Below are 144179 nucleotides of genomic sequence, written 5' to 3'. Positions count from 1 at the left end.
AGAAGCTGCAAAGAATGTGGAAATGTCAAAATAAAGAAATTGCTGGATACACTCACGTTGGTCAGCATCTGAGAGCTGGACAGATAGGTTACAGATTTCCCATTTAGTCTCTCTTCAGAACTATTAAAAAGGAAGCTTGTGTAAGGAATCACAGCTCAGGAGAAGGCCATTCGGACCATCTTGTCCATGCTGGCCCTCTGAAAGAGCCATTAGTTCCACTAACCCACTCCTACGCCCTCCTCCAATTTATACAGTATGTTATGTATTATATGTTTTCTCTGGCCGTACTTTGCAAGCCAGTGCATTGCAGGATCACGGGATCCCAATTTCCTTATTAGTTCGACAATTGCTGTCATAATCTTTTTATTCTAATCTTTATAATCTATTATTATTGTCACAAGTAGGCTTACATTAACACTGCAATGAAGGTACTGTGAAAATCCCCTAGTCGCCACACTCTGGTGCCTGTTCGGGTACACAAAGGGAGAATTCAGAATGTCCAATTCACCTAACAAGCAAGTCTTTTGGGATTTGTCGGAGGAAACCGGGGCACCCGGAGGAAACCCACGCAGACACGGGGAGAACGTGCAAACTCCACACAGACAGTGAAATCGAACGGCGCTGTGAAGCAACTATGCACTGCAATGTTAATCACCTCCTGTGTCTGAAGTAAAGTCGCCATAGTCCCAGATGACCATGGGCTGCTTTCCCATTTGAGGGGGGAGCTGACTGGTGGTGATTTAACCTGAGGGTCACCACACCTCAGGTGAGGGGCAAGATTGAGAAGGTGGGGCCTTCATGGATAACCTCAGCCGGTGCCAGAATTGAACCCACGATGTTGACCTGGCTCTACATTACCAACCAGCCGTCCAGCCAACTGAGCTAAACCGGCCCATTTGTGGACTTGAAAGGTACCAGGACCAAAATCATAACAGGGTACCCTTCAGGTTTTTATCCAGTTCTCTTAACTAAGATACTGCTGAATCTCCTTCCACTGTGCTTTCAGATAGTACTTTCCTGGTGACATCAACTTACTGCTTCCACTCTCAGCGTTTTGTACCACCATCATGGTTTAAGATCCTTTCTATAAGGATTCTGCATTCCCCCTTTGCAGGGAACCACCTGGTAGCAGCCCTCGGCATCACTCTTCAGTAACCCAGCAAAGGTCAACTCGGAACATGGGAACAGGAGTTGGCCATTCAGCCCCTCGAAACTATCTTGCTGTTCAATTAGATCATTGCTGCTCTGTTTCTCAACTCCGGTTACCTACCTTGATTTTGTAACCCGCAATACTCTTGCTTAACAAAAATCTATCAATCTTGGTTTGGAAATTTACAGCCTCATTCGTCAGTTTTTTGGAAGAGGGAGTTCCAGATACCCATCAGCCAGTGTGCCAGGAAGTGCTTCCTGACATCTCCCCATGAACGATCGTGTCCTTATAGGGTTACAGCCTCACATTCTGGACTCTCCCCCGAGGGAAGATAATTCCCCTCTATTTTCCTTATCAACCCCTTTAATCACCTTCAGCAATTTATATCGGAAGGAGAGTGGGCTCCACCTACTCCACAGGGATACTGATAACTTGACACATCCTGTGCTACGAACAGGAATCCTGATCGGAGGGATCATTTGACTTGCAAGTCAGCATAGCCGACCTTCCCCATTTCAGAATGCAGGGCCTGAATTCCACTCTCCCCCTTGGCGGGTTTCCAGGCAGAATGTGAGGAGTGTGAAATTGCATGTAATGGAATTCCCTCTGGAAGCCTGCCCAACCTGGATACCATTTTATGGTAATGTAGGAAGGATCTTGGATGGGAAGCTGTGGGAACCTTTATTAAGGCCCTTAGGTGGTGTGGTAAACCACGTTATTGTGTTCATTGTATTATATTCACTGTGCTGTGTTGCACATGCCTGGGCTTGTCCAGGCTGGCTCCGCCTGTGGCTCCTCCCCTTGGGGCTTCTGTATAAAAGTGGCAAGTCTCCGCCTCCGGACTCCGTTCGGGTCCAGAGGCAGGAGGCTTGCTGTTTAATGTATTAAAGCCTCAGTTACGTTTAATCACTCGACGTCTATTATTGATGGTGTATCAATTTAATACACTAAACTTTGAAAGATGGACTCTTCACTCAAGATGAACTCCTCACTCAAGCCTGGACCCACAAGCAGCTGACGCTACAGAGACTTTTGAACACTGGCTAAGCTGCTTCGAGGCGTAGCTCGCATCTTTCAACGAAGACTTCACGGACCTCCAGAAGAAGCAGGTCCTCCACGCATGGGTGAGCCCAAGAGTCTTTAACCTCATCAGGGACACCCCCTCGTATGCAGAGGCGATAACGCTGCTAAAAGGACACGATGTGAAATCCGTCAACCAGGTATATGCTAGGCACCTCCTCGCCACGAGACGCCAACGCCCTGGGGAATTACTCGCAGAATTCCTGCGTGTCTTGCGCATCCTCTGTCGAAACTGTGACTGCCGGGCGATATTGGCTACCCAGCACGCAGAACTGCTGATCAGGGACGCCTATGTCGCGGCAATGCACTCAAACTATATCCGGCAGCGTTTATTAGAAGGGGGGAAACTCGGCCTCCCAGAGACAGTCCAGCTCTCCAACACACTGGAGGTGGCCTCCCAGAACATGGGGGCCTACACCTCCGACCGTGCGGCACGCTTGTGGGTCCAGCAGCGCTGCCTGCTGCAGGGCGGGGCCACTCCCAGCTGCAGCGCCACCCGCCATGTGCGCCCCGTGGGTGCCGCCATCTTTAATCTCAGCCAACACGTGCGACCCACGGGGGCAGCCATCTTGGACACCACCTTGCACCTCACCTGCCACGTGCGACTCTTGGGGGCCGCCATCTTGGGACCCCTCCGCTGCCTCCCGGGAACCCAGCTCGCCTGACTGTACGCTGGCCGCCGCAACCGCCGACCGGTCGGCCGACCATCTTCCGACACTTGCCTCCATCACACTGGACCAGTCCCGGCCGCACCACCTCGCGAAGTCCACAATGACTAATATGTTGCTAACTTTTGGTTGGCTCTTAAATGTTGCCCGTTGTATCTTTACTTAATTTGCTCTGTTTCTTTAACCTTTGCTCTAGAGTCGCCAGGTATCTTTATGATACCGCCACGAGGTTCAAGTTCAAGTACTGATCAATAGCTCAACACACCAATTAGTAAGATTCAAATCAAAACACATTTATTATACACAGTAAATCACTACTCCACTATATTTAGCTTCGGACTGGCCCACCAGGTCAGAGGAACAAATGGCCTTTCGTTCAGGTCCTGAGTCTGCAGGATGCAAAAGCTGGTATGGACTGGTAGCTAGGAGCGCCTATCTCGTAGCGTGCGTTGACTGGAGACTTACTTGGTCGGTGCGGCAGCTTGAACAGGTCACTCTCACGGGTTGATTCAAGTTGCTGAGTGACCCTGCCAAAGAGGACGATTTGAACTTGGGGGCTTTACTTTATAGTCCCCAGGGGCTTCCCGCCCTTCGGGGCGGATCCCGTACCTGGTTCCAAGTGATTGGACTGCGTTCCGATCACTTGGGTCGATTTCTCCAATACTGGAGTTGTTCCCTGATCGCTGGGGGGTCCCTAAATGTCCGTTGGCCTTCCTTTGTCTTGGCTCCTGCTGGCGCCGAGGAGTCTGGCTTGGCTTTATTCACCTTAACTGTTGCAATTGTGCCTTGGAATTGCTCATTACTATGCAGATGGCTGCTGGTTTCAGTGCTGTCTGGTTTCTTACAGGTTTCAATACACATGATTTCTGTATTTGCTAGTCTTTGCCTGTGTTGCCTGAATTTCCCTTCAGCTTTTGCGGTTCTCCATTTTAAGTTGGGAAGTGGCCAACCCAGGTGGCTACAATCCGGATCAACGGGCTCGAGACGGCCTGCCTTTTCGACTCCTGGAGCACGGACAGCTTCATACACCCAGTTACGGTAAGGCGCTGCTCCCTCCCCATCCTACCCGCGACCCAGAAAATCTCCCTGACTTCAGAATCCCACGCAGTGGAGATCCGGGGTACTGTGTCGCGACCCTCACTGTGCAAGGCGTAGAGTATACCAACTTTAGGTTCTACGTCGTCCCCCATCTCTGCGCTGCCCTATTACTGGGGCTTGACTTCCAGTGCCACCTCCAGAGCTTTACCCTAAAGTTCAATGGACCCCTGCCCCCCCCCATACCGTCGGTAGCTTCGCGACCCTTAAGGGCGCCCCTCCCTCACTCTTCGCAAACCTCACCCCGGACTGTAAGCCCATCGCTACCAAAAGCAGACGCTACAGTGCCCAAGACAGGGCCTTCATCAGGTCAGAGGTCCAGCGACCCCTGCGAGAGGGGATCATTGAGGCTAGTAACAGCCCCTAGAGAGCCCAATTGGTGGTCATCAAGACTGGGGAGAATCACCGGGTGGTCATCGATTATAGCCAGACCATCAACCGGTACACGCAGCTCGATGCATACCCCCTCCCCCGCATATCTGACATGGTCAATCAGATTGCGCAGTATCGAGTCGACGAGGTCTGCGTACCACCAGCTCCCTATCCGCCCGGAAGACCGCCAATACACTGCCTTCGAGGCAGTCGGCCGCCTCTATCACTTCCTCAGGATTACCTTCGGTGTCACAAGGGGAAGTGGACCCATTGGTTGAAAAGTACGGGCCACGTTCACGTACCTAGACAACGGCACCATCTGCGGCCGTGACCAGCAGGACCATGACGAGAACCTCCGGCGCTTCCTCCACACCGCGAAACTCCTGAACCTCACTTATAATAGAGAAAAATGCATCTTTCGCATAACCCGCCCGCCCAGCCTCGGCTACGTCGTGGAACACGGAGTCCTAGGGCCCGACCCCGACCGCACGCGCCCCCTCCTGGAACTCCCCCTTCCCCACTGCCCCAAGGCCCTGAAGAGATGCCTGGGGTTCTTCTCTTACTAGGCCCAGTGGGTCCCCAACTAAGCGGACAAGGCCCGCCCACTGATCAAGTCCACCACGTATCCTTCTGGCGACTGAGGCCCCACTGGCCTTCGATTGCATCAAAGCAGACATCGCCAAAGCCGCGATGCACGCTGCGGACGAGTCCATCCCTTTCCAAGTGGAGAGCGATGCGTCGGTCTTTGCTCTGGCCGCTACACTCAACCAGGCGGGCAGGCCCGTGGCTTTCTTCTCCCGTACCTCCATGCCTCCGACATTCGACACCCCTCCGTCGAAAAAGAGGCCCAAGCCATAGTAGCTGTGAGACATTGGAGGCAGTACCTGGCCGGCAGGCGATTCACTCTCCTCATTGACCAATGATTGGCTGCCTTCATGTTTAACAATACACAGCGGGGCAAAATCAAGAACGACAAGATCCTGAGGTGTAGGATCGAGCTCTCCACCTACAGCTATGATATCTTGTATTGGCCCAGGAAGCTCAATGAGCCCCCAGATGCCCTCTCCCGCGGTACATGTGCCAGCGCACAAGTAGACCGAATCAGGGCCCTCCACAACGACCTCTGTCATCCGGGGTCACCCGCTTTTTCCACTTTATCAAGGCTCGCAACCTGCCCTGCCCTACTCCATCGAGGAGGTTACCAGGGACTGCCAGGTCTGCGCGGAGTGCAAACCGCACTTCTATCGGCCAGACAGAGCACATCTGGTAAAGGCCTCCCGCCCCTTTGAGCGCTTCAGCATGGACTTCAAACGGCCCCTCCCCTCCACTGACGGAACGTGTACTTCCTCAACATCGTTGATGAGTACTCCAGATTCCCCTTAGCCATCCCCTGCTCTGACATGACCTCTGCCTCCGTTATTAAGGCCCTGGACACCCTTTTCACCCTGTTCGGGTTCCCCGCCTATATCCACAGTGATCGGGGCTCCTCTTTTATGAGTGACGAGTTGCGTCAGTTCCTGCTCAGCAAAGGCATCACCTCCAGCAGGACGACCAGCTATAACCCCCGGGGAAAGGACAGGTGGAGAGGGAGAACGCGACGGTCTGGAAGGCCGTCCTCCTGGCCCGATGTTCGAAAAATCTCCCAGTCTCCCGCTGGCAGGAGGTCCTCCCTGATGTGCGCCACTCCATCCGGTCGCTTCTATGTACGGACACTAACCTGACTCCTGATGAGCGTATGTTTGCCTTCCCAGGAAGTCCACCTCCGGGGTCTCGCTTCCTTCCTGGCTGACAGTCCTGGGGTCCATTCTTCTCCGCAAGCATGCGAGGAGCAATAAAATCGACCCCCTCGTCGAGAAGGTCCTGCTGCTCCATGCAAACCCTCAGTACGCCTACGTGACACACCAGGATGGGCGGCAGGACGCGGTCTCCCTTCGGGATTTGGCTCCTGCAGGCTCCCCGGCGACAATCACCACCGCACCCCACCCTACACCGTCTCCCCCCCCCACCTCTGCCCACCTCCCTCACGACCTGACTCCCGCAGGCCCACCGAGGACAAGCACCACCACCCTCGCCCATACACCGCCCCCCCCCCCCCCCCCCCTTCGCCGACTCAACATCTGGGTGAAGAAGCTGACAACACGCTCCCGGATGTGCGGGTCACGACGCCGGTGCCAACACCACAGCCGGGACTGAGGCAGTCACAGCGGAAGGTCAAGGCCCCCGAAAGACTTGACCTTTAACACCACTTCACCCCCGCCGGACTGTTTTTAAAACAGGGGGTGAATGTGGTAAACCACGTTATTGTGTTACATAGAACATAGAAAATACAGCACAGAACAGGCCCTTCGGCCCACGATGTTGTGCCGAACCTTTGTCCTAGATTAATCATAGATTATCATTGAATTTACAGTGCAGAAGGAGGCCATTCGGCCCCTCGAGTCCGCACCAGCTCTTGGAAAGAGCACCCTACCCAAACGCAACACCTCCACCCAACACCAAGGGCAATTTGGACATTAAGGGCAATTTATCATTGGCCAATTCACCTAACCCGCACATCTTTGGACTGTGGGAGGAAACCGGAGCACCCGGAGGAAACCCACGCAGACACGGGGAGGACGTGCAGACTCCGCACAGACAATGACCCAAGCCGGAATCGAACCTGGGACCCTGGAGCTGTGAAGCAATTGTGCTATCCACAATGCTACCGTGCTGCCCTTAAGAACAAATAAATCTACACTATATCATTTTCCCGTAATCCATGTACCTAGCCAACAGCTGCTTGAAGGTCCCTAATGTTTCCGACTCAACTACTTCCACACGCAGTGCATTCCATGTTCATTGTATTATATTCACTGTGCTGTGTTGTACATGCCTGGGCTTGTCCAGGCTGGCTCCGCCTGTGGCTCCTCCCCTCGGGGCATCTGTATAAAGGTGGCAAGTCTCCGCCTCCGGACTCCGTTCGGGTCCAGAGGCAGGAGGCTTGCTGTTTAGTGTAATAAAGCCTCAGTTACGTTTATCACTCGTCGTCTATTATTGATGGTGTATCAGGTGGCTTCTTAATGGCCAGCCTCAATTTTCAGGCTGGCAGGCGCCGGATAACTCAGGGTAGGAAATTGAAAAATGTAACATCCTTGATCTTGGGCGGGAGGATGTGGGGGTGGGGGGGAAGCCTCTTTCTGACTGGGGGCACCCATCTCTCATGGACTGGATACCTCCAGGCCTCTATCCCACCCCTCCCCCTTCCAATCACCCAATGGCCCTCCTCTCAACCCCCATCCCGCCCCATGACATCCAGTCCCCTCCCCTCCCTCAGGACCCCCTGCTACTGAGCTTCACACTGGCTCCCTGGACTTAGTCTCGGGCACGGCACTGCAGTGCCTCTTCCGTCCACTGCGGCGCTGGATGGGCTGGAGAGCTGCCAGCCAATCTGGTTGCCAACAACTCTCCAAAGCAGGACGACCTGCCAAGCGTGGATGGCAGTCTTGTCTGCTGTCAATCGATTCTCATTTGAAAATGGCAACAGTTGGAGTTGGCGGAGATCTATTCACCATTGACTAACCCCTGCCATCTGAAAACCTCATGCCCAGCGTATCAGAGTCAATTTACCCTTCAACTCCTTATTTTTAAGTTTGGAAATAATTCCAAATGGTATTGGTTACAATGGTTACATTTCACCTGTTACAAAACTGGACTCACCAAAGGCTGATCAGTGGAGTTGAGGTGCAAATGCACCACCATCATGCCCCGTGTTCATCAACGTGATCCGCGTGGAAAACTCCCTCGACCTGCCCCAGGTACCAGTTTACTTATTTCTTCATGGGTTGTAAGTGTCGCTGATATTTCTGTCCCTAAGGGTCAATTTAGCCCGGCCAATCCACCTACCCTGCACGTCTTTGGACTGTGGGAGGAAACCGGAGCACCCGGAGGAAACCCACGCAGCCACGGGGAGAACGTGCAGACTCCGCAGCGACAGTCACCCGAGGCTGGAATTGAACCCGGGACCCTGGAGCTGTGAGGGAGCAGTGCTAACGACTGTGCCACCATGTCGCCCATTGCTGTGAGTCATAGATTATCATAGAATTTACAGTGCAGAAGGAGGCCATTCGGCCCATCGAGTCTGCACCGGCTCTTGGAAAGAGCACCCTACCCAAGTTCAGCACCTCCACCCTATCCCCACAACCCAGCAACCCCACCCAACACTAAGGGCAATTTTGGACACTAAGGGCAATTTATCATGGCCAATCCACCTAACCAGCACATCTCTGGACTGTGGGAGGAAACCGGAGCACCCGGAGGAAACCCACGCACACACGGGGAGGACGTGCAGACTCCGCACAGACAGTGACCCAAGCCGGGAATCGAACCTGGGACCCTGGAGCTGTGAAGCAATTGTGCAAACCACAATGCTACCGTGCTGCCCCTGGAGTCACATGTAGGCCAGAGCAGGTAAAGGACGGCAAGGCTCCTTCCCTCACGGACATTAGCGAACCAGATGAGCTTTTACAACAATCAATGATGGTTTCACGGTCACTGTTATTGGGAATAACTTTCCCTTCTCGGTTTTCCCTTTCCTTTTTTCGCTGTCGTGGGCCGATTTGACCCTTAGCCTCAGAGTGTGAGCCTGGGCTTTTGGATGACGAGGTCAATGACCTTACCACAACACCATCACTTGCTCCTTGATGTGTACATGCCGCCCTGAGGTTTGTACTCAGATGTGTCTGGATGGGAATCTGCCAATAACAGTTGAACAACAGCAGATTACTTGTGTGTTTGTGTGTGCATCGTAATCAAACTCTTCTTATCCCGCCTGAGTGTGACAGAATATTTGCGGTTACAGAGGGGTGGAATCTGCCCAGGGCCTTTCTTAATCATCCAGCATGACATTGGCAAAATCAGTCCAATGAGAGCTAACTGCTCGAATGCCAGTTCATTCCTATTTCCAGCATGTGGCAAGGATTGAAAGGAGCCAAATAAAGTGGCACATTTGCAGACCACGGTGCTTGCAACCGGGGTAGGTTGGCATTACCACTGTGACACCTCGGCCGAGACATGTCGAAACCTTTCTGCCAACCTCAACTTCCCATCTGCAAAAGGCAAATAAAACTCAACTCACGGCTGGGGAAGAGGGAGGGGAGTTGGGGGAAGAGGGAGGGGAGTTGGGGGAGGAGGGAGGGAAGTTGTGTTCCCATGGCCCAGCCCCACCAGCTTGTACCCGGCCCGAGAGATGGGTGCTCTAACCTGGCCACTGGTTGGAGTGAATCAGCCGTCAAGACGAGCTTGCAGTAGGTCCCGGAGGAGGGGCTGGGAGGAGGCAGGGTTCCACGACCAAGTTACAGTCATCACGATAAGGCTTTAATGCTGACATCAACACAGGAAGTGCTGGAAAAACGTAGCACATCTGACAGCATCTGTGGAGAGAGAAACAGACGGCGGGATTCCTTCAGCCCGGGGCCGGGCCGGAGAATCCCCGCGACCGGTGCGAATCGCGCCACGCACCGGCATCCGATTCGCCGTAGAGTGTGGTTGGCGCGGCGCGGGCTGGGGAAAGCTCTACGCGGGCGGCACGCCGATTCTCGGCCCGGGATGGGCCGAGTGGCCGTCGTAAAAACGCCGAGTCCCGTTGCGTCGGGGACGGCGGGTTGAAGGGAGACACTGCACACGCACACGTTGGCGCTGGTACCACTGCGCATGCGCGGATCGCGCCGCGCCCAGTTCATGACAGGATCAGCAGCTGGAGCGGCGTGAACCGCTCCAGCGCCCTGCTGACCCACTGTAGGGGCCAGAATTGCTGATCCTGAGGCCTGTGTTGACGCCGTCGAGAAATGCGACGGCGTTTCCGAGGGCGTCAACACTTAGCCTCAGGATCACAGAATCCCGCCCAGAGTTAATGTTCGGCTTGTAAGGCTCTCCTTCAGAGCTAAGGGGAGGGAGGAATGTGATGCATTTTATGTTGTGTCAGGCCGGAAGGAGCAAATTAGGAGGCCTGGAGTCGGTGGGATCTCAGGAGAGGGTGGACGGAGATTTTAACAGCAGGCAGATTCTGGGAGTATGCGCAACTTCAAGATTGGGAATCGTGACATATTTGCACGCCCTGACGTAAGCAGACGTTGATAAAGTCAGCCCTTTGTTGCAGCTCAAGTTGAAAGTGCAGACTTTGGCCCAGTGGGTCACCCTCTCACCTGGGAGTCAGCAGGCCGCAGGTTCAAGTCCCACCTCAGAGCTTTGGGTGTAGCTCTGAAGAAGGTGTGATCGTTGTCGGAGGCGTCGTCTGCCCTCACCGATGAACCAAAATGATTGCTTGGCACTACCTGATGAAGGGCAAAGGGAGGTCTCTCAGTGTCCTGGTCAAAATCTATGCCCCAGTGCAGTACCCTCAATAACAACACGAGAGTGTGGAATGGTAAATGACGGCTTTAGTAAGCAGAGAACTAGCCTGCAGCCGAGACGTGTGCTTACTGGGTGCCGCCTACAGGACGTCACCTTATATACGGCTCCATGGTGGGCGGAGCCAGAGGCGGAGTCCCCCAGGGTTTCAACCCCGGTCTTAAAGGGACATCACCAACATGATGTAAAGGGTACACTAACCATTCATCACACCCAGCCAGGAACCAACTCTAAGAAATTCAAGTAAGGGACGTTAAGGTGACCACAACTGTAACGGAGGTTTCTGGCGATCAAAAACTCCCCCTGTTGGCCAATGGCCAAAGAGTGTTTGCTCACAATAAAAAACAAAGAGGCAAAGACAAGAGGAGACTCCCAGTCTCAGTCTCCCACAGGCAGCCTCTGAATTAAGGGGCAAAAGGTGTCCAGTAAGGCATGAGACAAAGTCAAAATAAGCAACAATCCCTTAACAGTTGATCACTCTGCCCTCAACTCATACCACTGAAATAAATGATCCGCTCATTTGCCTTTCTGAGTGCTGTTCGTGTGACCTTGCTTCATGATCAAAATGGCTGCCGGATTTGCCAGCATTCTGATGTGGCTGCATTTCAAGGAACCTCATTGGCAGTGCAGCGCTGCAGGGACCGCCAGAGGGGATGAAAGGCGCGATCGAAAAGCGAGTTCAGCACATTGGACCTGCATTCTGCGCAGTTCAGAAGAACAAGAGGAGACCTCATTGAAACATTCAAGGTTGTGAGGGGGTTTGAAGGTTAGAGTTGGAAGGTTTCGCCTGGATGGGGAATGTAGAAGAGCGAGTGGGTGGTGGAGGGGGTCCGGGGTCCTTCGGTGGGCGTGAGGATCACAATCTCCGAAAATGTGGTAGGGTTGAGTTGAAGAAAAGACATCTTCTCACAGAGTGTTGCGGGTTCTCCATGTTCAAGGCCGGGGTAGGTAGCTTTCTGATCTCTCATGCAATCGTGGGATATGGAGAGAAGCTGGAAACGTCAGTAAAGCTTTTTTATCTTTCTTTTTAATAAATTTAGAGTACCCAATTCATTTTCTCCAATTGCGGGACAATTTAGTGTGGCCAATCCACCTAGCCGGCACATCTTTCGGTTGTGGGGGCGAAATCTACACAAACACGGGGAGAATGTACAAACTCCACACGGAGTGTGACCCAGAGCCGGGATCGAACCTGGGACCTCGGCACCGTGAGGCAGCAGTGCTAACCACTGCGCCACTGTGCTGCCCTAAATGTCAGTAAAGCTTGGAAATGTCTGGTACTGATCCAAACTGGAGTTCCACTTTGAGGTATACAAGACCAGTTCAGACCAGTACTCGCCGTTTCCCACGTTTTACTGGCTGTTCCTTCTGGGCGGAGCTCAGGTAGAAAATGAGCCCTGATCGTATTGAATGTCTGGAGCGGTTGAGAATTGTCCACTCCTGTTCCGATTTCTTACATTCATAAATTCTTTCTTTCCACGCTCGGCCAAAACTGGGTGGCACAGTGGGTTAGCACTGCTGCCTCACAGCGGCAGGGACCCGGGTTCGATTCCGGCCTCGGGTGACTGTGTGGAGTTTACACTTTCTCCCCGTGTCTGCGTGGGTTTCCTCCGGGTGCTCCGGTTTCCTCCCACAGTCCAAAGTTGTGCAGGATAGGTGGATTGGCTACGCTAAATTGCCTCTTAGTGCCCAAAAATATACAGATTAGGTGGGGTTGTAGGGACAGGCTGGGGGAGTGGGATAAGGTGGGGTGCCCCTTCGGAGGGTCGGTGCAGACCCGATGGGCCGAATGGCCTCCTTCCTCACTGTAGGAATTCTGTAGTTCTATGGGATTTGGGAATGTTGTGGCACCATTTGTTCATCTTCCTTTGAGACCTTGAAAGGCACAGTTCTGGAGCAGGCAAAAAAAAAATGATGCTATGTCCATTTCTTTCCAGAATAAGGACTGCCTGCAGATTGCCTTATATGTGCCAACGCTGACAGTTTAAGCACTTTCACACGGACACGATGGACACATAGGGTGTACGTAATCTGTTCAACTTTTGCCTCTGTCGACATCGCCAAGAAACCTTGTTAAAAAATGTAGTGGGGGGGAGGTGAAGCAAATTATTATTTTTTTACTTACATGCACTTCTCTTTACAAAGGAAGTTAAGTAATATTCAGCAGTTTATCGCCCTCCAAGTCTGCTGGGTGCACTTTGACTCTTTGTTGGAGCTTTTACTTTCCGGTTACCATGGCATCAATTTCCCCCATAGGGAACGGGACCTTCCTTTGCCAGATGTTACTTCAGAGGTGCTGAATTTTTAATGCTCTTTGCTGCCATATGACTTCTGTTGAAACTGCTGTTGCTCGAAACACGAGAGGCAGAACCGTGTTTTATTTTCTTTTGAAAATAATAAAACTGGCATCCCCGTTTTTGCGTTTCCCCTGCGCAAACGTGAATGAATCGAACGTTGTTACCGTCGACTGGCAGTCAGAGGCATCGAGGCAAATCTTCCTGATTAATATACAAGTGGAAGTCATATTAGTCACAGAGAGGCATCTGAGAACAAGGCAGGTTCTTGTCGGCAAGTTAAAAAGCAAATCACCGTTGTTGTGTAAATATCTACACCATCATGTGTTTGTTCCAATGGATACATTCTCAGCTGATGCCAACAGTGGGTAGCCCCCGCTTGTTATAAAAATAATTATCTTTATTGTCACAAGTAGGCTTACGTTAACACTGCGATAAAGTTACTGTGAAAATCCCCTAGCTGCCACACTCCGGCGCCTGTTTGGGTACACTGAGGGAGAATTCAGAATGTCCAAATTACCTAACAAGCAAGTCTTTCGGGACTTGTGGGAGGAAACCGGAGCACCCGGAGGAAACCCACGCACACACGGGGAGAACGTGCAGACTCCGCACAGACAGTGACCCAATCCGGGAATCGAACCTGGGACCCCGGCGCTGTGAGGCAACAGTGCTAACCACTGTGCTAGCATTAACATCCCACTCTTCGGACACTTCTGTGCAGTACTGGCTGAGTGCTGAACTTTGGATGAGACCAAAGCCCCGACTGCCCTGCCGCGTCCGCAAAAGATTTCATGATGCCATTTCAGTGAGAAACAGACAACTCCTCCCCAGGGACGGACAATAAATGCTGGCCTAACCAGGGATGCCCACAACCCGGAAATAAATTTAAAAAAAAGTTTTGTTTCAATCCTTCACGGGATGTGGGCGTTGATGGTACCCTCACTCTTCCGCCATGCCCTGCGGCCGGGTGCTGCGGGAGGGAGTGGCATGTTGATTTAGATGTCAGTATCCTCACTGTATTGTTAATTGTCCAATATTGCTATTTGGAGGCCATCTGCTCATCAGCTGCAGCCGCTTTATCCGTGACTTTGTCCTGGCCGGGGCAGGGGGGGGGATGATCCTTCGCTCTCCCGCTGTGCTCTGCGCCAGTGTGACTTACCAGTGCATCGTCGCATCACCCCCAGCAGCTATCCACTGATGCGAGTCTGCTGTCGGGAGCTGCGGGGGAGGGAGGGAGGGAGCGGCGGGTTGCTTTGTATGCTGGTGCCATTGTTGCCTGTTTTTTTTGGTTCACGCCATTGTTCCGCCATTTGATTTGTCTCCTTTGTAAAGATGGGATGTTGGTGACCTTATTGTATTGTCTGTTTATTGTTTGATGTAATTGTTGTTGTAGTTGCTTTAGTTTTTTTTGTACAAAGAAACCGTCCTAAACTCAAATAAGTGAAGGGGCAACCAATTGTCCCTGCCCAATAGGATCTGGGATGTTAATGGTAGCACAGTGGTTAGCACTGTTGCCTCACAACACTGGCGCAAATGCCCCCGCCGCCTTGTCCCGCCGATAAGAGAGGTGGTTTAATCCACGTCGGCGGGACAGGCATTCTAGCAACAGGACTTCGGCCCATTCGGGCCGGAGGGAGGCCCCCCCCCCCCCCCCCCCCCCCCCCCCCCCCCGCCGAATAGTGCGGTGCCGGAGAATTCAGCAACCGGCGGGGGCGGGATTCACACCAGCCCCCGCCGATTCTCCGACCCGGCGGGGGGTCGGAGAATCTCACCCCAGTTGTGTGGACAGACTGGAGAATTTGGGGGGTTCTCCTTGGGGCAGTGAACACCAAGAACAGACTTCCCCCTCTCCAGGTCACCCTGGAGAATAGTCACTCGGAGAATGGGGAATGTGAGCTCCCTCAATAATTCCTTTCTGCTGTATAAATAGAGCCAGCCAGTATGGTACCCGCTAGAGAGAGAGAACACTACTGATGCTGTGCAAATATTGTTGTTGTTGTTGACTCAGCAAACTCTTTTTGTGGCCCCCACAAAAGCCGGCAAGATCTCAGTTAATCCCACAAATCTCGAAAGACGTGCTTTGTTAGGTGAATTGGGCATTCTGAATTCTCCCTCAGTGTGCCTGAACAGGTGCCGGAGTGTGGCGACAAGAGATTTTCACAGTCACTTCATTGCAGTGTGAATGTAAGCCTACTTCTGACACTAATAAAGATTGTTGTTAAAAAAAAGGAGGTGAGCAGCGGGGCCCTCAAACACACCGGACAGTCGTAGATGCTGCTTTCTAGAGAGTTACTCCTCGACTAAATACAAGAGCTCAGTGACCATCAGGCATCCACTGCCTGTGGCAGGGTTGTGGTGAGAGACCCCCAAGGTTTGCAACTCTGTCTCCAATGCCACATGTCCATCGCAGGATGGCTTCTTGGTCTCTCTAGCAGAGGACTGCATGTGCCATCGTTTAGAATGAGGAGGTTGGTGAGCAGTTAACGAACCTGCACACAGTGTGGATATTAGGTTAGGCGGATTGGCCATGCTAAATTTTCCCTTGGTGTACAAAGATGTGTAGGTTAGTTTAAGGGGTTATTGGGAAAGGGGGCGGGAGTGGGCTTGGATGGAGTGCTCTTACAGAGGGTCGATGCAGACCCGATGGGCTGAATGGTCTCCTTCTCGCTTTAGGGATTCGATGATAGGCTGGCAATAATTACTTTTGATTGTATGTAAAGTCCTGACGACTGCAATATCTTTTCAACTACAACCTTCACCTATCGTTGCAGCCTTTGTTGTGAACCAGTGCCTCATTCATCCAACCTTCAGCAACTTGAAATGTATGTTTCTGGATCTGTCCAGATCCGTGTAGCATGCCAGCTCCCAGCGGGTTTTAGTGGGGACAGTACTGATGGAAGGCCTAGCTGTGAGCAGAGCCACACGGGGAGGCAAAGGCCAGTTCCAGTGGGAAGGTATTACTCAACAGAGCCCTTAAGTTTCTCCTTCCCTCCCATGAGCGTTGTCTGTAAAGCATGCAAGAAACAATACTTTTCACTGTATACTAATACTAGGGGCTGTTTAGCACAGGGCTAAATCGCTGGCTTTGAAAGCGGACCAAGTCAGGCCAGCAGCACGGTTCAATTCCCGTAACAGCCTCCCCGAACAGGCGCCAGAATGTGGCGACTAGGGGCTTTTCACAGTAACTTCATTGAAGCCTACTTGTGACAATAAACGATTTTCATTTCATTTCATTCATGTGACAATAATAAATCAAATCAAAATAAGTCCAAATTGGAGGCTGTACCACTCTTTAGATAAAGACCTTCCGAATGTTGCCCTCAACGCTGTTAAATTCAGATTACAGAGATAAAGGGTGCAATTTATCGGCCTCATAGCGGTCATTGAAATACACGAGGGGCCTCTTGCGAGTCATTGGAGAGCCCTGTGCGGTCTGGCACCATAGGCATCTTGGCACTGCCAGGCTGGCAGTAGCAATGTCAGGGTGCCAGGGTGGCAGTGCTGGGGTGCCCAGGTGCCAGGGTGGCACGGAGACCTCGGACGAGTGCCGTTCAGTACTGGTTTCCACAAACAGGGACCAGACGGAATGGTATTCGTGGGAGCCCCCCAGGGGATTGGAAGCCCTCAAGTGCATGCCCTCTGGGCAAGGTGCCACCTTGGCATTGCTGGTGGTACACTGACACTGTTTGCCTGGCACTCTGACAGGGCCACATGGGTGCCAGCCTGGCACTGCCAAGGTGCCAAGCTGGCATTTTGTGCCCGGTGGTGAATGGGTGGGTGTGCCCTGTGTGGCTGAGGCGGGGTTCCGGGCACACCCTTACAATGATGATCTGGGGCGGGGGGGGGGGGGGGAGGTTCAGGGGTTGCTTTGGGGCCTCGAGAGAGCGAGATGGCATTTAAAAATGGCGTCCCGATCTCCGCCTACACTGAGGAGTTTCGGCGAGTGGGACTTCCCAATGCAGAAAACGGGACTAAGTGTGGCCTCGGCCGCACATTCTCCACTCAGGCCCCGCATCTAACCCGAGACACGTTAGATGCCATGATGTTTCTCAACGCTGCGAGCACCAGGAAACATGCGGTTAAACGTATTCGCTGTGGGACTCTTTTCCTGTCATAATATACATCTCTGTATATAATGAAGTGCAAACAGGCAGTGATTGACACACAGGATGACCAGTAAGCACACGGAACAGAGCAGCCAGTCACCAGACAGGACATGACCACTATAAAGCCAGAGGGCACCAGTTTTCCCACTCTCTCGGGACCCAGCCTCTGAGACAGTCAGAGTTAGTGAGCTGGCCAGTGCAAACACCATGTGGTAGCTAGTAAGTCTGGTTAGGCTAGTATCAGGTCTCCAGTCAAGTCAGCATAGTGTCAACCCACAGTTGAACATGTATAATAGTTTAGATGTTAAATAAAATCGTGTTGCATCTTATCAAGTGTTGGAGGTCTGTCTCTCGCTACGCTGCATCAAGTGCAGTCGACATCGACCCAGCCTACCCAACACATCATGGTACCAGTGAGTGATGCGGAAAATTGACGGACCTACCTTGAGTGAATCAGCGTTGACCAGCAAACAGCCATCCGGTGACATGGAAAACGTCCGCCCTCCTCCGCAGCGCCGCATCACCGGCAACCTCGGTGCAAATTGGAACATCTTCAAACAAAAGTTCCATCTAGAAGCCACCGACCTCGAGGCCGCATCGGACACCAGGAAAATCGCACTATTCCTCTCCACAGCCGGGGACCACGCCATCCACATCTACAACTCCCTTACATTCGCTGAAGGCGAAGACAAGACGAAATTTAAAACAGTCCTACTGAAGTTTGACAGCCACTGCGACATTGAGGTGAAAGAGAGCTTTGAACGGTACGTTTTCCAGCAGAGGCTTCAGGGTAAGGATGAACCTTTTCAATCCTTTCTGACCCATCTCCGCATCCTCGCGCAGTCATGTAACTATGACTCGACCATTGATTCCATGATCCGGGATCAGATCGTTTTCGGGGTCCACTCCGATTCCCTTCGCCAGCAGCTCCTGAAAGTCAAGCAGCTCACCCTCACCATCGCCATCGAAAGGTGCGTTCTCCACGAACATGCCAATAATCGGTACTCCCACATCAGGGCGGTAGAAACGGCAAAGCTAACCTCCCACGAGGCGGAACGGGTGCAGGCCATCGCACAAATCCCGTACCAGCCTCCCCGAACAGGCGCCGGAATGTGGCGACCAGGGGTTTTTCACAGTAACTTAATTTGAAGCCTACTTGTGACAATAAGCGATTTACATTTTTTCATTTCAAATGCAGGGCCTAAGTATCAACGAGAGTGGCCATTCCGCGCGCTTCCCCAGGGCCCCAGCGCATGCATGCCACGACCGAGGGGACGGTGAGACCGACGACCAGACTGCGCAGGTGCATACGTCGTTTGACCGCACTGCGCATGCGCGATGGCGCACGGAACGCGCTGACGTTGGCGTCATGACGTGTCCGAATTGTGGCTCCGCCCATTTAAAGCGGCAAAATCACGACGGAGTCTACAGTGTGGCAAGCTTGGCCACTACGCAGCCCTTTGCAGATCTGCTCCACTGCCCAGCATCCAGCGATCCCAGACGCGGCGCAGAAGCGTCCGTTCAACACAGCACGCCATGCCAGACTCCGACCCCGACAGCCCAACAGATCCTGATGCTGCGTGCCTCAAATCTCCATACCGGGTGGGCATCATTACGAAACATGTGCTGCCTTTTTCCAAGACAGCGAAGCACCTCCCGATCCTCAGCGTGGATCCCGACGATGAGTGGTGTGCTGTCCTTACAGTCAACAAGGCTCACATCCGGTTCAAACTGGACACCGGCGCATTGGCGAACCTCACCTCCAAATCCGATCTCGACACCATCCGCGTCAGACCAAGCATTCTTCCACCAGCCTGCCAGCTCCTTGACTACAATGGCAATGCCATAGCTGCCAGTGGCTCATGCCAACTCGGAGTTTCCAATAAGTCATTTAAAGCGAAACTGCGATTTGAGATCGTAGGATCTGACAGAGCGTCCCTGCTCGGTGCTCGGGCCTGCAAACTCCTGAATTTGGTTCAGCGAGTCCACACCATGTCATCCTCACAGGGAACGGCCTCACCTGATGAGAACTTCCAGGCTGAAATTGATGGCATCATCACGCAGTACCACAGCGTGTTCGACGGAATGGGACACTCCCATACCGATACAAAATCCTGCTCAAACCAAACGTCACCCCTATGATCCATGCACCACGTCGGGTGCCGGCACCCCTCAAGGACCGCCTCAAGCAGCAGTTATAGGACCTCCAGGACCAGGGCATCATATCAAAGGTCACAGAACCCACGGACTGGGTCAGCTCCATGGTCTGCGTCAAGAAGCCGTCAGGGGAGCTTCGAATCTGCTTCGACCCCAAGGATTTAAACCGCAACATCATGAGGGAACATTACCCGATACCAAAACGAGAAGAGTTGACCAGCGAGATGGCTCATGCCAAACTCTTTACGAAGCTGGACGCCTCCAAGGGGTTCTGGCAAATACAGCTGGATGCATCCAGTCGCAAGCTGTGCACATTCAATACCCCGTTTGGTCGCTACTGCTACAGCCGGATGCCTTTTGGCATCATCTCTGCCTCAGAGGTATTTCACCGCATCATGGAACAGATGATGGAGGGTATCGAGGTGATGCCCGTGTATGTTGACGATGTCATAATCTGGTCCACAGCTCCTCAAGAACACATCGATCGCCTCAAGCAAGTATTTCACAGAATCCATGAGCATGGCCTCCGACTCAACAGAGCCAAGTGCTCGTTCGGTCAATCAGAAATCAAATTCCTTGGTGACCACATCTCGCAGCAAGGCGTGCGGCCAGATGCTGACACGGTCTCGGCGACCAACGCCATGAACACCCCAGAGAACAAGAAGGCGGTCCTCCGCTTTCTAGGGATGGTCAACTTCCTCGGGAGGTTCAATCACAACATGGCGGCACACAACACAGCCCTCCGCCATCTCGGCAAAAAGTCGACGGAATTCCAGTGGCTGCCCGCTCATGAGAACGAATGGCGTGAGCTGAGGGCAAAACTCACCACAGCCCCGGTTCTGCCGTTCTTCGACCCTACCAAAGAGACCAAAATATCCACTGACACGAGCCAGGACGGTATTGGGGCGGTGCTCCTCCAATGGGATGACTCCTCCTCATGGGCCCCAGTTGCGTATGCCTCCAGAGCCATGACGCCCACTGAGCAATGGTACGCTCAGATCGAGAAGGAATGCCTGGGCCTCCTAACGGGAATCGACAAATTTCACGACTATGTGTATGGCCTCCCAAAATTCACCGTTGAAATGGACCACAGGCCACTAGTCCATATAATCCAGAAGGATTTGAATGACATGATGCCTCGGTTACAATGAGTCCTTCTCAAGCTACGCCGCTATGACTTTGAACTTGTCTACACGCCAGGCAAATAATTCATTGTTGCAGATGCCCTTTCCCGGTCTATCACCACACCATGTGAACAAACTGACTTTGTCTGCCAAATCGATACGCAGGTGCAATTGTGTGCCTCCAACCTTCCGGCCACTGATGAGAGGGTCATCCAAATTCATGAGGACAGACCAAGGATCCTCTGCTACAGCGTGCAATGCAGCACCTCACGAATGGCTGGCAGAAGGGACAGTGTCCCCAGTTTTACAACGTCAAGGACGACCTGATGGTGGTGGACGGCATCCTCATGAAGCTCGATAGGATTGTGATTCCGCAGAGCATGCGAGCTACGGTGCTCGGCCAACTCCATGAGGGTCACCTGGGGGTTGAGAAATGTCGACGCAGAGCTCGAGAGGCAGTCTATTGGCCAGGCATCAGCCAGGATGTTGCCAACACGGTCCTCAACTGCCCCACATGTCAGAAATTTCAGCCAGCTCAACCCAAAGAAACTCTGCAGCAACATGAGATAGTGACCTCCCCCTGGTCCAAAGTTGGTGTCGACCTTTTCCACGCCAAGGGGCGTGACTATGTCCTCCTGGTCAACTACTTCTCCAATTACCCAGAAGTGGTGAAACTGTCCGACCTCACATCAAAGGCGGTGATTAAAGCATGCAAAGAAACGTTTGCCAGGCATGGGATACCGCTCACGGTGATGAGTGACAATGGTCCCTGTTTTTACAGCCAGGAATGGTTAAACTTTCAGCACGCAACCTCCAGCCCCCACTACCCGCAGTCAAACGGGAAGGCCGAAAAAAGGGGTCCATATCGTCAAGAGATTACTATGCAAGGCTGCGGACTCAGGCTTCAATTTGGCGCTGCTGGCATACAGAGCATCCCCACTGTCCATTGGGTTGTCTCCCGCGCAGATGCTCATGAATCGCACTCTGCGAACCACGGTTCCAGCCATCCAAGTTCCAGACCTTGACCACCTCACAGTCATACAAAAAATGCAGCAGTCTCGGGCCCAACAGAAATCAGCATACGGCGCTCATGCCACGGATCTCCCCGAGCTGGTCCCAACTGATCGTGTTCGTGTGTAGTTGCCTGACGGTGGCTTGTCCGCCACAGCTGTGGTGGTCATGCAAGTGGCCCTGAGATCCACCCTTGAGGCGGTCAACCAGAATTCGTCGCCCGCCGCAGAGACTAAACTTATAAACTGAACTTTTGCACAACTGTGTTACCTTATCGTTCTGACCTCTGTAAATATCGTTTTTTACCATTTCATCTGCCCTATATCTGCACTAGCGACACCTTCCTGTGTACATAAGGTCATTTTTGCACATTCTGTACATATACACATCCACACGCACATGCACCTTAATATTTATTATCTCAACACACACAATACAAAAAAAAAGGGGGGAGATGTCATAATATACATCTATGTATATAATGGAGTGCAAATAGGCAGTGATTGACATGCAGGATGACCAGTAAGCACACAGAACAGAGCAGCCAATCACCAGACAGGACACAACCACTTTAAAGCCAGAGGGCACCAGTTTTCCCACTCTCTCTCGGGACCCAGACTCTGAGACAGTCAGAGTTAGTGAGCTGGCCAGTGCAAACACCATGTGGTAGCTAGTAAGTCTGGTTAGGCTAGTATCAGGTCTCCAGTCAAGTCAGCATAGTGTCAACCCACAGTTGAACATGTATAATAGTTTAGATGTTAAATAAAATCGTGTTGCATCTTATCAAGTGTTGGAGGTCGGTCTCTCGCTACACTGCATCAAGTGCAGTCCACATCGACTCAGCCTACCCAACACATCAGTTCCCATCTGGTTAAATCGAGCCGTAAGTGTGGTTGAATACCGGTGTGGACCTCACCCAAAAAGAGCGGGAAACACACCATCAAACTCACCCAAAATGACACTTTGAAACGTTTTGGTTGAATTCAGCCCCTCGTTTCCGGGCGGGTCAGATTCAACAGTCACTGTGTGATGAGTTGGAAATGTTTAAAGGATTTGTTGACCTTGGCACATGTAAAGGCAGTAAAATATATTCTAAAAGAAGAATTGGGTTTTGCTGTGTGGTTAGAAATAGCTGGTGAAGTCAGCACAAATTTGAATGGCCAGGAAACATGAATTCTTTAAGTTTGGAAAAGCACAGGGTCTGAGTTTTGTACGGGTGACGGTCAATTTTCATTCAGTGAGGTGCAATAAAGCTTGGGAACAGTGGCGCTAATTTAAACTGGGTTAATTACATAGTTTACATAGAACATACAGTGCAGAAAGAGGACATTCGGCCCATCGAGTCTGCACCGACCCACTTAAGCCCTCACTTCCACCCTATCCCTGTAACCCAGTAACCCCTCCTAACCTTTTTTTGGTCACTAAGGGCAATTTATCATGGCCAATCCACCTAACCCGCACGTCTTTGGACTGTGGGAGCAAACCGGAACACCCGGAGGAAACCCACGCAGACACAGAGAGGACGTGCAGACTCCGCATAGACAGTGACCCAGCGGGGAATCGAACCTGGGACCCTGGCACTGTGAAGCCACAGTGCTAATCACTTGTACTACCGTGCTGCCCTTATTCCTCACAAATAGCTTTAAATGCAGCTCTGACCATTTCAATGCCCATAAAATATAGCCATGATGCGGAGATACCGGCGTTGGACTGGGGTGAGCACAGTAAGACGTCTGACAACACCATCTGTCTATACATAGGTTTCTGGAAAATACCTCTTCATTCACCTGAGGAAGGAGCAGCGCTCCAAAAGCTATTGACATCGAAACAAAACTGTTGGACTTTAACCTGGTGTTGTAAGACTTCTTCCCACAAAATATAGGAGCAGAATTAGGCCACTTGGCCCATCGAGTCTGCTCCGCTATTCAATCATGGCTGATATGTTTCTCATTCCCCTTCTCCTGCCTTCTCCCCATAACCCCTGATCTCCTTATTAATCAAGAACCTATCTATCTCTGTTTTAAAGACACTCAGTGATTTCGCCTCCACAGCCTTCTGCGGCAAAGAGTTCCACAGATTCACTATCCCTCTGGCTGAAGAAATTCCTCCTCATCTCAATTTTAAAGGATGCTCCTTCAGTCTGAGGCTGTGCCCTCGGGTTCTAGTTTTTCCTCCTTGTCAAAACATCCTCTCCACGTCCACTCTATCCAGGCCTCTCAGTATCCTGTAAGTTTCAGTAAGATCCCCCCTCATCCTTCTAAACTCCAACGAGTACAGACCCAGAGTCCTCAACCGCTCCTCATATGACAAGCTCAATGGGCTTGGGCCTTCCATGGGACTCAATGGGCTCTAAGCTAACATTGGGAACATGGTTGGACCTGTATAAAGATAGGGTGACGTGAGGAAATTCGGGTTCAAAACGCTCATCTTTGGGAATCAGTAAGTCTTTTCGCACAACCTTCTCTTGGAAGATTTGATGCTTTGGATCAAGATAGTGGCAGGACGTGTTCCACATGATCTGTGAAAGGACTGGGCTTGATGGACCAAATAGGTTTTTCTCATCCCATGCCTTTTGAAAGCCTCAAACAAAGCCTAAACAAGCAATGCCATCACTCTGATAGTCAATGTTGTGGCTATTATCTATAGGTTTAAGGATCCCCCTCCCACTGGAGGGGAAGTCACCTGAATCATAACACCTGCTAGTTTCTGGTTCATGAAGAAAACAAAATACTTTGACTTCAGAGCAGTGAGGCAGGTATCCTGATGTCAGCACTGGTTCAAGTACATGGCGCGCTCACCTCTCCGTCACTTGGTGACATGCTCGCGGCTGTTGGGATTTCCTAGCCCAGCCGATGGGGATGCAGCGGGCCCAGCCAAAGGTTCATCAACTTTCAGCAGGGCTGGAAGATCCCGGTGACGGACGGGACTGTAAAATCCCGGCCAAAGGCTTTGAGCCTACACCCAGGCTGGCGCCCCGATGCAACACTGATTGAGTGCTCCGGTGCTGAAGGTGCCACCTTCAGTTGAGACCTCACCTCGAGGCCCTGTCTTCCACCTCTGGCAGATGTGAAAGACCCTATGGTGGTATTTGAAGAAGAGCAATGGAGGTCTTCTGAAAAATAATTGTCGCTCAACCAACATCATCAAAAAAAGAAGATTCGGTCAATTATCACATAGCTATTTGTGGGAGATGCCTGCTTGCAAATATCGGCATATATTACCTTGCAATTGTGACTCTCCTACATACGCTGTGATTGAGAACCTGCCTCCACTTCACCTGATGAAGGAGCCACGCTCCGAAAGCTTGTCCTTTCAAATAAATCTGTTGGACTTTAACCTGGTGGTGTGAGACTTCTTAGAATAAATATGGCAGTGTCATTTCTCCCACCAGGGAGTTTAACACAACTGAAGACAGAGGTCCAGCTAATGATTTTCTCCCCCATAGTCTCGACCAGTTAGCCTCCCCCCTTTGCTGGGGAGCTCCTGAAAGCAGAATTTACTCGTCCGTTTAATTACAAAAGTCTTTTGGCGCCAGACCAGCAGAGAGGAAAGAAAATCTTAACGCTTGAACTGAAGGGGAGCCCAGTTAAAGTGTGCGATGAAGGGTAAACGGTGTATTCTGTGTCATAACCTCCATGAGGACCACGGGGGAACCATCATTGATCTCCCCGTGGGACCCGTGGAGTACGGGCTCCCCAGATAGGGGGTGCGGGCCAACCACCTGGGGCTCGTTATGAACAAGCTATAAAAGCAGGCCCAATTTAGGGTCTGGTATAACAAACCCTCTCAGCTAAGGATGTACTGGGAGTGAGATGCTGCGTTATGCAGACTTGGGTAAATAAGTAAATAAATCCATCTTCGTTTATGACAGCTTCCCTCTGAGTTATTGGGTTAACGGATTCTCCGGTGCCCAACGCCAAAATCGGGGGCGACGCCTGTTTTTGGATGCTCCGCCCCTCCAAAGGGCATCATTGGGGAGTACACCGCACGCCATTGGGATGGCCTCAGGGCGTCACCTGAAGGCCCTCCCCCCGATGCTCCACCCCCGATGGGCCAACTTCGAGACGGCGCGGGACACGTGTCCTCTGAGTTTTCGTCAACCGGGCGTGGCGGCTGCGGACTGTGTCAGGGGTGGGGGGAGTCGTTCCGCTGGCCAGGTGGGCTTTGGCAGGGGCTGTGGGGACTGGTGGGGTGTGGTCCGGGGGGTGGCGAGGGGGGTAACAGGGGGCACTATCCGGCAGGCCGGGTCCCCGCCCGGCTGGCGCCATGTTGTACGGCGCGCCCACGGTCCCGGCAATTCTCCGTTTGTTCATATCGGGAACGCCGGGAATTTTACGCGGCGCGGCTGCTAGCCCCCCACTTTTTCATCGTAAAACTAGGCACTTCCTCCGGACACAGCCTCAAAATGGGAGAATCCAGGCCATTATATTCGGTGATGTGACTGACACTGCCACTGGCTGGTGAATCATTCCGGCTCAACTGTCTTCCCAAACCTGGAGCAGAACGAGTACAGTCCCCATGACGCACAGAAAATAAACGCGGAGACAGTTCAGCCTCTGCTCACTAACGTGCATTAACTTCACCGTGAACCAGTTAGTATGGATTTAGTCGCATTGGATAAGCACCAAGGTGTAAGTCGCAAATCCCGTTCCCTCGTGCCACCCCCTCTCCCCCCTCCCCCCCCCACACCCTGAGAGTAAGCCAGAGACTGGTGAAGAATGTGCATTATTAAATCGAGCGACACAATCCCTGCGGGGTGGGCCAGATAGTTCCAGGATCAGGACAAGGCTACACACAGTTCTCCCCGCCACATTCTGGGCTCGGCATTTGGAAGGAGCATTCATCAGGATTAGGAGCGGACAGAGAGAGATACATCTCCGTGTCACTTAATGCTTTGAGCAATGCCCAGACCCTGTTGTTTAGAAATGAATATTATATTAGTAAAGACCATTTTGGATCCTGTGAGGATTCTGGTAATGGGACGCAGTAAGGTACAGCCACAGATACTCTCCTCATATTAGAAAACTCTAAATTGACTGGCAAGTAACACAGTTCATTGGAGTGTAAAATAATCACCATATATCTAAATGAGGAAGTAAATGACCTTCAGAATGACAGCGGTACTTGTCCTAATTCAATAAGTCTTTGACTCTGGAATCGCAAATGTCAGGTTGACAGGAACTCGGGAAATAATTTAATGGAGAAATTTATAGAAGCTTGGCCGCGCCATTTACTGAACTAACCTAATTATCATTTGCTTTAAAACTAATTACAAAGCAATCTTACCTTTAAAAAAAGCCGTCTTGCAATTTTTTTATAAAGATACATTGTGGTGGCCTTTAGCCAGTATGGTGAACTGTGTCTGTGAATTTATACGGAGGCATTAATTAGCATTGGTATGACTGAGTATGTTTACTGATTTTTGTGCCTTAGGTTTCAACGTTTTGTCACTAGCCGTGCTCTGTAAAATAAATCCCAATATCGCTCATTATTCTGTGGGGTTTCTGATTTAAGTGGTAGTATGGAGCAAAAATCATTAAGCTAAAGCAAAGATAACACTGTGGAATAAATGCTTAAACTCTTGATAATTCTTTATTTGAAGGGGTGCAAATAGATTTGGGTTCTAGTTGACAATGTCCTTTCTTAGAAACCGAACATTTCTTGATCCCAAAAGAGAAAGTGTTGGAAAATCTCAGCAGGTCTGGCAGCATCTGTGAGGAGAGAAAAGAGCTAACGTTTCGAGTCCAGTTGGCCCTTTGTCAAAGCTACAAGGCACAGAAAGTGGGAGATATTTATACTGTAGGGTGAGGGAATGAAAGATGAGTCATAGCCACAGAAACCAAGGGAACAGAGTGCTAATGGCAGCCCCCAGAGAGAATAAAAGGTGCGAAAGTCCAACAGCAGAGAAACTAAGATCAGAGGGTAAGCTGTGACAGATGTAGATGTGGGGGGGGGGGGGGCATGGGTGGGAGAGAGGTAAAATGAGAAAAAGAGGGGGAAGGGGGAAGAAAAGGGGAGAAATATTTATTTTTTAAAAAAGAAGTACCCAATTCATTTTTTCCAATTAAGGGCCAATTTAACATGTCCAATCCACCTACCCTGCACATCTTTGGGTTGTGGGGACAAAACCCACGCAAACACGGGGAGAATGCGCAAACTCCACACGGACAGTGACCCAGAGCCGGAATTGAACCTGGGACCTCAGCGCCGTGAGGCAACGGGGAGAAATATTTCTTGATGTTTTCCTTCTCTCTCTCCTGCTCTTCAAGCCCAAAGAACATGGTGTGCAATTCCATCGTCCCAACATCTTTCCCAAAGGCCTGCTATTTATTTTTGAAACTTGCCAATCAATGTCAGTGGGCTGTTTGACTGCAGGAGGCATCACAGTGGGGCCTCATCCTGTCCTTGCTCCGTGTGCGCAAGCTTCCGGGCGGCAGTCAGGAGCAGCATGCTTACTTGATTTATCTGTTTCCTACCATAGATTATCATAGAATTTACGGTGCAGAAGGAGGCCATTCGGCCCATCGAGTCTGCACCGGTTCTTGGAAAGAGCACCCTACCCAAGGTCAACGCCTCCATCCTATCCCCATAACCCACTGGATCATTGAGGCCAATTCCAATGCTTCTGCTGCCACAGTGTTAGAGTTCAGTTACTCTTGCTCAATCTGAACTTGGGGCCTTCCCTGATCCATACAGCTCAGCTTCTCACTCTTAAAGCTGCTGAATAACTGCAGAAGTTCTCACAAACGCAGCCGACATTACAAACCGGATCCATGCTGTAGTGTAAGTGTCTGGCACGTATAGGGTTAACATGGGACTGAGTACAGTACCACCTACACAGTGATGTATGAAAAAACATGCCCCACACCTGGAGGCCAGTCTAGTGTTGGACAGAGATCTGTGCATACGCAAGTATGGAGACAGCTCCTAGCTTGAACCCTTTTTTGTTTATGAGTACAGAGTTCTTGTAGTTTATAAATACACAAAGGTAACTTACTGAAGGATATAAAGATTTCATTAAGAAACTACCGGACAGTATCCAACACCATGCAACACAAAACCACCTTCTTCTTCCTTGCTTTCCAAAGCAGAACATGAGTTGGAAATACAACAGGGGTTCGTACAATACTTGCAGAACTGATTATCTGACGAATTATAATATACTGTACTAATTTACTTCCAGGTATTTGAGCGTTATGGTCCCTCGTGTAAATACTGCCTTAAAGTCAATACTCGCTATTGGGGATACAGGGTTGGCCTATTTGAATTTACTGCCAGATCTGTCCTGGTTCTTATCAGGGAAAGGGGAGCCCTGTGCAAAGCTGATTGAGAGCAGATGACAGTCAGCTTTCCCCCTTACGTCAGAATGTTTCAAACTGGAATTGAAAGATTTTGAAATTGATCTTGAAGACCAATGAAAAATGAAATTGGGTGGTTTGTAAACGCTGGGTGGTGATTCGTTGCTGTCCTTTTAACTCCACCTCATGAGACTAATTTCACCCCTAGTAAGTGTCCAACGAGCTGAAGGAGATTCTGTTAATGCTTTGAGTTGCAGATGCACTGCAGCGAGCACAAAGCTGAAGGCACAGGAGCTATCATTTCTCACCCTGAGTGTTAAGTGTCTCGAGACCTGAATTGCACACCCTTTATGTATTGCACAGAGCCAAAAACACACCTTGAATCAATCCAAGCTCTGTAGTGCTTCTGGCCCATGCTGTGTTGGATCTGCACTCTGAAGTAAACACTCCCTATAACACAAAGTGAAGATCCGGTTTTATAATCGATAGAAGAGACTGAAGTATTGTTGTACACAAATCCTGGGCGGGATACTCGGTCGGCCAACTCAGGAATTGGGAAACGTGATTGGGCGGAGAATTACGCGCGAGGCAAAAATCATGGGCAGCGCCGGGCGCCTGACAGAATGCAATGGTTGGTGCCTCGACAGTGGCGTCAATGCGTTCTACTCCGCACGTACAGTAAACGACGTTAGCATACCGTTAACGGGCCTGACCCGGTATTCTCCGGGGGTTTCACGGTGCGCTGCTTCTGCCGGGAGGAATTACCGATGGCGAGTTTCACATACGGTTTTAAAAATAAGGAAACAAGGCATCGTGGCTGCTGAGGGAGAGAGAAGGGGTACGGTAAGTGTCCAACATCGCCATCGTTTGCTGACAGTTGTGTCACTGGCTGACGGGCTTCTGCCAGGACCGGGGGGGAGTAACAGGAGGTGTCTAGGACATGGGCCTTGGGGTTGGGGTGGACAGGATGGAACACCTTTGCCGCAGTCTGCAAGGCAGCCACGCACTGCGCATTCCACTGACTGCCCACTCTGAACTTAGGGCCACAGGTCGCATGGGCGTCCGCCCAGGCCACCATGCTAGGTAACCTCTGGCCCCAGCTGACCCATCAATGGGATGGGCATGCTTCAGCACCATCGGTGCCATCTTGTTGGCTGGGAGGTGTGCATGTGGGGAGTGGTAGACTAATAATCTGACAGCCTCTCCCGGAAGTATCAATCCCGACCCCAGCGAATCGCACACCATTTTTCATTGGAATTGCCCATGTTCCACGTGGCGCCGGTGCTAGCCCATTAACAGTTCCGCAATTGCTCCAGGACCAGCGCCAATTTTACTGCCGTAGAAGTTCACCGGTTCTCTCCCGGCATCAACACTTGAAACGACAAATCCTGCCCCGTGTGCGTCAGCCACCGTGGTATCTGTTGCCATTTTTGTAACTAAATCATATTCATTGCTAAATGTGCACTTTCACTGTATTGAATTGTTCAGTCAGCAGGTTCCATCAGTACATGTGTTATTGGTATCGTTGAGTGCTGACATGTGTCACAAGGAAGGAAGTTGGAAAATCGAAGAAACCATGTCATCTGACAATGCCTTTGCTGCAAATACACAGTGTCGAGCGAAAGGACATTTATCAGAAGCAGGTTTGTAATGTACATTGTGCAGGACGTCAGAAGCTGCCACAGGAACCCACGAACTACAACAGGATTTGGAGATTCGTCTTAACGAACCTGATACTGTGACAGCCATGCCCTCACCTGAATCACCCAATATAACTGGTCCCTACACGTCTGATGATAATCAAACATGTTTAGGTGGTGACAGTACGCCCTGTCACTGCCACAATGCTGGCAGATGCTACAGCCAACCGCAGAATAGTAAAGCACAGAAGGAAGCCATTCAGCCCATCGAGTCTGTGGTGGCCCTTTCAAAGAGCCATCCAGTTAGTCCCATTCCTTTGCTCGTTCTCTGAATCCCTGTAACTCTTTCTCCTTCAAATATTTATCCAATTCTCTTTTGAAGGCCATCACTCAATCTGCATCCACCTGGATCCACCCGGCAGTCCATTCCAAACCCTAACCCCTCGTGTGAATAACATTTTCGCTCAGGCCAACTTGGTTCCTTCGCCAATGGGCGGCATGGTAGCACAGTGGTTAGCACTGTTGCTTCACAGGGCCAGAGACTCCGATTCGATTCCCGGCTTGGGTCACTGTCTGTGCGGAGTCTGCACGTTCTCCCCGTGTCTGCGTGGGTTTCCTCCGGGCGCTCCGGTTTCCTCCCACAAGTCCCGAAAGACGCGCTTGTTCGATGAATTGGACATTCTGAATTCTCCCTCAAGTTACCCAAACAGGCGTCGTAGTGTGGCGACTCGGGGATTTTCACAGTAACTTCATTGCAGCGTTAATGGAAACCTACTTGTGACAATAATAAAGATTATTAGTAATAAACCTGCGAACCACACTTCAGGCACTGGAAACACTTCTCTAAGCCCTTCACGGTTTAAATACATCTATGAAATCTCTGCTTTGCATTCTCTGACCTAAGGAATCAACCCAGATTCTTCCGTCAATCCAAAGGATGATGTAAGTGTCCAATTTACAGCAGGGTTGAATTAGTTACTGAAATATTTTGATGGTGTATTTAACCATTCCTTCCCACATGTGCTTTTGTATGTTTGACTTGTAAAGTTCCCAAATATTATTGGTTTTTTTCTTTTGCTTGTTCCATTTACCATGTCTTGACGAGAAGCGCACACAGCTGGTCACCATCTGCCCTGAGCCACTTTGAAGTGGTGTTCCAGCTCTGCCGGAAACCACTATTTGACATTCCTTCCTTAGACTGTAGAAGCCACATTAACCCAACATTGTCAATGACCGAGTTGCAGACAGGCCCATTCCAAATCCAGGATCGCGCACCGAGGGGCACACTAAAGCTCTGGGCAGCAGCTGCGAAAACTCACTGGGAAATGGCCACTGTCTAAGGCCCTAGCACCACAGTATATCGAGGGGGCTATAAACTGTGTAAAGCCCCTCACGCTGGATGCACGAGAGAGCATTTGACATATAACTATAACCAGCAATGGCAAGGGTACTGAGGCGAGAGACTGGTCTGTCTTGCACATTAGGTAATGTCAAATTTGAACTTTTTCTTTTCATTTAATATTTCGTGGGATGTGGGCCAGCATTTGTTGCCCGTCCCTAATTGCCCTTGAACTGAGTGTCTCGCTCGGCCATTTCAGAGGACAGTTAAGAGCCAGCCACATTGCTGTGGGTCTGGAGTCACATGTAGGCCAGACTTGGGTAAGGACAGTAGATTTCCTATGCCTAATGGGGATCAGTGAACCAGATTGTTTTTACGACCACCAATGATAAAATTCATGGTCACCATTACTGTGACTTTATCTTCCAGATGTTCTGAATTGAATTTAAATTACACCAACTTCCGTGGGAGGATTTGAACCGCTGTTCCTAGAGCCATGGAAACCATAGAAAAGTTACAGCACAGAAGGGGGCCATTCGGCCCAGCTTATCCATGCCAGGTGCCCTTTCAAATTCCACCTTCCTGCACTCGGTTCATAGCCCTGCAGCTTACAGCACTTAAGGTGCAGATCCAGGTTAAAGAGTTTAGTGTCTCTGCCTCCACAACCAACTCGGGCAGTCAACTCCAGACTCCCACTACCCTCTGCATAAAGAATTCTTCCTCATGTCCCCTCTGCACCTTTTGTCTCTGATCTTGAATCTATGTTCCCTGGTTCTAGAATTCTCAACCAAGGGAAACAATTTTATCCTGTCCACTCAATCTCTTCCCCTCATAATTCTGTACACCTCAGTGAAGTCACTCCTCAACCTTCTTTGTTCCAAGGAAAATAACCCCAACCCATCCGATCTCTCCTTGCGAGTAAGGCCACACCTGGAGTATTGTGTTCAGTTTTGGTCTCCTTACCTGAGAAAGAACGTACTGGCGCTGGAGGGTGTGCAGAGGAGATTCACTAGGTTAATCCCAGAGCTGAAGGGGTTGGATTACGAGGAGAGGTTGAGTAGACTGGGACTGTACCCTTTGGAATTTAGAAGGATGCGGGGGGATCTTTTAGAAACATATAAAATTATGAAGGGAATAAATAGGATAGATGCGGGCAGGTTGTTTCCACTGGCGGGTGAAAGCAGAACTAGGGGGCATAGCCTCAAAATAAGGGGAAGTAGATTTAGGACTGAGTTTAGGAGGAACTTCTTTACCCAAAGGGTTGTGAATCTATGGAATTCCTTGCCCAGTGAAGCAGTTGAGGCTCCTTCATTAAATGTTTTTAAGATAAAGATAGATAGTTTTTTGAAGAATAAAGGGATTAAGGGTTATGGTGTTCAGGCCGGAAAGTGGAGCTGAGTCCTCAAAAGATCAGCCATGATCTCATTGAATGGCGGAGCAGGCTCGAGGGGCCAGATGGCCTACTCCTGCTCCTAGTTCTTATGTTCTTATAGCTACACTTTTCTAGCCCTGAATACATTCTGGGAAACCTCCTCGGTACTCTCGCCAGAGCAATAACGTCCTTCCTGTAATGTGGTGACCAGAACTGCACACAGTACTACAGTGTGGCCTCACCAGTGTTTTATACAATTCCAACATTATATCCTCACTTTTATATTCTATACCTCTGCCACTGAAGGAAAGCATTTTATATGCTTTCTTTACAACCTTGTCCACTTGAACTGCTGCCTTTTGGGACCTGTGTACCTGTATGCCAAGATCTCTCTCTTCATCTACCCTCTTTGTATATTCCCGTTTATTGTGTACCCCCTACAACTGTTTTACCTCCCTGAATACATGACCTCATACTTCGCTATGTTCATTCCATCTGCCACTTTACCGCCCACTCCACCAACCCATCTACATCATTTTGGAGATTATAGGTATCCTCTACTCTGTCCACCACTCGGCCAATCTTAGTGTCATCTGCAAATTTCCCAATCGTGCTCCGCACATTCACATCCGAATCGTTAATATAGAACACACACAGCAAGGGTCCCAACACCGAGCTCTGTGGAACACCACTTGAAACAACTTTCCATTCGCAAGGGCAGCCATTGACCATTCCCCTTTGTTTCCTGTTACTAAGCCAAATTTCTATCCAGTTTGCCACTATATCCCATGGGCTTTTACTTTTTTGACCAATCTGCCTTGTGGGACCTTGAAAAAATGCCTTGCTAAAATCCATGCACACAACATCCACTGCATTACCTTCATTAACCCTTCTTGTCACTTCCTCAAAGAATTCAATCAAATTTGTGAGGCAAGACCTTCCTTTAACAAATCCATGCTGACTATTCCTGACTAGTCCATGCCTTCCGATGTGGCAGTTAATCCTATCTCTCCGGATTGATTCTATTAATTTGTCCACCACTGACGTAAGACTAACTGGTCTATAATTGTTTGGCATTTCCTACGATCCCTTTTTAGACAATGGAGCCATGCTTGCATTTCTCCAGTCCTCTGGTACCTCCCCTGTATCTGGTAAGGATTGGAAAATCAGAGCATCCACCATCTCCTCCCTGACCTTCTTCAGTAGCCTCAGGAACAATCCATCTGGCCCCGGTGGCTTATCAACATTCAAGGATTCCAACTCTTCAAGTACTTCCTCTCTCTTTATGATTACCCCATCCAGTATCTCACAGTGTTCCTCCTGGACCACAATATCTGCATCGCCCATTTCCTTTGTGAACACATAGGCAAAAGATTAATTTAAAACCCTTCTCACAGCCTCGGCATCTACACACAAGTTCCGTTCTTCATCTCTGATGGGCCCCACATTTTCCTGAACTAACCTTTTACCGTTAATATATTGGGAAAACATTTTTGTTTTTTTTTAACTTTACTTGCTAATCTTTTTCCATGGCCTCTCTTTGATTTCCTTATTTCTTTTTCTGCTTCATCCCAGAACTTTCTATACTCGTCTGTGCTATCTGCAGTGCTTATCTCTTTGTGCCTACCGTACGCTTTCTTTTTCTGTTTGATCTTTCCCTGTACTCTCCTTGACAACCAGGGGAATCTAGATTTGGCAGTAGCACTCTTATTTTGGAGGGGACATGTCTACTTTGTATATTTAGGATCTCTCCTTTTTGTGCTTCCCACTGGTTTTCCAAAGGTTTATCCTCTAGCAGTGCTGGCCAGTCCAGCTCAGCCAAGTCCCATCTCATTCCTGCTAAATTTCCCTCCCCCCCAATTCAAAATTTTTACTCCTGCTTTATCTCTGTCCTTTTCCATGGTAATACTGAATCCAACTGAATTGTGATCACTATCCCCAATATTGCCTTCACCCACTTGCTCTTCTTCGTTCCCCAAGACTAGGTCTAGAATTGCATCTCCTCTCGTTAGGTTTGCCGCTAATTGGGTGAAAATAATTTCCTGGACTCACTACATGATTGTTTCTCCCTCAGTTCCCCTTATATTGTTTGATTCCCAGTTGATATTGGGATAATTCAAGTCTCCTACTATTATTGTCCTCTTGTTCTTACAGGCAGAAATTGCCTACATATTTACTCTTCTATCTCCCTTTCACTATTCGGGGGTCTATAGAAAACTCCCAGTAGTGTGACCGATCCTTTTTTATTTCTAAGCTCAACTGATAAAGACTCGGTTGTTGACCGATTTAGTATATCATACTGTCTCACAACTGGAACTGATTCTTTAACCATTAGTGCTACCCCTCCTTCTTTTTGATCTCCCACTCCATCATGTCTGAAAATTCTATAACCAGGGATATTGAGCTGTAAGTTTTGCCCCCCCCCCCTTTAGCCAGGTTTCCGTTATAGCAATGACATCCTGCTGCCATGTGTCTCCCTGTAGCTTCACTCATCTACCTTGTTTGCAATACTCCTTGCTGATGCACAATCAATTACTCTCGAGACAAGGTGAGTCATAACTAATAGGCTTTAATCAGCTAGAACTGTATCCAGCAGCTTCGATACAGGAAGTGAAGGCTGCTGGGACGGCATTGGTTCTTATACCCCGCCTCTCAGGGCGGAGCTATGTACGTTAGCCAATGGTAGACTCCTAGGTCTAGCCAATGGGCACCCACCTCTCAGGTACTGCAATACCTGGTATTACCACACTTGCATTGAAGTATAAACAGTTTAACCTCACCATTTTCCCTTGCTGGACACTTTTCAAACTTTGCTTCAGATGTAGTGGTGGATACTGAGGTGACAATGTATAGGGGAAGCATACATGGGGCGGGGGCCTCCGGTCCCTCAGCCAAGTGTTGCTCAGCAGCCCACCGTTCGAATTGGCGGGATTCTCTCTACCCACCGTTTGACGATGGGACTTCCCATTGAAGCCACCCCACGCCTCTGGGATACCCAAGCGGGAGGGTGCACGTCGATGGGAACAAAGAATCCCAATGGCCGGAGAATTATGGTTTTCGAGTGGACATGGAGTTGGTGATAAATATGGAGGCCGTGGAAGTGGAGACAGAAGAGACATTGAGGCTCAGTGAGAAGCTATGATCATGGGTAGCGAGTGATACCAGCGCTAAGGGTTGTTGAAGTCACGATGACTTCAACTTCCCTAATATTGACTGGAGCCTCCTTAGTGCAAATGGTTTGGATGGAGCAGATTTTGTCAGGTGTGTACAGGAAGGATTCCTGACACAATATGTAGATAGGCCGATCAGGGGAGAGGCCATATTGGACTTGGTGCTCGGCAATGAACCAGGCCAGGTGTCAGATGGCTTGGTGGGAGAGCATTTTGGTGACAGTGACCACAACTCCTTGACCTTTACCATAGTCATGGAGAGGGATAGGAGCAGACAGTATGGGAAGGTGTTGAATTGGGGAAGGGAAAATTATACTGCTATTAGACAGGAGCTGAGGAGCATACAGTGGGAATAAATGTTCTTGGGGAAATGCACAATAGTAATGTGGGCATTGTTTAAGGAGCACTTGCTGCGAGTGCTGGATAGTTTTTGTCCCACTGAGACGAGGAAGGAATGGTAAGGTGAAGGAGCCTTGGATGACAAGAGAAGTGGAGCTACTCGTCAAGAGGAAGAAGGAAGCTTACGTAAGGTTGAGGAAGCAAGGATCTGACTCGGCTCTAGAGGGTTACAAGGTAGCCAGGAAGGAACTCAAAAATGGACTGAGGAGAGCTAGAAGGGGGAAAGAAAAAGTCCTAGCGGGAAGGATTAGGGAAAACGCCAAGGTGTTCTACACTTATGAGAGAAATAAGATGATGATCAGAGTGAGAGTAGGGCCGGTCAAGGATAGTGGAGGGAACTTGTGCCTAGAGTCTGAGGAGATGGGGGATGCCCGAAGTGAATATTTTGCGACTGTATCCACTAGAGAGAGGGACCTTGTTGCTCATGAGAAGAGTGTGAACCAGGTTAATAGATCCGAACAGGTTGATATTAAGAAGAAGGATGTGCTGGAACTTTCAAAAAGCATCAGGATAGATAAATCTCCTGGGCCTGATGGGATATACCAAGGTTACTATGGGAAACGAGGGAGGTGATTGCTGCGCCGTTGGCGATGATCTTTGCGTCCTCACTCTCCACTGGAGTAGTACCGGATGATTGGAGGGAGACGAATGTTGTACCCCTGTTCAAGGAAGGGAATAGGGAAATCCCTGGGAATTACAGACCCATCAGTCTTACGTCTGTGGTGAGCAAAATATTGGGAAGAATTCTGAGAGATAAGGGGCGTCATTCTCCGACACCCCGCCGGGTCGGAGAATCGCCGGGGGCTTGCGTGAATCCCGCCCCCGCCGGTTGCCGAAGTCTCCGGCACTGGAGATTCGGTGGGGGCGGAAATCGTGCCGCGCCGGTTGGCGGGCCCCCCGCTCCATTCTCCGGCCCGGATGGGCCGAAGTCCCGCCGATAAATTGCCTGTCCCGCCGGCGTGGATTAAACCACCTTTTGAACGGCGGGACAAGGTGGCGTGGGCGGGCTCCAGGGTCCTGGGGGTGGCGCGGGGTGATCTGGCCCCGGGGGGTGCCCCCATGGTGGCCTGGCCCGCGATCGGGGCCCACCGATCCGCGGGCGGGCCTGTGCTGTGGGGGCACTCTTTCCCTTCCGCCTCCGCTACGGTCTCCACCATGGTGGAGGCAGAAGAGACTCCCTCCACTGCGCATGCATGGGAAACTGTCAGCGGCCGCTGACGCTCCTGCGCATGCGCCACCCGGGGATGTCATTTCCGCGCCAGCTGGCGGGGCAACAAAGGCCGTTTCCGCCAGCTGGCGGGGTGGAAATTCCTCCGGCGTCGGCCTAGCCCCTCAATGTTGGGGCTCGGCCCCCAAAGATGCGGAGCATTCCGGACCTTTGGGGCGGCGCGATGCCCGTCTGATTGGCGCCGTTTTGGGCGCCAGTCGGCGGACATCGCGCCGTTTCGGGAGAATTTCGCCCCAGATTTTTGATTATTTAGAAAAACTTTGTTTGATTAATGTCAGTCAGCATAGCTTTGTGAGGGGCAGATCATGCCTCACAAGCCTCATTGAATTCTTTGAGGATGTGTCGAGACACATTGATGAAGGTCGGGCAGTGGATTGGTGTATATGGATTTCAGTAAGGCATTTGATAAGGTTCCCCATGGTAGGCTCATTCAGAAAGTTAGGGGGCATGGGATACAGGGACATTTGGCTGTCTGGATACAGAATTGGCTGGCCAAAAGAAGACAGCGAGTGGGAGTGGATGGAAAGTATTCCGCCTGGAGGTCGGTGACCAGTGATGTCTCGCAAGGATCTATTTTGGGTCCTCTGCTCTTTGTGCTTTTTATAAATGACTTGGATGAGGAACTGGAAGGGTGGGTTAGTAAGTTTGCTGATGACACAAAGGTTGGGGGAGTTGTAGATAGTGTTGAGGGTTGTTGCAGGTTATAACAGGACATTGACAGGAGGCAGAGCTGGGCTGAGAAGTGGCAGATGGAGTTCAACCTTGATAAATGTGAAGTGATTCATTTTGGAAGGTCCAATTTGAATGATGAATGCAGGGTTAAAGGCAGGATTCTTGGAAGTGTGCAGGAACAGAGGGATCTTGGGGTCCACGTACATAGATCCCTCATAGTTGCCCAGGTTGATAGGGTTGTTAAGAAGGCGTATGGTGCGTTGGCTTTCATTAACAGGGGATTGAGTTTAAGAGCTGCGAGGTTTTGCTGCAGCTTTATAAAACCCTAGTTAGACCACACTTGGAATATTGTGTCCAGTTCTGGTCACCTCATTATAGGAAGGATGTGGATGCTTTGGAGAGGGTACAGAGGAGATTTACCAGGATGCAGCCTGGACTGGAGGGCATGTCTTATGAAGGAAGGTTGAGGGAGCTAGGGCTTTTCTCACTGGAGCGAAGAAGGAAAAGAGGTGACTTGATAGAGGTGTACGAGGTGATGAGAGACATGGATAGAGTGGATAGCCAGAGACTTTTCCCCAGGGTGGAAATGGCTGTCATGAGGGGACATAATTTTAAGGTGATTGGAGGAAAGTATAGGGAAGATGTCAGAGGTAGGTTCTTTACACAGAGAGTGGTGGGTGTGTGGAATGCACTGCCAGCAGAGGTGGTGGAGTCAGAGTCATTAGGGACATTTAGAGACTCTTAGGCAGGCACATGGACAGCAGTAAATTGAAGGAGTGTAGGTTAGGTTGATCTTAGATTAGGATAAATGGGCGGCACAACATTGTGGGCTGAAGAGCCTGTACTGTGCTGTACTGTTCTATGTTTTATGTTAAGGAACAAATCAGACAAGGCTGGGAAGTGAAGGGCGCCATGTGAATGAAGTATAGGCAGCTCGAGTTTTAGTGTTGGGAACAACTTAAAATTCCATGTTTTCTGCTGGTGGGGTTGGGGGGGGTTCAATATTTGTAATATGCAAGCTTGATTGTTTGCATATGTGGGGCTCACATTTTCCTGAAATCATATGCAAATAGCTCATTGGCTGTGGGTTGTGGATCTGGCCATTTTGTAAGGCTGGGCAGCTCCGCTATCTTGTTGTGTACTTAATCCCGCGACCTTCAATTTCATTCCCAGCCTTCATTTTAAGCCCTTTATCTTTGAGAGAATAGCGGAGACAACGCTGGCAGCTTTTGCTGAGAATTCGTGCGGCAAAACTATTTTGTTGGGAGGGAGAGCGAATGACTTTAATCTCCCTTTTTCACTTGAGGATTGCTCGTTCTGACCTTCGAGTTCTGCACTGTCATTGCGGATGATGAGGTGAAGTTCTGGGCCAGACTGATATCAGTAACTATATTAATATTTAAGGGCGGAATTTCCTTCCGTTTACTGTCAATGGAGGAATGCTCCACCCCAGCTGCTTAAATGGACATAAATGGCAGCAACCCGAGTTTCCATGGGTACCACATGATTTGGGGCCCATCCCTGTATGCTGTCAGTCTAATGAAGCGATACCCTTGCTCTTCAATTCGTGCTCAGGAACGTCTAATGGGCAGTGTCTGCCAATTATTTACTTGCGTTAGAGGAGACACAAACATTTAATTAACTAATTGAACACATTTACCAGAACAGAATACTGAAAGATGGCTCATCCTATGTATGATGGCAAGAGGATCTTATCACACTCATTAGTGATGGGGTCTTGTGGACCAGTTTCCTAAGAGATCCGGTAAGGAATTCTCCAGATTTGCGTCCTCCCTAATTTTCTTGGGATTTTAGTCTGATTTCCTTTGCCTCACTAAGTGGATCACATGATACTGGGTGGGTGAGGGACAGGCTGACCAGATTAGTCCATTAGTTTTACCCTTTCAGACAAATAAACATATTCTCTGAGTGAATTTTTATTAGCTCTCATTGGTACTGCAGTATTTTTGCAAGGTGGAAGTCGTCAGATCATCTATACATGTGTAGCCAACCCTTCCAAACCATCCCTCAAATTCCTTGCCATTGTGCTAACATCTCTATATCACATTCCCCATCAGTAATCCACCCAGTCGTTTTTGAAAAGTCCTGTCATGGTTTACTGTGAAGAAGCGCACCTGTAAATAAGTGAATCCAGCAAAAAATAAGGAGTTATAAAATTAAAAAGGGTGATTGCCCTCTGAAGTAGGGATTAAAAATTAAAAGCAGATCCATCTGCTACACAAGGGTTTGAAAATTTATAAGCATACCTGGGCACGATTGTGTGCTTAAGCACAAAAACATTCTGTGCCATGTCCTCTAACACAAGGCCGTTCTCTTTTTTTATTTGTTCATGGGATGTGGGTGTCGCTGGCTAGGCTAGCAATTATTGCCCAGCCCTGAGGGCATTTAAGAGTCAACCACATTGCTGTGGGTCTGGAGTCACATGTAGGCCAGACCAGGTAAGGACGGCAGATTTCCTTCCCTAAAGGACATTACTGAACCAGATGGGTTTTTACGACAATTGACAATGGTAATAATAATAATCTTTATTGTCACAAGTCGGCTTACATTAACACTGCAATGAAGTTACTGTGAAATGTCCCTAGTCGCCACATCCTTTAGGGAAGGAAATCTGTTCGGGTACACAGAGGGAGAATTCAGAATGTTCCATTCACCTCACAGCACGTCTTTCGGGACTTGTGGGAGGAAACCGGAGCAGCCGGAGGAAACCCACACAGCCTTCGCACAGACAGTGACCCAAACTAGGAATTGAACCAGGGACCCTGGAGCAACAGTGCTAACCACTGTCACGATGTATGGTTTCATTGTCACCATTAGACTTTTAATGCCAGATTTTTATTGAATTCAATTTCACGATCTGCCCTTGTGGGATTTGAACCCGAGTGCCCCAGAGCATTAACCTGGGTCTCTAGATTATTAGTCCAGTGACAATACCACTATGCCACTGCCTTCCCCTAACTGAGAAAACAGGACCTGGCTTTCACATCACCTTAGCAAGGCATTAATGAATTTTACGATACTACAATCTAACAATTGAATCTTGGAAACCAGGCAGCACGAGTACGTGAACTCTTGCTGCACCTCTCAGGATTCTGTTTGATTGAAGCATGTTTACTTAAAAACTAAGGATAGTGATGAAAAACAAAAGGTGTGTCCAGCATATGTGCTCAACATGCTTCCTGGGGTTCAGTCTTTTAGGATATTTACATATTTGAAATGCACAGTAGGATTTTTAGATACATTGGATTCATTTCAGCGTCTCTCAAAGGAACTGCTGTAGTGTGGTGATGATAGTTCTCCCCTCAATTGGGATAGAGGCAGCTTGTTGCTTGGGAATTTAAGTTAAACATACTTTAAATGTTGATAGGAAGTTTAAATATCTCTCTCGACATTAATAAAACTTGGATTCTCCATTAGAAGCAAGATTATGCTTATTTTTCCTAGAATTATTAATGCTGCAATTATCATCGAAAGAGAATTGTATGTTCAGTTGTATAATAAACATTTATATAATTTAGAAATTGTCTCACATGGTCTGTTGTATCCAAACCTGAAAACCCATCTCTGTGCACTCTACAGTCAAGAGGTACATTGTTGAGGCGACATGCCCAAATACTTAGAATATTTAGGTTGTTACAACCTGGCTAAAACTTGTTAAAAGGGCTATCTGGAGGACAGTGAATTTTCTCTACAGGTTCCTTTGCTTTGGGGAGACTTGGATCAGTTCCTAAACCCACCTAAGTGTCTGTGAGGCTTGTCTTTTTCAACCTTAAGTGAGGGGGATCATCCGAAGAGTAGACCTGACCAGAATAGTCACAAAAAGGGGCAAGGATTATAATCCACTTCATTACCACTTGATTATTCCATTTCTGCCAGGTTACAGAGGTATGAATACTTTAAAAAATACTGTTTGAATGGCTGAATGGACATGAATAATAATAATCTCTATTAGTGTCGCAAGTAGGCTTACATTAACACTGCAATTAACTTACCATGAAAAGCCCCTTGTCGCACACTCCGGCGCCTGTTCGGGTACACTGAGGGAGAATTCCAGAATGTCTAATTCACCTAACAAGCACGTCTTTCGGGACTTGTGGGAGGAAACCGGAGCACCCGGAGGAAACCCCTGCAGACACGAGGAGAATGTGCAGACTCCGCACAGCCAGTGACCCAAGCCGGGAATCAAAGCCGGGTCCCTGGTGCAGTGAGGCAACAGTGCTAACCACTGTCTACCGAATAGATCAATGTGTCTCGAAAACCACCCATTTGTCAGCTTCAGAGTCACTACTCGCCTCAGGTGCCTTCCCACATGTTTAAAAATTGCAACATGTTTCCTCTCTGAGAAAGGTGAGCATCATGCATTATTTCTCACGGAAATGCTGGCGGGATAGATAGGAGATGCTGCATTTGGCTTCAGCACAACAGACACACCCCTTTGTTGTCAAACACACTGGAGATCAGCTTCACTGAAGACCCCAGTGTGAGAACTTATCAAAGAAGCTGGGTGATGCAGTCCATCAGAATTCAGAATATGGCCTCGAGAACCATGGTTCGAATCTCTTTGAGGTTGATCAGATGAAAGTCTGCTTGCTCTCTCTCCCTCACTGAAGACTGTGAAAGTGTTAAGTGTTTGATGCGTTTGAACAGTCTCAATGCCATCGCTCAGGCACAAATGAATAGTGTGAAACCATGCAAAGCCCGCAACTAATTGCAGGTGTGGGTAAGGAAGGCCATAAAGATAGTCAGGAGGCGGGAGAAGATAGGCTGACGAGCGAGAGTACAGGAAACCTCACCCTGTAATCAATCTCTTCGGGACCTGACCTTGGCCTGCTTGAGGCCAACTGTGAGGAGGAAAATTGGGAAAAAAAGGAATTTCATGACAAAGTACTCACTTCCCTCAGTAATTAAATGAGAACAATAAGTGCCCGGGTGTGTTTAACAGACCGTACTCTTTTTTTCCACTTTATTGAAGGCATTTTTCATATATATAAAATCACAAAAATGCAAAAGCCAACCGTGGCAACAGGTAGCCAATAACCTGCCCTCCCTGCATCGCCCCCACCTTCCATCCCCACTCACCCCCTGCCCCCCCATAGCATGTCTCCTTTATTCAGCCTATTCCCCCCCCAACAAAACAAAACAAATAAACATCCACTCCCCCCCTTCCTCCACAGCTGACAACTCAATACTCCTTAAAGAAGTCAATAAACAGTTTCCACCTCAAGGTGAACCCATCCCCCGTCCCACGAATGGCGAACTTAACTTTCTCTAGATGCAGAAATTCTGCCAGAAATTCACTCACCCTTATGCCCTCCATTGGCGGCTCCGAGGCCTGCCAACCCAACAGAATCCGTCTCCGGGCTATCAGGGAGGCAAAGGCCAAGATGCCGGCCTGTCGCCCCATCTGAACTCCCGGATCGTCCGACACTCCAAATGTTGCCACCTCCGGACTCGTAACCACTTCCACCCATGGAATTTTAGACATCCCGTCCGAAAATCCCTTCCAGAACTCCCTCAATCTCAGACACGCCCAGAACACGTGCGCATGATTTGCTGGGCCTCCCGCACACAGCCCACACCTAACCCCCACCCCCGAGAAAAAACAACTCATCCTGGATGCCGTCTGACAATTTATTATCTTCTAAAGGACTGCAAAAACATTCACTATATTGTAATCACTTATGCATTCATTTGATGTCCACAAATATGTTTCTGGAGTAACAAAGAAATTTCACTCATTCCCCCCTCCCCCCTATATAATGTTATATTTCAATGTTAGAGGGCAGCACGGTGGTGCAGTGGTTAGCACTGCTGCCTCATGACGCCGCGGTCCCAGGTTCGATCCCGGCTCTGGGTCACTGTCCGTGTAGAGTTTGCACATTCTCCCCGTGTTTGTGTGGGTCTCGCCCCACAACCCAAAGATGTGCAGGGGAGGTGGATTGGCCACAATAAATTGCCCCTTAATTGGAAAAAATGAATTGGGTACTCTAAAAAAAAATTTTTTTTTAAATGTTAATGTTAGGTAACTGGGACTCTGCTCTCTCTTAACATTGTAAGATAAGTCCCAACTGTTTCCAGATTGCTTGAGGGACAGAGAGTCAGAAAATTATTTCATAGCTGGGCATTTTTATTTGTTGAGAAAATACTTATTCAATACCTCTGAGTGCTGGCTTGGCTGAAATGAAAACAACTCCACTGAGCCCCGCACACAATGGAGCGAAAGAAGGGAGTGGTCTGGTGAGTGAGCAGCACTCTCACCCCTGAGTCACATGCTTCTGTCTTCAAGAACCTCTCCAGGGATTAAGCACAAAGATCTGTACTGACTTTCCAGTGCGATACCGAGGGGATACCGCACTGGTGGTCGGACCGTCTTTCAGATGATATGTTGAACTGAGGCTCCAATTGCCTGCCCGGATAGATGTGAAAAATCCCGAGGCACTATTTGGGGAGTTCTGGTGTCCTGGCCAACAGTTACCCCTCAATTAACGTCACAGCTCTGCTAGAAACAGTTGGTTTAGAAGGCTAGGGATAGAACATCTCTCTCAGCTTTGCTACAAGAAAAGCCATACCATGGAGTAATGGTTCAGAAAACAAGCGCAAGGATCGGAAGTGCAGCTAGTTAAGAAAACTAGAGAAATAATAATAATCGCTTGTTGTCACAAGTAGGCTTCACTGAAGTTACTGTGAAACGCCCCTAGTTTCCACATTCCGGCGCCTGTTCGGGGAGACCGGTACGGGAATTGAACCCGCGCTGCTGCCTTGTTCTGCTTTACAAGCCAGCTATTTAGCCCAGTGTGCTAAATGCAGAGAAATTTCCAAGAAGTCTGAGGTTAAAGATACTAGAACATAGCACTGTTCAGTAAAGGCAGGCTGGGCTGAGAGGAAGGCTGATATATCAGAAAGATATCTCAAGTGATTTTCAGGTTTGTGATATTTTACTACAACCTGCGGAACATGAATTGAAATAACTGTAGAAAACAGTGGCTCAATCTCAGAGTGTGTGTAAAAGCAGTTAAGACAAAGGAAACCTAAAAGGGGATGGTGTAAAATCCTGGACTGGGTTTGCTGTTAAAAGTGGAGCGGAAGTTTTGTTTAAAAATGTAATTTGGAAAGTCCTGGCTGGATTTCAGGATGCAAATTGCTAAGGGAAGTGTTATTATGAGAGATGATTTTAAAGCATCTTTTGGGGCGTGTAGTTTGGAAACGCCAATGTGGCAATCATCTGGGGAGTTTCTGATGAATTTAACTTGGATTCAGATTGGAGAGTGTATTTGACCACAGTCAAGTTGTGTGCTTAAAATGGACTTTGTGTGTTAATGAAACTATTGTAGCTTAAGATGTACTTTGTTTTTTAAAAATAATATTGTTTGAAGTATTTGAATTTTTTTTATAACAGTAACATAAACAATGACATCAACATGGTAAAATAAACATTCCCCCCCACCCCTCTGCCCAATCTTCACACACCTCAACCATCCAACAATAATCCCACCCCCACCCGGAATACTGCATCTGCTGACATTTTAATTTTCCCCGAGAAAGTCGACGAACGGCTGCCACCTCCGGGTGAACCCGACCATTGACCCTCTTAAGGCAAACTTTACTTTCTCGAGAGTGAGAAACCCAGCCTTGTCACTCACCCAGGTCTCTACTCGGGGACTTCACGTCCCTCCACATTAACAAGATCTGTCTCCGGGCTACCAGGGAGGCCAAGATATCAGCCTCTTTCGCCCCCTGAGCTCCTGGCTCTTCCGACACTCCAAAGATCGCTACCTCCGGACTCGTCAACTCCCGTGTTTTTAGTACCGTGGACGTTGCCTTAACAAAATTCTGCCAAAACCCTCTGAGCTTCGGGCATGTCCAAAACATGTGGAGATGATTTGCTGGGCTTCCTGCGCACCTCGCACACCTATCTTCCATCCCGAAAAACCTGCTCATCCTAGCCGCTGTCATGTGTGCCCGGTGGACTACCTTAAATTGTATCAGGCTAAGCCTGGCACATGATGAGGATGTATTGAACCTGCTTAGGGCATCCGCCCACAGGCCCGCCTCTATCTCTCCTCCTTGCTCATCCTCCCACTTGCCCTTAAGCTCCTCCACTGGGGTTTCCTCTGCTTCCGACAGCTCCTGGTAGATTCCCGACACCTTCCCCTCGCCCACCCAGGTACTGGAAACTACTCTATCCTGTATTTCCCGTGGTGGTGGCTGCGAAAGGCCGGCACCTGATTTCTCAGGAAGTCTTGCACCTGCAAATACCTAAAACTATTCCCTGCTGGCAATTTAAATTTATCCTCCAAAACTTTCAAGCTGGGAATGCTCCCGTCTATAAATAGATCCCCCATCCTTCTAATTCCTGCCCTCTGCCAACTCTGGAACCCACCATCCAGCCTATCCGGTACAAACCGATGATTATTATAAATCGGGGTCCAAATCGATGCTCCCTCCACTCTCTTATATCTCCTCCATTGCCTCCAGATCCTCAGAGCCCCACTACCACCGGACATGTGGAGTATCGGGCCAGCGCGAACGGCAGAGGTGCCGTTACCAGTGCTTACAAACCAGTGTCTTTACGTGACGCCGCCTCCAGCCGCTCCCATTCCGACCCCTCCCCCACTACCCACTTCCTAATCATGGCTATATTAGCGGCCCAGTAGTAATTGCAGAAGTTCGGCAGCGCCAACCCACCTTCCCCCCAACTGCGCTCCAGCAACACTTTCTTCACAGGGTTTTACCCGCCCACACAAAGCCCAAAATAATCTTATTCACCCGCTTGAAAAAGGCCCTTGGGACGAAGATGGGGAGGCACTGAAAGCCAAACAGAAATCTGGGGAGGACCGTCATTTTCAGGTCTGTACCCTCCCCACCAGTGATAGTGGCAGCATGTCCCGTCTCTTAAAGTCCCCTTCCACTTGTTCTACCAACCGGGATAGGGTTAACTTGTGCAGTAGCTCCCATTCCCGGGCCACCTGGATTCCCAGATATCGAAAGCTCTTCCCTACCATTCTAAGCGGCAGCTCTCCCAGTCTCCTCTCCTGTCCTCTTGCCTGGATCACGAACATCTCGCTTTTCCCCACGTTCAATTTGTACCCCGAACAATTGCCAAATTCCCCCAAGATTCGCATTACTTCCCCCGTCCCCTCCAGTGGGTCTGAAATATACAAGAGCAGGTCACCTGCGTAGAGCGAGACCCGGTGCTCCACCACCCCCCGAACCAGCCCTTTCCAGTTCCTAGCAGCTCTTAATGCCATGGCCAATGGCTCTATGGCCAGAGCAAACAGTAGCGGGGAGAGGGGGCACTCTTGCCTCGTCCCTCGGTGTAGTTTAAAATATCCCGACCTCAGCCGGTTTGCACGCACACTCGTTACTGGTGCCTGATAGAACAACCGCACCCAGTCAATAAAGCCCTCACCAAACCCAAACCTTTCCAGCTCCTCCCACAGGTAATTCCACTCCACCTGATCAAAAGCCTTCTCCGTATCCATCGCTACCACCAACTCCACCTCCTCTCCTTCTGAGGGCACCATAATAACATTAAAAGCCTTTGAACATTGGCCTTGAGTTGCCTGCCCTTTACAAATCCCGTCTGGTCTTCCCCTATCACCCCCGGGACACAGTCCTCTATCCTTGTGGCCAGCATCTTAGCCAGCAGTTTGGCGTCCACATTCAGTAGAGAAATTGGCCTATATGTCCCGCATTGCTCTGGATCCTTCTCCCGTTTCAGGATCAATGAAATCGAGGCCTGCAACATTGTTGGGGGGAGGATTCACTTCTCTCTTGCTTCGTTAAATGTCCTCACCAGCAGTGGGCTCAATATCTCTGAAAACTTCTTATAGAATTCCACCGGGTAGCCGTCAGGCCCCGGGGCCTTGCCTGACTGAATGCCCTCCAGCCCCTCGATTATTTCCTCAATCTCAATCAGGGCTCCCAGCCCTTCCACCAGGTCCTCCTCCACCCTCGGGAACCTCAACTGATCCAAAAACTGCCTCATCCCCCCCACCCCAGCCGGGGGTTCCGACTCATGTAATTTAAGATGTACTTTGTAATCCATGTCAATCCTAACACCTGTGTGTAATTGTTCAGCGAAAGGGGGAGTAAATGAATATTGTATTACAATGCAATTTTTTCATGTTGAATAAATGTTTTTTCTTGTTAAAGCTAATTAGCGAGCCTCTGACTCTGCTCCTCCACGATTTATTAAAAAGAATAAAAATTATCCGTCTTTTGAGCCAGGAATCCATTCTCGGATCTTCCCTTTCAGTTATAACATCAACCAGGGTCGTAACAGTAAGCATGACATAAGGGTCAAATGCCCAAGAAAACAAGACTCAAAATGCTCTGTACCCAGAGAATAATGTACTTACCATGAGATAAGACCATAAGATACAGGAGCAGAAGTAGGGCATTCAGCCCATCGAGTCTGCTCCACCATTCAATGAGACCATGACTGGTCTGATGTGATAATCCTCAACTCCACCTTTCTGCCTTATCCCCATTATCCTCGATTACCTTACTGATTAATAATCCGTCTACCTCAGCCTTGGACACAATTAGCGTGATCTTGGGTGTAAGGAGTGTAAGTACACAGTTTTAAGAATCTCCAAGTCACTCATATTCGGCCAGAAGACAATGTGAAGGGTAACAATCCAAACTAGATACATTTGTAAATCTGGGGTTTAATGATGGAAAGCGGTACTGTTTTCTCCTTCCACAATCCCACTCCACCCCACACCCACAATAACACTCAACATCAATAAGCAAACAGCTCACTGGCTTCCCCACTCAACAGTACTGAGATGAATGAAGTGGCTATTGGTACACTGAGGGTTAAAGAAAACGCGAAGCAGATGAAGGAATAATACAGGCGTCAGTAAATGGAATTAATAATAATAATCAGGCTTTGTTTTGACGGCAGTTATAGGTTTACTGTGTGTAATATAGATTTATCTTTAACTTTTTGAAGAGGCGTTCAGATTGGTAACAGCCAAAGTATTTCCTGATTGCAACTTTCAAAGATTCCATTCCCTGAAGTAACCACAACACAGAACTCAGAACAAAAAAAAACAACAGAACCAAACAACCAACAATGGAAACACAGAATATATGATGGGGACAATTTGACTGCCAGTTATTTAAGTGGTTGGACCACATGTCCCACAATTAGCAAAGTCACAAGTTGGGCCAATGTGTGGCTCTTTAAGCAGTTTCCTCCCATATTCTCCATTTGGGTCCACAGTGACACACCATCTTATAAATATTTGACATTTTTATGCTGTCACTTCGACATAGACTACCTAGTATGCCATTTATTGATAGTCTACTCTTGGCAAGTTTCAGGGATCCCCCTTCTGTATGGGCGGCACGGTAGTACAGTGGTCAGCACTGTTGCTACACAGCGTCAGGTTCGATTCCCTGCTTGGGTCACTGTCTGTGCGGAGTTTGCACTTTCTCCCCGTGTCTGCGTGGATTTCCTCCGGGTGCTCCGGTTTCCTCCCACAAGTCCCAGAAGACGTGTTGCTAGGTAATCCGGCATTCTGCATTCTTCCTCAGTCTACCCATACAGGTGCCGGAGTGTGGTGACTAGAGAATTTTCACAGTAACTTCATTGCAGTGTTAATGTAAGCCTACTTGTGACACTAATAAAGTTTATTATTAACCGTGACTATCGTACTTGCAATATTAAAAGCGAACGAATTAGCTGAACTGGTACATACACATTACAAAGTGAGGGCAGCTTCACATGTAACGTGTTGTGTTGGGCGCTCTGGATCCGTGGAACACATACAGGTCACCAACACTTGAAATAAGTGCAACACTATTTTATTGAGTCATTAACAGTTTAACATACTCTCACTGTGTGTTAACACGATACTAGCTTTAACTAAAGACCTTTGCCTTGTCCTAACCAGTCGATGCACTCAGCACATGGTGAATGCCTGTGCTGCAGGCTGTGAGCTCTGTCCTACTAGGAAGCTGCAGCGCGAATGAGCGGGAACTCTGATGTCCCCTGTCTTTATAGTGCATGTGCTCTAACTGGTGATTGGCTGTGGTGTTGTGTGTGTTGATTGGTCCCACTGTGTGTCCATCACCATGATATAGTGGTGTATATTATGACACAACGGTAATCCCTCAATACCCCACTTATGAAAATAGCTTCTTCTCTCAAACCGTTGGCCTGGGGATCACCCATCTTCATGAAGAACTCACTACCCCTCCAGTGCCTTTGTGAAACTCCTTTCCAATGCCATTATGAAGCTTCTCTTCAGGATCAACGGGCTTTGGGGTTATTGGTTCGGGGTGTGTGTGCCTGTAGATCTGGTGAGTAAGAGGAGATGCAGGGTGAGCGAAAATAGATGAGAGACAGAAGTGTAGAATGTTTTAGGTTAGACGGGCAGCATGGTTGGCGTAGGCTTGGAGGGCCCATTTCTGTGCTGTGCGTTTCTCGTAATAGCCTCCCCGAACAGGTGCTGGAATGTGGCGTCTAGGGGCTTTTCACAGTAACTTCATTTGAAGCCTACTTGTGACAATAAGCGATTTTCATTTAATTTCATTTCATTTCTTTGTTCTTTGTCAAAGGAAGGTTGAAACGGTGAAAATTAAAATGTAATGACTCCCACAAGACCCACGGGGATGACCCGATTGAGCTCCCCTGCAGATGGGCGGTGGCCTGGGGCTCATGGTATCAACACTTAAAGGCTGGCCCGGTTTGGGACTGGCGTGATCTGTAGTCCCGGTTGAGACCTATGTGCTGCACGCCGTGTTATGGCCTTTTCTTTTGTTTGGAAATAAACCTCCATTTTGAATTACAGTCTCAGGTCTCCCCAACCCGTACACAAAGAGTTCTGGGACAGTGTTTGGAACCTTACATCAGATTTACAGAAATAAAAGAGACCCCGCAGATCCTGCAGGCCAGGTATCAAAACTTTAAACTTCTTGTCATGCTTTAAAAGAGGGCAAAATATACAATTTGAAAGAAAAAGAGCACATTTCACTTAGAACCAAAGACACTAGTCTGAAACACAACTTCTCTTCTGAGACCTTCCACATGTAATTTTAGTGATGAAACCATTTTCAGATTGAGCCACCGTGATTTGTATTCATCTTTTTCAACACACATCTTCCAAATTTCCCCATTCTGAATCTCTTCCAGAGTTCCTACGTGTCTAATGCACCCAACTTACTGAATAAATTAAAGATTGTTTCATTATTTTTCTAATTAAATTGCCATTTATTAAGTATGATAATATAGGTAAGATAAAGAATTAAGGGTGCTGTATAGTCTAACTGACCGACGAAACAATACATTGTCTGTTATTTTAATTTCAGCATTTATTTCCCCTGCGCATTTTTATTTAAATGTTATTTAAGTTAAATTGAATTAGGCTACCTTTATAAATCAGCTACAGATACCCAGAGACTGGACTGTCTGTATCTGAATTCATTAAACTGACGTGCAGCCCTGTTTGAAGAATGATACTGGAGTTTTAAAACTAATCAAAATTTATTTTAACTGGATTGCTGAAACTCTCTAATTTGATTTGTTTCTGTTGTGGGGTGTTGGTTACATCTCGGTAGGTTTGATGAAGTCTTCGCAGTCTTCAGCAGGTTAACTGTAGATCTTTATTAACTACTGGAACTATTTACAAATAAATACATAGTAAAGGGAAGGGTAGAAGCTAGGAGCTGCCTCCATGCTTAGGTCTGCCACTGCATTGTCCGATACCACGCCACACTGACCCCTAGGTGCACGCCACAGGCTCTCTGACATCATTGTGTGGGCGATACTTTATTATTTCAGTATTCTGACAGTCTGGGTCAGCGCCTGAAAAACAACGCGCCGCGGTGCAGCATGGTTGATAAAAGCCGGGAGACCCAGCTCCCAGGATCCACCCGGCTCGCCCCCGCCTCGCGAGGGTCAACGGGCATTGTGGGCGGGATCACGTTTTGGCAACTCTGCATATTAGGGCGAGGCAGTAAGCCTCACTCTAATGTTCAGAGGTGCCGGAGGCTTTGGGATTCACCCCCTTTGCCTCAGAGATCTCGGGCGAGCGCTGTTCAGCACTGGTCCCCACAAACGGGGGGTGTCCCCCGGGGATTGGCGGCCCCCAGCTGCATGCCCTTTGGGCAGTGTAGTGCCCTACACTGCTGGTGCCACCTGGCACTGCCAAGATGCTCTGGTGGTGCTGACATGGGTACTGCCACTGCCAGCTGGCATTGGCACTGCCATGGTGCTGGGTTGGTGGTGTCAAGCTGGCATTTTTTGAATGTGTGCCATTGGGCTTGGGCTGCCTGTTGTGGGTGGGCGACTGGGAACCTCCCAAAGTGCGTTTGGGCTGGGGGGAGGTTGGGGACCATTTCGGGAGCCTCGGAGAACACCCCCAGTTAAAAATGAAGTCCCGATCTCTCACTCTACTGGGGAGTTGCGGTGAGCAGAGCTCCCATGTACAAGACGGGGCTATGTACAGCCTTGGCTACACATTCCTCATTCAGGCCCCTTAATCAGCGCAAGTCGTGTTGAATAGCCGTGTGTTTCTCTGCACTGCAAATGCCAGGAAACACATGGCTAAACTCGCTCGCTAGGGGACTTTGTTCCCTTTTGGGAGAATCGCACCCTCTGTCACCATAAGGGCTGGTACTAAGATATGTGGAAGAGGGTTAGAAACAGTGCCACTCGTCGAGCCAAGTGAATGCCACAGGATTTTCAATCACTTCTAATGATTGCATAGGAACACTCATCAGCACCGGCCTGTGCTGATCTGGCCTCTGTCAACAGCAGTTTGCATTTTGGGGAACTGATGGCTTGGCGGTACTCTCACTGGGCTAGTAATCAAGACAGCTCAGATTTGGGCTTAGGAACATGGGTTCAAATCCCTCCGTGGCAACTAGTGGAATGGAAATTCAATTATCAATACTGGAATATAAAAGCTGGTCTCAGTAATGGTGACCACGACAACTATAATCAGTGGTTGGAGATACTCATTTGGTTTGCCAATTTTCTTTAGCGAAGGAAATCTACCATCCTTTCCTGGTCTGGCCTACATGTGACTCCAGACACACAGCACTGTGGTTGACTCTTCACTGCTCTCTGAATTGGCCTAGTAACTCACTCCGTTCAAGGGTAATGAGTGATGGGCAACAATTCCCAGCCTTGCCAGTGACTCCCAGGTCCCATGAAAGAGCAAAAATAAATTAAAACTTATAAAGCCCCTTCAGCACAGTAAAACATTCCATAGCTCTTCACGTTATTATTGGAAGAGGTGACCGATGTCAAAGCGGTTGGTTTCAAGGAGTTTCTGCCAGCGCAGAGTGGCAGAGCGCTTTTGGGAGGGAATTCTGGAGCTTTAGGTTGAGGTAGCTAAAGGCACGGCGACCAATGGTGACACGATTAAAATCAGGGATGCACACGATGCCAGGACTGGAGGAACGCAGATATCTCAAAGAGCTGTGGAGGTACAAGAAGTTAAGTTAAGGTGGGTGAGGCCATGGAGGGGCCTGAGAACAAGGTTGAAGATATTGAAATTGAGGCATAGAATCCCTACAGTGCAGAAGTAGACCATTCGGCCCATCGACCCTCTGAAAGAGCACCCCACCTAGGCCCCACTCCCTCAAAACCCCGTAACCGCACCTAACGTTTGGACACTGAGGGGAAATTTAGCTTGGCCAGTCCATCTAACCTGCACAGCTTTGGACCGTGGAAGGAAACCGGAGCACCCGGAGGAAACCCACGCAGACACGGGGAGAACGTGCAAACTCCACACAGTCACCCAAGGTCAGAATCAAACTCAGGCCCCTGGTGCTGTGAGGCAGCAGTGCTAACCATTACGCCACCCTGCCACCTTGTTATTGTTGCAGCATTCTCAGTCTATACAAAAGGCAGCAAGCACAGGGATGATGTGCGAATGCGTATTGGTGTGAATTGAGATACATGCATCAGAGTTATGGGTGAGCACAGAGTTACATGCAGGGAAGATTGGACCACTAAGCATTGAGTAGTCCAGTCTCGAGGTAACGAAGAAATGGAAGAGGTTCCAGCAGAAAGGGGGCTTTGATAGTGCCGGAGTTGGCCAATGTTACAGTAGTGGAAAGGCAAGTCTGGGTAATAGAATGGGCATGTGGCCTAAAATTCATCTTAGGATCAAACACAACCCAAATGCGTCAAAGTGTAGATCAACTCTGATGCAATGGGACTCTCCTTCTGCAGCAATGACAAAAACATTGCTATTCAGAATTGAGGGGCTGAATGTTTTCCTCCTAGTCATATATTCCAAAACATGGTACAGTATTTTTAGTATTTTTAACGCTAGAAACGTTTCTCACTTCAGTGTTCCCAATACCTTCAAGCTATAATTTTCATGGTAGCATAATTAATGAAGGCACAGAATCTATTGAAATTAGCTTTTCACAGGTGCCGATAGTGCTGTAGTGAAAGCCTTCACACGGGAATTTGAGAATTTATCCAGGTATTTGTCAAGTGGCATGATTCATTTTGTGGTAGCACATAATCAGGATGATGGCCGCAGTGCAATACGGAGGGAGGGCCACACTGTCAGAGGTTCTACATTTTAGATGTTGAACAGAGATTCCCCCCTGCCCTCTCAGTAAAAGATCCAAACTGACAAAGAGCATGAAGGTTCTTCTAGTGTCCTAACCAACATTTGTCCTTCAACCAACATTGCTAAAATAGAGAATTGGTTTTCAATTGCTCCATGTTTCATTATGTGAGTCTGTTTACCATTGATGCTCACTGTGCTTGATTGGGTAAACCTGGGTGTGGACTATTAGATATGTAAGCAGACTGTATAAAGAGCTGGAAGGTAGAGTTAGAAGCATGGAGTAGATATTTTAGAAGCACTGAGACTAAAACCATAGAAACTAGTGTCATCTATGCACAGATCTGAGATATAAAATGAACAACAAATTGGCGATGAGGATGGGATCCAAACACATGCTTGCAAAGCACATGCTTCCCATCAGTGCTTCAATGCTGAATTCATCACCAACTAAGCTGCATCTGATTGCACTGGTCTACGTCTTGCCCGCAGGCTGTTGAACAAATTTGTGTTGGACAAGATCAATGAGGGTCAAGTGGTGATCATTGATGGGAAACTGAATGCTTTCATCTGCTATCTTGACACTGAATGTGCTGGAAACACCACAGGCAACGAAGTCTTTAGAGCTTTTAACGGTGAGGTGGTTGGTGACCTGTCTATTCCACACAACACCAAGCGATTTCCCAGTTATGATCGATTGATTGATTGATTGATATTTATTGTCACATGTACTGAAGTATAGTGAAAAGTATTTTCCTGCGGCCAAGGGAACGTACACAGTACGTACATAGTAGACAAAAGAATAATCAACAGTGTACACTGACAGTGGTGCATCAACAAATAGTGATTGGTTACAGTGCAGGACAAGGGGCCAAACAAGAGCAGCATAGGGTGTCGAGAATAGTGTTCTTACAGGGAACAAATCAGTCCAAGGAAGAGTTGTTGAGAAGTCATGTAGCTGTGGGGAAGAAGCTGTTCCTATGTCTGATGTGCGGGTCTTCAGACTTCTGTATGTTCTGCCTGACAGAAGGGTCTGGAAGAGGGCAAAGCCTGGGTGTGAGGGGTCTCTGACATTGCTGTTCGCCTTTCTGAGGCAGCAGGAGGTGTATACAATGGGAGGATGGCAAGCTTGTGTGATGTGTTGGGCTGAGTTCACCACACTCTGTAGTTTCTTATGATCTTGAGCTGAGCAGTTGCCTTACCAAGCTGTATTGCAGCCAGATTGGATGCTCTCTATGGCACATCTGCAGACGTTTGCGAGAGTCGATGCAGACATGCCAAATTTCTTTAGCTTCCGTGAACACACCTTTTTGAACTGCATTTAGTAGAGTGCATACACTGGCTGATGGATGAAGGCAAGGATGCCCATAATAAGCAATTTTCTCAGTACAGCAAGCACAGTGAGCATCAATGGTAAACAGATGCACACAATCATAAACAGAACAATTGAACCATTGAGCACTGACTGGTCATTTATCTTGATGTGTTTGCGGAACCTTGGGCAAATTGGGTGCTACATTTCCTTCCATCAAAACACTAACTATACTCAAATTAGCTGTGAAGTGTTTTAGGACATGAGAAGTGATATATCGATACAAGTTCTTTGTGAACAAATATAGGTTTTACAATGACACTCTTGCTTCTAAAACAAAGTCAGCATATTCAGTTGTGTGCAATGAGGGACAAAAGCATACTGTTCAATGCTGATATATTTCAATAGCAAGCGCACTGCAGCTATTAAATGCAAAAGTTTATGAATGTGCCATTTGCCCTGGGTACAAAATTAAAGTTCTTCAATTATACTATATCTACTCTGCGTTCCTTCTATGGTTCTATGGTATAGCAAATGGCAGAATATAAGTGAAAGAAGCCAATAATCAGTTGTCTGAGACACACTGCATTCATTCGATATGCAGCCTCCCCTGTGAAAGTGTTGAGTGGGGTGAGATCTATTCTGATTGAACACCTTGTAGCTTAGCCCTAAAGATTTGCACTGGAATTAGAAGTATGTGTTTAATCACACCCAGCATCTCCCAGGCTGGGTGCTTTTATAACCGGTCATCATTTATTTGAGAACACTTATGGTAATGACTTAAAAAGAAAACTATCACGCCTCCACTGTGTGATAAATCTTTGGGTTTCGGTGGGATTGTAGACATCTACTAGTGTGGAGCGCAGAGACCACTATTCATTAGCAAACAGACTGATTGTTATAGTCTCAGGACTCAACCCTAGAGAGATCAGTGTAGCTGATCGGTATAGACTGTTTCTTTCTTAATTTTGATAGAACAGTTAAACAATTATAATCATTTGTATTTGGTGTTTATATTGGAAGAGAGCACTGTTAGGAGTAGCGTGTAGGAGTGAGTGTGGTAGAAGCTTGAATGAAGACAGCACTGTAAATATGCATATAGTTAGGTGTTATTAATAAGCAGTTGTTGTTCAATCATACATGCCTCTAGATCCCTGTTTGAGAAAACATACAACAGAAGGGACCTACCAAGACATTCAAATCGAAGGCAATTAGGCTAAGGTCTAATGCAGGTAGGGAATATACAGTGAATGGTAGAACCCTCAAGAGTATTGAAAGTCAAAGAGATCTAGGAGTACAGGTCCACAGGTCATTGAAAGGGGCAACACAGGTGGAGAAGGTAGTCAAGAAGGCATACGGCATGCTTGCCTTCATTGGCCGGGGCATTGAGTATAAGAATTGGCAAGTCATGTTGCAGCTGTATAGAACCTTAGTTAGGCCACACTTGGAGTATAGTGATCAATTCTGGTCGCCACACTACCAGAAGGATGTGGAGCCTTTAGAGAGGGTGCAGAAGAGATTTACCAGAATGTTGCCTGGTATGGAGGGCATTAGCTATGAGGAGCGATTGAATAAACTCGGTTTGTTCTCACTGGAATGAAGGAGGTTGAGGGGAGACCTGATAGAGGTATACAAAATTATGAGGGGCATAGACAGAGAGGATAGTCAGAGGCTTTTCCCCAGGGTAGAGGGGTCAATTACTAGGGGGCATAGGTTTAAGGTGAGAGTGGCAAGGTTTAGAGTAGCTGTACGAGGCAAGTTTTTTACGCAGAGGGTAGTGGGTGCCTGGAACTCGCTACCGGAGGAGGTAGTGGAAGCAGGGACGATAGTGACATTTAAGGGGCATCTTGACAAATATATGAATAGGATGGGAATAGAAGGATACGGACCCAGGAAGTGCAGAAGATTGTAGTTTAGTCGGGCAGCATGGTCGGCACGGGCTTGGAGGGCCGAAGAGCCTGTTCCTGTGCTGTACATTTCTTTGTTCTTTGTAAATGTTGGCTTTGCCAGCGACGCCACTGTCCCATGAACGAATAAAGAAAATAAATCTTGAAAAGGGAAAAAAAAAAAATGTACAATTGAGGGGGAGGATTATAGGGAGGTGGGTGAATAGGGGTAGAACATAGAACATTACAGCGCAGTACAGGCCCTTCGGCCCTCGATATTGCGCCAACCTCTGAAACCACTCTAAAGCCCATCTACACTATTCCCTTATCGTCCATATGTCTATCCAATGATCTTTTGAATGCCCTTAGTGTTGGCCAGTCCACTACTGTTGCAGGCAGGGCATTCCACGCCCTTACTACTCTCTGAGTAAAGAACCTGCCTCTGACATCTGTCCTATATCTATCTCCCCTCAATTTAAAGCTATGTCCCCTCGTGCTAGACATCACCATCCGAGGAAAAAGGCTCTCACTGACCACCCTATCTAATCCTCTGATCAACTTGTATGCCTCAATTAAGTCGCCTCTTAACATTCTTCTCTCTAACGAAAACAGCCTCAAGTCCCTCAGCCTTCCCTCATAAGATCTTCCCTCCATACCAGGCAACAGTCTGGTAAATCTCCTCGGCACCCTTTCCAATGCTTCCACATCCTTCCTATAATGCGGCGACCAGAATTGCACGCAATATTCCAAATGCGGCCGCACTAGAATTTTGTACAGCTGCAACATAACCTCATGGCTCCGAAACTCAATCCCTCTACCAATAAAAGCTAACACACCGTACCCCTTCTTAACAACCCTCTCAACCTGGGTGGCAACTTTCAGGGATCTATGTACATGGACACCGAGATCTCTCTGCTCATCCACACTACCAAGAATCTTACCATTAGCCCAGTACTCTGTCTTCCTGTTATTCCTTTCAAAATGAATCACCTCACACTTTTCTGCATTAAACTCCATTTGCCACCTCTCAGCCCACTGCTGCAGCTTATCTATGTCCCTCTGTAACTTGTAACATCCTTCCGCACTGTCCACAACTCCACCGACTTTAGTGTCATCTGCAAATTTACTCACCCATGCAGAGGAAGGGCCTGGAACAAGGGAAACACCATATGGACCCTCAGGTGAATGGAGGTGTGAAACTTCACCATCCTGATCATCATGGCCGGTTTTATAAATGTCACTTGCTTCGGGCAAAATAACTTTTGAATCATTGTAAAAGATGACCAAGTCTCAAGTATAAACCGATTATAAAGGTTTCCACGATCCTTTGCATTATTTTAGCTGATTTAACGGGTCATTGAATTCTGGAAACAAACCATTGTCCACACCCCTGTTTACAACAACGGGGCTGAGATGGAGATGGTGGACAGCTTCAAATTCCTAGGTGCACATATCACCAAAAATCTGTCCTGGTCCACCCACATCGAACCTACGACCAATAAAGCACAACAGCGCCTATACTTCCACAGGTAACTAAGGAAATTCGGCATGTCCACATTGACTCTTACCAACTTTTACAGGTGCACCATAGAAAGCATCCTATCTGGCTGCATCACAGCCTGGTATGGCAACCGCTCGGCCCAAGACTGGAAGAAACTACAGAGAGTCGTGAACACAGCCCAGTCCATCACATGAACCCGCCTCCCATCCATTAACTCTGTCTATACCTTCGGCTGCCTTGGGAAAGCGGGCAGCATAATCAAAGACCCTTCCCACCCAGCTTACTCACTCTTCCAACTTCTTCCATTGGGCAGGAGATACAAAAGTCTGAGAACACGCACGAACAGATTCAAAAACAGCTTCTTCCCCGCTGTTACCAGACTCCTAAATGACCCTCTTATGGACTGATCTGATCTCTTCTGAATAGAACTGCACTCCTGTAAGCTTCACCCAATGCCTGTGTCTATGTATTTACACTGTGTATTTTATGTTTGCCCTATTATGTATTTGTTTTTCATGTCTGGAATGATCTGTTTGAGCTGCATGCAGAACAATACTTTCCACTGTACCTTGGTACATGTGACAATAAATCAATCCAATTTCACCTGAAATGTGCTGATATCGTTTGCACTGAGTGCTGAAGGTTTGCACTGAGTGCTGAATTTGGTGCATTTGAGTGCGATAGTGAGAGTTTGGTGACCGAGGGAGTGCTGAATTTGGTGCATTTGAGTGCGATAGTGAGAGTTTGGTGACCGAGGGAGTTAGGTGAGGAGGGAGTAAGGCGCTCCTTTCATTTTGTTTCCGACATTTCCGCAAAGAGTGCGAAGAGAGCCAGGAGTTTACAGAAAGTGTAGCTGACTGGGAGCAGGGTCGGTGGGCGGAGATCTAGTTAGTCCACAGGGCAGCTATATTCTGTAAGGTAAGAGGGGATGGAGGCTAGGCCAGTTACATGCTCCTCCTGTAGGATGTGGGTGGTGAGGGATACCACCGGTATCCCCACTGACTATACCTGCGGGAAGTGCACCCAACTTCAGCTCCTCAAAGACCGTGTTAGGGAACTGGAGCTGAAGCTGGATGAACTTCGGATCATCCGGGAGGCAGAGGGGGTGATTGAGAAGAGTTACAAGGAGGTAACCACACCCAAGGTACAGGACAAGAATAGCTGGGTTACAGTCAGGGGGAAAAAAACAAACAGGCAGAAAGTGCAGGGATCCCTCGTGGCCGTTCCCCTTCAAAACAAGTATACCATTTTGGATGCTGTTGGGGGGGATGACCTACCGGGGGAAGGCCCTAGCGGCCAGGTCTCTGGCACTGAGTCTGGCTCTGGGGCTCAGAAGGGAAGGGGGGAGAATAGTAAAGCAATAGTTGTAGGAGATTCAATGGTTAGGGGAATAGATAGGAGATTCTGTGGTCGCGAGCGAGACTCCCGGAAGGTATGTTGCCTCCCGGGTGCCAGGGCCAGGGATGTCTCGGATCGTGTCTTCAGGATCCTTAAGGGGGAGGGTGAGCAGCCAGAAGTCGTGGTGCACATTGGTACCAACGACATAGGTAGGAAAAGGGGTGTGGAGGTAATAAACAAGTTTAGGGAGTTAGGCTGGAAGTTAAAAGCCAGGACAGACAGAGTTGTCATCTCTGGTTTGTTGCCGGTGCCACGTGATAGCGAGGCTAGGAATAGGGAGAGAGTGCAGTTGAACACGTGGCTGCAGGAATGGTGCAGGAGGGAGGGCTTCAGGTATTTGGATAATGGGAGCGCATTCTGGGGAAGGTGGGATCTGTACAAGCAGGACGGGTTGCATCTGAACCAGAGGGGCACCAATATCCTGGGAGGGAGGTTTTCTAGTACTCTTCGGGAGGGTTTAAACTAATTTGGCAGGGGAATGGGAACCGGATTTGTAGTCCAGCAACTAAGGTAGCCGATATTCAGGACGCCAAAGCGTGTAATGAGGCAGTGGGGAAGGGAACACTGACAAAGGAGAGTACTTGCAGGCACGGAGAGGGGTTGAAGTGTGTATACTTCAACGCAAGAAGCATCAGGAATAAGGTGGGTGAACTTAAGGCATGGATCGGTACTTGGGACTACGATGTGGTGGCCATCACGGAAACTTGGATAGAAGAGGGGCAGAAATGGTTGTTGGAGGTCCCTGGTTATAGATGTTTCAATAAGATTAGGGAGGGTGGTAAAAGAGGTGGGGGGGTGGCATTATTAATTAGAGATAGTATAACAGCTGCAGAAAGGCAGTTCGAGGAGTATCAGCCTACTGAGGTAGTATGGGTTGAAGTCAGAAATAGGAAAGGAGCAGTCACCTTGTTAGGAGTTTTCTATAGGCCCCCCAATAGTAGCAGAGATGTGGAGGAACAGATTGGGAAACAGATTTTGGAAAGGTGCAGAAGTCATAGGGTAGTAGTCATGGGCGACTCTAACTTCCCAAATATTGAGTGGAAACTCTTTAGATCAAATAGTTTGGATGGGGTGGTGTTTGTGCAGTGTGTCCAGGAAGCTTTTCTAACGCAGTATGTAGATTGTCCGACCAGAGGAGGGGCAATATTGGATTTAGTACTGGGTAATGAGCCAGGGCAAGTGTTAGATTTGTTAGTGGGGGAGCATTTTGGAGATAGTGACCACAATTCTGTGACTTTCACTTTAGTAATGGAGAGGGATAGGTACGTGCAACAGGGCAAGGTTTACAATTGGGGGAAGGGTAAATACGATGTTGTCAGACAAGAATGGAAGTGCATAAGTTGGGAACATAGGCTGGCAGGGAAGGACACAAATGAAATGTGGAACTTGTTCAAGGAACAGGTGCTACGTGTCCTTGATATGTATGTCCCTGTCAGGCAGGGAAGAGATGGTCGAGTGAGGGAACCATGGTTGACAAGAGAGGTTGAATGTCTTGTTAAGAGGAAAAAGGTGACTTATGTAAGGCTGAGGAAACAAGGTTCAGACAGGGCATTGGAGGGATACAAGATAGCCAGGAGGGAACTGAAGAAAGGGATTAGGAGAGCTAAGAGAGGGCATGAACAATCTTTGGCGGGTAGGATCAAGGAAAACCCCAAGGCCTTTTACACATATGTGAGAAATATGAGAATGACTAGAGCGAGGGTAGGTCCGATCAAGGACAGTAGCGGGAGATTGTGTATTGAGTCTGAAGAGATAGGAGAGGTCTTGAACGAGTACTTTTCTTCTGTATTTACAAATGAGAGGGGCGATATTGTTGGAGAGGACAGTGTGAAACAGATTGGTAAGCTCGAGGAAATACTTGTTAGGAAGGAAGATGTGTTGGGCATTTTGAAAAACGTGAGGATAGACAAGTCCCCCGGGCCTGACGGGATATATCCAAGGATTCTATGGGAAGCAAGAGATGAAATTGCAGAGCCGTTGGCAATGATCTTTTCGTCCTCACTGTCAACAGGGGTGGTACCAGGGGATTGGAGAGTGGCGAATGTCGTGCCCCTGTTCAAAAAAGGGACTAGGGATAACCCTGGGAATTACAGGCCAGTTAGTCTTACTTCGGTGGTAGGCAAAGTAATGGAAAGGGTACTGAAGGATAGGATTTCTGAGCATCTGGAAAGACACTGCTTGATTAGGGATAGTCAGCACGGATTTGTGAGGGGTAGGTCTTGCCTTACAAATCTTATTGAATTCTTTGAGGAGGTGACCAAGCATGTGGATGAAGGTAAAGCAGTGGATGTAGTGTACATGGATTTTAGTAAGGCATTTGATAAAGTTCCCCATGGTAGGCTTATGCAGAAAGTAAGGAGGCATGGGATAGTGGGAAATTTGGCCAGTTGGATAACGAACTGGCTAACCGATAGAAGTCAGAGAGTGGTGGTGGATGGCAAATATTCAGCCTGGATCCCAGTTACCAGTGGCGTACCGCAGGGATCAGTTCTGGGTCCTCTGCTGTTTGTGATTTTCATTAATGACTTGGATGAGGGAGTTGAAGGGTGGGTCAGTAAATTTGCAGATGATACGAAGATTGGTGGAGTTGTGGATAGTAAGGAGGGCTGTTGTCGGCTGCAAAGAGACATAGATAGGATGCAGAGCTGGGCTGAGAAGTGGCAGATGGAGTTTAACCCTGAAAAGTGTGAGGTTGTCCATTTTGGAAGGACAAATATGAATGCGGAATACAGGGTTAACGGTAGAGTTCTTGGCAATGTGGAGGAGCAGAGAGATCTTGGGGTCTATGTTCATACATCTTTGAAAGTTGCCACTCAAGTGGATAGAGCTGTGAAGAAGGCCTATGGTGTGCTCGCGTTCATTAACAGAGGGATTGAATTTAAGAGCCGTGAGGTGATGATGCAGCTGTACAAAACTTTGGTAAGGCCACATTTGGAGTACTGTGTACAGTTCTGGTCGCCTCATTTTAGGAAGGATGTGGAAGCTTTGGAAAAGGTGCAAAGAAGATTTACCAGGATGTTGCCTGGAATGGAGAGTAGGTCTTACGAGGAAAGGTTGAGGGTGCTAGGCCTTTTCTCATTAGAACGGAGAAGGATGAGGGGCGACTTGATAGAGGTTTATAACATGATCAGGGGAATAGATAGAGTAGACAGTCAGAGACTTTTTCCCCGGGTGGAACAAACCATTACAAAGGGACATAAATTTAAGGTGAAAGGTGGAAGATATAGGAGGGATATCAGAGGTAGGTTCTTTACCCAGAGAGTAGTGGGGGCATGGAATGCACTGCCTGTGGAAGTAGTTGAGTCGGAAACATTAGGGACCTTCAAGCAGCTATTGGATAGGTACATGGATTACGGTTAAATGATATAGTGTAGATTTATTTGTTCTCAAGGGCAGCACGGTAGCATTGTGGATAGCACAATTGCTTCACAGCTCCAGGGTCCCAGGTTCGATTCCGGCTTGGGTCACTGACTGTGCGGAGTCTGCACGTCCTCCCCGTGTCTGCGTGGGTTTCCTCCGGGTGCTCCGGTTTCCTCCCACAATCCAAAGATGTGCAGGTTAGGTGAATTGGCCAATGATAAATTGCCCTTAATGTCAAATTGACCTTGGTGTTGGGTGAAGGTGTTGAGTTTGGGTAGGGTGCTCTTTCCAAGAGCCGGTGCAGACTCAAAGGGCCGAATGGCCTCCTTCTGCACTGTAAATTCAATGATAATCTATGATTAATCTAGGACAAAGGTTCGGCACAACATCGTGGGCCGAAGGGCCTGTTCTGTGCTGTATTTTCTATGTTCTATGAAACCAAACAGGAAACTCAACCTCAGTTTGTGAGAGAGATATCAGTGACTGCTGCAATTGAAGGAACTTGGTATCCTGGCTGAATCTTTCAGTATCGTGTTTTGTTCTCTATCATATCATATTCTTTCTCGTGCTCTCTCTCTTCCTCTCATGCCTGAGGAGGTGGTGGAAGCAGGTACGATAGTGGCATTTAAGGGGGGGGTCTTATATACATGAATAGGATGGTAATATAGGGATACAGACCCCAGAGATGTAGAGGGTTTTAGGTTAGGGGGGCAGCATGGCTAGCCCAGGCTTTGGGGGGCCAAAGGGCCTGTTCTTAGGCCGAAGTATCTTTGTTCTTTGTCTGTAGAAATGATTGCCCATATATGATGCACGCTATATATTTAGTAAAAGCACAAAATCACATCGGTTTATTATCCCGGAGTATTGCATTGCACTGAAAATCAACTTCAAAAAGTTTTCATCATACACAAATACTCATAGCTAGCATTTCGTATGAAAGTCTGCACACTCACATCTTTGCACACAAAATAGTTCAAGTAATCCTTTAATTATTTGAATCCCTAATACACAGAAGGATTTTATTAGGTCAGAAAAGGCTAAACTGGAGTATCTTTAACGATTTCAAAGCTCACACTGGTGGCTAATGCATCGGATGCTCCTCCTTTGTTGAAATTGCTACTTTTAGGGATACTTCAATTAGACAACGTATTTTATCTATCCATCCAGGGCCGAGTCCAACAGCCAAGAAGGAGTCCCTATACTCACTGAGAGGCACCAAAAACTGCCCACCTGTGACTCCATTCTGCAGGCTACTCAACCGAGACTGCCCAAGGCTCCAGCTGATAAAACAGATGAGGGTGGGACTCTAACTGGTGTCAGTCCCTGCATGGTAACATTGGTAGTTATCACTACACACACACATGCATACAGAGCACCTGTATAGTGTGAGAATTGTGGTATCAAGTTAGGATGGTCGTAATAAGTCACAACACCACACACTCTCTCACCAACACTTATGGGCACATTTAGTGGCTCACACACTCTCACTGACAATTCCAACATACGCAGGCAGCACGCAGTGTGGTCATATAAATACTGTAGCCACGAGAATAGGTCAGCGTCTGGGAATTCTGTTACGGGCATCTCCATTCCTGGCTCCCCAAATCTACAAGGCACAAGTCAGGAGTGTGATGGAGTGCTCTCCACTTGCCTGGATGAGTGCAGCTCCAACAACGCTCAAGAAGCTTGACATCATCCAGGGCAAAGCCGCCCGCTTGATTGGCATCCCTTCCACCACCTTACCCATTCACTCCCTTTACCATTGGCACACTAAGGCAGCAGTGGTGTACCATCCATGAATCGCAGCAGCTTACCTCTACTACCTAGAAGGACAAGGGCAGCCAAAGCCAGGCAACAGCGCCATCTCTAACTAATCTTCCAAGCCCCACACTATCCAATATAGCCATTTCTTCAGTGTCCTCTGGATCAAACTTCTGGAAGGCCCTTCCGAACAGTGACATTGTCACCACTAATTAAGAGACGGGCTAATGCTCAGGGGCCATGGGTTCAAATCCCAGCACAGCATCTGGTGGAATTTAAATTAACTAATCTGGAATATAAAACTAGTCTCAGTGACCATAACAACAACCACTGAATGTTGTAAAAACCCATCTGGTTCACTAATGTCCTTTAGGGAAGGAAATCTGCCGTCCTTACCCGGCCTGGCCTACATGTGACTCCAGACCCACAGCAATGCTTGACTCTTAACTGCCCCCTCTGAAATGGTCTCGCGAGACACTCAGTTGACGGGCAGTTAGGGATGGGCAATAAATTCTGGCCTTGCCAGCGATGCCTACATCCCACTAAGGAACAAAAAGAAAGATGGACTGCAGCTCATGACCACCTTCTCAAGGGCAATTAGGAATGGGCACTAAATTCTGGCCTTGCCAGAAATGCTCACATTCTGTGGAAGATTAGAAAACACTCCCTTCCATTTATTCACTCAACCCATCTCCCCAGGCATATATATAGTGACATTAAGATAGTAACATATTATAGGAACATTATCAAACAAAATTTAACATACACATATATATATATAAAATATATATGCACATACACACATTTTGCTCATGCATTCATGCTCGCTTGCCCACTTTTCGCCCACTCAAACCCCCACTCACACATAATCATTGTATCCTCACAAAAGCCCATTAATTCAAACCTTACTGTACGTATACACCCATTAAATTATTTCTCACGCTCTTACAAATGCACACGCATCCTTATTTGTCTGCCGCCGAGCTTTCACTGACACAGAAAGATGCCTTAGGAGGCCTAGTCCTCAGGCCTCCATTTGCTCAGAGTCGACCTTAGTGCAACTGAACGATCGAAGACACAGTTAGGTGGACAAAGCCCGAAAGCTGCGCATTCATCCCCCTAACTGGGGGCAGCGACTGAGGAAATGCTCCAATGTGGACACGTTTGTGCAGTTTGGGAGTCTGGGCTGATGTTGCTCGACAGTCTGGGTGAGGTCACCCAATCCCCTTGGCCATTGGGGCCTCGGGCTTGCCTGTACCATACAGGTTTGCCAAACAAGTGCTTCAATAGGCCTGGAGGAAAACAGTAACAAGGCCCCGTCAGTCTCGCTGAAGCCGCACCTATACGCACACCATGTCATGTGCTCCACTGTTCGTGAAATATTGTTCTGTCAGTGTGAAATGTGCGTTTTTTGAAGCTCTTCCAGTTGGAGTTCATTGACCTTGGTTTTCAGAGAATAGGATCTTGGCATAGACCGTCGTGGGACACTGGGAGCTCGGGGTTGTAGGATTACTTGGAACACTTGGCAGCGTTGGCACAAGTTCCAGCTCGGCATACGTCAGACTGTCTTCCACAATCCGAGGCTGGGAGACGAGAGAGAGAAAAACATCATCACTAAACGCCTTAAAACAAATGTTTTAAAAGAGACTTAGAGCACAGATTTCAAATAATTGACAAAAGAACCAGAAGAGGGAATCTTTTAACACGCTCTCATCATCTGGAATGCATTGCCTGAAAGAGGGGCGGAAAAGCAGAGCCAGTCGCAGCCTTCAAAGGGGAACTGCTTGTATAGTTAAAGGAGGCAGGACAAGTTGATAAGGGTGTAAGTGATGCTTACGGAATCCTTGCTTTTAAAGTTACGATAAACGTTTCTAACTTCATAGTTCAGCCTCAGCTGGAGTAGTATGTTCAGTTCTGAGCACCTCATTTTAGGGAAGGGTGTTAAGGCCATAATAATAATCTTTATTAGTGTCACAAGTAGGCTTACATTAACACTGCAATGAAGTTACTGTGAAAAGCCCCTAGTCGCCAGATTCCGGTGCCTGTTTGGGTACACGGAGGGAGAATTCAGAATGCCCAATTCACCTAACAAGCACGTCTTTCAGGTCTTGTGGGAGAAAACCGGAGCACCCGGACGAAACCCACGCAGACACGAGGAGAATGTGCAGACTCTGCACAGACAGTGTCCCAAGGCGGGAATCTAAGCTGGGTCCCTGGTGCTGCGAAGCAACAGTGCTAACCACTGTGCTACCATATCGCCCAGAGAGTGTGCCCACTGAGGGTAAAGGACCTTAGTTTGCAGAGGGTCTGGTCAAGCCTTAGAGCAGGGAAGCTTAACAGACGTGTTCAAATATAATGGAAAGTGTTTTGAGAGAGATGAGCTGGGAGGGTCAATCAGAAGAGGTGTATGTTAATTGGCCAAAGAAATAGAGGGGAGATGACGAGAATTGTTTCACACAGTGAGCTGTAACATAGAACATAGAAAAATACAGCACAGAACAGGCCCTTTGGCCCACGATGTTGTGCCGAACCTTTGTCCTAGATTAATCATAGATTATCATAGAATTTACAGTGCAGAAGGAGGCCATTCGGCCCATCGAGTCTGCACCGGCTCTTGGAAAGAGCACCCTACCCAAGGTCAACACCTCCACCCTATCCCCATAACCCAGTAACCCCACCCAACACTAAGGGCAATTTTGGACACTAACGGCAATTTATCATGGCCAATCCACCTAACCTGCACATCTTTGGACTGTGGGAGGAAACCGGAGCACCCGGAGGAAACCCACGCACACACGGGATCTGGAATGTTCTGTCTTAAAAGGTGGCGGCAGTCGGTTCAATAGTAATTTTCAAAGGGCAGTCGGATAATTATTTGAAATGGAAGCCTTTTTACAGGGGCGTGCGGAGAGAGTGGGATTAGCTGGTTAGCTCTTTCAAAGGGCTAGAAGAGGCAAGATGGACCGAATGGCTTCCTTCTGTGCTGGAAGATTCCAAGCTGGTAACAATTATTGGTGAAAATTCAGCACTCTTACGGCTAAATATTTTAAAGTGGATTTCCTCATGGACAGGTGGGGAATGTGTTAAATTTGCACATCCGTGAAATGTGGCAATGGCTTTGCATACAGAGGCTGAAATAAAAGGAGGCACTCCTCTGAACCATATACTAGCAGGACATCCTAGCTTTGTGATCTCTGGTCTGATCGGAGTTTGCTGATCTCAGCTAGACCATTGGTAGGGCCACCAACCGGCACAATTTGGCCTCAGCATGCCTGCGATACAGAGAGGAATATTCAGCTAGCATTCCCACTCCCTGACACTGAGATTGCACCTGGGAAGAAGATTTACCAGAAGTAGTTATTCCTTTCAACTCACATATTTCTCAACGCAACAAATATCCCTTATTTCAACTCAGACAATCATAATAATATGTTGTAAGGACCCAGAGGTGATTACAGTAATTACAGTGTTTGGTGAGAATGATGACATGCTTTGATAGTGTTATCGCTCCCACGGGAACGACTTGATTAATCTCCCCATGAGCCTCGTGGAGTTCAAGCTCCCCCCGGCTGAGGGGTGGAGGCCCATGAGTGGGATAGTTCAGTCAGGACATTAAAAGCCGGCCCAGGTAGGAGCCAATCTGTAACGTAGCCCCGACTGGGACTGTCACTTGCATATACTTTACTTTGATAGTATTAGTTTTGACTCTCCTTTCCAGACTCCTCTGTGACTCCTAAAGTTAGCAGCTCCGCCCCATTGAAAATCTAGCAGATGAAATCACAAGGCAAGGCATGATTGCCGGAGTAATTCTGGGGGTTACCATTAACCACAAACTGCTCTATTCCTGCCATATTAATCCCGTGGCTCCAAGAGCAGATCAGAGGCTGGGAATCCTGTGGCGAGCAACTTTCCAAAGCCGGTCCACAAGGCACAAGTCAGGAGTGTAATAGAATACTCCCCACAATGTTTCTAAAATTTATTTTTATACATTTAGTGTACCCAATACATTTTTCCAACTAAGGGGCAACTTAGCGTGGCCAATCCACCTACCCTGCACATCTTTGGGTTGTGGGGTCGAAACCCAAGCCAACACGGGGAGAATGTGCAAACTCCACACGGACAGTGACCCAGAGCCGGGATCGAACCTTGGACCTCGGCGCAGTGAGGCAGCCATGCTAACTACTTGTGGCCAGTGGTCAGCACTGTTGCTTCACAGCGGCGCCAGGGTCCCAGGTTCGATTCCCGGCTTGGGTCGCTGTCTGCGGAGTTTGCACGTTCTCCCCGTGTCTGCGTGGGTTTCCTCCGGGTGCTCCGGTTTCCTCCCACAAGTCCCGAAAGACGTGCTTGTCAGGTGAATTGGACATTCTGGATTCTCCCTCAGTGTACCCGAACAGGCGCCGGACTGTGGCGACTAGGGGATTTTCACAGTAAGGTCATTGCAGTGTCAATGTAAGCCTACTTGTGACAATAATAAAGATTATTATCATTATTGCCTGGATGAGTGCAACTCCGGCAACACTCGAGAAGCTCGACATCATCCAGAACAAAGCAGCCCACTTGATTGGTACTCCATCCACAAACATTCAATCCCTCCACCACCAACGCAGCAGTGTGCACCATCTACAAGACGCACTCCAGGAACTCACCAAGGCTCCTTAGGCAGCACCTTCCAAACCCACGACTGCTACCATTTAGAAGGACAAAGGCAGCAGGTACATGGGAACACCAACTGGATATTCCCCTCCAAGTCACTCACTATCCTAGCCAGCGATGCCCACATCCCATGAGTGAATTAAAAAGAAATGAGGCCCAAGACTCCTGTTTAGGAAGGTTTATCCAATGCAGGTGAAGCGGTGGCTTTCTGTAGAGAAGCAAAATGTCTCTTTTATGGGAGGATTAAGTTTAGGAGCAGACTAAACACATTACTATGAGCAGGAAGTGCAAGAGGAAAGATAGAGTTCCCTATAGATAAGTATGGAAATTGAGGTTCTAATGAAACAAAGTAAGGATGCTTAGGATATAAATGCCAGCGTCAAAATATAATAGAGTCCAGCAGAATACAGAGAGTGCAGGGAATTGAGAAAGACGAGTGGCTGAGGGCCTGTATGAAGAAAGGCTAATGGGTAACATAAAAAGGATCACTAAAGTGTTTTAGAAACATAGGCCGGAATCTTCCCAAGATTTGACGGTGTCATTTTTAGCACGAGAAACGGAGTCAATCCCGCCGGCCCCTTCAGCGTGACCTAGACTGCAATTGTTAGGCACTTGGGAATTGCTTTAAAAAAACGGGAATAATGCCACGCCGGTGGTGCAATGTGTCAGAGTCGGCCACCCCGGGATCATCGGAAGACCTGTGCCACCCTCAAGTAGGCCGGGGCCCTCCAGGTCCCAACGCTCCAGCGGACGCCCGCCAAAGTAATCTCAGGCAGCCGGGCGCAACAGGCTCCAAGCTGCCTCAACCTCAGATGTGGATCCTGGGGAGGCACCTTGACTTGGCGGTGGGGTTAGGAGGGTCACATAGTGTGGGTACGGGTGATTTTACGCCCTTAGGGAGGTAGAGTACTGCCGTTTGTATATATTTGATCTCACTATGCATTTAAACTCACTTTTGTTAACCACATTTAGACTGCCCGATCGCCACTGATTGGTGACAATGGCACACCTAAGATGGGAGATGCATTTGGACTTACAGCACTGCCTCCATTGCCCCTGCAATGATGTCATCGCAGACAGGTGTTCCCCTCACACTGATGGGACTCAGTAATGATACAGGGAATCCTCTGATCAAAGCACCAGCCCTCCCGAAGTAGCCTGAGGAGAGATCACTGACTCCACGCATCATAGTTCTTGTAATGACCCAGGCCACAGAGAGTCAGCGAGCTACTACCAGCCAGCATTGGGCCAATCCGCCCTCTTCCCGAAAGCTGAGGCTCATCCTTGGCTGTGGGGAGCTGGTGGTGCAAAGGGTTAAATCCTGAGCGCCAATCAATGTCACAAGCATAAATCTCTGCTTACTAACTGGTTCCTCCCTCAGTACTAGGCTGTGCTAATAGGAAATCTGATAACTCAAGCAGCAGCCATCAGGAAGCTCATACCTGTCATCCTTCCATAATAAAAATCACTGGATGGCAAATCCTCAACTGCAGCCAGAATTCCCCCCCCCCCCCCCCCCCCCCCCCCCCCCCCCACCTTGCCAAGGAGAGGGCGCCAACAAACTTTGTTATGTGGGCATCCACCCAGCTGCTTAGGCTACATGACACAAACCCCCGTGATGTCTGAACCCCCCCACCACCACCTCACTGACCATAAGGAACACCTTACAGACCCACACTTGGCCAAACACAGAACCACCACAGCTGCCCTCTTCTTGGTCCCCCCACCCTCCCCCCACCCCCCTCCAGAGCGGTTTGGCGCCCTTTCTCCCCTCAGACTCCCTGGTGGATAGTGGTGACCTGCGCGTCACCTCCAACCTCCCTCTCGGAGTTCATGGTGCCGAGTTTCCGTTTATCAAGACCAGTAGGAGTTTGCGCTGGTGTGACGTCACACCGGCTGGGAGGGAAGATATAACGAGGGGCGCGGGGGGGGGGGGGGTGGGGGGGGGGGGGGGGGGAGAAGTTGCATCGTGACATCCATTAATGAGATGGTAATGCTTTAAATTAGGCTCGTGCCCCTCCTGGGCAAGAACCTGATCGCGTCAAAGGAGGGCAGGGCAGGGGGGTGGGGGGCTGCTGGGAAGATCGCAAACCCAAATGCCGCCATCGAGAATCGAGCTTCAGCATCGTGAGGTTGAGCGGCCATTATGGGAATTGCGCCCGCAGCTGACATGACCGCTAAATCGCGGGCACAGAAAGGGTAAAATGCTGTTGAAAAAGGATTAGGCTGATTAGAGATGAAAACGATCATCTCGTAAAGTCAGACAGCAAGGCGGAGGTACTGGATGAGTATTTTGCCTGCAGATACTGCCGTCGTACAGTGAAGAATGAGGAGTAGATGGGCCAAAATTAGATGAAGAGGAGTTTGGCAATGGTCAACGTAGAAAAGACACCCAGTCTGGGTCAGTTTGTCGCAATCTTCCAACCCTCCCTTTCAAAAAGGGTGGCTGGAGCGGTGAAGGGAGTGAGTGCACCACAACCGTTCGAGCAGGCGGCTCACCACCACCTTCCCAAGGGCAATTAGGGATGGGCAACATAATGCTGGGCCTGGCCAGTGACGCCCACATCCCATGAATGAATAAAAAAACTCTTGTGAAGGGCCTGAGGATGTTTACTACCTTAGAAAGTGTTCTAAGGTTCGATTCCCCACTGGGTCAGTGTAACAAGCCTCCTCCCAATCTGTGTTCCTGAGGTTGGTCTGTTTTTTCATTTTCCAGTTGCCGTTTGTTAAACCTGTTTTGGGGGCGTGGGTGGTGGCCACATCTATTGTCCATCTCCAGACTCCCTGAGCACCAGGTGTAGGCCAGAGTGGGTCGAAGCACTTCCTTCAGTGAAGGACATTAGTGGTCCCTTTTTCTAATGGATTAGCTATAGGGGCAGCAAGGTAGCACAAGTGGATAGCACTGTGGCTTCACAGCGCCAGGGTCCCAGGTTCGATTCCCCGCTGGGTCACTGTCTGCAAGTTCATCCCGTGTCTGCGTGGGTTTCCTCCGGGTGCTCCGGTTTCCTCCCACAGTCCAAAGACGTGCAGGTTAGGTGGATTGGCCATGGAAAATTGCCCTTAGTGACCAAAAAGGTGAGGAGGGGTTATTGGGTTAGGGGAATACGGTGGGAAGTGAGAGCTTAAGTGGGTTGGTGCAGACTCGATTGGCCGAATGGCCTCCTTCTGCACTGTATGTTCTACATTCTATGATCATGGAACCCCCATCTATATTGTAATGCTAAATAATAGTAATAGTATGAAAGTGCTGCGATGTAAAGATTTTTTTTAATAGTGCTTTCATTAAACAGGAATTTACCGACAGATTTCGGTGAGATTGCGCTACTTCGCACCATAATCACTCTTTATTTTTGGCAGGAGTCTGGAGACAGCAGGAGGTGCACAATATGGAGTAGGAGGGGCACGGGATGGAGCAGGAGGGGTTCAGAATGGAGCGGGAAGGGCCCGGGCTGGAGTGGGTGGGTGGAGACAGAGCAGGAGGGGCATGGGATGGAGCAGGAGGGGTCCAGGATGGACAAGGAGGGGCCTGCAATGCAGAAAGAGGGGCCTGGGATGGAGAATGAGGGTGGAGACAGAGCAGGAGGGGTCTGGGATGGAGAATGAGAATGGAGACAGCAGGAGGAGTCTGGGATGGAGGAAGAGGGGCCTGGGATGGAGGAGGAGGGGCCTGGGATGGAGGAAGCGGGGCCTGGGATGGAGGAGGAGGGGCCTGGGATGGAGGAAGAGGGGCCTGGGATGGAGAAAGAGGGGCCTGGGATGGAGGAGGAGGGGCCTGGGATGGAGAAAGAGGGGCCTGGGATGGAGGAAGAGGGGCCTGGGATGGAGAAAGAGGGGCCTGGGATGGAGAAAGAGGGGCCTGGGATGGAGAAAGAGGGGCCTGGGATGGAGGAGGAGGGGCCTGGGATGGAGGAGGAGGGGCCTGGGATGGAGGAGGAGGGGCCTGGGATGGAGGAGGAGGTTCCTGGGATGGAGGAGGAGGGACCTAGGATGGAGAAAGAGGGGCCTGGGATGGAGAAAGAGGGGCCTGGGATGGAGAAAGAGGGGCCTGGGATGGAGCAGGAAGGTGGAGACAGAGTAAGAGGGGCCCAGCCAGAGCAGGATCTGGGGGAGAGCAATCAGTGCTGATTGCCGATACTGTTCGATGTATCCCCTCAGTGAATAACATGGAGTTAACAGGGATTGGCGTTTCATCATTGAATCTTCACTCCCTCGCACCAGACATCAGAAAATACTGGTACCATGGTAACAGAAGGCATGGTGAGATGATTGATATTGATTGTTTGATGATGTAAAATTGATTGCTCTGATTAGTCAATAACTCCTTTAGTGTTGCATCATGGGATTACCAGCTGGTAGAAGGTGATCTAAATGACCTTAGGCGTTACCAAGTGACAAAAAGACTATGTACCTCTTTCAAATGCAATTTTTATTTAACTTCGGTGTAAGGGAAGGATTTTTTTTTGCCTTTTTTCTTAATTGGTTCTTGGGATGTGGGCTTCGCTGGGGAGGCCGGCAGTTGTACCCTTCCCTAATTGCCTGCGATGCGTGGACATCCAGTTTGACAGCCCAGTACAACCATTTCAAAATTGTGACGAGTGTCTGATTTCCCTTTTGCTATATGTAATTCAGAGGGGGGGGGGCCGTCAATACAAGTACCAGTGTTCCTCTTCATGCAGTCCAGATTTCTCAACTCTCAAATGGCCAACGTCCAGGGAGGACAAAGAAAAGATCCTTGAAGATCCACGGCAGAATTACGAGGCCCTGTTATCCTCGAATTGAGAGACAGTGGATGAAGACATAAGTTTGATAATCAGCTTTCCCATGACCTTCTTTCCATACACACAGCAGTTTAGGACAGATCGCAAGCTTGTTGGCGGAGGAGAAATTATAACTGCAATATGTATACTTGGGGAAATGGGAATGTGTCAGGGAGTTACACGGTGGAGGGATTTAAGGCAGGATTTTCAGGTCTCATCAGCAGTGAATCATAGAATTTACAGTGCAGAAGGAGGCCATTCGGTCCATCGCATCTGCACTGGCCCTTGGAAAGAGCACCCCATTTAAGCCCACACTTCTAATTTGTCCCCGTAACCCAGTAACCCCACCTAACCTTTTTGGATACTAAGGGCAATTTATCATGGCCGATCCACCTAACCTGCACAAACTTGCACTGTGAGAGGAAAGCAGAGCACCCGGAGGAATATTTTATTTGGTCAGGGCACTCTATAAATGCAGATTGTTGTTGTTGTAAGCAGGGTACTTGCAGTGAATGAAGTTCCAAATTCTTTTAATAATAATCATTATTAGTGTCACAAGTAGGCTTACATTAACACGGCAATGAAGTTACTGTGTAAATCCCCTCGTCGCCACACTCCGGCGCCTGTTCGGGTACATGGAGGGAGAATTCGGAATGTCCAATTCACCTAACAGCATATCTTTCGGGACTTGTGGGAGGAAACTGGAAATCCACGCAGACACGGGGAGAACGTGCAGACAGTGACCAAGACGGGAATGGAACCTGGGACCCTGGCGCTGTGAAGCAACTGTGCTCACCACTGTGCTACCATGCTGCCCCTCGTTGCGGGCGTGACTGGAAAATTGGGCATTTGGCTGCTCTCCAGATTTTCCCATCCAGCCCAGATGAGAATGAAAAATCCCAGAGCAGGATTCCCCGTCCCGCTGCACCCGTTTCCCAGCGTGGCGCCCCCCCCGTCAGCTGCGGGATCCTCCGTCCTAGCAGCCGGCCAATGCGGTTTCCCACTGTGGACATCCCCACGCCGTCAGGAAATCCGCGGGCGTGAGAGCGCTGCCGGCGATGCGGACAATCCCGCTAACGGAGAATCCAGAACCCGATCTTTTTAGAGCCTTTGTAAATCCCTTGGGAGGAAGGTGTACACCCATCTGTACCTCCTTATGCACAAAAGCCAAACAGCTGTCACGTGCTGACACGTCTGTGCAGTGTTGCGTTGCCTCCATCATTTTCAGAATAAACCACACCCGTTCGCAGTCTGCATTACGCTTGGCAGAATCAGGTGCGTACATAATTCAAAAAAAGCCTTCAACGAAACACTTGAGGGGGAAAATAAATCGATTTGCAAACACATGTTAATTTAAAAGAACCTCCTCAGAACTTGAGAGCTGCAATAAAAGACCTTCATTAAAGGCAATAGCCAGTTAAGTGGTTTAGGGCGATAATGCAATATCGGCAAAGCTGCAGTTGTAACAATTCAGCCATTTTGTGCTGGTGACCCGATCAAAGTTAAATATCTTTCTTCGCCAGCCACGCCAAACTGGTGGGTTAAATCCTGCTCTCTCATTTAATTACTGTTAATTTTATTCTGCTTCCATCGCACTAGGTTTTTTTTTCAATGGGCCTTTGCTGTCGCTCTTAAAACAGTCCCAGTAAACCCAACTCATGCAAATTTTAGCACATCATGTTATAAAATCGCATTCTCCTGGTGTTTTATTGAATTATCATAAAATTGCATTGTGTTCTATTGCAGATTATCTATTTATTCCTTATTTTGTTATGAGTGGAAATGAAAAATAATGCTGCATTCCTGAATATAGGTCACACTGTGTGTTGGGTTGATATGTGGTTTTCATACATTTTCATGATGGCCTGATAGTAACTATAATTCAATAAAGCCAAAGAGCACTAAATAAATAATTGGATCTTGGAAAGCAATAACGACACAATAAAATTAGCAAGCCTGTGACGAGTAAATTGTACGTGAGGCAATAGCAGCCCAGCTTCTGTGTATGCTCGTTGCTCCCCCTTGTAAAGCTTTGACAATCTAAATGTCTGAAAAGAAAATACTGTGTAGAGAGTGGCAGACGGCAATACAAAAAGGCAGTGCCGTAAGTCAGCTACGAGCGGGAGAAACTGGAATGTAAACGCAAGCAACTGAGAGGGTTGCCAACTCTGGGGGCCGCCTTGCTAGTGATTTTGTCACATGCTTCCTGCTTCCAACTGCCCTGTCCAATCTCCCCTCCCCAACCATCTCAAGTATTCTAAAAACTAATGGGGAGGTGGTGGCGTAGTGGTATTGTCCACTGGACTAGTAAACCAGAGACCCAGAGTAATGCTGTGGGGATCCAGGTTCAAATCCCGTCACTGCCGATGGTGAAATTTCACCAATAAAATCTGGGATTAATAGTCTAATTGTCGGAAAAACCCATCTGGTTCACTAATGTCCTTTAGGGAAGGAAATCTGCCGTCCTTACCCGGTGTGGCCTACATGTGACTCCAGACCCACAGCAATGTGGTTAACTTAACTGCCCCCTCAAGGCAATTAGGGTTGGGCAATAAATGCTGGCACAGCCTGCGACATCCACATCCCAATAGCGAACAAAAAAAAACGGACGTTGTCGAAGAAAATGGTTAAGTATCACCTTTTAAAAAATATATATAATTCTCCTGGGATTTTCCGTAGCAGGGTCCAAGGGATTAATCTCAAATTCCAATGTTTCATTAAGTGCATGCTTTGTCAATGACATTGTTCTTACTCATAGAGCTGCTTAAGCTGGTTGGAACATATTGTGGATGTGAATTATAGAGCGCAGAGTTGTAATGGCACCTTATTAAAAACAGTTAATTGTTATTGGCTCAACCTGTAAACAAGTATAAATGGACACAACTCGAGTGGAGGTACCATGAAAGAATTTGCATCTCCATTAAACTGGGTGTAAAGTAAACTTGCTGAAGGTAAAAGACAAGCTGCTGTTATATTCCTCCACCATATATTATTGTTGAATTTAACAGGCTCCAACAAAGTCTGTCTATCTTATCCAGCAATCCCCTGTGTTTGAAGCACGCTGAAATTTTGCTGCAATGTTTTGGTTTTAAGGAGATTTACAGGATTAATATAATCTGCTGTGTGCAATGGAAGAAATTGTTCCTCTCATTTATTTTTTCTGACTTTGCCAACTGAATAGGTGGTAAAGATGTATGGTTATAATGAAACAAAGTTATGCATTTGCTTTCCAGGATAAAATTATCATGAATAGAATCAAAGTTTTTAAAAAAAGGTTTGGGTTAATAAAGCATTCATGTAGAACTAGTGCGGCATATGTTTCAGGGATGGCTTGGAGGTTCTGGACAATCGAGGGCTGATAGGTGCCCTGTAAGGAGTGTAGATCAGGCCCAAAATGTTGTCAGATGCCTTTTAAGGGATAGCAGCATGCCATCACTTTAAGGGATGTGTGGGCATGTGCTCCAGGTCCAAGTGAAGCTGAGGCTGGATCACGTGACACACTTCCCTCAAAGTGACGACGTGCTGCCATCCCTTAAAGGCATATTACACTCGGTACGATGACCTTGACAGGGAGGTTGCATCTCGAAAATAACTAAAATGAACCCCAGCCCTCTTAGTTTATCGAGATCTTTCTTTTAAAAACGTGACCAAGATAATCAGAAATAGCCAAGAGTTGCTCACCAGAATGGACTTTGCATCCGGCTTCCTCAAAAACTTTTTTTTGTTCGACGCGACTCTTCTTGGGACTGAAATACAGGGAAAGAAGCATATTTTGTCAATGTCGTCAAAGAATGCACATCTGGAATTTCCTCCCAGGCAATAATGGATATCAAGAACATAATGGGCTATCTCTCTCTCCCAAACACATAGCTGAGTCCGCCTTTCCAATGCAAGGAACAGAACTGCTTGTAGCTTTCTTGGTCTGATTGGTTTACGGTTCCTTTTAATAACTAGGCCTCACCACGGACTTCTACAGCCTGGTTCTTACATACAGAGCTGCTTATGCTGGATGGAACATTTTGCGGATGTAAATTATAGGGAGCAGAGTTATAATGATTGGGAAGGAATGAACCAAAACGCAGAAAGGAAATGAAATGGATAAATGTAAAAGGAGGGATTTTAAAAAAAAAATCCAGAGAAGTTACATTGGCGAATTTGTCATACGGTCCCTGAAGGCCTCGCTGCCAGGGGGGTTATCTAACAAGGAAAGGAATTGGACAGGCTGCAGCTGGGTCCATTGGAGTTTTGAGGGGTGGTCTTGTTGAGGCCTGTAGGGATCCTGAGGAGACGTGGTTAGGTGGATGCTGAGAGGATGTTTCCCCTCGTGGGAGGAACGGGAACTATGGGGACACAGCTTGCGAGCTGGGGTGGGCTCGCCCGTTTGGCATGGATATTGGAGGAACTTTTTTCTCCAAGAGGTGCGGATCTCTGGAACTCTTCTCCTTGTCTTGACTAACAAGGGAGCCAAAGTTTGTTCGAGGGTCAGTGGTCATGTGGCACTACCAGATGAGCCGTGATCATATTGAATGGTGGGTCAGGCTTGAGGGGCCGAATGGCCCACTCCGGCTCCGAATTCATATGTACACAAGTCATTTGTTTCTGCACACACTGGAAGCAATCCATTGTATCGGGGGAATAAAGATATTGGCAATAGTCCTTGAGCTAAATCAAAGGATATCAAAGCTCCAATTTAAAAAAAGTAGAGATCTTGCAAGTTTGTGGGACCTGGAAAAGCTGAGGGGTGCTTATACGTCTGTAGCCATGTTCCAGGTGGGTTTGTTGGAATCTTAGTGTCTGAGTCAAAATGTGTGATTATTTTTTTTAAATCCCGGGCGTGATTCTCTGATCCTGAGGCTAAGTGTTGACGCCGCCGCGTTTCTCGACGGCCTCAACGTGGCCTCAGCAGCAGAGATTCTGACCCTTACAGGGGGCCAGCACGGCAATGGACCGACCCCCGCCGCTCCAGCTGCCAATCCCCGGCGTCAGATGGGCGCCGCGGGTCTGCGCATGCGCAGTTTCTCCCTTCCCCGCGCCGGCCCCGACGCAACATGGCGTAGTGTTACAGGTGCCGGCCCGCCGATCGGTGGGCCCCGATCGCGGGCCAGGCCACAGCGGAGGCCCCTCCCGGGGTTGGACCCCCCCCCCCCCCTCCCCTCAACCAGGCCGCCCCCGGATGGACCCACGCCGAGGTCCCACCGGGTAAGAGCAGCTGTGAACGGCGCCACCGGGACTCAGCTTTTTTTGCGTGCTGCTCGGCCCATCCCGGGCGGAGAATCGCCGGGGTGGGGCGGGGGGGGGGGGGGGGGGGGGGGGGGGATTCTCCGCCCGGCCTGGGCTGAGAGAATCCTGCTTTCTGACATTTTGTGAGAAATAATTGCCTCCTAATTCGTTGACATATCTATCGGAGGGTGGGTCCTATCTGAAATAGTTTGGACAAGATTAAGATTTCACAGTCATCCGAGGGACTTGACTGTCAAACCTCAAAAACCTAAACATGCTCTGAATCCCCCTGATCAAAATTTTGGGTGTTACCATTGACCAGAATCTGAACTGGACTCACCATACAAATACTGTGGCTACAAGAGCAGATCAGAGGCTTGGAGTCCTGTGGAAAGTAACTCACCTCCTGAATCCCCAAAGCCTGTCCACCACCCACAAGGTACAAGTCATGAGTGTAATGGAATACTCGCCACTTGCCTGGGATGAGTGCAGCTCCAACAACACTCGAGTAGCTTGACGCCACTCAGGACAAGGTACCCTTTCCCCAGTCACTCCCTCCACCACCGCCGCACAGTGGCAGCCGTGTGTACCATCTGCAGAATGTACTGCAGAAACTCACCAACGCTCCTTAGACAGCACCTACCAAACCTGCAACCTCACCATGTAGAAGGACAAGAGCAGCAGATACCTGGGAACCCCACCACCTAGAAGTTCCCCTCCAAGCCACTCACTATCCCAACGTGGAAATATATTGTCATTCCTTCGCTGTCGCTAGGACAAAATCCTGGAACTCCCTCCCTAACAGCACTGTGGGTGTACCTACAGCACATGGACTAAAGCAGCTTCAAGAGGGCAGCTCACCACCACCTTCTCGAGGGCAATTAGGGATGTGCACCAAATGTTCACCTAGCCAGCGACGCTCATACCCCATGAAAGAACAGCAAATTGTTTAAAAGCCCACTGAAATTTGGCCTGAGGATTTAGTTAAATTAGCATGGTGAGTGGCAATGCTTGCTGGGTTCCTAGGCAGTTCTCTGTAATGAGGTCAGCAAATGCCAGAAATACTCAGCAGGTCAGCCTGTATCTGTGGAGAGGGAAACAGATTTAACGTTTCAGGTCAATGACATTTCACCAATGTCACAGCAGAGATGGGCGGAAAGGACCAACCTAGCCTCGTGCGCTGCCCATAAGATTGGGACACGTCGGGGCAGGCGGAAGGGTGGCCAGACGCAGGGGAATTATCCGCATCCTCCCGCTTTCTTTGATCTGTTCAATACTTCCAGCAGTTTCTCTTCTTTAAAACAAAATTAATTACTCAAAAGTCCTTTGGCAGCTGATAGATTTTCAAAAGGAGTCCTTTAACCGGGGTTAGGCCCCTACTTTAAATATTTTAGATGTCTGACTGGATTGCCCGAAATGCGATTGAATAAATTGGTATAAATGGCACCTATTTTTACGCCTGGAAAAACTGTAACAAGTGCACAATGATTCCTGCCTTTAACTTGCAGCAGCGGATCGAAAACTGTTTCACTCACGCTGAATGACACAGAACAAAATGCCTGTGAAACGTAATCCATCATTTACAGGATATATGTTAAAAATTCATCATTGTGCTGATGAGAATAACACAAGTGCTGAATAATGGATGCATGACCGAGGAAGTCACTCAAAACCTACAGAACAGCGCATGGCAATCAAGATGATTGGAATACTGGGGTGATTTTGACCAATGGATTCACTGATCGGTCATTGAATTACTGACACTTGTGTTGTCCCAATCCCATTCTCCCATCAAGGGTGGTTTGTTAGTATTGTGCAATCATTGAGTTAACTCTTAATGAGCCAAACAGAGGAGAGAAAATTAATCAGGGGACAGTCACATCCAACTCTTAGGTGACAGTGGAGTCACACTGGACCAGAATTTGCCACCCAAAGTATCGGTGAGGCTATTGGGGCCTGCCGGTCTTTAGGTGCACATATCGCTGCTTCAGTCAAGGGCAGGCATTGAGGTTAAAAGGCAGAAATTGAAACGTCGCTGGTTTGAGATAGAATCATAGAATTTACAGTGCAGAAAGAGAACCATTCGGCCCATCTAGTCTGCACCAGCTCTTGGAACGAGCACCCTACTTCAACCCACGCCTCCACCCTATCCCAGTAACCCCAGCTAACCTTTTTTGGACACCTAGGGCAATTGATCATGGCCAATCCACCTAACCTGCTCATCTTTGGACTGTGGGAGGAAACCGGAGCACCCGGAGGAAACTCACGCAGACACGGGGAGAACGTGCAGACTCCGCACAGACAGTGACCCAAGCCGGGAATCGAACCTGGGACCCTGGAGCTTTGAAGCCTCTGTGTTAACCACCGTACTACTGTGCTGCCCAAAGATGTGCTGTTAGTTTTGAAAAAAAATGACATGTGTGCCTCGCTGAAGAGGATGCTTCACTCGCACTGCAGCAAACCCACATCGGATAAAGTCAAATCATCTTGTTGCACGGCGTTGGAATCGGTAGCACCAGTTATTTTGAGAGCTACTCGGGCGCCCAAGAGGGTGCCCGCTCAGTGCACGCACACCTCAGTTGCGAATCGGGTTGGATGTCACATCGGTGAAGGAGTTAGCACAGGCACGGCCAACATCAGTTGGAGGTACGCAGAGAATGCAGATTAGGCCACCAATCAGCATGTAACGTTGGCTTGAAGCCAGCACTGCCATTTTGGAGCATGACCCTCCAAATAGCATCCTCTGTTAAACCTGCATACTGATCATGTGAAGGACCGCCACCCCACCTACATGTTTCTAGAGATCATCGGCTTGTCAGGAAATCGGGGAGCCCTCCATCGATGACCCGTCATCCCAACAGAACACCGCCCCCCCCCCCAAGGCGGTCCCTCCCCCATCCTCTCCATCGCCCACTGTCTACAAGTCCCCAGGGTTTCCCCTCCATCCCGCTGTGACACTCCACATCTACCTTCATCCTGGCTCCGAGTACTATGAAACCGCCCGTCATCCCAGCATCGGCGAGCGCTCACGGTGGGAGTTTCTGGGAATGCTTAAGAACCGGCCAATACAGGCAGCCATCTTTCATTTTCAGTGCACTAGGTTACTGGCAGGTTGGTTATGGAGTATGCAATGAGTCTGGAAATGTTTGGCAGTTTCTAGGGTCCTTCAAAGTTGCTAACGTGTAAGGGTCGTGACAGGAATAAGGACATCAACAGATTGTCAAATATTAATTTCTCTGTTATCTTTAGAAGGGTTACAATAACCTCCAGCAGTAACTTGTACATATATATATAATATATATGTATATTTATGTATGTGCGTGTGTTGTACAATATAGAAACTATTTTAAAATGATCAGAACAACATGGAACATATCTGTTTGCAGTGAAGCTAATTCTTTTTGTCGTAAAGACTATAACGACCATGAACAATGCAAATCACGTAAGGTAAGTAAATAAAATGTTGGCCGTCATCTTGGTCCATTAATTAGATTTCCACTAATTCATTAATAGCAGTGTCAGTGGGAGGGTTAGGCAGCTGGCAGCAATTACATGCCGTCTCTATCAATCAATTCTTCAGCAGTCAAATGGTCGTCATGTACTTGCGCTGATTGATATCTTAAGTACCCCTTTATTACTGTTAACTGTGTAAGCGGGAATCGCTGCAATGCTGGAAAGGGCAGGGCTTATATCTCTTTTCCCAGAACACAGCTATAATTGGCAGGCTGGGCGCAGACTGCTTCATCTCAACTTGTACAGTTCTTGACAAAACAATGGAGGACACAAGGTTGGGGGAGGGAAGAGGTAGTGCGGTCTGTTGAAACATTTAACTGACCTCAGATAATAACTAAAACAGCAGTGATAATTGAGTTTCTGCTTCTTTACGGGATGTGGGTGTCGCTGGCCAGGCCAGCATTTATTGCCCATTCCTAATTGCCCTTGAGAAAGTGGCGATGAGCTGCCTTCTTGAATTGCTGCAGTCCATATGGTGTTGGTGCACCCATGCCACCTCCACGCGTTCAAATGAATCGGCGGCCTCTTGAGTGTTGAAGGGGTGAAACAGGAATGGGTAAGACACCCTTCAAAGCTCGGCTGAACCGCAATACTAGTTTGGACTTGAACAACCCCGTACAGTGCAGGAACGACGAGGACGACTGACCCACGTGACTTTGGGCTGGGTTCTCTGTTTCAGGGACTACGTCCCCACCCCGTCGTGAAAACTGTGGTCTTTTACGCTAGAAACACTGGCGTCAAAAGGCCACAGATTCGCAGCCTTGCAGGGGGCCGAGCAGGGAGCCGTCGTGAAGCTCGCAGCTCCAGCTGCAGATACGGCCCCCCCGCACTTCCGGGTCAAAGGCCCCGATGACCCCCACTGCCCTGCGATCGGCCCGCCCCCGGCGAAGACAGCCGCGGACCGAGTCCGCAGCCGTCTCGTGAGTTTCCCGAACGGCTGGTATCATATTAGAAATACACCTTCGGAACTTTGGCCGGTCGGGGGCGGAGAATAGCGGGGCGGGCCTCCAGCAATGGCCGCAGGTGGTGGATACGTGGTGTAGCATACGCCACTTTTTGGAGGCCGGAGAATCAAGGAACCGGCGCCGGTCATGATTCCATGCGTGAAACTGGATTCTCCACCCCGGCGCCGGATGCCACCCCTTGGGTCTATCCTTCAGTTGGGTGTCAGTAGCCTTTAGGAAAGATTTAGGGTGGGGTGCGAGGGGGGTGGTGGTGTGGAAAAGACGCAAAACCGTCAACTCTCAAGTACTGGAGGGAAACTGCAAATCAGAGTGAAGATCTAACCCAGAAAGAAAAGATGGCCGATTCTGTGAAGGATAGCAGTGCCCATAGTGTCACAAAGTCCCAATGATGATAGCTCCACGGAAGACAACAACAAGAGTTTTGTTAAGGCGTATTTGAAGTTCAGAATGGAGGTTGCCCATCACTTTTAATAACAATAGCAAGCCAGCTTCTGAACTATGTTGCAGCATTAGATCGATAAATCATTGAGGTCCCACAGATAATTCCACAGACCTTGACTGGCTCAAGGAAATTTCTGCAGGTTTTGCCATCGTTTGTTCGATTAAAAACCTCCACACCTGTAGTCAGGCCACTCCACCACCTTGGAAGAATTGTGAGATGCTTGTATTGGCAATTCAGTCAAATATTCAGCATAGAAACAAGTAATTAACTAACATTAGCAAATACTTTCCTTTGAAATTAAAATATAAATCATCTTCAAATGTCATCTTTCCCAGTTTGATTGGTTTGACATCCATGTCATGCAATGCCTTACAAAGAACCATTTTAATACTATCAGAAAAAATATTGTTGTTCCTAAAAAAATTCTGTTGAACTTCTAGAATAAGCTTAAATGTCACTCAGTGCCATCTCTATGTTGGTTGACCATTATCTGTTTTTGAATATTAAGGATTTGCCAACAATGTTTTATGACCTCAATCATGGCCAATGTTTATATATGTGAGCCATATTCAACCATAGGAGTCTCAATTGAGTCAAGTCCTGAGATCACCTGATGTCCATACATAAGGAGGTTAACAGCCAAAGTTACTAAACTGTGACCAGGAAAGAGGACATCCCTTCTACTCTTGTGACCGAGATCAGCTCACTCAATTCAAGCCAAAGGATCGGAAGCTATCTAGGTCTTTATTGTCTGTTGTAAAAAATAACTTCCTTTTATATTGTGCCTTTCACAGCTCCTAGGTGTCCCAAACCATTTCAACGCCAATGAAATACTCTGGACCATCTTCAAATGCACTGTAGCATCTCACCAAGGCTCCTTAGACAGCACCTTCCAAACCCATGGCCTCTACTACCTAGAGGGCAGGAGCAGCACACACTTGGGAACACCACCACCTGGAGGTTCCCCTCCAAACCACATACCATCGTAACTTGGAAATATATCGCCGTTCCTTCACTGTCATCGAGTCAATATCCTGGAACTTCCTCCCTAACAGCACTGTGGGTGTACCTACTCCTCAGGGACTGCAGCGATTCAAGAAGGCAGCTCACCACCAGCGTCTGAGAGGCAACAAGGGATGGGCAACAAATATTGGCCTAACCAACGACGCCCACATCCTATGAAAGAATCAAAGCAACAAAGACAGCATTGTCAGAGACCCCTCCCACCCAGGCTTTGCTCTCTTCCAGACCTTTGCATCAGACAGAAGATACAGAAATCTGAAGACCCGCAAATCCAGACATAGGAACATCTTCTTCCCCACAGCTACTAGACTCCTCAACGACTCTCCCACGGACTGATCTGTCCCCTGAAAGGACACTATTCATGACGCCCTATGCTGCTCGTGCTCATGTCGTATTTGCTTTGTTTGGCCCTTGTTCCGCACTGTACTCAATCACTTATCTAACAATGTACTTTGTCGATTATTATTTTTGTCTACTGTGTACGTACTGTGTATGTTCCTTTGGCTGCAGAAACAGACTTTTCACTGTACTTCGGTACATGTGACAATAAATCAATCAATCAGTCATTATGTAGAGCAACTTGGGACATTTTCCTTCACTAAAGGCACTATGTAAACGCAAGTTGATGTTGCCAAGGAGAAATTCAGCAGATAAATGCTCAGAGCAAACCCCACAAAAAGATTTGACATGCCGGTTAATCTACACCATTGGTGTTTTACATTTACGCTCACGTGTGATCAACTAGAACCTACTTTTAACTGGAATTGGTGGAGGCGGATCTTGCACAGCCTTCTTTTTCTTTTTTGATTTGGGTTGTAGGAGGGACATGCTCCCTGTGCTCATCACCATTTCTCCTGAACTGTAAAAGACAAGAGTGTTATCCACAGGGCTAGTTCTCATCGTCCAATCAACAAACGGAAAGATAATCAGCTGGTGGTTAGACCCCATGTCAATCAGGAGGTGGCACATTTAGCCTTGCATACTTTTTACCTGTTCCCCCTGGTTTCCACAGTGCATTGATGTACGAGGGATGGACTCAAAGGGGACATCGCCAATTGTATCGGTGAGAGCATATATTCTTCAATGCAGTGATGGGCAAACTCGGCTCGCGAATAGGCCTCCGTCATCTCAGTGGGCCGCAAGGGAAAAATCAAGCATGTTCGCGAACTATGACCCCATGAATGACGATACATTTAATACACGCTGAATATTTCATAGCGAGTAACAGAAAATGCTCCGGCATTCATACACTAATAGAACCATCAACTTCAAATGGTAAAAAGAAAATAAATATGTATGCTTTGATTGGAGGGGCTGGTTTAGCACAATGGGCTGAACAGGGCTGAACAGGGCAGCACGGTAGCACAGTGGCTAGCACTGTAGCTTCACAGCGCCAGGGTCCCAGGTTCGATTCCCCGCTGGGTCACTGTCTGTGCGGAGTCTGCACGTTCTCCCCGTGTCTGCGTGGGTTTCCTCCGGGTGCTCCGGTTTCCTCCCACAGTCCAAAGACGTGCAGGTTGGGTGGATTGGCCATGATAAATTGCCCTTAGTGTCCAAAAGGTTTAAGAGGGGTTATTGGGTTATGGGGATAGGGTGGAAGTGAGGGCTTAAGTGGGTCGGTGCAGACTCGATGGGCCGAATGGCCTCTTTCTGAACTGTATGCTCTATGAATCTATGAAGCTGGCTTGTAATGCAGGAGAAGGCCAGCAGCGCGGGTTCAATTCCCATACCGGCCTCCCCGGACTGGCGCCGGAATGTGGCGACTAGGGGCTTTCCACAGTAACTTCATTGACGCCTACTTGTGACAATAAGCTATTATTATTATTATTGATTGGATGCAGAGGGAGCGCACGGCTCTCACAGTCAATGTTGTGAGCGATCAGCACGCACCTCACTCGCCCTCGCTTTACGTGCGAGTCACTTCAGTCATGCCTGTAGAAGACAAGCTACGCGGATGGAAATCAGCGGAATGTAGCAACTCTCCATGTGGGCAACGGTCAACAAAATGTCTCCCAGGCCGCACTCAGACCCTAGATGGGCTGCGTGTAGCCACTGGGCACACAGGATGCCTACTGCTGCTTTAAGGCCTATCCTTGACAGTAAGCAACACATCACCCCAAACACATAAGTAACCTTAATAGAAAGAGCCACACGTCTGACGGGACGCCACCTAAATATCTTCCAAACCAACGCAATTTAAGCCAAAATCTAAAGTCCTTTAATTGGAAGTCCAATTGAAGTCCAGCAACATTTGTACCACAGGAGCAGGAGTCGACCATTAATTTCTCGCTCCTCCAGTGGGTTAGAATAGATCATGGGAAATCCAAACACTATCTTTCTGCCTTTGCTCCGAATCCTTTGAAAGCCGCACCCAATAAAATCTCTCTCTCGCAACCTTCAAAGTTCCAATTATTTCAGCACCTACAGAATTGTCACAGTGCAGAAAGAGCCCATTCAGCCCATCATAACTGCGCCGGCATTCTGAATGAGCGCTGCAGCTACTGCCATTCTCCCCCCCCCCCGGCAGGTTCAGCTCTCCACTGTTGAAAAGTGTGGGCTAAACTGGGATGAAACCCCCCCCCCCCCCCCGCCCCCCCCAGGACCCCCCAAAAAATGACTTACCGGTCTGAATCTGACCCAAAAAGCTGATGGGAAACACCCCACCATCCCGTCCAAAATGGCACTTGGCGATGTTATAGTTTAATTCCGCCCAAAGTCTAATGAATCAATTAACGATTGTCGTAAAAACTCATCTGGTTCACTGGTGTCCTTCTGGGAAGGAAATCTGCCGTCCTTACCTGGCCTGGCCTACATGCGACTCCAGACTTGCAGAAATGGCCTGCCAAGCGACTCAATTCAAGGGTAATTAGGGATAAGACCATAAATGTTCACGCTTTCCAGCGACGCCCTCATCCCGTGAATGAATGAATAAATTTAAAAAACGTTATTCTGGCTTTAGATATCTGCAGTGGAATAATCTGATTATCTTGCCTTCTCGGAATGAAATGGTTCGCACTGTGGCTTCACAGCGCCAGGTTCCCAGGTTCGATTCCCGGCTTGGGTCAATGTCTGTGCGGAGTCTGCACGTTCTCCCTGTGACTACGTGGGTTTCCTCTGAGCGCTCCGGTTTTCTCCCACAAGTCCCGAAGACGTGCTGTGAGGTGAATTTTACATTCTGAATTCTCCGTCCGTGTACCCGAACAGGCGCCGGAGTGTGGCCACTAGGGGCTTTTCACAATAACTTAATTGCAGTGTTAATGTAAGCCTACTTGTGACAATAAAGATTATTAATAATTATTAATATTGTGAAGTTTCATGGCTCTGATTGCAAATACAGCCTTTGAAAGCAGAGGCTGTTTCACATCTGGGACCTGGTTCAAATCCAGGCAGAGGAATGAGATTAACCTTCCCAAGGACTCTGGGTGACGAGAAGTGAGGTGGCCGTTAACACAACTTTTAGTGCACAAGAGCCCACAGTCCCTAATCTTCCCGGGCTCCTGCTCTAAATTAAGGCTGCAGTGTGGGGATTGAAGGTGTTGCACGATATAATGCGAGGGCTGGTTCGTAGGAGCTGTTTTTCCAATATTCCGGGTGCGAGGTGCTGCTGAGGGAAGAGCAACGATCCTTAATCAGCATCTAAAACAACACCAAATAAGTTCAGTAATGTTGGAGATCTGCCGATTGCTTTTTGGCAATACACCTGGCCAGGAAGGGCTTGGAGTTGGTGATGAGTGCTGCCCCAAAGAAATAAAACATTTTCCACAATGCAATTCTCCAAAGAGTTATGCACAGACTGTACCTGCAATTGGGGCCTTTTGTCAAATATTTTCTCCCTGTGAAGAAATGCAAAAGCAATGAAGTTCTGCATACACAAAACAAATACAATTAATTGGTCGATTTTCCTGATAAGGGAGACATGCAAAAGTGTCAACTTTATCTTTTCGATTATCGCAATCACCTCTTGTTTGCTTCCTGTTTTTCAATGTCTGACAAATGATAAAGACCGCAAAAAGCATCACCGATATAATCCCCAGAGAGCACACCAATGTCGCATATAGATACAGATCTGAAAACAAGGCACAAACATTAGCAGGATAAACACAATGTAAACAGCAACAAGTGAAACTGTGCTAGCAGACAAATCTTCTTAGTAACAGAAATGTATTCAGTTGCCAGAGAAGGGAATAATCTACCTCGGTCTCTTTGCGATTTAGCACCATTCCTTTTTTTATGATTATTGAATGAGAAAGATCTAAACTATTTTGGACACAATAAACTCTCTCTTGAAATTAGCACATTCTGTTGAACAAAAATGACTTGCGTTTCGGTAGCACCTGCCGCAGTCTCAGGATCTTTGAAGCGTTGTCGCCGTGTTGACGTAACAAGTGCACAGCAAGCTCCCACAAAAACAGCAATGAAATGAATGACCAGGGTGGGATTTCCAGGTCTTCCCACCCGCTTCTGCTGAAGGTGACCCACCACGATGGGTTCCCCAGCGGCAGGATGGGAGAGCCGTGCAAAATGCCGCGGACGCCAGGACAGGATGATCCTGCCAGCAGCCAATGCAAAATCCTATCCTCAAGTCTATTTTTTTTTTAAGCGTTGCTGATTGAGAGGTAAATATTGGGCAGGACGTAAGGGAGACCTCCTCTTGTTCAAAATAACGCTGCGGAAGCTTTGAGGGCAAATGCGGCCTTAGTTTAACACCTCATCCAAAAGGCGAAACTCTTGATGGCGCGGTATTCCCTCAGGAGTTCCACTAAAGCGTCAGCCCAAGTTAGGAACTCAGTTCCCTGGAGTGGGACCTGAATCCAGCACCTTCTGACTAACAGGAAAAGAGCGTTACAACCAGACCCACAGCTCATTTCAATGCTAGTAGAATAAATAGAGCAACACATGTAACAAAGGCAAAATATTGCGAATGCTGGAAATCTGAAATAAAAGCAGAAAATCCTGGGGGAAAAAACTCAGCGGGACTGGCAGCGTCCGTGAGCTCTGAAGACCTGCTGAGCTCTTCCAACATTTTCTATTTTTAACAATAAATGTAATGGCTGACTAACATCTGAGATAACTTGCCTTAAGGATGAACTTACTGGTGGTCTTAGTTTGCGTAAGAGCATGGACCTGGACCCAGATTCAAACTGCGCTAAATAGCAAAAAAATGAAAGAGGGAAACGATTTTGCTTTTAAAAGGCTTCAATATTTTTGCTCATTCGCCATCTCCTTCAGCCATGTGTGTCCGCTCCACGCTACATACAACCTTCCTGTCAATCATCCTCACAAAATGTGGACTGGATGAGTTTACAGTGGGCTAAATAGCTGGCTTGCAATACAGAACAATGCCAGCAGCGCGGGTTCAATTCCCGTGCTGGCCTCCCCGAACAGGCACCGGAATATGGCGACTAGGGGCTTTTCACAGTAACTTCATTGAAGCCTACTTGTGACAATCAGCACGTATTATCATGTTATTAGATGTGGCCTGAATGCTCCACCCTTCATAATAACTCCAACTTATCAAAACTGAGCTGCCTGCGTCTTGTCCTACAGCATCTTGCTCCCTTTTATTTCTGCCCTTGCCAGCCTCCATTAGCTCTCTGTCCTTCAAACATACCAATTCGGAAGTTTCGTCTTGGCTCACTAATTTTTTCCATCGACTCCTCATCGTTGCTCTTGCTCCTTCACCACTTTCCCTCTTCCATCTGTGTCTTGCGTTGCATCAGCACCTCCCTACATTCCCCCTTCGGCTTTAGCCTCACACTCGGGAACTCTTCCTCTGTATCGGTCCGCCCTCCCGCTCTCCCCATAATAAGACTCAAGGCTGACAACCATTCAACTCCCAGGAGTTCCTTACTACAGCTGCTTTCTCATCTCATCTTTTCACCCATAGTAATCCTGGGGGATGGTTTGCATCTACCTTCAGATGCCACATCCTAGGAGGGCGTTGGCAATCACGGACTTCCACTGATGCTCGGAACAGTAATGCAGTTTGCCACTGCCATCTGCAAAATGGTGGACCAGGAAACTCTCCCACTCTTGCTGCCTGCCAGGAGGCATATTGGAAACATTTTGAGGCTGATAACCAATCTGTTTGGCTATTTTATGAAGACACCTTCAGTAACCATCAGGTGCTGAAGTGAGCCTTGAACCCAGAGCATCTAATTGAGAGTTAGGGACTCTACCCACTATTGTACAAAATAAAAGTTTGAAAAAAAATCCGGTCATGCCCTCAAATATCTGTCTTCACCACCCCCCGTTCTAATTTTCTTGCCTTCACTTCTGAAGAGTTTGGCACATATGGTTGTGGTACTTCTTCACACGTGCCAAATATAAGAAAACACCCTCCTGCAGAATAGTTTTTCTTTCTCCCGTGCTCAGGGAATTAATCTGGACTGACGAGCAACTTTACCTCCAAATATTCTCCGTTCTTCCTTGGGAGTCTTGGAAATCAACACAGTGGAAGTTTCCAGAAGTGGATCTGCAAGTTAAAAATCACGTTGTTTACTTGTGCTGCTTTGCGGACCGTCCTTACTACGTAGCTGCGGGAGTTAAGATTGTGTGCATCACCGTTATTTAGTTGGGTGACGTGATATTTCTCTCTTATCATGTTTCCCGTTGCTAATTGTCTCCAAACACCAGCCGCATCAGGAAACACACTGGAGGCCGTAACATCTGCCCGCAAAGGTTTATTGATCGTTTATTGAGTCAGACTTGTAAGGTCACAGGAAACGCAGGGTCCATCTGCCCGATGAACGAGCTGCCTCCTGAAATTTGCTGTTAAACGCAGTTAAGCTCGCGCAGTGTCACTCAGTAAATGTTGAAAGGTCAGTGATGGAAGGTTCCAGTGCAGTTTGTCAGACGATATTCTCACCAGATTCTCTCATGATGTTCTGTCTGCAGATTGCCAGTTCTGGCTGGACGGATTCCGGAATGTTTCCTCACGTGTCCCCCCACCTCCAACCACCCTGTACCCCTCAAACGACCCATTTTCCCAGCTCCATTGCCTTTCTTCTCCAGTGGCAGTGTCGAGGAAATCAATACTTGAATCGGTGAGACTTTAAGACAATCCTGGAGGTTTGGCTACCCGATGATGTATCCTGTCCATGAAGGATAAATTGGGATCAATGTTCCTGATTTGGGTGAAATTGGGAAAATGTGGCCAATATTTATGCCAGATTTCACTGGCTGGGTTAGAACATAGAACATTACAGCGCAGTACAGGCCCTTCGGCCCTCGATGTTGCGCCGACCTGTGAAACCACTCTAAAGCCCATCTACACTATTCCCTTATCGTCCATATGTCTATCCAATGACCATTTGAATACCCTTAGTGTTGGCGAGTCCACTACTGTTGCAGGCAGGGCATTCCACACCCTTACTACTCTCTGAGTAAAGAACCTACCTCTGACATCTGTCTTATATCTATCTCCCCTCAATTTAAAGCTATGTCCCCTCGTGCTAGACATCACCATCCGAGGAAAAAGGCTCTCACTGTCCACCCTATCCAATCCTCTGATCACCTTGTATGCCTCAATTAAGTCACCCCTTAACCTTCTTCTCTCTAACGAAAACAGCCTCAAGTCCCTCAGCCTTTCCTCATAAGATCTTCCCTCCATACCAGGCAACAGTCTGGTAAATCTCCTCTGCACCCTTCCAATGCTTCCACATCCTTCCTATAATGCGGCGACCAGAATTGCACGCAATACTGGAGTTATACTGGAGATTTCTCTGAGATTGATGCCAACTACTGCAGTGTCTTTGTGCTTAAGGAAATGAGCGCAATTTGAACAACCTACCTAAAGCAACACAAAAAAATCGGCAGAATCTCGCATCTTTGACCGGAAGGCTTAACCAACTTTGCGGGCTAGGCCTGATTTGGACAGATTGAATTTTGAACTAGCCCTGGAATCTGGGCACGGAATTGACGGAAACGGGTTGGAGCCATTTCGCCCCTCCGCAAAGCATTAAGAATTAAGCAAACTCAAGATGAACCCGCTGCTGCAGATCAGGTAAACGTAACCTCGCATTGATTAAGACCCAGGAGTGAACAGCGGGGGGACTTGGTCGACTGGAAGGTGGGGATGGAGTTCAAACTTGAGAGATTTGGTCAATATGGCAGAATGGAGATGGGACTTAGAAATGGGGGAATACGGTGGCACAGTGGGTTAGTCCTGCTGCCTCACGGCGCCGAGGTCCCAGGTTCAATCCCGGCTCTGGGTCACTGTCCGTGTGGAGTTTGCACATTCTCCCCGTGTTTGCGTGGGTTTCACCCCCACAACCCAAAGATGTGCAGGGCAGGTGGATTGGCCAAGCTAAATTGCCCCTTAATTGGAAAAGAATGAATTGGGTACTCTACATTTTTTTTTAACCTCAATTTTTAAAAAAAGAATGGGGAATACCGGCATACACCATCCAATCAGAAGCGACATGAACTTCAATGCGAACCAATGGGGCCATTGGTGGATAAGAGAGCCTCTTGGCACTGAAATTGATTTTTATTAACCAATAGTAAACTGATTGGATGAGGGATGGTCACGTGTCAGCCCCTCAGGCCAACCGCTCACCAGGCCAAATAAAGAAAAATTATCTATTTTGAATGTGCACGTGGAGGATTCTCCACTGTTTAAACAGTGTCTACACTGACGTTTTCCTTTGCTCGCTTGTTGAATGAATAGAGCAGTTGGAGGATGATGTAACGTCGACTCCTGTGAGACTGATGGCAGAACTAACACGTTAATGGGCTCAGAGGGCTGGATGGAGGATCGGTGAACCGATTCCAGATGTGAACAGTAGTTTGGAGTCACCCATGTAGAGAAGAACAAAATCATATGTGGCCATTCTCAGTAACACGGCAATCGAGGGAATTCAGCCTAACCTCCGACAAAGATCACAGAAAGCCCGAGGCACTGAGACCAAAAAGGCATGCAGCGTTGACCAGTGAGGGAATGAAACTATTCGGGCAATAGGATGATCGAGTAACAATCAATCGTGGAAGTTGGTATGTAAAAGGATAAGAAGAAATCTTCTCATTCGATGTTGACCAACTAGAACACAAGATGGACCAAACATTTCTGTACAATGTACGCAACGTAATCACTTAGTGGATGTTGCAAATCACAAGGCCGAGCTAAATTGAAGAAAGAATCTTTCATTTATATAGCAACTTTCATGGCTTTAGGATATCTCAAAGCACTTTTGAAGTGGCGTTATTGTTGTAATGCAAGGAATTTTAAAATTAATACAGGGAAGAGGCACTTTATAATAATAATATAAAAATCACTTATTATCACAAGTAGGCTTCAATGAAGTTACGGTGAAAAGCCCCTAGTCACCACATTTCGGTGCCTGTTCGGGGAGGCCGGTATGGGAATTGAACCCGCGCTGCTGGCCTTGTTCTGCATTACAAGCCAGATATCTAGCCCACTGTGCTAAACCAGGTCCTAACTTTACATTGGCACAGCAAGTGAAGAATTTCCTGAGATTGAGTGATGTGCACAACCTCCTGAGATTGAATGATTTTTGTTAGGCAAGGGTTTTAATGGTGGCATAACCAAGGTTTGTGGCACTTGCAAAGAATGTAGGGAACATTGGACAATGCTAAGAAACAAGCAGGTGCAAGCTCTGTCTGTTGATTAGAACCTTAGACTCTCAGACAGGACAGAAAGGGCCAAGCAATCTACATACTAATGAGCCATCTCCAGGGACAAAAGGGAAACATTTAGATACACAATGTTAAGGCAGACTCCCCGGCACCAGAAGAGACTAAGACAAAGCAGACCAACAGTCACCAGGACACACCCAACAATCAGGGAACAACCCCTCGATTGGAGGAAGATCGATACGACTGATTGGGAAAGTCCCAATTAGTTGAGGCCAAGTTCAAGGCCCACCCAAAAGCGTGCGAAGCCCTTTTTAGTGTAAAAGGTATTCCCCAAGGGAGAGTCTTCCTTATTTGGCTTTGGCTCTCAGTGAAGAGAGAGACCAGCCTCGCAGCTACAGCAGACCAAGTAAGTTCCAAGTCAACGCACGCTACGAGATAGACGCTCCTAGTTGCTACCCTGTAAACAGCTCAGCCCAGCAGCCTCAGAACTGAGCAACGGCCATTGTTCCTCTGACTGAGTGGGCACCCAAAGCTAAGTATAGGCTTTAGTAATAGTGGTAGTTTAGTTTGTAGAGTTTATGCATGAGTAGATTTGACTGTGTAAATAAATGAGCATTGCTTTTGAACTTACGAACTGGTGTATCGAGTCATTGATCAGTATTTGGTTCTGAACCTTGTGGCGGTGTCGAAAGATACCTGGCGACTCTTGAGCAAACGTAATTAAACAGAGCCAAATTAAGAGCCAACCAAAGAGAGCAACAACCCTACCCAACCCCACACCTCCACCCTAACACAGTAACCCCACCCAACTTTCCTGGACACTAAGGGCAATTTAGCATGGCCAATCCACCTAACCTGCACATCTTTGGACTGTGGGAGGAAACCAGTGCACCCGGAGGAAACCCACGCACACACGGGGAGAAAGTGCAAACTCCGCACAGACAGTGACCCAAGCCGGGAATCGAACCTGGGACCCTGGAGCTACGAAGCAACTGTGTGAACCACTGTGCTACTGTGCCCCCCTGGCTGTAGTGCAGTGAAGTGACTGTGTCATTTAACCAAGTATTAAATTGGAGATGTTTATTTGGCCTTTGACTTTCTAAGAATCAGAGAATCCCTACCGTGCAGAAGGAGGCCATTTGGCCCATCGAGTCTGCACTGACCCTCTGAAGAGTACTCTACTTAACCCTAGTCCCGTCACCCTACCTGATGCTTTGGACACTAAGGGGCAATTTAGCATGGCCAATCCACCTAACCTGTACATCTTTGGACTGTAGGAGGAAACCGGAGCACCCGGAGGGAACCCACGCAGACACGGGAAGAAAGGGCAAACTCCACACTGACAGTCGCCCAAGGTCAGAATCGAATCCGGGTCCCTGCCGTTGTGAGCTAACCACTGTGCCGCCCCGAATCATTGGGGCAGTGATGCTCTGGTTACAGTGCAGAGGGAGGCAATTTAGTCTATCAGGTTCATGCTCTTTACAGAGCGAATAGTCAGTTCTACTGCCCCATTCTGTCCCTGTAGTTCTGCTAGTTTATTCCCCACAGGAGTCGATCCCATTTCCTTTTCAAACCATTGATCGACTCTGCTTCTGCCACCGTTAGAAGCAACAACTTCCAGGCCATTAGCAATCGCTGCATTAAAAAGTCTTCCTCACATCCTCGCAACCCCCTCCCAACCACCCTCCCACATCTTAAATCTGCGTCCCTTAGTCGTTGTGCCACCAATGGGAGAAGTTTCCTTCATCTGCTTTGTCACCTGACGTACTCTCGTAAACCGCCATCAAATCTCTTCTCAATCTGCACTCCCAAGGCGAATATTCCCAGCTTCTCCAGCCTAACCTTGCAGCCAAATTTCCTCATTCTTGGAACCATTCGCGTAAATCACATCCATCAGAACTTGCAAACGTACGAATTAGGAGCAGGAGTCGGCCACTCGGCCCCTCGAGCCAATTCAATACGATCATGGCTGATGTGATTGTAACCTCAACCCCACATTCTTCGTGACCCCCCCCCGGTAACCTTTCACCCCCCTGTTAATCAAGAATCTATCGTGCTCCACTTTAAAAATAGTCAAAGATTCCACTTCCACTGCCCTTTGAGTTCCAAAAATTCATGTCTGAGGGAAGAAAGTTCTCCTCATCTCGATCTTAAATGAGCGGCCCCTTATTTTTAAACAGTGACCCCCGGTTCGAGATTCTCCGACAAGAGCAAACATCGTCGAAAAATCCACCCCGTGAGTACCCCTTCAGGACATTAATGGCTTTGATCAAGTTGTCTCTGACTCTTAACGCTGGTGGATACAAACCTAACCTCTCCAATATTTCCTCATAAGACAACCCGCCCATTCGTGGCATTGGTCTAATAAACCTTCCCTGAACCGTTCAGAGGTTCCTATCGTGTTAACATGCAATTCAATCTGAGAGGGGGAAATCATTTTACCTTCAAAGGGTGTCCAGGTTTCGCTTCTGCTCTCCGAGACCTGCACAGTAGTAGTCTGTGGTACACGCACTGTGAACAAATTCAAAGTGAATGAAAATAACCATGCGATTTTTGAATTCCTTTCATCTTTATCATCAAATGCGTAGGTTTAAAGACTTTGGTTTTTGTTGAAGATCCTCATGTGCAACATGTTCTTTTTCTTACTGTCAATATCCGGAGCAGCTGACACAGTTGTAACTGCTGGTACTCTTCCAGCATCGCTTACCTTTTAGAGGTTCGAGAATGTGGCTCACCACCCCTTCTAAAGGGCAATTAGGAATGCAAAGTAAATGCTGGATGATTTGCCCACGTCCGCGAAAAGCTAAAAAGAAAGATGTGGATCTAAAGGGGGACTTATGGGATGGGGTGTTCGAGGGAGGACTAGTTGGCCACAGTGGGTGAGACTTAAACCTTCCTTGTGGAGCCTGGTCACTAGCTGCCCATTTCGGGTTCCGTCAGAGCCACTTCCTTGCAGAAGGAGGCCATTCGGCCCATCACGTCTGTACCACATCGCCAAATGCGCATATTCACTTTGCGCCATTCTCCTGTCTTCTCCCCATAACCCCGCACATTCTTGGTTTTTACTAGCGCTCTACTTCCCTCCCGAAAGCTTCGATTGAACCTGCCTCCAGCATACGCTCAGTCAGTGCATTCCAAACCTTTTAAAGGTTCTTTCTCACATCGTTCTCAATCCTTTCACGAGCGAGAACAGTTTCTCCCTATCTATTCTGGCCATACCCTTCATAATTTTGGATACCTCTATTAAGTCTCTTATTCATTCAGCTTGCGGCCTCATTACAGCCTTGGTTCAAACCCAACAAAGCGCTGAACTCCAGAGCTGAGGTGAGAGTGGCTGCCCTTGACATCAAGGCAGCATTTAACCAAGTGTGGCATCAAGGAGCCTGAGCAAAATTGGAATCAATGAGAATTGGGGGAAAACTCCCCTGATTGGAGCCATTCCCAGCACAAAGGAAGAGTCCAGGTCTCCACTGCAGGAGTTCCTCAGGGTAGTGTCTTAGGCCCAACCATCTTCAGCTGCTCAATCAATGGCCTTCCCTCCATCATAAGGTCAGAAGTAGGGATGTCCACTGATGATTACACAATGTTCAGCACATTTGCTACTGAACAGATACTAAAATAGTCCATGACCATATGCAACAAGACCTGGACATCCAGGCTTGGGCTGATAAGTGGCAAGACGCATACGACACAAGTGCCATGCAATGACCATCTCTGACAATCTCCTCTTTACATTCAATGGCATTACCATCACTGAATCCCCCACTATCAACATCCTTGGGGGTTACTATTGACCAGAACTGAACTGGATTGGCCATATAATTGCTGTGGCTGCCAGAGCAGGTCAAAGGTTAGGAATCCTGCAGTGAGTACTTCACCTTCTGACCCCCCAAAGCCTGTCCACCATCTACAAGGCACAAGACAGGAGTGTAATGGAATACTCTCCACTTGCCTGGATGAGTACAGCTTCAACAGCACTGAAGAAGCTCGACACCATCCAGGACAAAGCAGCCCTGCTTGATTGACACCCCATCAACCACCTTCAACATTCACCCCCTCCCCGCCGGCACTCAGTGGCAATGGTGTTTGCCAGCTGCAAGATGCACTGCAGAAACTCACCAAGGCTTTGTCAACACCACCTTTCAAACCCATGACCTCTGCAGCCTAGGAGGACAAGGGTGGCAGACAAATGGGAACCCCGCCACCTAGAAGTTCCCCTCCAAGCCATTCACCCTTCCTTTACTGCTGCCGGTCAAAGTCCTGGAACTCCCTTCCTAACAGCACAGTGGGTGTACCTACATCACATGGTTCAAGAAAGTGGCTAACCATCGCCTTCTCTGGGGCAATTAGGGATGAGCACATCCCGGAAACAAATAAAAATTAAGTTGCTGCTTCAAATATATCAAACACCAATCCAGATATTCAAGATCAATCCCCCTAACCTCAGGCCTTTGCCTCCTGTTCAGAAGTACTGGTTCAAATTGAAACAGGACAAGTCTGGCTTCAGTTTATTTTTTAACCCATTCCCCCACCCTATTACCCAATCTTTTTAAGTCCCATAACATTCGGTCCTGTAGCCCAGCAGTTTGCCAACTGGGAGCGACATTCTTTCTTATTGAGGGCAGGAACCTGATCACCAGATGTCAGGCTGTATGGGGCACTGGCCTGGCCTATTTCTCACTCCTGTGCAACGCTGATTCTCCCGAGCCATCTTCCACTCTTATCTGGAGGTTGAAAATGGACCATGATCGCATGGACTCAATGTACAAACCTTTAGCCAAAGAGAGGAAAAATGCACCCAACATCACCCTTATCCTGACGGCCACCTTTGTGGGCAGTTGCTTCAAACACTGAATGTCACTGTAGGTTGAGTATCTACCTGCCCCTGGCGTTGTGAAGGACTGGTCCGGCTACGTTGTCGCGAAATACTCCAAGCAGTTAGACCGCCTTTCACTTCAGGAAAGGTTAATCAGAAAAACGCCTTCGACCAGAACTCCATCAGGCGGTAGTCCACATGTAAATCCCAAGAGGCCCTAAGGAAAAGGAGGTGGTCGATCCCATCGCATGGTTTCCTGAGCAGACTGCCTCATCGCCAGAACTTTCAGCCAAACATCAAGAGGTAGGTAGGGTGGCGGTAAGAAAGGCCCTCCTAGTCATATTCTTCCGACACACTTGGGAGTCCCACCCCCCCACTTTGTACGTTGCCCTTGAGTTGGCGGTGCTGGGGAAAAAATTGTTGTTTACCTCCTCCTGGAATACACCTTTTCAAAGAAGATCTGGAGAGGGATGCAGTGGTTAATACTGATGTTCACTCCTGAGGAGCTCCATGAGGCAGAACTCTGTGCTCTCCGGGCTACTCCCAGGGATGCACACCTGGATAGATATCAAGGGCAGCACGGTAGCACACTGGCTAGCACTGTGGCTTCACACGCCAAGATCCCAGGTTTGATTCCTTGTTGTGTCACTGTCTGTGCGGAGTCTGCATGTTCTCCCCATGTCTTGGTTCCTCACCCGGTTTCCTCCGGCTGCTCCGGTTTCCTCCCACAGTCCAAAGACATGGAGGCTAGGTAGATTGGTCATGCTAAATTGCCCTTAGTGTCAAAGGAAGGTTAGGAGGGGTTATTGGGTTACGGGGATAGGGTGGAAGTGAGGGCTTAAGTGGGTTGGTGCAGACTCGATGGGCCGAATGGCCTCCTTCTGCACTGTATGTTCTATGTTTTAACCCTGACTGGAGGATCATCAACTCGGCAAAGGATGCTCTTCGGTTTCCCCGAAGCCCGCTGGGTCTTCTATTGCAAAGAGTTGTCTTCGACCACGAGTTGCAGACGGGCACATTCCGAGGTCCAGGACTAGGTGCTGAGGGATGCACTAAAGCATGGGGCAGCTGCCCCAGAGGCGCAATGGGGGAAGGTCGCTGTCTACGGCCTTTCAGCGCGAGTACACTGAGGAGCTGGAACATCTGTCGAACCCCTTGCACGATATGACTGACATTGAATATATTTTGAGAATGAGGAACCTCAGAGAGAAACAGGCTACATGAAGGAATTTTATTGCCCTTTCTGCAGTTTTTCAACGTGAAATGTTTTGCCCCACAGGCGGTGTGCCTGACATGGAATGTAGATTGTAACTATGAAGAGAATGAGGGGTCAGTCACTCGGGGTCATAGGTTTAAAGTCCGTGGGGTAAAGTTTAGAGGAGATGTGCGAGGCAGGTTTTTTTACACAGAGGGTGGAGTGCCTGGAACGCGTTGCCTGGGGAGGTTATGGAAGCAGATACATTAACGGCGTTCAAAAGGCATCTCGACAAATACATGGGTAGGATGGGTATAGAGGGATACGGCACTGAAGTGCTAAGAGTTTTGGCCAAGGGTGGTATCATGGCCGGTACAGGCTTGGAGGGCCGAAGGGCCTGTTCCTGCGCTGTATTGTTCTTTTTATAGAGGCATCTAAGAGTGGGAAATACCGTATGGAGACAAGCCAAATTTTAGGGCACTTTTTGTAATTTTCAAGTTGTTATATGTACCTTTACGAATAAAGCATATTTTTGGGGGAAAGAATCTTCTAGTCGAGAGACTGACCACAATTATTGGCCCATTACACGTTTTGGAGTTACTTTGTAATTTTTATTGAGATCATTTTGTCTTCTGCATTTCGGGTCAGTGCAGACTCGATGGGCCAAATGGTCTCCTTCTGCACTGTGGGGGATTCTATGATTTCAAGCTATTCCTGTCGCTTGCAGGAAGCATTGTCATTTGCCCATATTTCAGGGTGGATTCATAAAGTAATGCGAGTATGAACAGAAAACCCTTTTGGTCTTCGGGCTCCTTGATTCGCGTGAGATGGTTGCATATTGGTAATATCACTGGACTCGTAATCCAGGGAGCTGCTGACTGACGCTCTGGAATCTAGTCCAAATCTCACCATGGCAACTGGTGGAATTTTAAATTCAATGAATAAATCTGGAATTGCAAGCTAGACTCAGTAATCAGGAAAAGATCACCAATTGCCATAAAAACCCATCTAAATATCCTTTAGGGAAGGAAATCTGCCACCCTTACCTGACCTGGCCGACATGTGACCTTGGATCAATAGCAATGTGATTGACTCTTAACTGCCCTCTGAAATGGGCCAACAAGCCACTCAGTTCAAGGGCAAATAGGGATGGTAACAAACTCTGGGCCTCGTCAGTGATGTCAATGAGAGAATGTTAAAGCAGATGAAAGCCAATGAGCTCTAAAATCACATTAGATACATTAGAAATTTAGTAATACTTATCATGTCGTTTTATAGCTTTTTTTGTCACATAATTTTGCATTCATCTCATTATTATCCACCTTGCTCTCTCCGTGGACACTTCTTGCGTGGGATCATTGCAGCACCGTGAGCCATTAGACACTTCAACTAATGGTGGACGGCATGTCGGCACAGGCATTAGCACTGCTGCCTCTCAGCGCCAGGGAACCGGGTTCGATTCCAACCTTGGGTGACTGTGGAGTTTGCACGTTCTCCCCGTGTCCGCGTGGTGCTCCGGTTCCCCCCCCCCCCCACAATCCAAAGATGTGTAGGTTAGGTGGATTGGCCATGCTAAATTGCCCCTTAGTGACCAAAGATGTGCACGTTAGGTGGATTGGCCATGATAAATTGCCCCTTAGTGTCCAAAAGGTTAGGTCGAGTTACGGGATTACAGGGATAGGGCAGGAGATTTGGGCTAGGTGAGGGCTCTTTCGGAGGATGGGTGCCGACTCGATGGGCCGAGTGGCGTCTATGATTCGAATCAGGCTGCTTTATTCAAATAACTTAACTTGCTGAAGGCATCTCCTTCCTCTGGAGTAACTCATTTCAAAATTTTGTTTAATGGATCACTGGGGATTCGTACCGTATTCTATATATTGACAGATATTTTTGTGCAGTTGTCTTGTGTTGCAGTCAGATATCCTGACCCTTCCTCTTCCATTTTGGGTGGTCATGGGGTGAGATTTGATGCATTGTCAAACATGAGCGCTGTTCGCAGGATGATAGATGGCTGGTCAACATGTGGTTTCAACTTGTAAAGTTTATGTCCCTTTCTCAGTCTTGCCAAGTGTCATGTGAGAGTCCCTTTAAGAAATGTGTGTTTCTCAAATGGCAGCAGTGATGTCAGAGTGTGGGTGGAGCTGGGCTGTCTTTCTGTCTCTCACTTTCATTTTGTCCTGAAAAGCTGCTTTGTGACTCTGTTTAGTTTTGTTTTAGATTTGGAGAAGCTGCAGTCAAAGCAAGATGTGTATGAATCTCTGCAAGCTAAAGAATGTTAATGTGGTCATTTCAAAGTGGTAACTGCTCTCAGTAGAGAATTTAAACCTGCTGTCCTTCTGTAAAAAGGGTTTTTGTCTTATGGATGTCTTAGAGAGTATTGTATTCTTTGGGGGGGGGGGGGTGTATTTGAATTGATAGTTGCTAAGATGTTCTCTGTATGTTTATAAAATGTTAACTGGGTTCATAGAATAAACATTGTTTTTGTTTTAAAATAATCTTAGTTCTCTGTTGCATCACACCTGTAAAGTGGGCCCTTGTGTTCCCCATAACCACAATCTATTAAAAGTTGTGGGTCAGGTGAACTCCATGATACACTTTAGGGTTCTCTTGCATAACACAAGTTAGCAGCAAGGTTACAGAAAGTGTTTTCAGAAGATAGAATTGGCAACTAAAGTGAATTTGGAGCTGGTTCAGAACGCTGAGCTGAAATGAATAGTGTCATTGCTGAGCCCAGCCAGAACGAAAGAGGTTTTTTTTTTGGTTTTTGAATCTCTTTGCAAATCTTGGAAAACATCTTGTGAAATATTTTTTTTAAAGAACACTAGTACAATGTTTACAAGATTTGGGCTTTCCAATGCAAATGGATCTTAATGAAGGCAACATGTTAACTCTTGAAATTCAGCCAGAAAAGTCACGGCTAATAGAAATTCAGATGAAACATTAATAATAATAATCTTTATTACTGCCACAAGTAGGCTTACATTAACACCACAGTGAAGTTACTGTGAAAAGCCCCATGTCGCCACACTCTTCCCCCTGTTCGGGTACACTGAGGGAGAATTCAGATGTCCAATTCACCGAACAAGCACGTCTTTCGGGACTTATGGGAGGAAACCGGAGCACCCGAAGGAAACCCACGCAGACATGGGGAGAACGTGCAGACTCCGCACAAACAGTGACTCAAGCCGGGAATCGAACCTGGGATCCTGGCGCTATGAAGCTATAGCGCTAACCACTATGCTACCGTGCCGCCCTAGTGTAAGAATTAAGAGTTTACCATGTGGGGTAAGGTAAAGGTAAATTTGCCATAGCCCCAGGTGACCATAGGCTGCTTTCCCCTGTGAGGGGGGAGAGCTGACTGGTGGCGATTTAATCTGAGGGTCACCACATCTCAGGCGACGGACAAGGTTGAGAAGTTCATGAATAACCTCAGCCGGTACAGGAATTGAACCCGCGCTGCTGGCCTCGCTCGGCATCACAAACCAGCTGTCTAGCCCACTTGAGTGAGAGAGAGGGTAGAACATGACTAGCTCTCTGGGGTCTGCCTAGGGCTGTAGCTGAGCCAGCTCATTTTCCTGGCTTGAAAGCTCTTTAACAAATACAAGTTGGTGCCAACCCAGAACAACACGATACAACACAACGATGCGACTCCCCTTCTCAAAAAACCCCCACAGTAACAGGGACCTTTGTGGAGAAGACACCGAGTGAGTCTCGGCTGAAGTAAAGGATTGTGAGAAAGTCGAGATTGAAAAGTTGCCATGTTTGGTCTGAGAGAAGAACTGGAATGGGGACAGGAATTGTGCAAAGACAATCGTTTTTATTCACTGTGCACAAATGCTTGTTTAATATTGTGAATGCAAATACTCCTGGATGTCAAATGCAGTAAACATGACAGACATTATTCCTCACCTTTTTGGATGTTTTTTCCAATGAGGGATCTGTGAGGTATAACTATGTGGGGAATTTATTTATTTTTAAAATCCCGATTACAGGTCAGTTCAATCATTTTTAACTCCATGTGTTGGGAGAGCATCCGACCATTTTACTCGGTGATCAATACCAGGCTTAGTCTTACCTTTCACTTCCGTAGTGTTGTCTCCATTAGATATCGACAGCCATCTCCTGCTCAGGTTCGCAATTTCCTGGACTTTGCATCTGTAGTGCCCTTCATCGCTTTTGTCAAATTTGTTGACGATCAATACGTAGACCTTGGCGGGCCCCTGTTCGAAGAACTGAAGCTCGCAACGTTTCTCCCTACAGTTCCGGAATGTTTGCACGTGGCCTGTCCGATTCAGCCGCAGGATCCTTTGGCTGTCGTACAACGAATTCGAAAAGAGCCAGACCAGAGACAAGAAACTGTTCTTCCTTTTTTGTTGAGAAACGCGGCAGAAGAGGGTGCCCCGCTGTCCTTCAGTGAACTCCACCACAGGCGCTGGAGTGACAATGACCTTCAGGGCCTCACAGATATCTGTGGCCGGGAAGCAAAAAGAATAAATTGCACAATGATATTAATGTGATACTGTTACACTGCGTCAATATTGTGCTATTTATTATAAATGTTTTTACGTTTATTTTGTTTGAACAGCATTTTATTACAAGCCCGTTTACGCTCAGAAGATTCTCTCATTTTGAAAATCCAAAGAGAATCAAAGTCATTTGTTACCATTCGAAAAATGATCTTGGGGAGTCTTTAGGATGACTCTGGTCGACCATAGAATTATAATTTTTACCCTGACTTCTCTCCCAGGAGCTGTGTTCACTGGTGCAAAACTTGATTTTCAAACTGCCGCCCTGGGACCCTTGGGGTCCTGGAGTAGTTGAGAGTATGGGGGTGGGTCTTCAGCTGTCAGTCCGTCATTAGACTTCTACTCCTTCATTTCTGCGTCGGCTGACTTACTAATTTTCTATTTGGTGCTCCACTTGTTGGGGTAGGATCCGATTGCGCTCAAATCTGGAACTCGCTGTCTGAAAGGGTGGTAGAGGAGGAAACCTCCTGCCTATCTATCAAGCATCTTTTTAAAAATGTGTTCATGTGATGTGGACATCACAGGTTGTGCTGCCATTTATTGCCCAGCCCTAATTTCCCTTGCGGGGGCGGCACGGTAGCGGAGTAGTTTGTACAGTTCTTTCACAGCTCCAGGGTCCCAGGTTCGATTCCCAGCTGGGTCACTGTCTGTGCGGAGTCTGCACGCTCTCCCTGTGTCTGCGTGGGTTTCCTCCGGGTGCTCCGGTTTCCTCCCACAGTCCAAAGATGTGCAGGTTAGGTGGATTGGCCATGCTAAATTGCCCTTAGGTTAGGTGGGGTTACTGGGTTATGGGGATAGGGAGATGTGGGCTTAAGTGGAGTGCTTTTTCCAGTTGCTGGTGCAGACTCGATGGGCTGAATGGCCTCCTGCTGCACTGTAAATTCTATGATTCTGTGATAACCCTCACAACATTTAAGAAGCATATAGATGAGCACTTGAAATGCCAGCGCATACAAGGCTTTGGAACAAGTCCTGGAAAATGTGATTGGAATAGATAGGTGAGGCGGTGGCATAGTGGTACTGACACTGGACTAGTAAATCAGAGGCCCAGAGTAATACTTAGGGGACCCAGGTTCAAATGCCGTCAATGCAGATGGTGAAATTTGAGTTCATTAAAAGTCTAATGATGACCATGAAACCATTGTCAATTGTCATAAAAACCCATCTGGTTCACTGATGTCCTTTAGGGAAGGAAATCTGCCTTCCTTACCTGGTCTGGCCGAGACGTGACTCCAGACCCTCAGCGATGTGGTTGACTCTTTACTGCCCCCTCAAGGGCAATTAGCAATGGGCAATAAATGTCAGTACAGTGATGCCCACATCACATGAATACATTTTTTAGAAGATGCTTGATAGATAGACAGACACGATGAGCTGAAGGGCCTGTTTTTGTGGAGTTATGATTTTTCGAGTGGAAACTACAGGGAAGTTGGAGAGATTAATAAAAGTTGAGGACAATAGGCTGGGATTCTCCGGCCACCCAGCCGCATGTTTCCCGGCAGGGGGATGCGGAACGCCATTCCTGGCGGCGGGATTCTCTGTTCCGCCGCTGTCAATGGGAATTCCCACTGAAGGCACCTCAGGTTGCCGGGAAGCCCACGGGTGAGGGTGCGCTGCCGGCGGGCTCAGAGAATCCTGCCACCAGCGAACAGCCGGAAAGTTCCAGGCCGGATTTCAAATCGGTCCTGGGTGTTTTCCCGTGCCCCGAGCAAAATCCTTCTCGCCTTCACATTGTTGAGAGGGGGTGTAATGCTGCCTGAAGGAACCCTCAGTAAAATTCATCAACGCTGAGCATGGCTCCACTCGGTTTTCTTGAGGTTGCCACGGCCTGACATGCAGCCCCCATTAAAAAAAGTACTTCATAGTCTACTTATCTCGCTGTGCTCTTCCCAGCGCCACAGCACCTCTGGTGGCCACTGACAGCCAGACACACTCTAGCTGGCAGCTCCTGTCAGTTATAACACGGTGGCGTGAGTCACTATTTTGGAGGATCTGAGACTTTCCTGGCTCAGGCACACCCTGCTCGCTTTGGGTTGCTGCTTTTTCAGCAGTTAGTTCAGGGGCCTGAGGAACATGTCCATGTTCGGTGGGGTGCCCTGGCATTATGCCTGGATGGGCGGGGGTGACGCTTTCTCTGCCTCACAAACGTTCGAAAATCACCGAGAACTACACCTCTCCCAGGTTGCCTAGGCTAGAGTGACAAAGTCCACTCTGCGAAGATAAAACGTGATGGGCGGAGAATGACGAATAACGTCACAGAATGTCCAGCAGTCTCGTACTGTAACTATTGCAGGAAATCGAGCCATTATTCTAATAGTCATTCAGTGTCAATGACATATTGTACAATGCGTGAACTTCAAAAATATTTCAAAGACCATAAACGATTTTACCTCAAATCGCACATCTGTTTTCATTCCTTCAATAAAGTACAAGTTTCAGCCTCTCATTTGTTATTTTTCATCTTATAGTAAAATTGTCACATAATTTAGGTTGCAACTGGGTGGCAGAACAGATCTGATTTGAATTACTTGCTTAAAGGCCCTTTCATTTTGGGAGATGTCTTGTTATTAAATGGTATCAGTTATAGGACATGAAAGAGAAAACATGAAAACAATTAGCATGCCCTGTAATGCTTGGCTTCAATGATTGGAAAATGTAACTCATTTTCTTTAAATGAAACTTTGGTTTTGGAGCAACACCATTTACCAGCAAAGCACACTGTCCTTTCATCCAGCAGAGCTCGGTTTGAAGCTCGACCAGATTAATAGGCCCATTTCTGAATTGGTGATCGGTGTGTATTTGCTCAGCTGCATGTGCTTCCAAGGCGATGAGGTGGATAGCCGTAAACTGCTAACTCCTGGATACAGGTTTGGCAGGATGGCTTATTCTAGACCAGGTATTGTCACACTCGGGGGGGGGGGGGTGACCCGCAGGTGGGTGTCGGGAGGGTCACGGAGCCGTCCGTCGCGGCGCTCCCGATCGCGCAACAGCCGCAGCAGGCATCTTTTAATAATGCCGGCTGCAAGTGGCCTTCAAAATGGCCAGGAGCAGATTTAAAAAATTCGGCCACACTGCGAATGTGTGCCTGATCATCAGTGCGCATGCGCATAGTTTTACACATGCGCACCGATGATCGGGGACGCATGCGAGTGTGGCCGAATTTTTTTTTAATATGGTGGCAGCCTTTTTTTTTCATGTTCGGGGGGCCAAAGGGACCATTGGGGCCAAAGGGACCCAAAACCATTTCCTCCATTTTTGTCAGCAACAAACAAGGTAAGAGAAAATGGTGGGTCGCGAAGGTCAGCCGGCGTGGGTCGCGAAGGTCAGCCGACGTGGGTTGCGAAGGTCGGCCGGGTTGGGTCCCGAAGGGTGGCCGGTTAGAAAAATGGGTCCCCGGAAAAAAAGTTTGAAAATCACTGGTCTAGGCCATCAGTGGAGACATGAAGATGCAACACTAATGTAGCCAAGCCTGTTCCTTTGAAGCTGGGGTTAAGGCTCAATGTCATGGAGCAGTGGCAGGCAAGTTGTGGCCCGTCGCTTCTACTGTTGCCCACACGCTGGATTGCCAGATTCCCGTCCGCGTTGTCTTTTTTTCCTACCAGTGTGACTGAAATGATAAGGGAGAATTCAAGAGCACTCGAGGCGAGGTGCATGCTGGTTAGAATATTCGACTGCGTCCGACCAGAGCATAAATATTTCTTTTCATTTCCCCCATTTTGAAATTCATGACAGTCCTATTAATATATGAAAGATTAAACATTTTCCCTAACTCTGAACAAAATATTCACAAGGACACAGGAATTAGAAGCAGGAATAGGCCACCTGGCCCATCCAGCCTGCCCCGCCACTCAATACGATCATGGCCTATCTGTGCCGCCCTCAACTCCTTTTCTGTGCCATTCTCCCCGGATCCCTCTGTTCCTCGATCTGTCAAATGTTTATCCACCTCCACTTTCAATACTTCTAATGATCCAGTACCTCCACCCTCCAGGGTAGGGAATCCCAGAGATTCACCACCCTCTGTGAGAATAAATTTCTACGCACTTCAGTTTAAATATTCGGCCCTTTATCCTGTAGCTATGTCCCCGTGTTTGAGACTCTCCTACGAGTGAAAACATCTCACCATCTACCCTGTCGATCCCCCTCAGGATCTTATATGTTTGAATTAGGTTACCTCTCACTCTTCTAAACTCCAAGGCTACGGACTCAGATTATTTAGTCTCTCTTGATACGACAACCCTCTAATCTCTTAACCTGGTGAATCCTTTGGGCTGCCTCCAATGTCACCATATCCTTTTTTAGGTAAGGTGACCAAAATTGTAGGCAATATTCCAGGTGAGGCCTCACCAACACCCTGTACAAATGCAACAGAACCTCCCTATATTTAAACTCCAACCCTTTGCACAGAAGGCCAAAATGTAATTTGCCTTCTTAACTACTTATTGGATCTGCCTGCTGGCTTTCTGTGATTCATGCACTAGAAACCTGGATCCCTCTGAACTTCATTCACCTGCAGTCTCTCTCCATCTAGATAATAATCGGCCTTTTGATTCCTCCTACCGAAGTGCATGACCTCCCACTTCCCCACATTAAACTTCATTCGCCAGGTTTCTGCCCAGCCATCCAGTATATACGATTACAGAATCACAATACCCCATCACAACATGCCCTTCCACTCATTTTCATCTCATTGGCAAATTTGGAAATCTTACAGGCCAGGTCATTAATGATAATGGTGAACAATTGTGGGCCAAGAACTGATCCCTGCAGTACACCACTAGTTACATCTTTCTACTCTGAAAAGGACCCATTTACTTCATCTCTCTTTTTTCTATGTGACAGCTAGTTTTCAATCCATGCTAACACACTTCCTCCAGTTCCATGGGCTTTTACTTTGTGCATCAGCCTCTTATGCAGCACCTTGTCAAATGCCTTTTGGAAATCTTAATACACTATATCTACAGGTTCACCTCTATCTACTCTCCCTGTTACATCCTCAAAGAATTCAAGCAAATTTGTCAACATGACTTACTTTTCATAAAACCATATTGACTACGTTAGATTATATTCAGCTTTCCTAAATGATTAGCTATTTCCTCTTTGATTATTGACTCCAGCATCTTGCCAATAATAGATGTTAAACTAACTGGCCTATAATTCCCCCACCTTCTGCCTTGCCTCCTTTTTGAACAAGGGAGTCACATTGGCTGTTTTCTCATCTTCTGGGGCCCTCCCGGAATTTAGCGAGTTACAAAAATTTCAACCGATGAGTCCACAATCTCTGCAGCCACTTTGTTTGAAACCCTAGCGCGCAGTCCATTGGGTCCTGGCGACTTGTCCACCTTTTAGCCCCTTGCGTTTCTCTAATACTCTATTCTTTGTGGTTGAGATTTTTGTAAGTCCTACCATGTTCTTTGAAATCAGCCCATCTGATATCTTCGAGATATTTGCAATGTTTTCCATGGTGAAGTCGGATGCAAAAAATGTGGTTTAGCATCTCCGCCATTTCTTTGTTTGCTGTTCTTGATTCATGAGCCTCGTTCAGTCGAGGCCCTCTTAGCCGCCCATTTCCGATTTATCTATTTATAGAAACTCATATTTTTGTTTTAATACTGCATGCAAGTTTTCTCTCAAAAATTCATTTTCTCCCTTCTTATGAGTTTTTTAAGTCTTTGCTGCTGGGTCCTAAAAGTTTCCCAGTCCTCTAGTCTACCACTATCCTTTGCCACTTTGTATATCCTGCTTTTGAACTTAACATTATCCTTGAACTCCTTTGTTAACCGTGGTTTTCCCTCTTTCTCATGCTTTCCCACTTTTTCATTGGGATACACTCCTGCTGAGCTTTATGGACCAGCAGTTGAATATCTGCCACTGCTCATCTACTGACTTGTATCTTAGCTTGTTTACCCAGTTCACCTCAGACAACTCCTCCCTTATACCATCATAATTGCCCTTATTTAAGTTGAAGACACTGGCTAAGGACCTATGGCGTTCATCCTCAAACTGTATCAGAAATTTTACCATTTTGTGGTCACTACCCCCGAGTCGATCCTTAACCACAAAATCTTCACTACACAAAACCATGTCAAAGTAGCCCGTTCCCAGGTAGGTTCCACAACATACTGCTCTAAAAAGCAATCCCTGATACACTACACAAATTCTTCTTCTACGCTATCCTTGCCAGTTTGGTTTGTCCAATCAATAGGCAGATTAAAATCTCCCATAATTGCAGTTCCCTTCAAACATGCCCTCGATATTTCTCCATTTATGCTCTGACCTCTTGAGAGGTCAGATTTTGGGGGTCTATAGATTACTCCCACGTTGTCTTCCTTTCCCTGCTATTCACAATTTCAACCCAAACTGATTCTATAGCACAATCCTCAGCCTGTATACCACGGCTCAGCACTGCTCGGAAACCTGTCTTGATTAACAACACTACCCCACCTCCTTTCCCCTTTGGCCTGTTCTTTTGGAACATTGTATACCCTGGAATGGTGAGCATCCAATCCTGGCCACCCTGCAACCATGTTTCAGTAATAGCTAATACATCATGTTGCTATCTGTGCCATCAACTCATCTATTTTGTTGCACATGCTTTGTACATTGAGATAAAGAACATATAGTTTTGATATTTTTGCAGCTGTTTACAACTCTGGATTTACTCTGTGCTGCATATTCATGTTCACATTTCCTGCCCCGGCCTGTCATACTATGACAGTCAAGTTCCCCCTCACTATCCTGTGCCACCGGCCCCTCATATACCCCTGATTTTCTAAACCGTTCCCTGCTCCTTGATAGGGCTCCTGTATGAATCCTTGGTAAAATGGGCGGGATTCTCCGACCCCCCCCCGGGTCGGAGAATCGCCAGGGGGCAGCGCGAATCCCTCCCCCGCCGGCCGCCGAATTCTCGGCACTGGAGATTCGGCAGGGGTGGGAATCGCGCCGGTCGGTGCCCCCCCCCCCCGGCGATTCTCCAGCCCGCGATGGGCCGAAGTCCCGCTGCTGTAATGCCAGTCCCGCCGGCGTGAATTAAACTACCTCCCTTACCGGCGGGACCAGGCGGCGCAAGTGGGCTCCGGGGTCCTGGGGTGCCCCCACGGTAGCCTGGCCTGCGGTCGGGGCCCACCGATCCGTGGGCGGGCATGTGCCGTGGGGGCACTCTTTTACTATGCGTCGGCCGCGTAGGTCTCCGCGATGGCCGACACGTAGGTGACCCCCCCACCCCTGCGCATGTGCGGGGATGACGTCAGCAGTCGCTGACGCTCTCACGCATGCGCGGACTTCCGCCGGCCGGCGGAGTCCCTTTGGCCCTTTGGCCCCGGCTGTCGTGGCGCCAAAGGCCTTCCACGCCAGCCCCCTAAAGATGAGGGCTTGGCCCCTAAAGGTGCAGATTCTCTGCACCTTTTGGGGCGGCCCGACGCCGGAGTGGTTCACGCCACTCCATCCCGCCGGGACTCCCCACCCACCGGGGAGGGGAGATTCCCGCCCATAATGTTCATATGATCAGTCCCTATCTGTTGTTTCCTGTTGAAACTCAGGCTGGTTACTAACCTACACTCTCCTAACTTTAACTTTGACTTCCTAATTTTCCAAGCACCTGAATCCTCATCCCCACTCTTTAGTTTAAAGCCCTCTCTACTTCCCTGGTTATACGGTCTGCAAGAACACGGGTTCTAGCAGGGTTCAGGTGTAGGCCGTCCCAATGGTACAGCCCCCACTTTCCCCAGAACTGATGCCAATGTCCCACAAACCAATACCCTCTTCTCCCACACCAGTATTCATCTCTGTAATTTTACACACCCTTTGCTAATTTTCACGTGGCTCAGGTAATAAAGCACAGATTATAAACTTGGAGGTTCTGTTCCTTAACTTAGTGCATACCTCCTCAAACTGCCGACACAGAACCTTCTTCCTCCTTCTATGTAGATCATCGGTGCCTACATGGACCACGATCACTGGATCCTCGGCGTGTATTAAATATATTCAATCTCATTCATGGGCTCATGTTTAGTGAACACGGTAGCACAAGTGGTTAGCCCTGTTGCTTCAGGAACCCAGGTTCGATTCCCGGCTTGGGTCACCGCCTGGGAGGAAGGAGTCTGCACATCTTCCCCGTGTCTGCTTGGGTTTCCTCCGGGTGCTCCGGTTTCCTCCCACAAGTCCCAAAAGACGTGCTTGTTAGGTGAATTGGACATTCTGAATTCTCCCTCGGTGTACTCGAACAGGTGACGGAGTGTGGCCACTAAGGGATTTTCACGGTAACATTCATTGCCGTGTTAATGTAAGCCTACTTGTGACACTAATAAACATTATTATTTCAAACATGCGGCCCACCGAGATGAAGGCGGGCTACTCTTGTGGCCCACTCGCTAACCTAGGTTGCCTCTGTCACAATGGGGATGTAATGGAGCCAATATGCAGTCGTAGTTCAGCTTCTGGCAGTTTTCTAAGGAACAGTTTGGTGTCTTGAGTATCATTTAAAAATGGTTTCAGACTGAAGGAGTTCGGATGTGACTGGGGTCACTACAACAGGAATGACTGTGGTCAGGGGATTGAGCAGTAGAAGCCATTCTATGCTCTTTAAGTCACTGTCAAACATTGTCATCTATCATTTGATAGTCAGTAATCACCGGCCATTGCCCAAACCGATTCAGAACCATACACCCACATGGCTAACCCCAAATTATGTTATCATGCTCAGCATTGCATCAGGAGAGTTGTAATCTAATACAGTGAAAGAACGCAGCAGGCAGGCAAATTTGTTCCTTGCACAAGAGCAAAATATTCTGAACCATCGTTGAAATATTTGTTAATGCACATGCCACTTGTAATTTAGAAAGCTGACAGCGACAACTTTACTCAGACTGAACCTCCAATATAACCTCGCAAAAGTCTTGTGTCTACCTGTTGGGTACTTTAAGGCTTTCTGTGCAGTTACTGCAGATGATATGTTCTTGCTGCCTGTAATTACATGCTCGTGTTCCATTCATTCAGCCCTAAGCTACATAGTTCCCTCCCTAAACCTTTCTGTCTCCTTCTCTTCTCCTTGAAGAAACTCCTTAAAACTTTTCAATTGACCACGTATTTTAATCTCCTTCTTTGGCTCAGTGTCAACATTTTGGCTGACTCCAGTTCTGTGAAGCGCGTTGTCTTATCACAAAGTTAGAAATGTTATATGAATGCAGATTGTTCTAAAAGGGATCACCTCATTAATTAGTGATACTCGCTTACATGTCAACCTGAGCAATCTGTGTAACCCAGTGAGAAGTTATATTATTGTGGCACAACTATCTGCATGTCGACGTGGAGCATTTTCACCTCGGGGAGAAAAACGGATGGGTAAGGGTGGCTAATTTCCTTCTCGAAAGGACATTAGTGAACCAATCGGGTTTTTAACAACACCAAAATAACGGTCATTGTTATTCTTTTAATCCAATTCGAATTTCGCCACCTACCGGGGTGGGATTCGAACCCAGAGCATGAAACCGGGGCAGGGATTCTCCGATCTGTGTTTGCCCCGCCACCATCGAGAACGGAGAACTTGCCGCTCAGCCAAAAACTTTGTTCACTGCAGCGGGGCTGGACTCCCGCTGGCATGAACAGACAGAGAATCCCGCCGGCGTGAACGGACGGAGAATCCCGCCGGCGCGAACGGACGGAGAATTCCGCCGGCGCGAACGGACGGAGAATCCCGCCGGCGCGAACGGACGGAGAATCCCGCCGGCGCGAACGGACGGAGAATTCCGCCGGCGCGAACGGACGGAGAATTCCGCCGGCGCGAACGGACGGAGAATCCCGCCGGCGCGAACGGACGGAGAATCCCGCCGGCGCGAACGGACGGAGAATCCCGCCGGCGCGAACGGACGGAGAATCCCGCCGGCGCGAACGGACGGAGAATCCCGCCGGCGCGAACGGACGGAGAATCCCGCCGGCGCGAACGGACGGAGAATCCCGCCGGCGCGAACGGACGGAGAATTCCGCCGGCGCGAACGGACGGAGAATTCCGCCGGCGCGAACGGACGGAGAATCCCGCCGGTGTGAACGGACGGGGAATCCCACCGGCGTGAACGGACGGAGAATCCGGCCGGTGTGAACGGACGGAGGATCCCGCCGGTGTGAACGGACGGAGAATCCCGCCGGCGTGAACGGACGGAGAATCCCGCCGGCGTGAACGGACGGGGAATCCCGCCGGCGCGAACGGACGGAGAATCCCGCCGGCGCGAACGGACGGAGAATCCCGCCGGCGCGAACGGACGGAGAATCCCGCCGGCGCGAACGGACGGACAATCCCGCCGGCGTGAACGGACGGAGAATCCCGCCGGCGTGAACGGACGGGGAATCCCGCCGGCGTGAACGGACAGAGAATCCCATCGGCGCGAACGGACGGAGAATCCCGCCGGCGCGAACGGACGGAGAATCCCGCCGGCGCGAACGGACGGAGAATCCCGCCGGCGCGAACGGACGGAGAATCCCGCCGGCGCGAACGGACGGAGAATCCCGCCAGCGCGAACGGACGGAGAATCCCGCCGGTGTGAACGGACGGAGAATCCCGCCGGCGCGAACGGACGGCGAATCCCGCCGGCACGAACGGACGGAGAATCCCGCCGGCGCGAACGGACGGAGAATCCCGCCGGCGCGAACGGACGGAGAATCCCGCCGGTGTGAACGGACGGAGAATTTCGATCTGGGTCTCTTTTTGTTTTGTTATGATTGGCAAGTATTTAACAGTGTTTATTTTGTAAAGTGCACATCTTCGCTTGAAACAAAACTAATAGATCAATATATTTAAGTGATTTACAGTTAATTATGGATGAGGAAGCTCATGTTGTTCAAGTTTACAGTGAGATGGACGTCGCTGGGGATTTGCTGAATTCAGCCAGAACCAAACAATTGCAGTGTTATCTTCTTCACAAATGCAACCGACAAGCCCCTCGTCGGTGATTGAAGGAGCAACAGGAAAATCCTCCTTGGTTTGGATATTCTTTTGGGGTGAGGATATGGCAGGGATCTATCCCTTTCTTCATGATTTGCAATGCTCTCTGCTCAAGCCCAGTCAATCGTTCTTCATCTGCCGGAATACCCGTGGATGCCATGGCGATGACCCTGGCAGCAGGGATCCTGGGTGCCGCCAGGTGGCTCAACAACGTCCACCTGAAAACCGCCGCCATTTCTGGATCACCAGTCCAGTGGCAACGCCACTGTGCCACCATTCCCCTAGATCATCTTTAGCATTGCTGAGCTCGAAGCAGACTGCTGGGGCAACAGTGAGGAGCTGAGAGTATGCATCAACAGGAGTTGCTTACTGCAGTTACAAATGGCCGCCTCCACACGCAATCCAATGAGACGCTCGTTCCCGCCATTTCTTTTCCTGATGAACTTCATAGATCACCATATTATACCAAACTCACAATGGGCCTTCACAGCCAATAGATTATTACATCATGGTGGACCAGTGGTTAGCACTGCTGCCTCACGGCGCCAGGGACCCGGGTGTAATTCCGGCCTTGGGCGACTGTGTGGAGTGTGCACGTTCTCCCCGTGTATGCGTGGGTTTCCTCCGGGTGCTCCGGTTTCCTCCCACAGTCCAAAGATGTGCAGGTTACTGGATTGGCCAAGCTAAATTGTTCCTTCGTGTCCAAAAACGTGCTGAAGGTGGGTTACCATGTTAAAATTTCCTCCAAGGTGATGTGCAGGATAAGTTACAGGGTTATGGGAGATAGGCCTGGAAGGGCGGGGTAGTGGGCCTAGGTGGGTGCTGTTTTGGAGGGTCAGTGCAGACTCGATGGGCCGAATGGCCTCTTTCTGCATTGTAGGGGTTCTACAGCTTCTATGGAATATGTGCTCAGTTAGGTTCTGACTTCCTAAGATAAAAAGCCCAGCATTTCAACTTCTGTCAGCTTCCATCATTAGAAAGCTGACTAAAGTACATGTCAAACCCTGCCCGCATTCATTCATTTGGTGCCCCGAGTTCAGTCCTGCACCTCAGGAAGATTATCCGACATTGCAGAGAATGCAGCACAGATTCAACAAAATGATACTGGGGCTAGAAGGTTTAAAACATGGGGACAGATTGTGTGGTTCAGACTTTTATTCCTTGATGGTATTATGGATGCATTTGTAAATGATGGAGCGATCTGGCAGTATAGATAGAGAAAAACTGTTGCCTTTATTGGGGCAAGCCAAAAGAAGGAGGCCTTTAAAATTAGAGCTGAACCTTTCAGGGTTGATATCAGGAATCATGTCTTCCACCTTTCAAAGAGTAATTCAAAATCCTCAACCCACTCCCTCAAAAAAGTGGAGCAGGTCGATTGAAGATTTCAATGTTGAGACTGTTAATTCTGTGGCAGACCAGACTGGAGGTGTTGAATGATCTCCCGCTGTTTCTATTCATTCAGTCCAGGATTCTAAGCACCCATGAAAAACTGAGATTCATACCCAGGCTACTTGTATCAATCATTAAGCCTCCAATATATCTCTGTTACATTACGCACTGATGTCAATGAATAAATGTGTGACTTTATTCACTGGCAGTTAACCTCCACCAGAGCTACTCCCACCCAAAAATAAATAGTCCGTCTCTCGGAAACTGCTCCTCGATTTAGGCAGGCAACAGGCCGAACAGCCTTACACCCACCAATTGTAGATTGGCTGGAGGTCAAAGGCCCTCTGTGGTGGTTCCAGATTTCCTGACATTGCTATCGACAGACTCACTTCAATCTTTTCCAAAGAATTGCAAAGTCAGTGCGCCATATTAATTATTGCATCAGAGGCAACAAAAATATTTCACTTAAAAGTGAACCGCTGGCTACAGTTTTGCACATCTGCTAGAAAACTATAGGAATGTCAAACAATTTTGCTCAACTTGATATTTAACAGAAAGTCAAGATGCTTGGTGCAAAATATGCTGAAAATCTGAAATACAAACAGAGAATGTTGGAAAATCGCGGCAGGTCTGGCAGCGCCTGTGGAGAGGGAAACCGTTAACGTTTCAAGTCTGTCTGACTCTTCTTCAGAGGGATCTTGTGACGCAGTGGGTTAGCGTCACTGCCTCTGAGCCAAAGCTCTAGGTTCGAGTCCCACCCCAGCACTTGATGACCAAGGAAGGTGTGTTCATAACGCGGTCAAACAGTTTGAGTACATCAATTTGCAAATCCTTCCAAACACGCCAAGGGCTGGTGGTAAGAGTGGGAGAGACTCCTGGTCAGCCACCCTCGATGTGGCGTGGCGCCCCTCAAACTCTAAGACCCCGGCGACAGACTCGCGACCTGCTCCAGGAATTACTAGCTATGGAAACAGACAAACGTCTGCCCGAGTGTGACCACTAGGAACGGGAAGAGAATCGGATTTGGTGTAATAATGTATTCACAAGCAGTATTAACTTCTTTTTCAGAAATGTAGGTCAATTGACAGCATATTTATTGGGATTGCCTCGCTGTTACCCAATTTCTAAACGTCATCCAAGACGAGATGACAGTGCCTTTGCACTGACCGAGTTTGTAATCGAATACACTCAATTCTTCTTTGACGCTTGGGAAAAAGTTCTAAAGTTGTTCCATAGCTAATTCCCTACGCATGTTCCCTCTGCACTGTTGCCTGGCTGTCGCATTCTCTCATCCCAATGTTTGAGTGTACAACGTTCCACGTTCACAGTTCCACCCACCTGCTGGCAAAATTTGCTGTGTTTATACTTACTTCAAAAAAGCAGAGGCCAAAATAAATAGCGCTGCCAGAGGCACAGGCAGTGTTGGCAAAGGCAGCAGTGCTTGCTAAATTCTTTGCTATTTTCCATTTTCAACTGGGTCAATTTTCTGTCATCAAGTAGCAAAGTAGAAAGTCTCACGGCCACTTCTGTTTGTGGTACAGTCAAACGTTGAAGCGTACAGGCAGGCCTCCTCGCCCCTGTTCCAAGGAGGGAGGTTTACTTTTGTGCTGATGTGCAGTTTTTGTTTGTTGGTATTTATGGATGCATGATGGTGGTCACATAATGTCTTCTGGCACGCGAGTGCTCTAAAGCCATTCAGGGCGAGACTGCCTGGTGGAGGAGCTCTCGCAGTAGTCAGATTTTGCCCTGGGTGATGTATAACGCCAATCTGCTGTGAAACTGCATTTCAAATCTGTCCAGGCTGGATCACCGTGACAAGGGAGTAAACCCAGTTGGACGACTCTTCCAAAGCAGGACGATGGGCCGAACGGTCTGCATTGGTGTTGCAACACTCTGCCTTTTCAAGACAACAGAAACTGTTATCTTTGCCTTTCCTGATTAGTATCACTTTAATACTTTGTATCTGTATTGAAAAAATAACATGCACTGAGTTCCAGTGTCACTACAGACTTCAATGTAGATACAGAGTTCGACTTTTAAAGCTTACTGATTAGGGGAATGCAGGCTAGAATCCAAACACAGTTTGGGCATTCTGATTTACCCACCAATTCCTAATCTCCACTGAATAGGGAGTGTCCTTTTTTATTGTTTCTGATTTAAAAAGTCACCACTGGAACATTGAAAAAAAGTCTGCAGGTTAAAAAGCTGAATGCCAGCAGCGCAAGTACAGATTTTACAAAAGTATTGAAATTAAAAATGAAATGAAAATCGCTTAATGTCACAAGTCGGCTTCAAATGAAGTTACTGTGAAAAGCTCCTAGTCGCCACATTCCGCCGCCTGTTCGGGGAGGCCGGCACCGGATTTGAACCCACGCAGCTGGCCTGCCTTGGTCTACTTTAAAAGCCAGCTCTTTGGCCCTGTGCTTGGCGCAGGATATCACATAACAGGAGGAAATCTTCAAATCGTGCGAATGCCTGGGAGGAGAGAAATAACTGCAGGATTCTGAGGAAAGGGCACAGGAGGAAGACGGATTGGTCACGTCTTTCAGAGAGTACTATAGGCCAAATGGCCTCCATCGGTGCTGCATCATTGTAGCAATGAGCAGTTGCCTCCAGACAGCCAGACGTTCTGGGTGTTCTGGAGCTCAAGACTGCTGCCTGGAGAGCCATTTCCTTTTTCGGAGCTCCCTATTATGTCATGCTGTATCATCGGACACAAACTGGCACAAATCGGCATAGTTTTGATTGCATGCAATGCACAACAAATGTTAAAGGCAAAACTGAAGTGGCAGTTCAAACTGCCCAGTAAGTTTTTCCTTAAAGCTGCAAGGAGCCTGGAGCAAGTAAAAGTCTTCAAGAAGTTGCACATCGGCTGTTAAAAAAACTTTCCAACTCGTATCTCTTTTTCTTCTGCCCATTTTCCCCATGGGGAATGTAAGTAAACCTGCAGGATGAATTCTTAATCTGTCCGTAAAAACGCTGGGGATGCGTGTCCAGGACTCGTTCTGATTGATAACAGACCATGCCTAGGATGGGAGGGTGTGGGGAACAGAGAGACTAACGTGCCACCGTACCGCCAGCTACCCACAGAGCAGCGGGCATCCAGTGTGGTCCATATCAGCACTCCCTATTAACTGGCTATCCAAAGGGTTTTCCCCGTGTCTGTTTGGGTTACCTCCGGGTGCTCCGGTTTCTTCCCATTTTCCAAAGATATGTGCAGGTTAGGTGGAATGGCCGCGATAAATTGCCCCTTAAGTGTCCAGGAATTCGCAGGTTAGATGGATTGCCCTTAAATTGCCCCTTAGCATTCAGGAATGTGCACGTTAGGTGGACTGGTCATGATAAATTGCTCCTTGGTGTCCAAGGATGTGCAGGTTAGGTGAATTAGCCATGATAAACTGTTCCTTAGTGTCCCGAAATGTGCAGGTTTGGTGGATTGGCCATGATAAACTGTTCCTTAGTGTCCCGAAATGTGCAGGTTTGGTGGATTGGCCATGATAAATTGTTCCTTAGTGTCCAGGAATGTGCAGGTTAGGTGGATTGGCCATGATAAATTGTTCCTTAGTGTCCAGGAATGTGCACGTTAGGTGGATTGGCCATGATAAATTGTTCCTTAGTGTTCAGGAATGTGCAGGTTAGGTGGATTGGCCATGGAAAATTGCTCCTTGGTGTCCAGGAATGTGCAGATTAGGTTACGGGATTAGGGGGACAGTGAGGGTGGGGCAGTGAATCTGGCTGGAGTGTTCTTTCGGAGGGTCAGTGCAGACTCAATGGGCCGAGTGGCCTCCTTCTGCACTGTAATGATTCTATGAACTGGGGGGCTAAAAGAAAACTCATTGAACAAAATTCGGGGTGGGGGGAGAAGAGAGATGGAAAGTCGAGAAAAAAGTTGGGAGTGAATGAAAAGTTCAGAAAAAGTTGGGCAAAGTTTATTCTGCCTGGGCTCTAATCTATGGCAAATCTATAAAAAACAGGACTCCCAACAACAATAAAAAAAACACATTGCAGCTTTATTTTCAAGCTGGTGTGCGAGGAAAACGCCTTAGGAGCTGCATTTCATCAGTGTTCATAACCTGGCGTAACATTTCACACACACACACCCTGTTCTCTGGGTGGAAGTTTTAAACATGGAAAAGCAGTCGGTACAGAGATATAAGAGGGCACATCTTACCCACAGCGAGGAGCTCTGTCAGCAGCACTAACACCCCCAGGATCTTCATGCTGGCCAGCGGCTCACACCCAGCAGATTCAGCGGGCGACAATCTGGCATGGTATTGAACTAGGCAGCGAGCTGTGTGCCCCCTGCTCCTTCACATCCACACACACACACACAGACAGAGAGAGCCCGACCTTCTGCTTCTTGTCCAGCACTTTAGGAAGCGCCACTTCCTTCACTGCCCGCAAGCAAGGATGGAATTCCTGTCTGCCTGCTTGTCAATGGGACCAAACAGTATGAAGTTCATTGTCAGTGCGTCTAGCACAGATGGCAGACTTCAGTGAGAGAAAGAGAGAGAGAGGCTCCACTGTTTTGCTTGGAGAAAGTTGCCTCTGGTTGCAATTTTTGAAAAAAACTTTCCACTAAGTAGCTGGGGAAACTTTGTTGTACGCAGGAACTGTTCCGTCTGCTTGAGCTGCTGCCTTCAATCTGTCCTGCTCCAGACTTTCAAAGGTTCGGGGTGTCGGGGGGTGGGGGGGGGGGGGGTTGGTGGATTTGGGAGTGGCTGAGATTCAGAGCTGGGCTCCATGAGTAATTTCACAGACATTTCCATTTCCATGTAATCACTCCATTGTGGTCACACTGGGGTGCAAGAGAATTTATCTTCTTTTTTTTTTCATTTTTGGGATAATCCCAAGGAGGGAATTTTTTTTCCCTCATTTCCCCTCGGGCGGATTGAAAAAAAAAGACTGCAGTTGTGAACGTGAATCTTGCTCCCAGCCACACAGTTGGACTTTGCAGGCAAGCTGGGTCTTGTCTGCAAACCCTGGTGTGAGCTGATCGCTCTCAACCTGGGATCTCTGACTGAGTTGATCCTGTTCAGAGGCTACAGGGTTGAGTGGGGGCTGCCCCAGGATGTGACCGACTGATTTCTGGGTTAGAATAGAGTGAACTCTTCAAAATACAGTGAGAGGTCTTACAACACCAGGTTAAACCCTTCGAAGTACCCACAGTTTTAATTGGCATGGCATTTGGCTTCACCAGTAAGTGAGTCAATGACAGATTTCTTTTTTTTAAAATAAACCTTGAGCAGTGTTTTTCAAACTTTTTTTTGCCCGACCATCCTTCGGGCTCCTCACCAGCCAACGTTCATGACCCATGCTGGTCACCCATGCCAACCCCCTGTTTATATTCACCTTTAATGTGACGGGTGAAAATGCTCTGTCCTCATAATCTCATTTCATAGAATCCCTATAATGCAGAAGGAGGCCATTCGGCCCATCGAGTTTGCACCGACCCTCTGAAAGAGCACCCGACCAAGGCCCAATTCCCCACCCTATCTCCGTAAGGACAATTTAGCCCGGCCAGTCGACCTAACCTGCACATCTTTGGACTGTGGTAGGAAACCGGAGCACCCGGAGGGAGCCCAGGCAGACATGTGCAAACTCCACTTTGTCATTCAATGTTATGTTTCTGATAATGACTTCAGTTGATGGAAAAAAAATCACGAGGTTTGTCCTCGAACTCGCCACGTTTAGTTTTCAAATGCATTTGACGTTTTGAGGGTTTGAAACTTTCACTTGCCAGGGCTTCCCTGCATATGACACATGAACTTTGAACCCTGGTTTGCAGTGGGACAATTAATAAACCCATGCCTCAAGTAATCATCTTTGTGCTGCTTTGTTCCTGTTTTCAGCTTCTTCACGGGTTGTTGAAGCAGAGGTCCTGGCAAGTGCAAAACATCAGCGTCCACGACCTGCTCTCTGCCACCGGTCCAGGCAGGAAGACTCTTGCGATTTAAGAAAAATACAAATAGTTCTGGGTCAGCTGCTGATGTCAGGAGGAGGCGTTCTGCCTCACTGGGCTGGCCTGCACACTGCCGAGGGGGCACGAACATGCGGAACGGCCAGCATTCTGAAAGTTGGTCGCGGCCGGCAATTCTAAAAGCTGGGCCTGCCATTCGGCACTACTTTGCTGAATTGGGAATGCCTTGGTGCATGGAACTGTGATTGGTAGCACCACAACGCTTGGCCGTGCGACCCTTCTGACGCCCACCCGTGACCCGAGGTTTGAAATTACCGATTTAGAGTATCCAATTCTTTTTTTTCCCCCAATTAAGGGGCAATTTAGCGTGGTTAATACACCTGCCGTGCGCATCTTTGGGTTCTGGGGGTGAGACCCACGCAGACACGGGGAGAGTGTGCAAACGCCACACGGACTGTGACCCAGGGCCAGGATCGAACCCAGGTCCTCAGCGGCGTGAGGCAGCAGTGCTAACCACCGCAGCACCATGCCGCCCTTGAGATCTGTGAATGCCAAGCAACTTTTCACTTTAGACTTCCATAGAATCCCTACAGTGCAGAAGAAGGCCATTCGGCCCATCGAGTATGCACCACCTTGCCTAAGCCCACTCCCCCACCCTATCCCCATAACCCCACCGAACCCGCACATCTTTGGACTGTGGGGGGAAAACCACGCAAATACTGGGAGAATGTGCAAACTCCACACAGACAGACACCCGAAGCCGGAATCGAACCCGGGACCCTGGCGCTGTGAGGCAGCAGTGTTAACCAGCGTGCAAGGTAGGGTGCCGCCTTGCTTGCTGGGTATGACCTTTCTTCTTCATAGTGATGCCACTGTTTGGAGGGTTACAATAACCAACCATGTGGTAAAGTCCAATTGAAAAAAATTCTAAGATAGAATTAATCCCAAGGTGTCTGGTACTTATATAATTACATCTCTGACTCCCATCTACCCAAATATACGGCTTGAATTCCAAGCTCCCAATCCATTCTTTCTATAGCCACAAGCCCCATTTCCAAAGTCAACAAGTTCCTTCATCATCACCTGGCCCCTCTCTCAGGCTGAAAAAGGGGTTTAGAATTTACATTGCGCTTTTCACAAGCATTGGTCATCACAATCGCTTTACCATTCTTGAAGTGCAGTCAGTCTTGCAGTGTAGGAAACGGATCAGCCAGTCTGCACACAGCACACTCCCACAATCAGCAATGCACTCATGGCCAGATAATCTGTTTCTTGTGAATTTGATTGGGGGATAAATACTGGTGAGGACAACAGCTCTTCTGTTCTTCTTCAAAGTAGCGGAGCTTTCACCGCCAGCCAAGCAGGCAGATGGGGGCCGCCATTTCACAATCTCATTTGAAAGACAATGCAGCAGTCCCTAAGTGTCACTGTGCTTTGTGCTCCAGTCTTGGACTGCAACCCAGAATGTCATATAAATGATTTGGAGGAAAACGTAACTGGTCTGATTAGTAAGTTTGCGGACGACACAAAGGTTGGTGGAATTGCAGATAGCGATGAGGACTGTCATAGGATACAGCAGGATTTAGATAGTTTGGAGACTTGGGCAGAGAGATGGCAGATGGAGTTTAATCCGGACAAATGTGAGGTAATGCATTTTGGAAGGTCTAATGCAGGTAGGGAATATACAGTGAATGGTAGAACCATTCAGAGAGATCTAGGTGAACAGGTCCACAGGTCACTGAAAGGGGCAACACAGATGGAGAAGGTAGTCAAGAAGGCATACGGCATGCTTGCCTTCATTGGCCGGGGCATTGAGTATAAGAATTGGCAAGTCATGTTGCAGCTGTATAGAACCTTAGTTAGGCCACACTTGGAGTATAGTGTTCAATTCTGGTCGCCACACTACCAGAAGGATGTGGAGGCTTTAGAGAGGGTGCAGAAGAGATTTACCAGGATGTTGCCTGGTATGGAGGGCATTAGGTATGAGGAGCGGTTGAATAAACTCAGTTTGTTCTCACTGGAAAGATGGAGGTTGAGGGGCGACCTGATAGAGGTCTACAAAATTATGAGGGGCATAGACAGAGTGGATAGTCAGAGGCTTTTTCCCAGGGTAGAGGGGTCAATTACTAGGGGGCATAGGTTTAAGGGGCAAGGTTTAGAGGAGATATACGAGGCAAGATTTTTTACACAGAGGGTAGTGGGTGCCTGGAACTCACTGCCGGAGGAGGTGGTGGAAGCAGGGACGATAATGACATTTAAGGGGCATCTTGACAAATACATGAATAGGATGGGAAGAGAGGGATACGGACCCAGGAAGTGTAGAAGATTTTAGTTTAGACGGGCAGCATGGTCGGCGCAGGCTTGGGGGGCCGAAGGGCCTGTTCCTGTGCTGTACTTTTCTTTGTTCTTTGACTCAAGAATTCTGCCAACTAAGCGCCTTAACTGACCCTGAGCTAAACTTCCAACTTCCAACCCTACATCCTCTGTCCCACCCAGACTGCTGACACCCACCTCCATAAAAGTATCCTTCTCTACCCCTCTATCAGTCCATTTGTGGCTGAAAGTCTTATCTTTGCTTTTGCTCCCTCCAGGCTTAACTATTCCATTGACTGACCACTCTGATTGCAGCCTCTGTAGTGTTGCGCATATCCAGCACTCTGCTGCCATAGCCAAACTTGTATGGCGTCTTGATCTCCCTTTACCTTGATTTTAAATTCTCTCCATGCTCAAAGCCTTCCCGATATTCGTAACCTCCTCTACCCCTACAATCCACAACTAACACACGCCAAGTTAGAAGCCCTACACTTGATAAAAGCTGGTTCGAAGGCCTCATCTGATTATTCAGTGTGCCTTGGTAACACTCTTTATGCCTTCACAGGCCCATGGGGGATCAATTCCAGGCTGGTTAACATTAGTGACCCCCCCAGTTAAATCTCATGAGTTGAGTGTCTCGTTGAGTGTCTTTAAGACAGAAGTTGATAAATTCTTGATTTCTCGAGGAATTAAGGGCTATGGAGAGAGAGCGGGTAAATGGAGTTGAAATCAGCCATGATTGAATGGCGGAGTGGACTCGATGGGCCGAATGGCCTTACTTCCGCTCCTATGTCTTATGGTCTTATGAGGTGGAGGCTGGAGCAAGCTCCGGGAGCTAATGCTTCTAACTCCACAGTAGGGTTTTATTTAAAGACGTACTGTTACAGTCATTATCATCTGTCCATTGGGAACTAACTTCACAAAGAGTTCTTTGTTAAAGTGGGAATTAGGGGGCGGCAGGGTGGTTAGCACTGCGGCCTACAGCGCTGAGGACCCGGGTTCGAATCCCGGCTCTGGGTCACTGTCCGTGTGGAGTTTCCACATTCTCCCCGTGTCTGCGTGGGTCTCACCCCCACAACCCAAAGAAGTGCAGGTCAGGTGGATTGGCCACGCTAAATTGCCCCTTAATTGGAAAAAAAGAATTGGGAACTCTAAATTTATATTTAAAAAAATAAAGTGGGAATTAGGAACGGGATTCTCTGCTTCCCCCGTGTTTCTCGGCGGCACACCGTTTGCTGGCGGTGGGGTTCTCTGTCCCTCATCCTATCAATGGGGTGCGCTGCCAGCGGGAAAAGAGAATCACAGCCTAGGTTTCTGATTAACACGATCCATCAGCCTAAAGCTGGTTTTAGGTGGAAGGCTATCGGGAGGGCCTTCCCGAGCGAAAACCCTACATGGGAAATGGGTGGCTAATGGTAGATGAGAAAGTACATCAGGATCAGGAGAGGTGAAGATTTCTGAGTCCGGAGTGTGGCCGTGGAGAGATTTAAACATGGGGGAAGAAAATGTAAAATCTAAGTCAGTAAGGATCCTGAGGTGTTGGGTGCTCTGAGGTACAGACGAACCAACACGGTTGCGATTGGTGCAACGCAGTTTTATTCCAACTAACTATTTACACATCTGACTTGGTACTCAGCACGTTGTGACTGTGTGAGTGTCTTGCTAATGAGGTCCTGGCCCTGTGCTGTCTCCAGATGGACTGCCCAGGAAGTGTTGTGTTTCTTGTCTTATGCTGTGTCTGCTCTTGTCTGTGATTGGCTGTCGTGTTATGTGTGCTAATTGGTCCGTTGGTCTGTCTATCATTATGTATGTGTTATGATGTATGTTTGAATATCATGACATCCCCCCTTTTTTACAAGATTATGTGCCTGCGTGGTTATAAATATAAATGTGTCCTGAGTGCAGCTAAAGGTGTGTGTGCGTAATATTTACATCATGTACATGGGGCTTAACTATATACAAGGGGCGATGTCAGGTGGACATGCTAACGAGGTTGTACCATAACAAAAGAAGAACGTTGAAATTTGGAACGATCAAACGAGGTCTGGAACGATAAAACAGTGACATGTTACAAAACAGTAGTTGCTAAAGTTTGACGTGTGAACAGTCTTAGAAGTCCAGTCTAGTAGGTGGACGACGAATTCGGGTTGACCGCTTCAAGGGTGGGTCGAGAACCACTGGCTGAGGTGCGGGCCTGGCCACGGGCGGTGACAGAAGGGGCATGGTGTATGACAGCTCCACGAAGTCGCTATCAGGAACCAGTGGAGGACACAGCGTCTGTGTAGGGTCCTGTTGCGAGCGTGGAAGTAAGCGAAGGGCTCGGCGATTGCGCCTACGTACGGATCCATCCTGCATTCGTATCATGAACGAGCGGGGAGCCACGCGTCGGAGAACTTCGGCAGGTGCTGACCAGCCACCATCTGGTAGGTGGATGCGGACGTTGTCTCCAGGGGCCAGGGAGAGAAGATCAGTCGCCCGTATGTCGTACGACCTCTTCTGGCGATCGCACTGCAGTTGCATCCTATGCAGTACCGGAGCGTGGTCTATTGTTGGTGCCAGGATGGAAGGCACAGTGGTTCTGAGGGCGCGACCCATCAGCAGCTGTGCTGGTGAGAGACCAGTGGCTAGTGGGGCCGAGCGATAGGCCAGCAGGGCGAGGTGGAAGTCCGACCCAGCAGCAGCAGCCTTGCAGAGGAGCCGCTTGGCAATGTGAACGCCCTTCTCCACCTTTCCATTGGACTGGGGATGCAGAGGGCTGGACGTCACGTGTGTGAAGCCATACGAAGCAGCAAAGGATGACCATTCATGGCTGGCAAAACAGGGCCCATTGTCCGACATGACAGTCATCGGAATGCCGTGGCGAGCAAAGGTGTCTTTGCAGGCCCTGATGACAGCAGACGACGTCAAATCGTGCAGGCGTATGACTTCTGGGTAGTTTGAGAAGTAGTCAACTATAATGACATAGTCCATGCCGAGCGCGTGAAATAGGTCGACACCCACCTTCGCCCAGGGGGACGTCACCAGCTCATGGGGCAGAAGCGTCTCAAGAGGTTGCGCCGGCTGAAACCTTTGGCAGGTTGTACAGTTGAGCACCATGTTAGCAATATCGTCACTGATGCCCGGCCAGTATACCGCCCCTCGAGCCCTCCATCTGCACTTCTCGACCCCCAAGTGGCCTTCGTGTAGTTGATCGAGAACCAGCTGGCGCATGCTGTGCGGAATCACAATCCGGTCCAGCTTCAGAAGGACACCATCAATGATGGCTAGGTCGTCTTGTACATTGTAGAACTGCGGGCACTGCCCTTTGAGCCATCCTCCCGTCATGTGGCGCATCACTCGCTGCAGAAGGGGGTCGGCCGCAGTCTCTCGGCGGATACGGGCCAGACTGGAGTCGTCAGCCGGCAGATTTGCCGCTGTAAAAGCCACCTGTGCCTCGATCTGACATACGAACCCCTCCGCATCTGGCGGCGTGCTCACTGCTCTGGATAGGGCATCCGCCACGATGAGGTCCTTCCCTGGAGTGTAGACCAGTTGGAAGTCATACCTCCTGAGTTTAAGTAGGATGCGCTGGAGGCGAGGGGTCATCTCGTTCAGGTCCTTGTTTATTATGGTGACCAGGGGGCAGTGGTCAGTTTCGACCATGAACCGTGGAAGACCATTGACGTAATTGTGGAACTTGTCTAAACCGGTTAGCAAGCCCAGGCATTCTTTTTCGATTTGCGCGTAGCGCTGCTCTGTGGGGGTCATGGCCCGCGATGCATAGGCCACTGGGGCCCATGATGCCGTGTCATCCCTCTGCAGGAGCACTGCTCCAATACCGGATTGGCTGGCATCAGTTGAGATTTTGGTGGCACGAGAAGTGTCAAAAAACGCCAACACTGGTGCCGTAGTGAGTTTGCGTTTGAGCTCCTCCCATTCCAGCTGGTGTGTATGTTGCCACTGGAACTCTGTGGATTTTCTGACGAGGTGGCGCAGAGTCGTCGTGTGGGAGGCAAGGTTGGGAATGAACTTCCCCAGGAAGTTGACCATGCCAAGGAAGCGTAGGACAGCCTTCTTGTCGGCCGGCTGCGGCATGGCTGTGATGGCGCTCACCTTGTCTGCATCTGGACGGACCCCTGACCGGGAGATATGATCCCCAGGAACTTCAGCTCGGTCTGGCCAAAGGAGCTCTTGGCTTGGTTGAGGCGCAGGCCGTTTTCCCGTATGCGGGCAAAAACACGTTGGAGACGATGTATGTGCTCCTGCGGTGTGGTGGACCAGATGATGACATCGTCCACGTAGACGCGCACCCCTTCGATGCCTTCCATCATCTGCTCCATGATTCTATGGAAGACCTCGGATGCCGAGATGATGCCAAATGGCATCCGGTTGTAGCAGAATCTGCCGAAAGGGGTGTTGAAGGTACATAGCTTTCGGCTGGACGGGTCCAGTTGGATCTGCCAAAATCCTTTAGAAGCATCCAGTTTCGTGAATATCTTCGCCTGGGCCATTTCACTGGTCATCTCCTCCCGTTTGGGTATGGGATAATGTTCCCTCATAATATTATTATTGAGGTCTTTGGGGTCTATACAGATGCGGAGCTCGCTAGAGGGCATCTTGACACACACCATGGAGCTGACCCATGGCGTGGGCTCCGTGACCCTGGATAGGACCCCTTGGTCCTGGAGATCCTGCAGCTGCTGCTTGAGGCGGTCTTTAAGTGGCGCAGGAACCCTGCGAGGTGCGTGAACGACCGGGATGGCGTCCGGTTTGAGGCGAATTCAGTAGGTGTATGGCAGTGTTCCCATGCCTTCGAATGCCTCCTGGTTGTGGGCGAGGAGCGATTGGAGCTGTGCGTAGAACTCTGCATCCGGGAAGTCAGACGTGCTGTCTGGAGAGAGAGAGAGAATTCTTGCACAAGGTGGAGAGCCTTACATGCCTGTGCGCCCAGCAGGGAGTCCTTCGATGAGCCAACTATCTCGAACGAGAGTGTGGTCGTGTGTGTTTTGTGTGTCACCTGGAGCTGGCAGGATCCCATGGTCGGGAGAACGTTCCCGTTGTAGTCGACCATCTTGCACCGGGATGGCTGGATTGGTGGTCTGACCTTCATGGCATAGAAGGCTGACCATGCTATGAGGTTGGCGGAGGCGCCAGTGTCCAGGCGGAAAGTGATCGGCGATCGGTTGACCGTTAGGGTGGCACTCCATTCATCGCCCGGATTGATGGTGTTGACCCGGTTCACATCAATGACCACAACCCGGAAGGCGTCTTGGTCATCTGTGTCATCGGTTTGGATGTCGTGATATGGAGGCTGAATGGTCCGCACGTTCCTGCGAGGTTGTCGGAGATGTGGAAGGTCACCAGGTTGAGCCGCTCGACAGTAGGCAGCGTAGTGGCCCATCTTGCCACAGCGTAGGCATTGTCGGGTTTTTGCAGGACATTGCCCTTTTAAATGTGCAGCTCCACAGTTGCCGCACGTCATGACGTCATGGCGTTCGTTACGCCACTGCGCATGCGCAGTTCGGTCTTGCGTCGGGTGCGCCTGCGCAGCACGTCCCTCAGTGTTGCCGTAGGTTTTGGCGCGCACAAACGCGGGAGGCCTTAAAAAGCGCGCAAAACGGCCGCCCTCGTCCGGGCCGCGGGCCGGGAGAAACTCGATTGCCTGGATGCGTTCGGCCTCGTGGGCAGCCTGGCTTGCCGATTCGATCGCGTGGGACCCCCTCCGTGCCAATTCAGTCGCCTGAAATTGGGCATAGCGGCTGGTCGCATTTTCATGCAATTCACAGGTTTCAACTGCAGATGCTAAGGTCAGGCCTTTAATTTTTAGAAGCTGCTGGCGTAGGCCACTGGAGGCAACGCCAAAAACGATCTGGTCCCGGATCATGGACTCTGAGGTGGTGCCGTAATCGCAGGACTGCGCGAGTATGCGGAGGTGCGTCAGGAAGGACTGAAAGAGCTCATCCTTACCTTGCAGGCGCTGCTGATAGACATACCTCTCAAAGCTTTCATTGACCTCAACGTTTTTACATAGATTACATAGAACATACAGTGCAGAAGGAGGCCATTCGGCCCATCGAGTCTGCACCGACCCACATTAATCCCTCACTTCCACCTTTTCCCCGCAACCCAATAACCCCTCCCAACCCTTATGGACACTACGGGTAATTTAGCATGGCCAATCCACCTAACCTGCACGTCTTTGGACTGTGGGAGGAAACCGGAGCACCCGGAGAAAACCCACGCACACACGGGGAGAACGTGCAAACTCCGCACAGACAGTGACCCAGCGGGGAATCGAACCTGGGGCCCTGGCGCTGTGAAGCCACAGTGCTAATCACTTGTGCTACCGTGCTGCCCGTTGAAGTGCTTGTCGAGCTTGAGGAGGACCGTGTCATACCTAGATTTGTTCTCGCCTTCTGCGAACACCAAGGAGTTGTATACGTCGATGGCGTGCAGACCTGCGGTAGTGAGGAGCATGGCAATCTTTGTTTCGTCCGAGGCGCCCTGTTTTTCATTGGCTTGCATGAACAGTTCGAATCGCTGCTTGAAGAGCTTCCAATTTGTGCCCAGTTTCCCAGCGACTTGCAACGGCTGCGGTTTGCTGCGGGTGTCCATGGCTCAGGATGGCAGATTTGCCGGTAGGTATCGATTCACTCACTGGTACCATGAGGTGTTGGGTGCTCTGAGGTACAGACGAACCAACACGGTTGCGATTGGTACAACGCAGTTTTATTCCAACTAACTATTTACACATCTGACTTGGTACTCAGCACGTTGTGACTGTGTGAGTGTCTTGCTAATGAGGTCCTGGCCCTGTGCTGTCTCCAGATGGACTGCCCAGGAAGTGTTGTGTTTCTTGTCTTATGCTGTGTCTGCTCTTGTCTGTGATTGGCTGTCGTGTTATGTGTGCTAATTGGTCCGTTGGTCTGTCTATCATTATGTATGTGTTATGATGTATGTTTGAATATCATGACATCCCCCCTTTTTTACAAGATTATGTGCCTGTGTGGTTATAAATATAAATGTGTCCTGAGTGCAGCTAAAGGTGTGTGTGCGTAATATTTACATCATGTACATGGAGCTTAACTATATACAAGGGGCGATGTCAGGTGTGACATGCTAACGAGGTTGTACCATAACAAAAGAAGAACGTTGAAATTTGGAACGATCAAACGAGGTCTGGAACGATAAAACAGTGACATGTTACAAAACAGTAGTTGCTAAAGTTTGACGTGTGAACAGTCTTAGAAGTCCAGTCTAGTAGGTGGACGACGAATTCGGGTTGACCGCTTCAAGGGTGGGTCGAGAACCACTGGCTGAGGTGTGGGCCTGGCCACGGGCGGTGACAGAAGGGGCATGGTGTATGACAGCTCCACAAAGTCGCTATCAGGAACCAGTGGAGGACACAGCGTCTGTGTAGGGTCCTGTTGCGAGCGTGGAAGTAAGCGAAGGGCTCGGCGATTGCGCCTACGCACGGATCCATCCTGCATTCGTATCATGAACGAGCGGGGAGCCACGCGTCGGAGAACTTCGGCAGGTGCTGACCAGCCACCGTCTGGTAGGTGGATGCGGACGTTGTCTCCAGGGGCCAGGGAGGGAAGATCAGTCGCCCGTATGTCGTACGATCTCTTCTGGCGATCGCGCTGCAGTTGCATCCTATGCAGTACCGGAGCGTGGTCTATTGTTGGTGCCAGGATGGAAGGCACAGTGGTTCTGAGGGCGCGACCCATCAGCAGCTGTGCTGGTGAGAGACCAGTGGCTAGTGGGGCCGAGCGATAGGCCAGCAGGGCGAGGTGGAAGTCCGACCCAGCAGCAGCAGCCTTGCAGAGGAGCCGCTTGGCAATGTGAACGCCCTTCTCCACCTTTCCATTGGACTGGGGATGCAGAGGGCTGGACGTCACGTGTGTGAAGCCATACGAAGCAGCAAAGGACGACCATTCATGGCTGGCAAAACAGGGCCCATTGTCCGACATGACAGTCATCGGAATGCCGTGGCGAGCAAAGGTGTCTTTGCAGGCCCTGATGACAGCAGACGACGTCAAATCGTGCAGGCGTATGACTTCTGGGTAGTTTGAGAAGTAGTCAACTATAATGACATAGTCCATGCCGAGCGCGTGAAATAGGTCGACACCCACCTTCGCCCAGGGGGACGTCACCAGCTCATGGGGCAGAAGCGTCTCAGGAGGTTGCGCCGGCTGAAACCTTTGGCAGGTTGTACAGTTGAGCACCATGTTAGCAATATCGTCACTGATGCCCGGCCAGTATACCGCCCCTCGAGCCCTCCGTCTGCACTTCTCGACCCCCAAGTGGCCTTCGTGTAGTTGATCGAGAACCAGCTGGCGCATGCTGTGCGGAATCACAATCCGGTCCAGCTTCAGAAGGACACCATCAATGATGGCTAGGTCGTCTTGTACATTGTAGAATTGTGGGCACTGCCCTTTGAGCCATCCTCCCGTCATGTGGCGCATCACTCGCTGCAGAAGGGGGTCGGCCGCAGAGGTGAAGATTTCTGAGTTCGGAGTGTGGCCGTGGAGAGATTTAAACATGGGGGAAGAAAATGTAAAATCTAAGTCAGTAAGGATCCTGAGGTGTTGGGTGCTCTGAGGTACAGACGAACCAACACGGTTGCGATTGGTGCAACGCAGTTTTATTCCAACTAACTATTTACACATCTGACTTGGTGCTCAGCACGTGGTGACTGTGTGGGTGTCTTGCTAATGGGGCCCTGGCCCTGTGCTGTCTCCAGATGGACTGCCCAGGAAGTGTTGTGTTTCTTGTCTTATACTGTGTCTGCTCTTGTCTGTGATTGGCTGTCGTGTTATGTGTGCTAATTGGTTCGTTGGTCTGTCTATCATTATGTATGTGTTATGATGTATGTTTGAATATCATGACAGATCCAGAGGCCAGTCAATATAGATCAAGGGGTACAATGGGCAGAGCTAATTTAAAGAGCTGTAAGTTGTGTGTAAGACACATAGATGGATGTGATTAGTGATGGAGCTCAATATGGACAAGTGTAAGGTCATCCATTTTGCTGAAAAACTAAAGGAACTGTGGATGAGCAAAGCAAGGTAAAGAATCATTTGGTGATAAGAAAGTCTAAGTCCTCATGCCACTATTTGAAGAAGACCATCTGTATCAGTCGCTGAACTTTTGTTCATCGTTCAGCGAAAACATCCAGAAACTTAGACAGTTCAACATCCTTCAGGGTAGCTATTAAATATGAGAGGACTGTGCTTAGATCTAGTGAGACACTGCATCTGGCAAAATTACTTTGGCGTCTTGCCACGTGGAAGGTCTACTGGACTGCAGGATAATTAAGCTTGTCATTCCTAATAATTTCATACATATTGGTTTCATTGGCGCTGGGTTTTAAAGGATTCCATGGTGATCTGATATCACAGCACACTTGTCCTTTTCGTGGGAGTGGAGACTCACTAGCTCTGAGCTGGGCCACAATGTGGGAGACCTGACAGAAATTAGGGACAAAATATTTAACAGTTGATTCATCTTGTTCCGTAATCAAAGCCCCTTCCATCATTCCCAGGGGCTGCCTCGGGCCTCATCACTTGCCCTGGGCACAACTGAGGGGAAGCGCCTGGAAGGTGAAACTTGGTTTGTGAGGAGGAGTTTGAAAAGAGAAATGGGTAGGCCTTGGAGAGGCCGGTGCCAAGCCAATCATGTCAAAGTATTCATTCTCTGTTGATAAGCCCATGATTGCCACAATAAGTCAGACTCAGTTACGAAGCTAACTAGGATGTGAGGGAACCTCTAAATTGGCTTCGACACCTGTGATGAACAAATAGGAGGTCAGCACAAGTGAACAGCTCTTTGTAAAAAGATGCTGAATCTCTGACTGAATTCTGATTTTATTCACTCATTTAGAGTTGCCTTCACTACAGATGGAGAAACCTTAAAATTGTATTTAGACGCCTATTTTCTTCATTGCGTGAAAATAAGTGGCTTATAACAATGGCCGGGATTTGGGGCTCCCCTTGAAACTTTTTGCCATCATTACCCCATGAAATTGCTTCTGGCACCCATACACGTGCACATTAATTGTGGAAATCCAGAAATTGTTGTTAATCATTCCCTGCTCCTTCATAGGGCGTGCTATTGAAGTCCCAGCAAGCATTCATTTTTAGAAATCACTGAACTGACTAGATCTTTTCCTTTCACACTGCAATATTGCTGTTTAGCACAGGGCTAAATCGCTGGCTTTGAAAGCAGACCAAGGCAGGCCAGCAGCACGGTTCAATTCCCGTAACAGCCTCCCCGAACAGGCGCCGGAATGTGGCGACTAGGGGCTTTTCACAGTAACTTCATTTGAAGCCTACTTGTGACAATAAGCGATTTTCATTTCAAAACTCCCCCCAAAATATTGCACCATGTTAATAAGATGTAAGTGGTTTTTTAACAGCATATAAGTCAAACTCCTATTGAACAACATCTCTGACACTAGAAAGGTAATTTTACATTTCTGTAATGTCAATTCTTTCCCATTATGGTAATTCCATAGCGTTTTTAATAGAATAAAATGATTGTTTATTAAATTATATATCTGGTGTTTCAGCTTCTAATGTACATGTTCCAAGCTTTATTTTGCTCTCTGTAAAATTTATATTTTCTACGATGAACAGTAATCAATGCATTTTAGTTCCCGGATTGCTGTCTGTGAGAATACGTCAATGTGATTGGCTCCTTACCCTGCTTCAGGATATTATTATTACTGGAAGCCTGGAGATCCCCTCGATTTGGTGCAAGATGAAAATGAAGGTTGGGAGGGAGGAAATCCATGACACAGAAATTGCTAGCTTCTTTGCAATTGGTCGAAAAAGAAAAACCCGGATCTATATACCATCTTTCATTTGCAGAAACCATAAGCCATCACAAAATGTTTACAGCCAAGGAAGTATTTGAAGACATCATTGTTATAATGCAGGAAGCATGGCAGCCAATTTCTGCGCAACAAGATCCCACAAACAGAAATGTAGTATCATAGAATTTATTATTACTATTATTACCATCTGAATCTAGGCCAGACCAGGTAAAGATGGCAGATTTCCTTCCCTGAAGGGCATTAGTGAACCAGACAGGTTTGTACGACAATCGGCAATGTTGTTTCTGGTTACGAGGTTAGCTTTTAACTCCAGATTTTATTCATCGAATTTAAATTCCTCCAGCTTCCAATTTGAACCCATGTCCCCAGAGCATTAGCCTGATCCTCCAGATTACTAGTCCAGCGATATTACCACTCCCCACCACCTGCCCTCAAATTAATAATACCGATTGAAGGATACATTTTAATGAGGGTGCGAGGGAGAACCCTCCTCCTCTTCTTCAGAGCATGGGAACATTTCAGTCCTCTGTTTAACATCTCAATTGAAAGACCGGTACCTCCGACAGAGTCCACTTGCCAACCAATCAGCAATCTCTATTCATGCAGTATAAAGTCTTGCTCACTTTACAATTGGCATTCTTGTGAACTCTGTTCTGATAAGTGTAAGGCAAAAAGCTTCGACAGCCTGTCTCTTTTTTCAAAAATACTCAAGTACAAGGGGCGGGATCCTCTCAGCCCAGAGCCGGGCCTGAGAATCCCTGCGACCGGCACGAATCGCGCCACGCCACCCCAACGGCGACACACGATTCTCCGCAGAGAATTAAGCGCGGCGCCGGGCGGGGGCCGCCGATTCTCAGCCCGGGATGGGCCGAGCGGCCGTCGTTAAAAAGGCCAAGTCCCGCTGGCGCCGTCCACACCTGCTCTCAGCTGGCGGGAACTCGGCGTGGAAGGGTCGGGGGCGGCCTGTGGGGGGGGGGGGGCTCCGATGTGGCCTGGCCCGCGATCGGGGCCCACCAATCGGCGGGCCGGCCTCTCTGGCTGTAGGCCTCCTTTCTTCCGTGCCGGCCCCTGTAGCCCTTCGCCATGTTCCGCCGGGGCCGGCTCGTTGAAGGGAGCCACTGCGCATGCGCGCGTTGGCGCCGGTGCCACTGTGCAGGCGCGGATCCCGCGGCGCCCAGTTCACGCCGGGATCAGCAGCTGAAGCGGCGTTAACCGCTCCAGTGCCGTGCTGGTCCCCTTAGGGGGCCAGATTTGCTGATCCCGAGGCTGTGTTGACGCCGTCGAGAATCGCAACGGCGTTTCCGAGAGCGTCAACACTTAGCCTCAGGATCACAGAATCCCACCCAAGATTTGTCGAAGGGTTTGTATTGTAGGAAACCCCAATTCAAAATAATCAAATCCCAGTGCAAATCAGTAATACTGGAGTCCCATTTTAAGGCAAAGAAGACCAGTTTTACTGGTATCCTGCCAGTTTTATTTATTTTTTCCTCTGTCGGGCTGTCATTTCAATACAACAATACAAAGGATAGAAATATGAGCAACTGCATGATAATAGTTTGTACTGCCTTCAATATAACTTCTGTCCTGGTGCATGGTGGCAGAACTATCGGAGAGGGTTGTTGCAAACTCTGGGGTGGTAATTCTCATCAACCCTGGTGGTTATCTGGCAGAGGGGATCACCTAGTCTTGTAGAGCCTGCCCAATTTTCATCCCATTGTTTTCAGGAGGCCCCAACGCGTTTTGGAGCCAATGACGTGCAACATTGCAAACAGCTGCAGCCACTTCGTACACAGCAGTGAGGTCAATTTGGCAAGTAACTTATTTCGTTGACAGTGGCTGAGAGATGATATTGAACAGGAACACGAAGCTGCTTTTTTTCAAACTAGTGCCGTGGGATTCTCCACATGAGTCCGGGCAGACGGGTTCGGTGGATTGGCCATGATCAATGCGCGGAGTTACGGGGCTAGGGCGGGAGGAGTGGGCCTGGTGCTCTTTTGGAGAGTCAGGGCTGACTCGATGGGCCGAATGGCCTCCTCCAGCACTGTATGGATTCGAGGGTAAAGGAACTGTATGAATATAAGTTATTATTGAGATAAAGGGGATAGTTTTGTGGAATTACAGAATAGAAGAAGGCAATTAGTCCATTGAACTTGCTTTCACTATTGTTTCCAGTTGGGCATTCCATGTCTTAATGACCCTCTGCATAAAAAAACAGATTCTCCTGGTCTGTTTTCAATTCCATTGGTGATAATCTTAACTTTGCCCTATTTAGTTAACAGCTCCCTAAGCTCCTTATGTTATCAAAAACCGGTCAGGATTTTGAACTGCTCTTTCTGTTCTCTTTCTCAATCTGCTACAAATGTGCTTTTGAAGTTGCAATCTTTCGGATAGGATAGTTATCTGACCTAATATCTTCTTCCATGGCTCGGTATGTGTCACACTTTGTTTGATAATGCCCCTGTGATTAACAGGGTGACACAGTGGCACAGTGATCACCACCTATCCTGCACGGCCAATCCACCTGTCCTGCACATCTTTGGACTGTGGGAGGAAACCGGAGCACCCGGAGGAAACCCACGCAGACACGGGGAGAACATGTAAACTCCACACAGACAGTCACACAAGGCCATAACCGAACTGGGGTTGCTGGCGCGGTGAGGCAGCAGTGCTAACCACTGTGCCATCCTGTGAACCCAGAGGGGCATTATTATATAAAGTGTGACACATACTGAGCCATGGAAGATGGTATTAGGTCAGATAACCAAAGATTTGTTCAGAGAGGTTTGTCTTAAGGAGCATCTTAAATGAGGAAAGTGGGAGGGAAGGGGGATGGTTTAAGGAGTGCTGGGTATTTACATTGTTAAGACTTGTTAATGTCAATTACATTGTTTAGGGAAGTAGTTGATGCCAGGTAGGCATTATGGAGGCTACATTGCATCATCATCCCCGGGAATGATATTTGTTTTAGCTAGCTATGTTTCCTTTGATGTTTTGCTTCAGTTATCAACCCCTGTCATTTTTGTTTAAATTATTGATTTTTCATTTTATTCAAAATAATATAAATAGGGGATGGATGGGACACTGGGCGTGGGTGAACAGTGTTGACAGTGGACAAAGTCAATAAACTCTCTTAGCATGGAAAGGATCTGTGTCCTCAATTTGTCTTCACCAACTCACTTGAATCCTGTTAAAAGTTGGGGCCTAGGCAATTAAAGTAAATTGGGGCCACCAAGGCAATGAAGTAAAATTAAAATCTCCTTTAAAAGTTAAACTTGTGGCCGATATTATGTCATTGCCATGCGCAACCGCATCAACAACAACTTGCCATCATATAGCACCCTTAACATAGTAAAGACGACCCAAGATGTTTCACAGCAGTGTTAACATTTCATAGAAACCCTACTGTGCAGAAGGAGGCCATACAGCCCATCGACCCACTTTGCTGCTCAAAGGGAACACTCGCCCAACATGGGACTCGAACCCACGACCCTGGGGTTAAGAGTCTCAGGATCTAACGACTGAGCTAGCCCGGCCCTTTATCAGCCTAAGTGTTTAATTACGTTTAGTGAACAGAGCAAGTATTCTCCTCATTATCGGGTCGATTCAAATCACTTTCAATGCTTACCTCTGGAAGCTTTGTGAAGATTTATTCCTCAATACACCTTGTAAAAATGAAATAGGGTTTTATCCTGCGGGGTAATGTCTATCCTGATCAGATCATTGCTCACTGTATATCGTGGAAACTCATGAATGGGCCTAAGGTGTCACTTTTGGTCCTGAAAATAAAAATGGCCATTCTGCCTCAGATTACCCTGGAAGGTCTCAAAACTTTGAGCAACAGAAGAAGCCAGCTGTTCCATGTTGTTACAATTCAGTAGTTGTAGCACGAGTGGTATGCTCCACTGACAGAATGCCAATCAAGCCAAACAGACGCTCGGCCTATTACACAAGTGAGTAATGAGGTGTATGTATTTCAGTGCCTGATGTGGTGCCAGGAACGTAGGCCGTACATCCCAATGACTTACAGGTCATATCAGAAAGCAGTCCTTTCAGCGGTTTGCAACAGACAAAGTGGTGACCATACCCAACCAGCCCGCGCTTCCAAAACCCAAAACATATTTTCTGTCCCTTCCCACCAATGAGATCTTCATGTCCAGCAGAAGGTGACCCCCACCCCCCACCACCCTCCACCACGGGGCTTCCGAGCAGTGCGGGGGACAAGCATTGCCATTGGCTTCGGCGTGACCCACTGGCCGCTAATGGTGACCCACCTCCGCCGCCAAAAAGTACGACGTGGGGGTGGGTGCGGGGAGGGTGGGGGGTTTAGAAAGTCCCGGACACAGTGTCCAATAGTAGATGTGATTCTGCGATTGGACAACACTTGCTACACAGTCATGATTGTGCTACGAATTACACCGGAAGCTAATTTAGAGTGATCAGTTAGATTCGCAGAGTGGCCACTTACCCTTGCTGGAAGTCATTGATATTTACATACAGCACCCTGTCCTCTGAATACAGAAGGAGCATGTCCATGCATTGAGCCTTTTTCAACTAAACAAAAGCTTGGGGTACAGCCATTCCCTGGTTCATTCCCCATGACAATGTCTTGACCAATCAGAGTCGACCTGCCTGGTTTGAATTTGAACAAAAGCTTGGCAGTTAACTGTCCCCTGTTGCATTTTACATGAGAATACCTCCACCAATCAGAGTCTACTTGCCAATCAATCAGCACTCTCTTCTCATGCAGATTGGTGTTCCCCATTACCTTTGGTATTTTTTGAGCAATGTCCTGATGAGTGCAAGATGAAAAGCTTTGATAATGCACCTCTTTCTTTTCAGCAGTAAAAAAAACTTCAGTATCGCAGATGGTTTCCCTTGCGTTTATGCTCAAGAGCGGGAGTTCCTTTCTGAAAGGGAGGAAAATCGGAATTGACTGGGAAATCCCCTCCCACAATGATAATATTACCTTGTCTTAACAACAGCATTAGGCAGGCAATGTTTCAGTCCCATTTTCACCAATGTAACGATGCCAGGGAGGCCCGGCCTACCACGCCCTCATGTTCTGGGCATTCCCCAGATGTCGGGTTTTGGACAGCCTTCTTCGCGGCGATGTCCAAGGTGGTGGGGGTGAGGGTGAGGGTGGTGGGGGTAAGGGTAAGGGTGGTTGTGCCCAGGAGTGGCAGTCTGTGGGTTATCAGACCAGCCAGAACTATTCATGGGGAATGATGTGTTATGTACTCTGTGCTTCCCTAATCGCCCGCCGGAGAATCCTGCTCGGCTGGCGATCGGCAGCACCACCCCACAGCTGCAGACTGGCTGGCAGACCGGTCGGAATTTCTCCACCTGGCGAAGATCAAGTTCGCCATCTGAGGGTCAGAGGATGGTTTCACCAACTTGCTCCAGGATCTGTTCGAAGCCAACAGAGCGGGCGGAGGGGAACGCATGGGAGCCAATCGGGACCACGGGGAACAAACAGGGAAGGGAGGGAGCGGAGGTGAGGCCAAAGAAAAAGGAGGGGGAGGCTGGAAAAAAGGCCGATACAGGGATCAGTGGGCTCAGGACAGCGGAGCCCCCAAAGAAACTCCGAAAACAGGATAGTGGAGGAGGAGGAGATGGGGGGGGGGAGCAATCGACAAAAATAGGGGGGAGGGGAAGACACCACACACATGTAAATTAAAGAAAACTGCGCAATGTACAATAAGCGTCCAGGAAAGGACCCTGAATCAACAAATGGACGGTGTGGGGGGTGCAAG

At 48.4% G+C, this 144179-nt stretch overlaps 1 protein-coding gene across 2 annotated transcripts; it reads right to left on the bottom strand.

Moving 5' to 3' along the window:
- Window positions 1-65404: 65404 nt before the first annotated feature.
- On the bottom strand, window positions 65405-124316 carry vstm4a (V-set and transmembrane domain containing 4a). 2 transcript variants are annotated; one of them, XM_072491725.1, is made up of 9 exons: window positions 123546-124316; window positions 106602-106994; window positions 98958-99026; window positions 93325-93393; window positions 90877-90984; window positions 90718-90751; window positions 87671-87777; window positions 79437-79501; window positions 65405-67928 (listed from the first exon to the last, which is right to left on the bottom strand). In XM_072491725.1, exons 1-9 carry the CDS (start codon window positions 123592-123594, stop codon window positions 67779-67781), a joined length of 1044 nt encoding a protein of 347 aa, XP_072347826.1. In that variant the 5' UTR covers window positions 123595-124316; the 3' UTR covers window positions 65405-67778. The 2 variants fall into 2 exon arrangements, with proteins under 2 accessions (XP_072347826.1, XP_072347827.1); XM_072491726.1 differs by lacking the exon at window positions 93325-93393 and having other exon boundaries at window positions 123546-124066.
- Window positions 124317-144179: the final 19863 nt, after the last annotated feature.

The sequence above is a fragment of the Scyliorhinus torazame genome, chromosome 28, assembly GCF_047496885.1.
Source record: "Scyliorhinus torazame isolate Kashiwa2021f chromosome 28, sScyTor2.1, whole genome shotgun sequence".
NCBI lineage: Eukaryota > Metazoa > Chordata > Chondrichthyes > Carcharhiniformes > Scyliorhinidae > Scyliorhinus > Scyliorhinus torazame.
This window is presented reverse-complemented; position numbering and strand designations above follow the sequence as displayed.

Bases quoted from the DNA above. Each gene is read 5' to 3' on its own strand.
- vstm4a (XM_072491725.1), bottom strand. From the start codon at position 123,594: ATGAAGATCCTGGGGGTGTTAGTGCTGCTGACAGAGCTCCTCGCTGTG. The intron at 99,027-106,601 runs GTAAGACTAAGC...ATTTGTTCACAG, and splicing joins CAACACTACGGAAGTGAAAG to TGCGTGTACCACAGACTACT. The intron at 87,778-90,717 runs GTACAGTCTGTG...TGTCTTTTACAG, and splicing joins ACAAAAGGCCCCAATTGCAG to TTCAGGAGAAATGGTGATGA.